At 41.7% G+C, this 134,156-nt stretch overlaps 1 protein-coding gene across 7 annotated transcripts; it reads left to right on the top strand.

The window, feature by feature from the left end:
* Positions 1-30,866: 30,866 nt before the first annotated feature.
* On the top strand, positions 30,867-120,973 carry LOC126478914 (uncharacterized). Of its 7 annotated transcripts, none has more exons than XM_050103745.1 (5): positions 30,867-30,902; positions 61,715-61,828; positions 89,770-89,985; positions 90,701-90,913; positions 120,751-120,973. In XM_050103745.1, the coding sequence occupies exons 1-5, from the start codon at positions 30,897-30,899 to the stop codon at positions 120,811-120,813; spliced, it is 612 nt and encodes a 203-aa protein (XP_049959702.1). In that variant the 5' UTR covers positions 30,867-30,896; the 3' UTR covers positions 120,814-120,973. The 7 variants fall into 7 exon arrangements, with proteins under 7 accessions (XP_049959702.1, XP_049959698.1, XP_049959699.1 ...); XM_050103744.1 differs by lacking the exon at positions 30,867-30,902 and adding an exon at positions 58,395-58,430; XM_050103741.1 differs by lacking the exon at positions 89,770-89,985 and having other exon boundaries at positions 61,715-62,062.
* The last annotated feature ends 13,183 nt before the right edge of the window (positions 120,974-134,156 follow it).

Here is a 134,156-nt window from a genome sequence, read left to right as displayed (position 1 = left end):
TTTATTTTCAGAATTATAACGATATATCTGGGATATATAATAGATGTAACCTTAAAAGTATATGTAACCTTAATGTCATGCGCTTACTGTTTTAAAAGTACTGAACTGAAATTCGTAAAGAAGTGTGATTTCTTTAACTCTGTCATTTCATTTACGATCTCGCTTTTGGACTTAATTAAGACAGTGGATGAATTTTTCCATTTATTCCAAGGTGTCCGTCCATTTTCTAACTCTTTCCCAAAGCATGTTACACTTTCAGATCGTCATTATTATAAAACTGCATCCTGTTTCATTTATATGTTTTGCTGTAGCTTTATACAGTCTGGAACAGTCAATGTGTTCTTTAAAATAGGTTTTTAAGTGTCTTCCTGTTTGGCCAATGTAGTATTTGTTGAAATGACTACATATCATTTTATAAATTCCTGGTCTGCTCTGATTTTCTGTAGACTGTATGAGTCATGGTCCAATTACTTTCTTACGTTGCTGTTGGTGGCAAAAGTGGTCCTGATATCTGTATTTTTAAATAAATTGGCTGTTTTGTCTGAGATGACTGCTAAATAAGACATCATTGTATACTTAGGTTTTTGAATGCAATGGACGTAGCCATGTTGGATTCTTAGCTTTTGCTTGCAGTTTTGCATTGTGGAAGTGCACCTATTTCGTGTCCATGATAACCATTGCCGAGCGCAATGAATTTCGTAGTGCTTATTTTTGTCTCACAGTCACAAGATTTAGGTGGAAATTCCCATGTCCGTGTTCTGGTTAAGAAGGCACTGAATGCAGCTTGTTGATGCTGGTTTGGGTGTGTGGAATATATATTGATGACTGTCCGTGTTTGTTGGTCTTCTGTGTACATTGACGTCTAGGGTCTTGTTTGTGTTGCTTATGGTCATGTGTATAAAAATTATTTTTTAGTCTTTCTGCTGTTCTACTTTGAAACGTACGTTACTGTGGAAATTCCCGAGCCCGTTTAACAGAGTTTCTGTCTCTTCATTACTTCCATTATATACATATCTACAGCAATGCGTAATTTTCTAGGTAGTTGTATCCACGTTCTCCAGAAGTTAATTTTCAAGGTGACTAATGAAAATTAATGCAGTGATACCAGCAAGAGGAATTCCAGCCTAAAAACTAAGAAGAAACTTACATTCAATATTGAAAAACCAATACAAATTTCAAAACTCTTTTTCACTTAAAATAGGTAACAAGCAGCTAATGGTTTCAAAGAACTTCAGGCTACATCAGATGCAAAACTCATTTCCCTAGACACAGTAAACTAACACATCAGCATGCTCATCAAAGAATACATACACATGCAATGAAGCGCTAAAGAAACTGGGATAGGTATGCGGATTCAAATACAGATATATGTAAACAGGCAGACCACGGCGCTGCGGTCGGCAACGTCTATCGAAGGCAACGAGTCTCTGCCGCAGTTAGCAGATCGGTTACCGCTACTACAATGGCGGTTTATCAAGATGTAAGTGAGTTTAAACGTGGTATTATAGTCGGCGAACGAGCTATGGGACACAGAATCTCCAAGGTAGTGATGAAGTGGGGATTTTCGCGTAAGGCTGTTCCACGAGTGTACCGTGACTCTCAGGAATCCGGAAAAACGTCAAATCTCCGACATCGCTGCGGCCGGAAGAGATCCTGCAAGAATGGGACCAACGGCGACCGAAGAGAATCGTTCAACGTCTCACAAGTGCAACATTTCCGCAAATTGCACCAGATTTTAATGCTGGGCCATCAACAAGTATCAGCGTGCAAACCATTCAACGAAACATCATCGATATAGGCACTCGGAGACGAAGACCCACCCGTGTACCCTTGATGACTGCACGACACAAACCTTTACGGCTCGTCTGGGCCCGTCGATACTGACACTGGACTGTTGATGACTGGAAACATATTGCCTGGTTGGACAATTTCCATTTCAAATTGTATCGAGCGGATGGACGCGTGTGGGTGTGAAGACAACCTAATGAATCCATGGACTCTGCATGTTAGCAGGGGACTGTTTAAGTTGGTGGAAGCTCTGTAATGGTGTGGGGCGAGTGCAGGTTGAGTGATATGGGACCCATGATACGTCTAGATACGACTCTGACAGGTGACATGTACGTGAGCATCATTTCCGATCACCTGCGTCCATTCATGTCCATTGTGCATTCCGACGAACTTGGGCAATTCCAGCATGCCAATGGGACACCTCACATGTTCAGAATTGCTAAGGAGTGACTCCAGGAACACTCTTCTGAGTTTAAACACTTCCACTGGCTACCAAGTCCCCAGACATTAACATTATCGAGCAAAGCTGAGATGCCTTACAACGTGCTGTACGGAAGACATCTGCACTCCCTCGTAGTCTTACGGATTTAAGGACAGCCCAGGAGTATTCGTGGTGCAATTCCCTCCAGCACTACTTCAGACATTAGCCGAGTCCATGCCACATCGTGTTAAGGCACTTCTGCGTGTTCGCTGAGGCCCTATACGATATTACGCAGGTGTACCAGTCACTTTGTTCTTCAGTGTATAGGCCTAATGAAATAACATTTTCCAGAGCTGACGTAATTGAACTAATAGAATTACTAGAGCTTGTATTCTCCCACAATTATTTCACATTCAGTGGCAAAATTTACAAACAAAATAAAGATGACGATTATGTTTGGTTTGTGGGGCGCTCAACTTCGCGGCTATGAGCGCTCGAAAAAATTCCCAAACTTTACCCAGCCCAATCTCGCCACTTCCATGAATGATGATGAAATAATGAGGACAACACAAACATCCAGTCATTTCAAGGCAGGTGAAAATCTCTGACCCCGCCGGGAAGCGAAAACGCGACTGCGAGACCGCGAGCTGCAGGCTAAACAGAATGAGGACCTAGCAGTGGAAATATTAGTCATGCGACAGCAAGACATACACATCACTATTAACAAAACCACGATCGACATATCGGTAGTGAAATCTAAACTAGCCTTGTTATTACCACGACCTTCTTTTTTTTGCACTGCTGATTTGTTTTGTGGATCGTGCTTTAAAGACAGCCTTGTGAAGTTTGTTGAAAACAATGACGAAGTCTAAGAAAGCTATGGAAACAGCGATACCACAGCACATCACAAGAAAACTGCCACACCACAAAAACAAAGTGAGTGACTATTTTATGAAATTTTCATATGAGCAAAAGACCAATACAAAAAGTGACATCAGCTCTTATTAGGTTATCCCTCTCTTTCTACACAGGATGAACACAGCAGTCATGTTAAGAAACTTTAATAATTGGGTATACTTACCTTAAATGACTTTGTAGTGTCAATATAGCCTGTTGTGAGATATCATCTCGAAACATGTCGCTAAATAAGTAATTTAGCTGTCAAAAAAATTTTGTGACTGGTAGCTTTTTTCAAAATCGTAATTCAAACATACTTTCGCTTCATCTCTTCAATTTTCTTATTTTCAATATCTGGTTCTCATGTTTTTATTGTTATTTTGGTGGGGAGGCATCAACAGTGATCTGATTTGGTCTGGTGCGCCAAGAATTCGTCTCCTGTGCCAACGTCTTCATCTTTGATTTGCACTGGCAAAATATGTAATCAGTCATTTGCTGGTTGTATTCCAGACTCTGTCTTCCTCTACAGTCTTTACCATCTACAGCTCCCTCTAGTATCTGGAAGTTATCCTTTCATTTCTTAACAAATGTCATGTTAACCTGTTTCACCTTCTTGTCAGTGTTTTATACGTACTGCTTTCCCTTCCAATTCTGTGCACGACCTCCTCATTCATTATCCTATCAGTCCACTAGATTTTCAACATTCGTCTGTAGCCCTTCTGTTTTTGTTTTCCCACAGGGATGTTTTACTGATATACAATGCTGTGCTCCAACGCACAATGGATGAAATTTCTTACTCAAATTAAGGCCTATGGTTGATACTAGTAGATTTCCCTTTTTTTCAGTGCTAGTCTGCTTTAATGTCCTCCTTCCTCTTTCCATCACTGGTTGTTTTGCTGCCTAGGTAGCAGAAATCCCTAACCTAATGTACTTCGTGACCATCAATCCTGATGTTAAGTTTCTCGCTGTTCTCATTTCTTCTACTTCTCATTATTTCCTTCTTACTTCGATTTTATCTCAACCCATGTTCTGTACTCTTTAGACTGTTCATTGCATTCAGCAGATCCTGTAGTTGTTCTTCGTTTTCACTGAGGATAGCAATATCAGCAGCGAATCGTAACAATGATATCCTTTTCACCTTGAATTGTAATTATGCTCCCGAACCTTTGTTTTATTTCCATCATTGCTTCTTCGATGTACAGATTGAACAGTAGGGTGGATGTAGTTTTTCGCCTCCTTCTTAATCCGAGCATTTCGATCTTGGTCCTCCAGTCTTATTATTCCGTCGGCTCTTGCACATATTGTATATTACTCGTTTCTCCCTATAGCGTACACCTGTCTTCCTCAGAATTTCGAACATGTTGCACCATTTGACATTGTCGACCGCTTTCTCCACGTCGACAAATCCTATGAACGTGCCTTGCCCGGGAGGTGGTAAAACGAACTGTAATATCACTGAGTAGCATTTACAAAGACAACGGCCATGCCTAAGTGGTGACACCGGTTCTTGTCAGATAACCGAAGCGAAGCGATGTAAGTGGGAGGGATGGATGACAGTCAGGTCAGCCGAGCACTGTTGGCAAGCAAGGTGCACTCAGCCCTTGCGAAGCAGACTGAGGAGCTACTTGATTGAGAAGTAGTGGCTACGACCTTGTAAAGTGACATACGGTCGAGAGAGAAGTGTGCTGATCACATGCCCCTTCACATCCGCATTCACTCGCGCCTTTGGGCTCAAATTGACACGGCGGCTGGTCGTTATCCCTTGGCCGGCAGACCGTGTTGGGGCGGAGTTTAGTTCAGCATCTACAAAAGCAAGAAGGCTCACTCAGGTCTGTGAGAACGTAGCAATACGATGAGTACCAGGACACAAACGGAAATTACTGCACACGTACTGCAGTCAAATTCAAAATTACCGGTACTTTAGTACTTTGCACCAATGACAAATGACCTACCCTACTCTGACTGGTTGGAACTAGGACATCACTTACCACGAATTTTACCACATAAAATATTTACATAACCAAATTGCCAAACAAAGTCACTGGACACAAATATGTCGCAAGATATCCACCAACCGATACGTAAAAATACAAGCAATAGCTACCAAAATAAGGAAAAGAGAGATAGAAACAGTTTTTTTAAAAATAATTTTTCAAGTCTTAATACCTTTTTCTCAACAAATACTAATCGTACAAGGATGAATGAGATACCGTTAAAAAGGATTTTCTTACCCGATGAGAACGTTGCATACCTATTTTGGGCTGAAACTTACTATCTGTGGAAAATTTTAACGTAAAGTAGACTTATATCAGAGGCAAAAGAACGTCACCGATGCCCAGCTTCATGCACATATTTTAGGAAGCTAACTTTTTAATCAAGAATAAGAGACTCCCATTTCTAATTATCTTATTACAAATACCATTTCATTTCTTTTTAATTACTTATTCAGTGGATAATTTGTATACAGCATTGCCATTGATAGCAACCAAGACCACTGCAGTAGTTCACTATCTCTGCCCGTCGTACAAGTAGGCTTTTCTGAACGAATATAATTTCTCAAACGCCAAACCTGCTATCTGTCGCGGTCGCCAACTACCCTTATCCCAGCGACTATACTTATTCGAAAATTGTCATTATTTACAACTATAAAAGTGTGAAACTTTGGCACGGATCCCTTGTTTACAATTGAATATCAGTTGATTGACACCAGGAAAGTTTTTGTAAACCACAGGCAAACTTGACACCATCAGATCCAAGCACGCCTTTTCAATTGACAAAAAGGTAGTTGCTTACCAAAGTTTAATTTGCGATCACTGTATATAGTTCGCAGGGACAAACACCTGAAAGAGCAGGAGTGTGTTTACCAAATCCCGTCATTATTCGCAGTGTTATGTAACCTTTCCAAGGGTAAGTAAATTTATTAACAATTTTATGTACTCGAAGATGACATTCTTACGTCCCATATCGTTTACACCGAACTATTGAAATGTTCCGTAAAGAATATTCTTCAAAATTATGCGCATGGAAATGCATACACAAATAATGATAAATTCATTATTATTGTTTCACGTCTTTCGATTCATTTTGAAAGAAGTCCGTCACTATGTGTCACACTGTCGAGAGTGGCAGAGGAGAAAGGCAGTTCCTCAGAAGCCACCAGGCCGACTCATAACAATTCCACTAGCAGAAACGCCTTTCCAGCGTCTTGGGATTGACTTCCTCAAACGATTTCCAACGTCTGCTAGTGGCAATAGATGGATTATTGTTTGCACTGATTATCTGACACGCTACGCCATTACAAAAGCCGTGAAAACAGCCGAAGCATCAGAGGTAGCCAAATTCATTGTGGAAGACATTGTGTCAAAACATGGAGCCTCCAGGTCGTTAATTACGGATCGAGGGAAAGTTTTTCAATCGAATCTTGTGACAGAGATAAACCATCGGTGGAACATTACTCAACACATGTCAACTGCCTACCATCAGCAAACTAACGAGCTTACTGAACGCCTTAATAAGACCTTGGCCGATATGCTATTAATGTTCGTCAATGTTGAGCAGAGCAACTGGGATGAGGTGCTACTTCTCTTGACGTTTGCCTACAACACCGCCACAGGATTTACGCCATTTTTCCTGGAGCATGGGCGTGAGGTGACGACGACAATGGACACTGTGTTTCCGTTACATCCTGATGACATGGACGACGACTACATCGGCCACGTGTTAACCAGAGCTGAGGAAGATCGGCAGTTAGCTCGACTCCGCACGCTACAGGGTCAAGAAAACGATCGCCGAAGGTATGACGCGAGACACCGCCCTGTTGCCTACCAGCCTGGTGACCTCGTCTGGATCTTCACTACTGTTTGGAAAGTTGGTTTCTCTGGGAAGCTTCTCAGGCGCTACTTTAGACATTATAAGGTTGTAAGACAGTTGTCTGATGTTACTAATCAAGTTGAAGATTTCAACCCCAACGGAAGACGACATTATATCAGACAGAGATACGGTCCACATCCTTCGAATGAAGCCCTATAGGTATCCTGCAACCCAGGGTAAATTCGAAGCTCCAGCGACAGGCAACAAGCGGAAAGGTGACGAAAAGCGAAGCAGCAAAAGAAGTTGTAAGAAGATCACCGCCAGGCCGAGTATGCAGGACCGACGACTCGTTCCCGGACTAGGACGACGAACACCGAAACGCTGTTTCCTTAAGGAAGGAGCAATGTCGCATGAGAGCCTGAGTAGCACTGTGGTTTAGTGGTTATGGTATTAAACTATTGCATGACGGGTCGTGAGTTCCCAACTCACCTGGACTTCTATATTCGGTTCGAGTACATCTAGAAGTATCCATAAATGTCAAAGAATCTTTGTACTGGAATGTTCTGTAGCTGTATATATATTGTATGTGTTCTGGGCTGAAGCAGTTCGCTCCGCGATCTTGTATCTGCAAGTGCTGAATAAACATTCGTTAAGTGAAGTTGGTGTTCGTCATTCATCTAATTACACCTTCTTCTACGTGACAATATTTACATTCGATTTTAAGAAATTACTCTTTTTTCAAGTACAATTTTCTGGCTTCTGTCAGTCTGTATTTTTATATTATTACTACTTCGAGAGCCTGTGACCATCGTTGCTGGGGCGAGGCAGCACACACAGGGTTGAAATAAGTAATATTATTGACTTGGTACGTATGTACCGTGTATTTGTAAAAAAATTTAATGGGGTCTTTCCGCTGTAGGTGTTGATTTTAGCCTTTGACTATGCCTATTTAGGCAAGCTGTTTTATATTTGTTCTGAAGAAGGCGTGGTTGCTCACGCTGAAACCTAGTTAAACACCAGGTAGTTTGTGCAATCGAGGCGGATTTTTCATAAGTATTTCGATACTTACGATTGCTGACGCGCTGCAATGCTGAAAGTTCTTAAAAACTTCTAAGTTTCTTGAATACATTGTACATCCGTCAGAGACTGCGAGAGGCTAGGAAGGTCAATTAAACCAAATGAATAAACTCTTGAAAAGAGGTTATCTACAGAAGTAATAAAAGTGTGAAGGATTGTTGGTGAATTATGTCTGGTGATGCTGAGGAAATAAGATCAGGAAATCAGATATTAAAAGTAGAAGACAAGTTCTGTCAGTCTAGCAGTAAAGCAAATGAACATGGCCAAGGTAGAGGGGATATAAAATACACAGTAGCAGAATGAGAAATCTGTACTTGGAAAAGAGAAATTTGTTAAATTCGAATGTAAATATAACAGTTGGGAAGCCTTTTTTAAAGATTTTTTTTCGATTACAGACTTGTACAGAAGTGAAATAGATTACGATACAATTCAGACAAGAAACAAAGAGAAGCTTTTGAAATTTGATGCAACAGGAGAACACTGAAAAATGGTTTCGTATGACAAATACTAATGCATCAAAGAATCGTCAGCTTGATTATAGAGAAAAGAATTTTTCTTGTGGGTGGCATAAGCATCTTAAATGGAGACCAGGACATGAATTCACTGAATTAATCTTTTTGCTGTCTTCTGAATGGTTTGGTGCGGCTCTCCATGGCTTCCTCTTCGTCTCAAAATTTCTCGATCTGATTATGATTACTAGCACAACCTAAGCCATTGATATATAGACAAATAAAAGGTTAAGACTTATAAAAGGAGCATTGTTACCGGTACCAATGCCAGTGTAGGAGTCTGGTGCACTGCCAGTTATTCATGTACATGTATTGATATGCAGCATAGCGAAGAGAGAGGGCGTGAGGTAACGAGGTGGATAGGGTCTGACGGCCGTGACCCGTGTCGCGGAACTCAATGCTGCCGGACGCGAACGGGGAGCTCATCTGCGACGTCATATCGGCGGAGCCTCCAAGCAGCTCCACACCGTATAAAAGCCACCCCGTGCTGCTGTCCGGCACCACACTTGTTCAGTCGAGCAGGCCCAACAAGTACATCGAGCAGCCATGCAGGTGAGTGGGTCGCTTCGGCGATTATAGCGTTTCACGACTGGTGTCCTTGTCCTGGTCACTTACATTTCCATTCCTTGTGCTGTTACAGTCTGCACCTACCTGGACTGAAATCCTTGTAGACGGGTATAATTGTAAGTTTTTCCGTGTCACCTTTTTTGTGACTTTTTGGTCAAATACATGAGTGAATCGAAAACGAGACTCGGTAGAAATAACATACTGGATCTTTGTCCAAATTTTCAGAGCCTAACGGAGATTGGAAAACAGAAGAATGAGGTATTAAACAGACCAGCGTGAGGCCTAGTTTTTTTAAAGAAAAAGATTAAACGTAATCACGGTCATTAAGAAACCTTAAATAGTAGTTTGAGAGAAAATTTAAAATTTTGTGGACAGCTGCTGTTAGCTGTGTAAATGAAGTGTGTAAAAGTTCATCTTTTAAATCTGATAAAGGCTTCTTATGAATTAGGTACTAAATGTAGGAAATTTCGTGAACAAAAATGGCAGGAAAATATGCATCCTGAAAACAATCTGACAACAACAAAAAATTGTAAGGAAAATAATCAAATGTTTTCTAAAATGATCTGTCTGAAAGAAGTAAAGCAGGTTAGAAAACGATTTGACGCGCGTTCGAACGTTTAAATAGTCGGTCGGCATCTCACTTGTGTCAACCAGTGACATCGAAAGGTGCGTTAAGCGTTTATATACACTATTTTACTTCTTACTCTTAGGTCAATCATTTCACGAAACATTTGACGGTTTTCCATTTTCTATTTTTTTAGGAATTAGTGATGTACAAAAAAAACATATGAGTTTTAATTAAGGTGTAAAACATCGTCTCAGCTGGTATTCAGACTACGCTTGGTTTTTAAACCTATTTCAATCGTCGATGTATTTCCGAACTACTATGCTACATAACAAACCAGTTTCAGCAGATACGTGCCAAGATAAGTGCCACATTGAACTTTATCTGATGACATCTGTCTGCGGTTGTATGATGTGCTCTTGTTCATGTTAGAGCCCCCTCATCTGAAGACATTCGATGAAAAAGACCGGTTATGAAAAAATTCTCCCAACAAGGGAACATTGAGGAACACATGTGTGAATTCAAATGGGAATCCCTGGAGAGGAGAGTATGCTCTTTTAGCTGAGATGGTTCTTTGCATGTATCTCAAAATTTCAAAGACTGGGCTAGTGAGATAATATGCACAATGTTCATAAAATTAGCACAAAAATTTATTACTAAATAGGAATGTAAAAACTGAGTTCACATACCTGAACGTTGATCTCTTAGTAGCTGCCACTTATCTTAGACAGAACAAAGTAATCAGATGGCATTTTGGCTTTTCATTTTCAGCTATCTTGATGGCTCCCAATCACATGAAGCTAGAGTACCTTCTCCAATACATCATATCTGTCCATTCTGACTGTTACGAACATGAGGAGTAAATTTGCGGAACCTACAGCCTTTTATATGTTAACAGGAACGGCTGTTAAACCGCACGCCATCTGTTGATTACATTTACTGTCCTGTTTTCATTAGTGGTAGTTTGAGCCTTTTGTACGTTACTGCGCTTGGCGTGTAGATTTATTTTGGTACAAAACTTCAAAATTCCTTATTATGAAACTTATAGCTTTTTTAAACCCAAGCCATCATTTAATTTTTAAGAAATAAGCAAGAAAAATGAATCTTTAGTAAAATTAATTGTTATATTTTATGGTTTTAAATTCGCGTGTAGCAGACCTCCAGTTTGTGATTAACGGTCCACCGTCGCCTGCTGTAGGTACTACTGTTCTTCACTGTGGCGTCCCTAGCGGCGATGGCGGCGGGCAAAGCGTCCTCTAGCAGCTACGGCGCACCATCTCGCCAGCCACAGGGCCAGCCTCAGCGGCTCCAGGCGCAGCAGAAGCAGCAGCAGCAACCACAGGCCTTCGCCCAGTCGAAGGGGCAGCCGTCATTCGCGGCCCCACAGCCAGTCTCAGCATTTTCTTCAGCCAGCTTCCGCCCACAGTTCTTCATTCCTGCACAGGACTTCTCCCGCCTCACTGACTACTACCATCTGCCTACATTCACTACCTCCGCCCCCACCACCACTGAGGCTGCCACCACCACTGCTGAGGCTCCTACCAATACTGCGGCTGGCCCTTACAACGTAAGTATATTGGACAAGGGCAATGTAACCAAATTACATTAAATTTTCAGCAATTCACTTTGTGTTAAATTAACATCAGATCTACATGTGAGTATTATGAAAGTGTTCCATGAATTCAAATAGAGATCGCTAGAGATAAGGTGACGTTCCATGCGCGAAATACGATTGAGAACGTTCAGATAATCACCATCTGTGGTTGACTGTAGAACGATTCTGCTGCGGCCAACGCACGTTTCACTCAAGGACTGCGAATACAGGGTAGAAGACACTGGGCTGTAAACTTAAATGTAAGCGTAGAACTAGGCAGCCTGTATCACGTTTCATATAATTATTGCGGCAGGTTTATGCCGAACTGGGACACCTTGAAATTTAAAACTAAAATACGTGGTTGTTGACATCACCAACTTCAGCTGGTATACATCCTTGCAGTGGCAGACCACCTCGTGATAACAGTAGCAACAGACCAGTTTACCTATTCAGTCGAAACAGGTCATAACAATTCAATAAAACATGGTGTAGGCTTTTATTCATATAATAATGAAACTAGGCCATTTCAGTTATGTGACCTCTTTGCAACCGTTTGTCAGAAATGAAATATTCAACACATTCGAAATTCAGTACATAATCACCAAACAGCTAACAGCAACCTCTTGAATATAGTGTACAGGTTGGTCCTTCATCCTGTAACCTTACAATAACATTGCTTCCTCCGCCCACAGTACGGCAGGGCGGAGATGCGTGAGGCGGAGGAGAGCGGCGTGTACTACATGCTGCAGCCAGACGGCCGCCTGCAGCGCATCGCCTATGCCCATGGTCCCGCCCCCCATTCCGCCGCCTCCCAGCAGCAGCGCGCCGCCTCCAGTGAACTGTCTGCCCTGCAGCAGCCAGTGCTCACCACCGGCTACCTGGCGCGCTTCCAGTACCAGGACCTGCATCCTGCCGGTGCCCGCATCTACTCTTACAAACAACCAGAGCTTGTTCACATCAATTAGCCTACTTTCATATTTTGTGATGCACAATAAGCTGTCGCTTTCAATATGACAATCATGTCAGACAAATAATTTGGTTACAATACATCCTTTTATATTTTAGTTCCTTGTTGACTACTTTTGTAAGACCACATAATGTATATTAAATGTTTTATCATTCAGAAAATTCTTGTTTAATAAACCATATTATCAGTGCCTTACGTTTCAAAGAACGTGATCCTGCAATGGCAACTTATGGAAAAGTTATTAGATACGGTTAATGTAACATAGTACCTGACAAATAAGGTACAGTGCAGTGTCTCCAACCGTATAGACCAACCATTAGTTACCTGACAATGTAGAACAACTCATATATCTACTTGATGATAACATGCAAAAATAAATTTTTGAATGATGAGAAAAAATCAGTTATTCTCTTTGTGAATAGGAAAACAGTAATTTTGAAACAGGCCTGAAATTATACAGTAAGAAAATGAAAAGAAGGAGATGTAGGACAACATGGTGAGACAGGAAGTAATGGACTGGAAAGCCATCTGGTACAGTATTGTACAGCATACAACTTAATAACTCCAAAATACTCTATTCAAAAATCTTGAGTGGTTGTACACATGGACACACCAGAAAATTTCGGTAAGTAACTTAATTGTTCCTTGTTGGCTTCTGTTGTAAGATCATGCAATGTATATTAAATATTTTTTATCAGTCACAAAATCCTTGTTCAGTAAACTATATTATCAGTGCTTTATCAATCATATAATGTGTTCCCTTTCAATGGAAAGTTATGAAACAGCTATTACTTGCTGCTAATATAACACACTATAAGTGATATAAGGGTCTGTGCAGAAGCTTTCATGGTACAGGCTTACCATTAATTACCTGGGATTGTAGAAGAAAATCATTTGTCTGTGTGATGGGAACAAGTAAAGAAAAAAGTAACGTAAGTGAGAACATAGGTTCTGATGATGAAGAGATTTAAAGTATGAATAATGACAGAGAATTAATAATTCAGTACATCCATAGGAAAACTGTAATTCTGGTCAAAGACTAAATATACATAGTAAGAAAATGTAGAGGAGAAATACGACAACATGGTCTGGGGGAGATAAAGGGAATGGGAACCCACCTGGGATAATATTGTACAGTGTACAATATAATATCAGTGAACAATGTAATAATTAAAGAGTACTCTATTTATGAATCATGATGGGCTGTGTGCATGCAGACAACAGAAGATTTCAGATAAATAACATAATGGTAAGAATACTGGAAATCAGATTTTTAATTGCATAAGATTTTCAAAATAATATGTTTATTATGATCATAGGGAACTCACTATGAACTAACGATAAAAGCTGAAAAAATGTGGAAAAGTAGAACTTTAAAGATGTGACATTGATAAACTGAAATAATATATGTTTGTTGGGAATTTTCAGGGGAGCATTCGACAAGTATTGAATAAAATGGGAAAATATTACAATATGTGAAAAATTTGGTAGCTTTGACAGATGCAGAGTATCAACTAGACAGAAAGGCGAGGAAAATTTGTAGTCACTTATACCATATGAGATAATCATTTTAATTGGCGATAGTTGAAAATACACAAATGAGCAGTACATGGAACAACCAAATGGGCTACAGATGTCTAAAAAGTAAGAAAAATATGTAATGGCAAAGCAGGAATCCTAAGAGCAGAAACATAAAGCTGTAAAGGTGAATATACTAAAGAATGATGGGTGCAACATAAATATGAAAATTAAACAGTGCAGAGAATGTAAGCAGTTTCATAACTTTTAAGAACCCAAATGGTAAGATAGTACTAAGCAAAGAAGAGGAGGAATAAACAGAAGACCTATATAAACGATAGGAACATGAAAATGTTATCGAAAGCAAAGGAGAAGTAGGTGACTGGATGGAAGGTACACTACTGAGTGAACAGTTTGACAAGGTAGTGAGAGATTAGAGTGGAAACAAGGCACACAGAATAGATGAAAAGGGGTAATGGAAACCACAGAGAAACTTGGAAGAGGCAATTCTAGTTGAAGCATAAATAAATATAATATTGTGAGAGAAAGCAAAGAACTTGGCATATCAGTTGAACAGAATGATTCTGTCATGAAAAGAAATTACAAAATTAATATCAACAATAATAAAGAAAGGGTAGTGGAGAGCAGTCAAACTCAATCATGTGATGCTGAGGGAATTACATTAAGAAATGAGATGTTGAAAGTAGCTGATGCGTTTTGATGTTCAGGTGGCAAAATAATATGGTAGCTGAAATAGATAGGATACAAACTGACAACACTAGCAAGAAAATCGCTTCTGTTAAAAGATGTTTTGAACATGAAGTACCAAATTAACTGATGGGGATAGATTTTTCTGAAAGTACTTTAGGTATAGTCATGTATGTAAGTGAAGTGTGGATAATAAACAGTGTGGACAAGATACAGTAGCGTGGAGTGCTCTAGATTGTCGCACAGATGACAAAATGGTGGATATCGAAATAGACGAAAGAGGGACACAGAAAAAAAAAGAATCGCTCAAAAGAGGAAAGGCCGCTGGACCTGATGGGATACCAGTTCGATTTTACACAGAATAGGCGAAGGAACTTGCCCCCCTTCTTGCAGCGGTGTACCGTAGGTCTCTAGAAGAGCGTAGCGTTCCAAAGGATTGGAAACGGGCACAGGTCATCCCCGTTTTCAAGAAGGGACGTCGAACAGATGTGCAGAACTATAGACCTATATTTCTAACGTCGATCAGTCGTATAATTTTGGAACACGTATTATGTTCGAGTATAATGACTTTTCTGGAGACTGGAAATCTACTCTGTAGGAATCAGCATGGGTTTCGGAAAAGACGGTCGTGTGAAACCCAGCTGGCGCTATTCGTCCACAAGACTCAGAGGGCCATAGACACGGGTTCACAGGTAGATGTCGTGTTTCTTGACTTCCGCAAGGCGTTCGGAACAGTTCCCCACAGTCGTTTAATGAACAAAGTAAGAGCATATGGACTATCAGACCAATTGTGTGATTCGCTTGAGGAGTTCCTAGATAACAGAACGCAGCATGTCGTTCTCAATGGAGAGAAATTTTCCGAAGTAAGAGTGATTTCAGGTGTGCCGCAGGAGAGTGTCATAGGACCGTTGCTATTCACAATTTACATAAATGGCCTGGTGCATGACATCGGAAGTTCACTGAGGCTTTTTGCAGATGATGCTGTGGTGTATGGAAAGGTTGTAACAATGGAAAATTTTACCGAAATGCAGGAGAATCTGCAGCGAATTGACGCATGGTGCAGGCAATGGCAATTGAATCCCAATGTAGACAAGTGTAATGTGCCGCAAATACATAGAAAGATAGATCCCTTATCATTTAGCTACAAAATAGCAGGTCAGCAACTGGAAGCAGTTAATTCCATAAATTATCTGGGAGTACGCATTAGGAGAGATTTAAAATGGAATGATCATATAAAGTTGATCGTCGGTAAAGTAGATGCCAGACTGAGATTCATTGGAAGAATCCTAAGGAAATACAATCCGAAAAGAAAGGAAGTAGGTTACAGTGCGCTTGTTCGCCCACTGCTTGGATACTGCTCAGCAGTGTGGGACCCGTACCAGATACGGTTGATGGAAGAGATAGAGAAGATCCAACGGAGAGCAGCGCGCTTCGATACAGGATCATTTAGTAATCGCGAAAGCGTTGCGGAGATGATAGATAAACTCCAGTGGAAGACTCTGCAGCAGAGACGCTCAGTAGCTCTGTACGGGCTTTTGTTAAAGTTTCGAGAACATACCTTCACCGAAGAGTCAAAAAATGGTTCAAATGGCTCTGAGAACTATGGGACTCAACTGCTGAAGTCATTAGCCCCTTGAACTTAGAACTAGTTGAACCTAACTAACCTAAGGACATCACAAACATCCATGCCCGAGGCAGGATTCGAACCTGCGACCGTAGCGGTCTTGCGGTTGCAGACTGCAGCGCCTGTAACCGCACGGCCACTTCGGCCGGCCCACCGAAGAGTCAAGCAGTATATTGCTCCATCCTACGTATATCTCGCGAAGAGACCATGAGGATAAAATCAGAGAGATTAGAGCCCACACAGAGGCATACCGACAATCGTTCTTTCGACGAACAATACGAAACTAGAATAGAAGGGAGAACCGATAGAGGTACTCAGGGTACCCTCCGCCACACACCGTCAGGTGGCTTGCGCAGTATGGGTGTAGATGTAGATGTAGATGTTACACCAGTCTTCAGACTGCACAACACTACGACTACCACGAAAATAACAACAACAACAACAACAACAACAATGTCAATAACAACAGTAACAATCGCACTGCCTTGATGAAAACTGTCTCTTCAAACGATACCTTCCTTCATAAGTTTTCACTCACAACGACTCGTCAACAGTTTCATACATATTGGATTGATTGGCCACCTATAGATGAAATATCTGTCTTGTTATTCTTCAGCGACAGACCTTCCCTGTAGACGTCGTTTAACACTGACTGATGAACTAGAATGTGTACGATAGCAAGCTCATCTTGCTCGCGCCATAAAGAGTAGGAACATAAAGCTGTAAAGTAAGTTCCTTTAAAAAGGAAATTCCCCTGTATTTTTGAATTGCTTTTATGAATCTTCCTTTAATGGTTTCAGTAGTAGAAGTAGTAGAAAGTTCATCTCGAAAATCAGGTAACAAACTGCCCCCTAGGCGTAGAACATACACACATACTGATAAAACTATACTGCAGTATGGATAACGAACACTTCAAAAATTAAAAACTAAATTAGATTAATTTGCAGGAATGCGTTCTCGAAAAACATCGACATTTTGATGAGTTATTAAAAAAGTGAGTACAAGTCTAAAATTTTACTACACTTCAGCAAAGCAGAACCAGACTACTGCATTTGGTGAACCATAGGAATAGAAGAAAGAGAGGAGCGAAATAATAACGACTATTGACGGTAAATATGATGTCAGGAAGGATGGAGATGAAACAGACTATTCACGTAAGAGAAAAGAGTTGCATACGACGGTTAGAAACAGCTATCCGCACTATAACTGAGAGAGGATGGACCACATCGTACTAAACCGTGCGCCTATTGATTGCGAAAAACAGTAATGATTTTCCTACTGAACGAGCTTCTTGTCGTGAAATACCGAGGAAACGCTTATATCTCCATGCACCACATATCACGAACCACAGAGATCAGTATGGGCGTACTATCACTCGAAGTAAAGAAGTGAGGAAAGAAGGAAGGAAGAAAAAGCAGGATTTAACGTTCTGACGGAGACTAGATCATTAGAGACAAAGATATTGTTCATATACCTACACGACAGTATCAAGAACGAGTATTTCGAATAATACTTTAGGGGAAGTATCCCAATTTTGTACTGTTTGACGCGACGGGTAACAGCGAACAGCGCTCTGAGGCGTCTTGTCACGGTTCGCGCGGCTCCCCCCGTCGGAGGTTCGAGTCCCCCCTGTGTGTGTGTGTTGTGTGTGTGTCGTCCTTAGAGTAAGTTAGTGTAACTTAGATTAAGTACTGTGTAAGCTTAGGGTTCGATGATCTCAGCAGTTTGGTCCCATAAGACCTTACCACAAATTTCCAAATCTGCACGGTTCGAGCAAGCGGTGGAGATACTCTCGTTCGCGAAACTTTTATATAAGATGAATTAAAACACCTAATACTTCAGCCACTACCGGCAATCGGTGCAAGGGCCTACTGTTCGCTCACGTGCATTCATTTCTTCAAATACTACATTTGCATGTTAAAATCGTACTGGCACTTTTGTATAGCGATATTCGTATTAGCAGTGCACAAACGAATTGTTTGTTGGCTTGAGTTGTCCTACTGTCGTTCACCGTCGCTTTAAAGCTCACATATTAAATTTAGATACATACCTGAGTAGACAGACACATCACCTAAAAATAAAGGAATATAACAAGTAAAAATGATTGGAAATTACTATACAAAATCGTCTGCGACTGGTAATGTAGAGTTGGCTTCAGATATACAGATTTTAAAATAAAGGAAGTTAAGTTATGGTTAATTAATATAGTGTAAGGAGAACAGCGTTCAGGGAAAACAAATTGGGTGTTGAAGGTCCAACATTTGACACATTACTGGAAATACATTCCTGTCACCATAGGCAATTGGTAACCCACCCTCACCCCCCACATAAAATTTTTTAAGTAGATCCCTATCCCAATCATCAAATAACAAAATAATACAGTAACAGATGCAGTTCTGCCAAGTCAACAATCATCTATTTCAAATGATGCTATCTGCTGGCACTTCTTTCAAACACATTTCATTTACAAGAGCACTCTCCCCTTACACTATTTCAGGCAATTTTTAGGAAATATCTCCCGTGCATTTTATTTGGGTAAATAATGTATGCACAGAGACAAATATCCATGAATTCCTTTAATTAACAACTTTGGAGTAAATAATTTTTTAAAAACATTTGCATCCGTGGCCTTTCCTTTACTTCCTGAGGAACAAATCATATGACTTATTCTACTTAATACTTGTGTTCCTTTGCTCACACAGCGTAACATTACACAGTTCTACATTTCGATGCACGCTAATAGTAATAGTCTTTCGCCTTGTTTTGAAATTTTTCACGTACCAAGAATGAAACTAACCTCCTTGGTCCGTGTAGAACGTGAGATACTAACAAGGATTGGCTGGCAGTCCGATATATTTCCAAATTGTTTTAATTTCTCAGTATAACTTCTTTAACTCTCCATCTGTCACCTACACGTTCAGTACTCTTGCGGATCAAGAAATAGTGTGCAATGTTATTGACCATCTAGGGGGCATTTAGGTCGAATATCTGGACAAGCCCTTGGAAAGTAACGAGTTTCAATTCGGTCTCTTGTGATCTCGTTGCCGTCAGGACGCTAAACCCTGTTATCCCTTCCTCCATTCTTTCCACACTTCGAGCTATGACTGATATTTTCCTGAATGAATCTGACATGATTTTCTGCATCATTCACAACAACAATCTCCTAAAGTTTTTAATATCACTTTTGTAATGAGTGTTACCTCCACACCTTGATACGTCTTTGTCAGAGGAAATCGGTAATGACAGAAATCCTCATGAAGCAAGTTTTAGTTACACGCTTTACAAATGGGGTAAAGTCAACATTCGTAAAAGAAAATAGATCATTTTGGTCTATGATGTACATTTTTCACTATATTCTTTTCCTTCCTATATTTCTCCTTTATCTAATTCCAACATAAATTGAGTTACACTTGCCTTGACATTCGTTAGGCCATTATCAACAAAGCCATATCCACAGTATCTGTAGCTAAGTACCAGAAGCAATTTGAAAATTTTCTTTCTGTATACTTACTAATTCCTGGAAAAGTATCCTGACAATTTATTACATGGCCTTTTCCTAGAATCAGTTACAGCTCCGGTGATGTGATGCGACATCCCAGTCTTTGCAATGCCGCCAAGAAAGATCATCGTTAATTGCAGCAGTTCTCGCTAGTCATTTCGCGGTTACTTCTGTTTCTACATCTAGACATCTATATGGATACTCTGCAAATCACATTTAAGTGCCTGGCAGAGGGTTCATCGAACCACCTTCACAAATCTCTATTATTCCAATCTCGTACAGCGCGTGGGGAGCATGAACTCCTATATCTTTCCGTACTTGCCTTATTTTCTGTTGGTGATCGTTCCTCCCTATGTAAGACGGTCTCAACAAAATATTTTCGGATTCGGAGGAGAAAGTTGGTGATTGGAATATCGTGGGAAGATTCCGTCGCAACGAAGAACGCCTTTCTTTTAATGATGTCCAACCCTAATCATGTATCATTTCTCTGACACTCTTTCCCATACTTCATGCTAATACAAAAAGTGCCGCATTTCTTTGAACTTTCTCGATGTACGCAGTCAGTCCTATCTGGTAAGGATCCCATACCGCGCAACAGTATTCTAAAAGAGGGCGGACACGGGTAGTGTAGGCAGTCTCTATAGCAGGTCTGTTACATTTTCTAAGTGTCCTTGAATAGAACGCAGTCTTTGGTTTGCTTCCCCAACAACATTTTCTGTGTGTTCCTTCCAATTTAAATTGTTCGTAATTCTAATACCTAGGTATTTAGTTGAATTTACGGCTTTTGGATTAGTGTGATTTATCGTGAACCGAAGTTTCACGCGTTCCTTTTAGCACTCATTTGGATGACCTCACACTTTTCGTTATTTAAGGTCAACTGCCACTTTTCGCACCATTCCGGTATTTCTTCTAAATCGTTTTGCAGTTTGTTTTGATCTTCTGATGACTTTATTAGTCGATTAACGACAGTGTCATAAGCAAACAACCGAAGACGGCTGCTCAGATTGTCTCCCAAATCGTTTATATAGATAAGGAACAGCAAAGGGCCTATAACACTACCTAGGGGAACGACAGATATCACTTCTGTTTCACTCGATGACTTTCCGTCAATTACAACGAACTGTGTATACGATTGTTATGCATGGAGTTAATGCATCAGCATACTCCAAAGGAACCTAATTGGTATATAGTTTGACCAGAAGATTTGCTTTTGTTAAATGTTGCTTCACTACTCCGAGGATATTTACTTCTACGTTACTCATGTTGGCAGCTGTTCTCAATTCGAATTCTGGAACATTTACTTCGTCTTCTTTTGTGAAGGCATTTCGGAAGGCTGTGTTTAGTAACTCTGCTTTGGCAGCACAGTCATCGATGATATCTCCACTGCTGTCGTACAGAGAAGGCATTGATTGTCTCTTGCCGCTAACATACTTCATACACGACCAAAATCGCTTTCGATTTCCAGCCAGGTTTCGAGCCAAAACTTCGTTGTGGTAATTGTTATAAGCATTTCGCATTGTAATCCGCGATAAATATCGAGCTTCTGTAAAATATCGCTATTCTTGGGGATTTTGCGTCTGTTTAAATTTGGCATCGTTGTTCGTTGTTTCTGCGACAGTGTTCTAACCCGTTTTGTGTACCAAGAAGGATAAGTTCCGTCGTTTGTTAGTTTATTTGGTATAAATCTCTCAATTGCTGCCGATACTAGTTCTTTGAATGTAAGCCACATCTGGTCTACACTTACATTATTAATTTGGAATGAGTGCCGATTGTCTCTCAGGAAGGCGTAATGTATATTTTTATCTGCTTTTTTGAATAGATATACGTTTCACTTATTTTTCGAGGATTTGGGGATTACAATATTCAGTCTTGCTCCGACAGCCCTGAGTTCATAATCCCTGAATCGGTTTTGATGCTCGTTATTAACTCAGGATTATTTGTTGATAAGTGGTCAAGTGCGTTTTCACAACCGTTTACTATTCGCGTGGACTCATGAACTAATTGCTCGAGAATTTTTCAGCGAATGCGTTTAGCCCAATTTCGGATGATATTTTATGCTTACCTCCGGAATTAAAGATGTATTTTCGCCAAAATATGGAGGGTAAATTACAGTCACCTCCAACTATTTACGAATGATTCTGTAAGTGTTTGAAAGCAAACTCAATTTTCTTTGAACCTTTCAGCAACTGTATCATCTGAATTAGGAGGGCCATAAAAGGATCCAATTACTATTTTACTTCGGTTGCCAACAATGACCTCTGCCCATACTAACTCACAGGAAGTATCTACTTCAATTTCGCAACAAGTGAAACTACTTCTGACAGCAACAAACACGCCTCCACCAACCGTGTTTAGCCTACCCTTTTGTAACACCGTTAGGTTCTTCGCAAAAATTTCGGCTGGGCTTATATCCGGCTTTAGCCAGCTCTCAGTCCTATTACGATTTGATTATCAGTGCTTTTTATTGGTGCTAGGAGCTCTGGTACTTTCCCAACACAGCTATGACAATTTACAATTGTTATATCAGTGGTTCCAGTATCTACGTTTTTCCTGTGTTCAGCCTGCACCATTTGTGACTGAAGCACTTCTTGTGTTTTCCCGAGACCCTCTAACCTAAAAAATCGCCCATTCCACGCCACACAGCCCCTGCTACCCGTGTAGCCGCCTCCTGCGTCAAGTGGACACTTGACCGATTCTGCGGAACCCGAAACCCAACCACACTTTGGCGCAAGTCATGGAATCTGGCGCCTACATGGTCGGAGAACCGGTTGAGCCTCTGATTCAGACCCTCCACAAGGCTCTGTACCAGAGGTCCGTAATCGGTCGACTATGCTGCAAATGGTCAGCTCTTATTTCATCTTGCAAGCAAGACTAGCGCCCTTTACCACTTTCGTTATCCGCTCGAAACCAGAGAGAATATCTTCTGATCCAAAGTGAAACACATCTTTGGTACTGACATGAGCCACCACCTGCAGTTGGCTGCACCGTCTGTTCTTCATAGCATCCGGGAGGGAACTTTCCACATCTGGAATGACTCCCCCCGGGTTGCACAAGGAGTGCGCATTGGATTTCTTACAGATCTTGTCAGCCAAAAAATGGGGCCCCATAATGCGCCTAACGTTGGAGCACCCAACTACCAATAATCCCACCCTCTGCCACGCGGGATTAGCCGAGCGGTCTGAGGCGCTGCACTCATGGAGTGTGCGGCTCGTCCCGGCGGAGGTTGGAGTCCTCCCTCGGGCACTGGTGTATGTGTTTGTCCATAGCATAATTTAGATTAAGTAGTGTGTAAGCTTAGGGACATGACCTAAGCAGTTAAGTCCCATAAGATTTCACACACATTTGAACAATTTAATCCCACCCTCTGCGATTGCCCATATCTTGCAGGCTGAGTGCTTTCCTCTGAAATAGGACAGGCAACCACATCTGGCTCAGTGACAGTGTCAGCCACAGACAGCACCTGGAACCTGTTTGTCAGACGAACCGGGGAGGCGTTATGTGCGGATTTATGTGCGGCCTCGAATATCGGGCAAATAGTAAATATTCGCCGAATGCGGCGTATCCATCAACGTGCCATTGACAGGTAAATACCACTCGACGGTTTGGCAATACAACAGTAATACGATCGATAAGACTAGTATCGTCGAATCAAGCGAATGTGAATGATGTATTCCTTCGAAGAACCAGTAGATATGCTTCTCATTTATGGAGAATTAAACCAAAACTTCGCCCAAACAAGGCATGAAGGCCCAACGGTACCGACCGGCCGCCGTGTCATCCTTAGGCTACAGGCGTCACTGGATGCGGATATGGAAGGTTATGTGGTCAGAACACCGCTCTTCCGACCGTATGTCAGTTTACAAGACCGGGGCCGCTACTTCTCAGTCTAGTAGCTCCTCAGCTTACCTCACAAGGGCTGAGTGCATCCTGCTTGCCAACAGCGCTGGGCACACCGTGTGGTCACCCATAAAAGAACTAGCCCAGTCCGACTGTGCTTAACGACAGCGATTAACTTCGGTAATTTGATGGGAACCAGTGTTACCACTGCAGCTCATTTAAGGAGAATGCTAACGAAATTCAGTGACAGTCAGAAACTTATACGCTGAAAATATGTGTATGATAAATTGAGAACAACTGGATCTTTAATGCATCGGAAACATATGCAGCAGAGGAAAGTTAATAACGAAGAAATGGAAATTGGTTCTCTTGCCACAGAGGTTCGAGATACTTCGTTAGTGCTCGTAAAATCTCAAGGGAATCAGCATGAAATAGAGTTGTGTTGTTCGTGTTTGCATCGCCAAAAATATCGTGCCTACCATATCGGTCTCCACGAAGAATTAAGTGGTAAGAACTGCAAGCGTCGCAATTTCAATTTCAGAAGGATGACACATTTATTAACTTTATTTTCTTTACTGACGAGGCTACATTCACGAAAAACGGAAATGTTAATTTGCATAACATGCATTATTGTGCTACTGAAACTCCATGTTGGCTGCTGCAAGTTGTACTCCAGAAACCGTGGTCGGTGAATGGATGGGGTGGGATTCTGGAGCACAGAACTATAGGCTCCTGTTTCATCGAAGGAATCTTAATGGCAGGCCGCTGTGGCCGAGCAGTTTTAGACGCTTCAGTCCGGAACCGCGCTCCTGCTACAGTCGCAGATTCGAATCCTGCCTCGGGCATGGATGTGTGTCGTGTCCTTTGTTTAGTTAGGTTTAAGTAGTTATACGTCTAGGTGACTGACGATCTCAGATGCTAAGTCCCATAGTGTTTACAGCCATTTAAACCATTTTTTAAAAATCTTAATGGCAGGAAGTACACATTTCTGCAAGAAACATCAGGTCTGTTATTGGAAGAAACAGCTTTAGCAACAAAGAACAGAATGTGGTAGCAACACGATGGGTGTCCGGTAAATTTTCCTCTGAGAGCTAGAAATAAACTGCAGAGATAATTCCCAAATCGTTGGATTGGACGTGGAGGAGATGTGTCCGGGCCAGCTCGTTCGCCAGATTTCGCACGTCTGGATTTTTTCTTGTGGGGATTCGTAAAGGACGTTGTTCATAAGGACGTTCCAACTACACCTGATGATATGCGAGAGTAAACTGTCAGATCATGTGCTTCGATAAGTGCCGATGTGATAAGGAATACCACTCACTCAAAATAAAAAGATTCCAGCACTGCATTGATACCAATGGTCTCTACTTCGAACACGTTCTGTAAATGGACGTTTATGCCACCTTTGCAACCTTCGGTGATCCTCAAAGACTTTACTGTTACACATCATTGGATTCGTGTTGATAACGGCTATCAGAAAATAAGTACCAAACTATAGCATCCCATTTAAAAAGAAACAAAGTTGACCTTCAGATCTATGAAGCGACTCCACCTAGCAACAAAAAATCATCGAATTAAGAACCCCGTTGTCCCATGCAATTTTTGTCTCACAAACGTTTCAGCTCCTACCATATTTTCGCAGTTATTCTTGGTGGCGATAGTTAGTGATCCACGCTGTATACTAGAATTAAAGTCTTAAACAGGGATGTTAATAATAAGTATTTCTAACAACAAAATTTTATTAAATAATGGTAATGAGATACATAATAAAATTTTATAAGGTATTTGACTGGTCAGGATGATGGTGGGTGGGCGTGAGGGTTTTAGGGCGAGCCGGTGATCAGCATTTGAACACGGTCGAATAATTTACTCTAACTTTTATTAAAAACTCGTTACATACATACTCAGAAGCGGTCAGTGTCTTCGCATCCTACCGACCCGAACTCGACGCGGAAGCCCGGTGTCTGACGACGCAGCAGGATGTCTGATGACAACAACCGCCCGGCCGACAGAAAGACCCATTTTTCTTCTGCGCCGGCCGGAGTGGCCGAGCGGTTCTAGGGGCTACATTCTGAACCACCTACTGTCGCAGGTTCGAATCCTGCCTCGGGCATGGATGTGTGTGATGTCCTTAGGTTAGTTAGGTTTAAGTAGTTCTAAGTTCTAGGGGACTGATGACCATAGATGTTACGTCCCATAGTAGCCATTTGAACCATTTTGAACTGTAGTCACAGTAGTTCCGCGTGGTAATTCCGCTTCCGCCTTGCTAATGTTAGCAATGTTCAGTGGAACTCGCAGTTTCCCATTTGGTTCGTCCTCAATAACACTAACAGTTTTTGCTACATAACAATGCTTCTGGTCTAGCAAATCACCGTTTACTGATGGCTCTGTTAGCAACAAATTACTTCCTCGGCACTTCGGTATCTTCACGTCGATATAAAGTGTTTTTCCTGTTTCCGGAGGGGATGCGCTCACTTTCAGTCAAATGTACGTCGACTCGGAGCGGTATACTAGTGCCGCTACTCGGTTTGCTCATTACCTCAGCGTCACTAACATTCTTTTGATTCTGACTCTTAGAGTTCCCATTGCAGCCATAATCATTATGACCTAATCGGATTTCTCTCTTTGCTACTTCGATCTGAGCGTAGTTAGCTGACAGGAAATTCAACCCTAGTATACCTTCTTTGCGTTTCTCTCTACTTCTTATCACTTGCATTCCGGCCTCGTATTCATCTTGGCCTATCACGAAGTTAATCACAACTTCTTCGTAATTGTGCACCTGGTTGCCATTTAACCCTTTATTGGTACAGCTCGGCTGCCTACAGCTTCTCTCTTTAACTACATGGCACCACATTAGAGACATTTGAGCCCCTGTATCAACTATAAAACGGACATTCTTTCCACGGTAAATTGCGTTAACAAGCTGGCCTCCAGAGCTGTCATTCGTGTAGCTCGCAGTAACTATTGCTTCTAGGGGAGTGGAAGTAGTGGTGGCCCTCCCGTCCGGTCTGTCGTTTAACGTACTCCTTGCATTCCTTCCTCTACAGTTCCGCGCTATGTGGCCTTCCCTTCCACAAACGAAACACCGAATCTTCTTCCTACAAGTATTGGCCGCCTGTTGCCGGTTCCCACGATAACTGGTTCCCGAATAAGCTTCGAACACACGCCCATCCTGTTTGCGGTCCATTTGAGGTCTCTGTAGCTCTTCCACAAATCGAACTGCCGTCTGTAGGGCTTCTTCAAATGTCTCACAACGTGCCAATCTGACTGCACGACCGACTTCACCCCGTAACCCATTCAAAAACGTATCTAATGCCCTTTGTCCTGCCTCAACAATTTTTCCTCATTGTGCGAATCGTTCTGGCTGAGCTCATACGTATTAGCGTTAACTTTTCTAATGCTATCAGCAAAATGCTCAAAAGATTCTCCGTCCAATATACGCATGTTGTGCAGTTGTTCCCTGTAAAATCTTGCTGTCTTCTTCCCTTTGTACCGTTGCACCAGTGTCTGCTTAAAAACGTCATAGGTAGCTGCTCGAGTGCACATGGTATCACACGCAACAAAATCGAGTGCATCATCTTGAATTCGCAATTTCGTCAAGGTTATTTTATCTGAATCACTCCAGGATCCTAAACTTCTTGCGTTTTCCAGTTTACTAAAAAACACGTTAATATCCTCATCAGACTTCGCACGAAAGACCGGAACTGTGGGGATCAAAGAAAAATTTTTAAGTACTGCTTAATCTGTTGCTTTCATCGGCTACATTCCGAAGGCTACTATTCACTTGTCCCACATCCCTTCTACTTTCTGCATCTGTTTTCAATCGCTGAATTTCTTCTCGTAACTGTCCTATAACAGTCTGCAAATCTTGTTGTGCCTCTGCCATACTGAATAAACCGGTCACTCTATTTATTTAAAGATTTGCCATCATTGCCGTTCGCATGCACGCCAAGCAAAGCCTGTATCTGCTGCAGTCCCACCTTAAGTGCTGGGTCTCGTTCCGTTGCATCGTCTGCAGAGATGTGCTCCGACGCAGGATGGTATCTGCCTTGTGCTGCTTCCACGTACGGATACGAAACACGAACTTCGCGAACAATGCCAATCACCGCTATACCCTATTGAAAGACTGTAGGTTTTCTTCTCTCCGCAGGAAAGGATTTCCAGAGGATCCCACTTCTGACACCATTTTATAAGTATTTGATTGATCAAGATGATGGCGGGTGAGCGTGAAGGTCTTAGGGCGAGCCGGTGATCAGCATTTGAACACGGTCGAATAATTTACTTTAACTTTTATTAAAAACTCGATACATACATATTCAGAAGCGGCCAGTGTCCTCGCAGCCTACCGGCCCGAACGCGACGCGGAAGCCCGGTGTCTGACGATGCAGCAGGGTGTCTGACGACAACAGCCGCCCGGCCGACAGAAAGACCCACTTTTATTCAGCGTTGCTAGCTGACTCGCGCGGGCAGCGACCCGGAAATGCGGAATCAGCGGTGCCGGAGACATGTGTACCGCGCTGGAGGGTGAACGATCGCTTGCCTACTGCACCCGTCCCCTTATAATTCTCACAAAAGGAATTCGAAATTTCATGGACGATGAGGGTCATCTTGTAGTTATCTGATGAAACAAATTTTGCGCTTGACGTTTTTATTGAAAGAAAGAATATAGGAGAGTGGGAGATATGAAAGAGCAAAAAAAAAAAAAGTTTTCATATCTTGGTCTTCATTCAAAATTACTATGCCACCAAAGAGTACTAATCCACGAATATTTAATGCATTAGGATTTACCCCACCTAATGATTTATCAGTAGACTCCAGTAGCTAGACATTTCAAAAACCTATACCTTGTGTGAACTGTTTCGTAATCTAATTCATATCCAGAAAAAGCTATAATCGAAACAAATAAAAATGAATTTCTAACATTTACTTTTACATTCGATTTGAACAAATTTCTCTTTCTCAAGTACGATTTTCTAGCTTCCGCCAGTCTCTACTTTATGTCATTTCTACTTCGGCCCTCTGTATTTTACATCATGTGTAATTTGATCATCATCATTTACTTTGCTGCTTAAATGACAAACCTGATTTACTACTTTCAGTGTCTCATTTACTAATCTAATTCCGCCGGCATCGCCTAACTTAATTCGGCAACAGACTTTCGCACTTGTATTACTTTTGTAGATAACCACTTTTCAAAATTTTATTCATTTCGATTAACTGATCTTTCTAGCCTTTTGCAGTCTCTTGCAGGATTCCAATGTCTTCAACAACTGCAAAAATTTTGTGTTCTCTTACCAAATATTAATTCCCTTTCCTAATTTAATCTTAGGGTCCTTAGCATCTATCTCAGCGCACAGAATGAATATCATTAACCGGGTACAATCTTGTCACACTCACTTATCAGTTACTGCTTCCATTTCATAATCTAGAAATCGTATAACTGCAGCGTTGATTCTGTACAAGTTGTAGATAAATTTCCGCTCCCTTCTTATTACCCACACTCTTTACAATTTCGCAGAGTGCATTTCAGTCAACACTGTCGAAAAGTCTCTCTAAGGCAACAAATATTGCGAGCATACTGTTGCCTTTCTTTAACCTGTCATCCAAGATAAGACATTGTGCGAACATTGCCTTCGGCGTTTCTACACTTCTCCCGAACTTTTACTCCATTTTCCAGAGGTAGTTCTCTATCAATTTTTAGATCGTCTTTCATGAAATCTTTTTACTATTTTTCTACTACGATTTACAAAACTAACAATTCGGTTTATATTCATACCTGACAACACCATTTCTTTTGTATACGTAGACTGCAATACGTTAATATGCGAACGGGCCACTGAGTGAATTATTACAGTACTTGAGACATTTGATTAGCTTTTGGGGTTGCGCCACCCTCATCCAGATATTAACCGATTTCCATGAACAGAGACCTTCGGGAAGTTGAACTCAAATACTTCTTACGTTGAGTTTATAAAATAAGTACTGTCAGTTTCTATTTGTCTAGATTGCGAGTTTATGGAATGCAGTTATTGTGACTCAGTTCTTGATTGTACGACATGGAACATGATGCGTTGTGTAACGATATTTTACCATCTGAAGATGTCTGCGGCCGTATCGAAACCAGTGATATGTTTTCATAAAGTGCGATCTAGTCAAATAATGTTTATATTGGAAGTTAAGATCGTTTTTCCACTTTCTTTTTTCTGATTGATTTGATGCAGCCCTCCACGATTTTCGTTCCTGTGTCTGTACTATTTGCTGGATGTATCCTCTTCAGCTCCCTGATGTCTTAACAGATGTCTTATCATCCTATCACTTCTTCTTGTCAGTGTTTTCCATATATTCCTATCCTCAAGGATCCTGCGCAGAACCTTCTCACTCCTTACCTTATCAGTCTACCAAATTTTCAACAATCTTCTGTAGTACAAAATCTCAAATGCTTTTATTCTTTTCTGTTTCGGTTTTCCCACTGCACATGACTCACTGCAGTAGCCTATGATGCTGTCCTCCAGACGTGTATTCTCAGAAATATTTTCCCCAAATTAAGACCTGTGTTTCATACTAGGAAATTCCTCTTGGCCACGAATGTCATTTTTGGCAGTGCTAGTCTGCATTTTATGCCGCCCCCTTGGTCCGCCTGTCATGGGTTATTTTGCTGCCTAAATTTTAAATGGCTCTGAGCACTATGGGACTTAACTTCTGAGGTCATCAGTCCCCTAGAACTTAGAAGTACTTACACCTAACTAACCTAAGGACATCACACACACCCATGCTCGAGGCAGGATTCGAACCTGCGACCGTAGCGTTCGCGCGGTTCCAGACTGTAGTGCCTAGAACCGCTCGGCCACACTGGCCGGCTTTGCTGCCTAGTTAGCAGATCACGTTAACTGTCTACTTCGTGATCTCCATTTCGGATGCTAGGTTTCTTCTGCTTTTCGTTAATATCGCCTTCCTTCGATTTACTCTCAGTCCGTATTTTGTACTCATTAGACTGTTCATTCCATACAGTAGATACCGTAATTCATTATCAGGATAGCAATATCATTAGTGAATCTTGTAATTGATATCCTTTGACACTGAATTTTAATCTCACTCTCAAAAATTTAATTTATTTCCGTCATTACTTCTTCGATGTACAGATTATAGAGTATGGGCGAAAGACTACATCCGTGCTTACACCGGAGCACATTCTGACGGTGATGAGCCTTATAAAAGAAGTATTGGTACCAGTGCCAATGTAGACGCCTGGAGTGCTAACAATCAGTGAGGTGCAAGCAATAGTATTGATGTGCAGCACGGCGAAGAGAGAGAGCGTGAGGTAACGAGGAGGGTGGGGCATCGTGGCCGTGACCCGTGGTTGCGCAACTCACCGCTGACGGACGCGAACGGGGAGCTCACCTGCGACGTCATGTTGGCAGAGCCGCCAAGCAGCTCAGCTCCGTATAAAAGCCACCCCGCGCTGCTGTCCGGTACCACATTCGTCCAGTCCAGCAGACGCAACAGGTGCATCGAGCAGCCATGCAGGTGAGTCGTCTGCCTCGGCGATTATAATTTCCCTAAACTAGATATGTATTGTTCGGGTCTATGCCTGTCTGTAATGGCCTCCTCGTCGACGGGATTACTCGTAATCTCTTCTTTGCTGTGAATGCCATTTGTCTTTGGGACCCTTTAGTCAGATGCGTGAACGGTGTGACAAGAAGAAGCCCTAGAACCTACAGAATGGATTTTGTCTGAACTTTCATAGCCAAAAGAAGAGTGGGAAACGGACAAATAAGATAGGTCAATGTCGTGACGAAAAGGTCAACTCTTCGAAGCACAGTTATTTAGCACACAAAACTTCTATTGGATTCAAATTTAACTTTCAAAAAGGCATCCTTCGGATTAAATACTAAATTCAGGACATTGTGCGTTCTACAAATCATGGTTCCTGAAAAATATCTGAAAGTAAAGAAAGTTAGAGTAACCTACCAATTGTTATCTGAAATATTTTTTCTGAAGGTACGTGATAAAATAGGCTAGTGAAACATTTGATGAGACTTTGAACTTGAAAGTACCAATCGCCATACTATTCGCTATATGTGATTTCGAGCATCATCCAAAGGAGTGTCAAATGTTTCTCTAATTTCCTCAATTTATTATTTTTGGGTAAGTCATTGCACTAAACGTTTCATGGTTCTTAATTTTCAATTTATAGTAATTAGCTCTGTACAAAAAGATTTTGTGAGTTTTAAACTATATGTAAAGTACCATTTTAGCTGCTCTTCAAAATATGCTTAAATTTTTAACACCTATCACGTTCATCGACATCTTAAGGCATATAAGAAATTCTGTGGCACATGTCAAAACCGTTTCAGTAGCTCCATGTGACATCGAACTTTATCGGATAATAATTGTCTGCGACTATATGATGTCACAAATGACGCATAAAAGCAGGATACGAAAAATAAACAGCTAAAAAGCAACTGAGATCGTTCTTAGCACACACAAATTATAGTATCAATGGTTCCGATGTAACATGTGGAACGTTCATAATATTACTTTAGAAATTGGTCGCGAGAGGGTAACATGAAAATCGGTGTGACGTAGATGAATTTCATCTATGACTAGCTTACAGCTTTCATAGAGGGGTACAAGATAATGAAAGGTCTCATTGGCTGTTCAGGTGTCTTGATAGAAAACAGTGCTTCGTAGTGATCGCATGTATATTTACCATACATCTCTCAATGAGGTGGGAGGAGTAGGTTATGCGAAGCTGTTTTCATCGTCGACTATTTTCGTAAGGGCGTTAAAACAAACGGTTATAGTGTAGGACCAGTCAGTTACTGTTTGCGAAAGCAACAACACTGAACGAAGTGAGATGACTTACGTAATTTAGAAGCTAAGGAGAAACTAGTTATCCAGACGTACCAAACTACATTTTATGTGATTTTTTCGGAGTCACTTGAGACTATTCTCGGCATATCCTTTCGGCATAGTGTCACGTCTTACACTCTTAAAAAAAAGATAAAAATGAAATGACTCACCACGGAGTATTTGCCCGAATAAGAGGGAAAATACATAAACAAATGCTTACAATTTCCGAAAAAAATTATGGATTTCTTGAAGAGAAAGAGCTTGACTCAAATTCAGCAAGTCAACAACGCATTGGTTCACTTCTGGTTCCTATGCAAGCAGTTTTTCGGCTTGGCATTTACTGAGTTGTTGGGTGTCGTCATGAGGAATATCGTGCCAGTTCTGTCAAACTGGAGCTTTAGATCGTCAAAATCCCGTGGCAACTGGAAAACTTTGCCAATAATGATTCTCAAGTGGGGAGGAGGAGGAGGAGGAGGAGATTAGTGTTTAACGTCCCGTCCACAACGAGGTCATTAGAGACGGAGCGCAAGCTCGGGTGAGGGAAGGAAATCGGCCCTGCCCTTTCAAAGGAACCATCCCGGCATTTGCCTGAAGCTATTTAGGGAAATCACGGAAAACCTAAATCAGGATGGCCGGAGACGGGATTGAACCGTTGTCCTCCCGAATGCGAGTCCAGTGTGTTAACCACAGCGCCACCTCGCTCGGTTCAAGTGGGGAGATATCTGGCGACCATGGTGGTCATGACAATGTTTGGCAAGGACGAAGACAAGCAGTAGAAACTCTCGCTGTGTTCGGGTTTGCATTATCTTGCCGAAATGCAACCCCAGGATGGCTCGCAAAGAAGGCCAATAGGCCGGACGGAGTGACCGAGCGGTTCTAGGCACTTCAGTCTGGAACTGCTCGACCGCGACGTTTGCAGGTTTGAATCCTGCTTCGGGCATGGATGTGTGTGATGTCCTTAGGTTAGTAGGGCTTAAGTAGTTCTAAGATCTAGGGGACTGATGACCTCAGATATTAAGTCCCATAGTGCTCAGAGCCATTTCTGAAGTCCAATATATCGGGGTGCTGCGGATGTCAACCAACGGAGTCCTCCAATGAAAAGAAATGACACGTCAAATCATCACCCATGGTTTTCGGGATGCTGGTATCCCACCGCAGTCTGGGAGGCCTCCAGACACGACTTCGTTCTGGAATGTCATTGACTGGGGCAGAACTGTCTACAGTGATGAGTCCCGATTCGAGTTTTGGGTCGATGTCCATCCAGTCTCTTGTCATTTAGCGTTCTTTCACCCTTATTCGAGAAAAGCTGTATTCACATACACACAGATTTGTTTCATCATTATATACAGATGCATCATTGCATACAAAGAAAATGGTTCAAATAGCTCTGAGGACTATGGGACTCAATATCTGTGGTCATGAGTCCCCTAGAACTTAGAACTACTTAAACCTAACTAACCTAAGGACATCACACACATCCATGCCCGTGGCAGAATTCGAAACTGCGACCGTAGCGGTCGCGCGGTTCCAGACTGTCGCGCCTAGAACCGCTCGGCCACTCCGGCCGGCCATTGCATACAGATGTAGTAATTTCCTTGTATGAGAAAACCGCTCTCAAGAATACATAAAATTTGTGCAAAGGAATCAGTACGTCAGTTATATTTAAACAAGACTGATTAAATGTGTAATTAACATAAAACACCTTTTTACGAACACTATGTTACGACTGAAGACGTTCAATCAACAATAATCACAAGGATTAACATAGTTTAATTGTGACCAACTACCTAATCTGTGCTAACCATTCTCTTATAGAGGGGTTATCTGTAATTGTTCCAAAACACTGAATGATATTTTCATACAGGCTTATTTGAATATTTTCAATTCCTTTCAAAATGTCTGTCATTAGAAAAACATTAATAATATCAACAGAAATGAGTCATACATTCATTTTCGACCAGGATGATCGCTTGCAGAAATTGGTCTCTAAACACTAATCAAGATAACGTACTCTTTAGGAAAAGTAGTATGAGGCACTGTACGGTTTTAATGGGCATAATGGGCAGTCAAATGAAACTGAGACAGGAGCGATAAACAAAGAAAACTCTTTATTGTCTGAAAAGTAATCCCCGTAACTGTTAAAAAACTTGTCCCTCTGTGAGACAGCAGAGTCAGTGCCTTCACGAAAAAAAATACACACTTGCATACGGAAACAGGACCGTTCCTTGGCATGCACCACTACGTCCGAAGCAAATCAGCAGCCACGCTTGTCTGTCTCCATGGCTCCAGAAGTATGTAAGTGGTATGGGTGAAGGGGGGCGGGGGCATATGGACTCTACGGAGATTGTGATGGGGTTCCCGGCATAGTCGAAACAACCTTGGCAATATGGGGGTGAGCCCACAGAAGTTTTCATCTGACTGCCACTTATTCAAAAGTCCTAGCTGGTCACTACCAGTTCACCATCTCCTTCTGCAGGTCCAACTGGTATTCGCCTTGGCGTCGCTGGCGGCGATGGCCGCGGGCGAAGCGCCCTCCACCAGCTACGGCGCGCCCTCCCGCCAGCTGCCGGGCCAGCCTCAGCGGCTCCAGGCGCAACAGAAGCAGCAGCAGCAACCACAGGCCTTCGCTCAGTCGCAGGCGCAGCCGTCATTCGCGGCCCCGCAGCCAGTCTCTGGATTTTCTGCAGCCAGCTTCCGCCCACAGTTCTTCATCCCTGCACAGGACTTCTCCCGCCTCACAGACTCCTACCAACTGCCTACGTTCACTACCTCCGCCCCCACCACCACTGAGGCTGCCACCACCACTACTGAGGCTCCTTACAACGTAAGTATATTAGGACAAGGACAATGCAACCGAACTGCATTAAATTTTCAGCAATCCAGTTTGTGTTAAATTTACATCAGATCCACATGGGAGTATTATGAAAATGTTCCGTGTATTCAATTAGAGATCGATAGAGGCAAGACGACGTTCCATGTGTGAAACACGATTGAGAGCATTCAGAGAGTTGGCATTTGTGGTTGATTGTAGAACGATTCTGCTGCCTCCAGCGCACGTTTCGCACAAAGATCGGAATACAAGATAAAAGACAGTGGGACTGTAAACGTAAATGTAGGCATAGAACTAGGCAGCCTATATAACGTTCCATATGACTGGTTTCTGTCGAACAGGCACACCTTGAGATTTAAAACTAAAATACGTGGTTGTTGATATCACTGATTTCAGCTAGTGCACATCCTTGCAGTGGCCGACCACCTCACGATTTCCTGGTTTCCTATTCGGTCGAAACAGGTCATAACAATTCAATAAAACATGGTGTAGACTTTTTTTTATTCATACAATAATGAAATAGTCCATTCCAGTTAGGGACCTCTTTGTAACCGCTGACCAGAAATGAAATGTTCAACAAATTTGAAATTCACTACATAATCGTCAAACAGCAATGGACAACAAGGTTTTGAATGTAGTGTACATTTGGTTCTTAATCCTGTCACCTTACAATAACGTTGTTTCTTTTGCTGACAGTACGGCAAGGCGGAGCTGCGTGAGGCGGAGGAGAGCGGCGTGTACTACGTGCTGCAGCCAGACGGCCGCCTGCAGCGCATCGCCTACGCCCACGGTCCAGCCCCCGCCTCCCCCGCCCCCCAGCAGCAGCGCGCCGCCTCCAGTGAACTGTTTGCCCTGCAGCAGCCAGCGCTCACCCCCGGCTACCTGGCACGCTTCCAGTACCAGGACCTGCATCCTGCCGGTGCTCCCATCTACTCTTACAAACAACCAGAGCTTGTGCGCATCAACTAGGCTTCTCTCATGTATCGTAATTCCACAACATGACATCGTTTTGAAGTGATAACCATGTCAGACAAATCACTTGATTCCAATACTTGTTTTCATATTTTCGTTTGTTGTTGATTACTGTTGTAAGATCTGCAACTTATATTAAATATTTTTTTACCAGCTGCAAAGTTTTTGTTTAATAAGCCATGTTATCCGTGCTTTACCTTCCAAAGAATATGGTCCTCCAATGGTAATTGCAGTTGTTACATGCTGCAAATGAAACATACCACCTGTCAAAAAACGGAGTGTGCAGTGTCTCCAACTGTGTAGGCCACCCACTAGTTACCTGACTATGTAGAACAACTGAAACATCCATTTGATGGAAACATGTAAAAATATTATTTTGTAAGTATGAACAATTTTTTTACGATAAAGCAATTTAAAAAATGAATAATAACATATAATTAGTTATTCTGCTCTTGTAGAGGAAAACTGAAATTTTCATTCAGTACTGAAACTATACAGTAACGAGTAAAAGGAGTTGTAGAACAACATGGTCTGACAGGAAGAAATGGATTGGAAAGGCAACTGGTATAGCACTGTACAGTGCACAGTATAATAACTCCAAAATACTTTATTTAATAATCTTGGAAGGCTCTACACATGGAGTAACGAGAAAATTTCGGGAAGTAACGAAATAAGTGTAGATGAAATCAAACTCTGAAGTGGAAAATAGTTTCAAAAGCAGACACTGAATCTGGCCATAACCTACTCATTATGAACTGTAAGGAAAAGTGTATCAATAAGTAGGTGGGACTCGTAAACTGAAATAGCAATTGGATGTTGCTAATTTTCAAGGCAGCATTCCACAAGTATTGAAGAAAACTCGGAATGGAATTACAGTAAATTGGTAGCTTTGATACATGCAGAGTATCAAGCATGGAAAAAAGGCGAGGATTACTTGTAATGTGTGTGTAACATATGAGATACTCATTTTGGTTGACGATAGGTGAAAATATGTAAAAGTAGGAAATGAAACAATCAAAACTGACTACATATGTCTAAAAAGTAAGAAAAGTACAAAGGGGCAATGCAGGAATAATTAGAGGAGATGTAAACCTGTACATATGTGGATGACTATAGAAACATATATATGAAAATATATATGAAAATTAATTATCGAAGAGAAGAGAAACAGTATTGTCAATATTAAGAACTCATATGGCAAACTAGCGCTGAGCAATGCAAGGATAGAATAAATAGGACACCTGTATAAAAGATAAAAACACGAAGGTAATATTGTGGAAATGAAACAGGAAGTAGATTACAAGATGGAAATACAATACTGAGAGAAAAGAGGTTGACAAAGTAATGGGAGACCTTAGTCGAAGCGAATAAAGCTGAACTGCAAGTGATGCTGCGGAATGGATTACGAAATTAGATGCTAAAGGTGTAGATGAACTTTACTATTCCGTTAGCAAAATAATGTGGTAGCAGATTAGATAGGATACAGACTCCATACAAAGGCAAGTAATGAGATTCTGGCAAACGATCTCTTCAAGAAGAAATATAAAATTTAATAGCAGGGATAGTCATCTCTGAAAGTATTTGGAATGTAGGCTTGTACAGAAATGAAATGTGGACAGTAAACAGTACAGACAAGTTACACTGAAGAACTGCATTGTACCAGTCCTAGGGCTACAACTGCATATTCTTGATGAAATCAAGCCTTACATTTGTTCGTAAACGAGCTTAAATTGATAATTGGCACTTGCAGCTAGTGAACACATTCACTTATGGAACTGATTCAGTTTGGAATATAAGTTTTCAATCGCAAGACGTGCTCCGTAGCTACACACACGTTAATTCCAATGAGTATTCACCTACCGGCGTGTCAAATATTTGAGTATTGTAACACCTCAACGATAGACTCTTTTGTGTAAATGTCGTTTATCTGTAGACTGATAAGTCAGAGTGTGTGTGGTACCAATTTCATATTACAGTTTGTAAGATGAGTTCACACCATAAAGAGGAGTTACTTTTGGGCACGAAGTAAGCTCCCATTAAAAATAAATCCGTCTGTATTTTTGCAATGTTTGATAGAGCTTCATTTAATAGTTTTAGAAGTAAATGTAGCAGAAGGTACATCTCGAAAATCAGATAACATAGTATATATCTAACCGAAAAACATGTTTAGATACCCACAACGGTATACTAGAATATGGATGATGAACAAACTAAAACTAAATCCTTGATATGTTCCTTCCCGTACTACATCTAGTCATGATTGAATTATAGTTAATAAGGTAATAAAAAGAAATTTAGGTTAACTTGTATGATGGTGTTGTTTAAATAACGATATTTTGATAAATTGTTGAAACACATGATTGCAACGCTAAATCCCCATTTTGATTCAGCGGAATACCGCACTTGATCAGTCGTACAGAAAACCACTGGCCGAGAATGTAAGTGGTGATTTAATATGGCGTCTTGAATATGAATCTAAGGTTAGGAAGGATGAAGATGCACAACAGTACTCACTGAAAAAAATAGTATATTTACATACGTCGGTCAGGAACCGGTTTAACCGAATGTCCAACGAATCAAGAGAAATAGGCGTTCTGAGAATTAAACCATATACAGTAATAGGAAACAAGTGTAGATGATTTTAAATCTCTTATTACGTTATTGAAGAGTATACATATCCATGATTTTGACGGAATATTTAACAGGATTGGAAGGATCTGTGTACTATATATCAATTCCGTACTCAGTCGCCTACGGATGTGTCGTTTAAGTGTAATGAATTTCCCGACAGATAGAAATACAATGCTGGATACCCTCTGCCTTGAAGTTCACAGCGGAATGCAGAGTACGGCTGTAGGTGGGTAACTGCTATTCAGTACATTTCCTTCGGTTTATGCTGGAAAGAACCTAGTCGAGAATGGTACTATGGGTGACGTGGTCAGTCGATTATTGTCAGGAGAGAACACCGTTGAGCGTTTAGATGCTGCATTTGGAGGTGTAGAGGCCAACTAATTCATTACACAACGTGGCGCGCTATGCAGGCGGTGCCTCGTATGAAAAGCTACAACTTGGCTGTCAAGACGAAGCTGTTTGCTCTGGCCAGTGTGCATACTAAGGAAGTGCATGTCATGTGAGAGTTGCAAGTATGGAAGAGCAACGCTGGGCTGTAATAAACTTCTTGAAAAACTCCCATAGGTTTTGCCTCCAAAACCATCAGCGAATTCCTTAATTTATCGTATGTCAGTAAATACAGTACAAAGACAGCATAAGTATGCAGAATAGGTAATCTGAAAGGATTCAGAACAACTTAAACCTAACTAACCTAAGGACATCACACACATCAATGACCGAGGCAGGATTCAAACCTGCGACGGTAGCGGTTGCACGTTTCCAGACTGTAGCGCCTAGAACTGCTCGGCCTCTCCGGCCGGCGCTGCGATGACACTTGGCACAGAGGTGCTTTAAGTGATCGATGTTTGCCATTGTCTTTCCCTATACTGAGTGACATGTTGCACAAGCTTGCTCTAAAATGAATTAGTTTACGGATCTCAACCGACCTGGCTCTACAGTTTGATTTAACAAGGTCATATTCTGACTTGGCAAAAACTCTAGAGTGGGTTTTGATCAGTACAGCAGTGTTGCGCAACATTCGAATGCGTGACTCCTGAAATGGACGCTGGCACGTGGAAGGTTGTTCCTTTTCTGTAAAACTTAGCTCCATTGATTAAAATTCCGTTCCCCTCGAGCTCTATAGGTTTCGCTTCTGCAAACACTCCCCGCTCAAAACAACTTGCTACTATCACCAAATTCTCGTAGGTGGAGAAGATCCAATGCTTCCCGATCCGCTGCAAGCTCACTTTGGATTCACATTGTCCCTTGGGCAGTCTATTCCTTTTCCCCTGGCTAAAAATAACTGCACCGTGCATGTGTCCCATATTTGTAGTTTCTCAGGTTTTCCTCCGTCATTCACTATTTTTGTTCCAAACCCAACACTGATTGTGTAACTACTTTTATCCTTAAATTTACATTGTACGCACTGGTACAATAAACACGACATTCCAGAACCAACACTGTCGATAACTAAAAATTTAAACAAGAAATCGTACGAATCTGACATCTTTCAGCACAAAATTTAATCTGACGCATTTATTTCTCCAGAACTCAGTTTGATTTCTCCTCCATCAACAGTCCACATACGTCAGACGCTACACTTCCCTTTTCAGTGACCTGAGGACAGGGATAATCATCACCCTTTATCCCTCTTCAAAAAGACTGCTACCCCTAGCAGGCTCACAATACTCGAAAACACATATAAAATACAATGCCTAATTAATCTATGCAAACCGAGTTATACATGACAAGAAAACAACAAAAACTACCAATAATCTACTACTTTCTGTATCGCAAAGCATACGGTAGTCATGCTGTACTCTATCTTCCTGGTTTTCTCTGTGCTTAACACCTCTCTTCACTCCCTCTTTCTTCCTCTTTCCTACCTGTGACACGTCTGGATTCACATCCGGCAACCCTCAAATGGCCGTAAGTGCCCAAAGCGTACTAAAGTTGTTCTAGTTGGCAGCTGAAGATTAACATTAACGGGAGATGTGATTTCAACAATTTGGTATGGCCCTCAATACTTTCTTTTTCTCTTTTTGTGTATATGGGCTGGACATTATAACCCATTGTCCCACTCTACACTGCGGTATACTTCCTTTCCGCTTTAATGCGTCTTCCTGCCTTTCCAAAGCCTTTGTATTCACCTTTTGCACCTGTTTTCAAACATCCCGAATTGTCCTTGCATACTGACGTACACATTCACCGGTCCTTCCTTTCCAAAGTTTCACAAAATGAAACGATGACGCAATTTTTCGGATGTACACTACCTCATATGGAGACAAACCTGTATTTGTATGGACTTTTGCATTGTATGCGCATACAATATGCTTAAAATACTCATCCTAATGATGGTGATGAGAATCCACATACAAACTCAACATCTTCCCAATTGTTCTGTGTACTCGTTCTGTCCTTCCGTTGCCCTGTGGATGCAATGCGCTCGACCTCAACTTCTTTATGTCAAACAATTTACACAGTTCCTATATTAAATCCGACATAAAGTTGGTCCCTGGGCCGGTATACCAAACTTCTAAATCCAGTTGTTTACTAACGCTTGCACGACCTTTGCTGCCTGTTGATTTGACATAGCTACCATCGGCACGTACCTCGAAAGGTGGTCTGTGAGAACGAATCTGCTCCATTATGCTGTCCACCTAAAAGGTCCTGAGACAACGTTCCCCGGCACAGAGAATGGGAATGTTGCTTTCGGTAATCGTTTTAGCTGTATGTGTTTCCGACTCAAGCCTGCTCTCTGCGCACATGGTATACAATTCTTGACATATTGATCCACGTGTACTTTCCTACCTCTCCACCAATAGCTCTCCGCCACTCTCCTATTGGTTCAAACGGCTCTCAGCACTATGGGACTTAACATCTGAGGTCATCAGTGCGATAGAATTTAGAACTACTTAAACCTAACTAACCTAAGGAGATCATACACATCCATGCCCGACACAGGATTCGAACCTGTGACCGTAGCTGTCGCGCGGTTCCAGACTGAAGCGCCTAGAACCGCTCTGCCACATCGGCCTGTCACTCTCCTATTCGTCGCTCTACACCCTCCATGACCAGATAACACGTGATCATGTGCTTCCTTTAAGACCTCATCCCTCAAGTTCGTTGTGCTGCTACCCTTGGCCCTAACTTAATTTCCCTGCGCAGAAGACCGTCGTACATATGGAATTGTGGCAGTGTCTGATACAATTTACAATCGTTGTTCGCGTTCTCTAACTCTTGCCATACTGCTAGGTCATAACCTATGACCGCTACTTTTGCGACCTTCCTATTTATTGCATCCGCATTGCCGTGCTGCTTCCCAGGCTTGTGCACCACCTCGTAGTCGAATTCAATAAGCCTCACAGCCCATCTAGCGAATCTAGTGGACGGATCCTTTAACCTCAACAACCCCTTCAATGCAGCATGATCTGTCACTACCAGAAATATTCTCCCACATAAATATTATTTAAAATATGTGATTCCATAGATTACGCTAAGTATCTCCCTCTCAGTTGTTGAGTAATTCGTCTCTGCTGGATTCAACTGCCTAGACGCATGGACTACAGGATGTTCGTTCCCATCAGTTTCCTGACTAAGAGCAAACCCCAATCCTCAATTCGATGCATCCCATGGCTAGTATAAACTCTTTTTCAAAACCTGGAAACATAAGAACCAGACTTGATGTTAACAGTTCTTTCAGTCTGTCAAACGCTTTGTGACACTCTTCTGTCCACTCACATTTCACACCCTTCCGTAACAATCGCAACGGCTGTGCTAAATCTGTAAAACCCTTCACGAACTTCGATATAAATTGATAATTCGAATGAATGACTGCACTTCCTCCACTATTTTCGGTTCCAGAAAATCCCTTACAGCCTGTACTAACCTCGGATCTGTTTGCATTCCGTCCTTAGTGATAATTTGACCCAATATTTCACTTTTTCTAATGAAAAATGACACTTATTCAGATTCAACGTCAAATTACCGGCTCTTAACTTCATAAATACATCCCTTAACCGTTGTCTATGTTGATCCATACTCCTTGAAAACACTATAAAGTCATCTAAATAGATCAGACATTGACGTGGTTTCAAACCCCTCAAGACACGGTCTAGCCACCTCAGAAATGTGGAAAGAGAACTTTTAAACCGAATGGCATTCCAATATACTGGTAATGGTCTCCTGGTGTAGAGAAAGCTGTATTTGGATGATCCTTTGGAGCCACCTCCAACGGATGATAACCACTTGTCAAATCCATCATAGAAAGGTACTGTCGCTGTCCTAAGTGATCCAGCGTCTCCGATATGTTTGGAATGGGGTATGCGTCCGTTACTGTCTTATTGTTGAGGTATCGGTAGTCACAACAGAACCTGTATTTCTTAGTTCCATCCATAGATTATTTAGGCACAACGACAATGCCCGCTCCCTAGCAACTATTACTATGCTCTATAATACCGTCCGAAGCTGCTTATCAATGAAATCCTCCAAAGTCGGCTGCGATTACCTCGGTATTCTGTATGGTTTACGGTAAGCAGTTGCTACATTTCCTATTGGTATCCTATGTTGAACTAATGGAGTTCGTGTAATGGCCCTTGTGGATAAAACAAGTCCTTTAATTCCCACAATAAATCTTCCATACGCTATCCTTCTCCTCATTTCAGATGCTAAATTTCGTCACGCAATGCAGTTCTATTGGCAGTTAGTGGTTGATCGCTTCGCCTACCTCTCGACCATCAGTCGTCGTCATCTGGCACATTCAAATTTGCTACTACAACTTCTTTCCTCAAATTCGCGTCTACCTCTCTAAAATTATCAAAGTTCACGGGATCTACTCCCATGTCGATCCCTTCTGTTTCACGAAACAACCGAATGGACCCAAAACTTCATTATCCTGCAATGGTTCAATGACACATACTTTACCCACGGGTAGATTCGACTTCGCATTTACCCAAAGCGACTTCCCGGTGCCACTAGACACCCACTCATGCGAATTAAGCCTCAATGCTAATGAACGCGGTTCAGTTGGTTTGTCCACTACGTTGAACGGACCTAGGGACAGCTCTGCATTGACAACAGTTTCCCCTAGCTGAAATAACATTCCACCAAGTTCCACAGTTCGTCGTCCAAGGTCAATTTTGGCATGATGTTGATGCAAGAAATCCACTCCTAGGATAATGTCGTAGCCCTCGCTTACCCATGGTACTACCTCCATGCATGCATTAAATCAGACTTCCTCTATTAGACCCCAAAGGCATGACCACCGTATCCCCCACTCCACGCAACCTATAACGTGCTGGGTCTAGCTTCCTACGTCCCATTATATTCCTAGTAGCCACTGACACTTGCACTCCTGTGTCCAACAAAATCTTAAACTTTTTAGTTCCTATGGATCCTACCACTCAACATTCCACCTGTGCATACGTATTCGTAGCACTGAAATTAAATGGTAACTCCCTTAGGTGGGTCTTGGACCCCCTCGGCTGTTTAACGCTTGTCCACCTCTCCTGGCTCTAATTCTCCATCCACCACGCTGCTGTTTCCACCCCCCCCCCCACCTTCCTCTATTCCTTGGTGACTGTGTATAGTGCCTCTCCACATTTCCCGTATGACCACACTTAAAAACATTTCACACCTGCTGTAAACGCTCTTTGCCTCTTGCATACCCCTGTTGCAACATCTGTTTCCTCTCACTGAATTGCCTGCTGAATGGGCGAATACAAATCTTTCAGATTCCCTTCAGGCACTTTTCGCCATATATGCTCAACCTCTCGCTAAAGTACTGAGTGATATTGTGTTTCTTGTACTGTTGTAAAAACCCCTCCTTCAATTGCTTGCCGGCCGCGGTGGTCTAGCGGTTCTAGGCACGCAGTCCGGAACCGCGCGACTGCTACGGTCGCAGGTTCGAATCCTGCCTCGGGCATGGATGTGTGTGATGTCCTTAGGTTCGTTAGGTTTAAGTAGTTCTAAGTTCTAGGGAACTGATGACCACAGATATTGACTCTCAAAGTGCTCAGAGCCATTTCAATTGCTTAATCTGTCCTACCTTCCTTAAGGCCTCAGAACACTTTACATGTGTCTTCGCTTGAGCCATTAATCAAACCTTGGCTAATTGTAACAACTGTTCATAAGACGAACGTTCGCGGCTCGTGGTCTTGCGGTAGCGTTCTCGCTTCCCGCGCACGGGGGCCTGGGTTCGATTCCCGGCGGGGTCAGCGATTTTCTCTGCTTCGAGATGACTGGGTGTTGTGTGTCTTTCATCATCGTTTCAATGTCATTCCCTCGCGTTGAAGAACTTTTGGAGGGCCAGGCGAACCGCCACACGAGGGGTCTCCCGGCCACCAGTGCCATACGCTCTTTTATATCTTTTATCAGACCAACCATTAAACAAAGCTGAAATGTCCAAGTCCTCCACAAACGAACACACATCCTCAAACGCCTTGCCAGAAAACAGAATAATCAAACTCGTGGCACCTTTATCAATCTCCTGCACCCTAGGCAACAACGACATATCAGGTGCGGTTTCCCTCTCCCTTCTAGATGTTAATTCACTTCTCAACTGCATACTGTCCGCTGTCAAATTTGCTAACATTTCCATCAAAATCCGCACCACTTCTGGTTCCGACACAGCTTGCGACCTTGCCTCTCCCATTGTGTTGCTTTCACTCCTAGTTAGCTTGGAAACGAAACATGTAAGTACAATGATAACCCAACTCCACACACCTCAGTATCATCATACCCAGATGAATACAATAATAAATCTGACTGTCCCAAATTCTCTGACACTTATTCTGACAAAAAAATTAAATATACGCCTATGCAAAACATCTACAATGTGGTTCCTGAAGAACATACTCAAAACACAAAAAGGAAAAAAAACGTCCAATACTCAAAAGAAAACTGTTCAAAACTCACCACATCTTGTGACCGTAATATAGGTGGTGGGCTCAAACGTTGTACTGCACAGACGATGTCCGCTATTCTGACACCAAATGTAGTGGTGACTTCTGCCACCGAATGTATCAGGATGACCAAATGTAGTGGGAAGAGGTTGAAGCCACTGTTTTAAGACACATTCAAGATTTACAAATGATTTATTTGTTTCCACTACAGTGCCCCATTCAACTCGGTCCACGTTTCAGGGTCCTGCAATGCTGAGCCCCCAGCGACCCAGTGCAACGTCCTGCTATGTGTTGGCCTTGTAGGGCCGCATCGTCAGGGTTGCACCGGCAGCTAACTCTGCCGTCTTCTTCCCTGTTTACTCAGCGCTGTTTCGCTGGGAGCCACCTAGCGGCCTGCTGTGGTCTTCCTCGCTGGCGAAGCTGGGATTTTTGCGACCACAAACGCCTGGGATCCGGCGAACGAATCTGTGGCACTCGCCTCGGGGTGTCTCCAGTGTGCATTGGGAGACAAGACGACTGCCCATTGTAATGAGAAAAAGAGTTGTCCGCCGCTGGCTGGCTGTCTATGGACAGACACCGTGTCGATCTCAGAGGATCGAACCAGCGACCCAATGTGGACTGGAACTCTTTCGACCTATCTGCTGCTGCGTGTAGCTGGTGGTGTGACACGCCCCGTCGTCCAGGAGAGCTGCCACACTTGAATCACTCTCGTTATCACCTATTTATACTTGGCTGTGCGCCCTTTTTTGCTAACATGGTGCTCCAAGTCATGTACTCACCACACCTAAGTTGCTCCAGTGGGCCGTTCTGCCTGTAACTTGTGCAAACCGCTGCGTTTATGCTTTTTAGTGGTTCGACGGCCCTGTGGCCTCCATTCTACTTTGCAGCCGATGGTCAGCATAATTTACTGTCAACAGACTCGCGCATGGATGCAACTTGGGCGTTCAGAAATGTTGCACCAAATCTAACTTTCCTATCTTTAACTGTGGTGCAGCTACAGCATGTTAAATTCGTACCGATGATTTGTATATAGTGCTAATTGTATTGGGAGTGCACAAACGAATAGCTTGTTAGCTTGACTTGTCCTGCTGATGTGCACCATCGTTGTAATCCACGTATATTAAATTTAGAAATATAGCTCAGTACACAGACCCATCACCTAAAAATAAAGGATTATAACAAGTAAAAATTATTGGAAATTAGTATACAAAATTCTTTGGGATTGCTGCTGTATAGTTGGCATCAGATGTACTGATTAAAACGAAAACAGTTAAATTGTGATTAAATAATATAGTGTCAGCAGAACAGCATCAGCGAAAACAAATTGGATGTTGAAGTTCCAAGATTTGGCACATTACTGGAAGTAGTTTTCCTGATACATTGCTGATCCCATAGGCAATTAATAACTCACTCTCTCCCCCAACAATAATTTTTTAAGTATATCCATAACCCGACTAGCAAAAAACAAATTTATAGACTACAAGATGCACTTCTGCCAAGTCAACAATTATTTATTTCTCTATGATACTTTCTGGCGGCAGTTCTTTCAAAGACATTTTATTTACAAGTGCACTCTCACCTTACAGTGTATGAGGCATTGTTATGGAAATGTTTCACACAAGAGTACGTGCATTATATTTGGGTAATAAATGTATGCACTGAGATAGATATCCATGAATTCAATTAATTAATAACTTTGGCGTAAATAATTTTTTTAAAAACATTTGCATTCGTAGCCTTTCCTTTACTTTCTGAGGAACAAAACATACGATTCATTCTACTTCACACTTGAGTTCTTGTACTCACACGGCGTAACATTACACAGTTCTACATTGCGATGCACGCTAATAGTAATAGTCTTTCGCCATGTTCTGAACTCATTATTCACGTACAATCAACGAACCTAACCTCCTTGGTACGTGTAGCACGTGAGTCACTACCAAGGATTTGTCAACTGCGCGGTATTACATTTGCTGCCGGCCTGATGTATTTCCAAACTGTTTTAGTTTCTCAGTATAACTGCACTAACTCTCCATCTGTCACCTACACGTTCAGTACTGTTGCTGATCAGGAAGTAGTGTGCAATATTATTGACTGTCTAGGGGGCATTTAGGTCGAATATCAGGATAAGTCCTTGGAAAGTAACGAGTTTCAATTCGGTCTCTAATGATCTTGTTGCCGTTCGGACGCTAAACCCTGCTATGCCTTCCCTCATTCCTTCCACACTTCGTGCTATGACTGATATTGCCCAGAATGAATCTCACATGATTTTCTGCATCATTTATTACAACAATCGCCTAAAGTTTTAATATCACTTTTGTAATGAGAGTTACCTCCCCATCTTGATACGTCTTTGTCAGAGGAAATCGGTAATGACAGAAATCCTCAAGAAGCAAGTTTTAGTTACACGTTTTACAAATGGGGTAAAGTCAACATTAGTAAAAGAAAATAGATCATTTATGTCTATGATGTACATTTTTCACTATATTCTTTTCCTTCCTATATTTCTCCTTTATCTAATTCCAACATAAATTGAGTTACACTTGCCTTGACATTCGTTAGGCCACTATCAACAAAACCATATCCACAGTATCTGTAGCTAAGTACCAGAAGCGATTTGAAAATTTTCCTTCTGTATCCTTACTAATTCCTGGAAAAGTATCCTGACAATTTATTACATGGCCTTTTCCTAGAATCAGTTACAGCTCCGGTGATGTGATGCGACATCCCAGTCTTTGCAATGCCGCCAAGAAAGATCATCGTTAATTGCAGCAGTTCTCGCTAGTCATTTCGCGGTTCTACATCTAGACATCTACATGGATACTCTGCAAATCACATTTAAGTGCCTGGCAGAGGGTTCATCGAACCACCTTCACAAATCTCTATTATTCCAATCTCGTACAGCGCGTGGGGAGCATGAACTCCTCTATCTTTCCGTACGAGCTCTAACTTCCCTTATTTTCTGTTGGTGATCGTTCCTCCCTATGTAAGTCGGTCTCAACAAAATATTTTCGCATTCGGAGGAGAAAGTTGGTGATTGGAATTTCGTGAGAAGATTCCGTCGCAATGAAAAACGACTTTCTTTTAATTATGTACATCTTAAATCCTGTATCATTTCTCTGACATTCTCTCCCATATTTCGCGATAATGCAAATCGTGCTGCCTTTCTTTGAACTTTTTCGATGTACACAGTCAGCCCTGCCTTGTAAGGATCCCACACCGCGCAACATTGTTCTAAAAGAGGACGGTCAAGCGAAGTGTATTCAGTCTCCTTAATAGGTAAGTTACATTTTGTAAGTGTCCTGCCAATAAAATGAAGCCTTTGGTTAGCCTTCCCCATAAGATTTTCTATGTGTTCCTTCCAATTTAAACTATTCGTAATTGTAGTACCTAGGTATATTGTTGAATTTACGGCTTTTGGATTAGACTGATTTATAGTGTAACCGAAGTTTGGCTGGTTCAAATGGCTCTGAGCACTATGGGACTTAACATCTATGGTCATCAGTCCCCTAGAACTTAGAAGTACTTAAACCTAACTAACCTAACGACATCACACAACACCCAGTCATCACGAGGCAGGGAAAATCCCTGACCCCGCCGAGAATCGAACCCGGGAACCCGGGCGCGGGAAGCGGGACCGAAGTTTAACGCGTTCTTTTTAGCACTCATGTGGGTAACCTCACACTGTTTCTCCGCTCAGGGACTGGGTGTTGTGTTGTCCTAACCATCACCATCTCATCCCCATCGACGCACAAGTCGCCGAAGTGGCGCCAAATCGAAAGACTTGCACCAGGCGAGTGGTCTACCGGACGGGAGGCCCTCGTCACAAGTATTGTATTGTTGTAAGCGAAGTTTAACGCGTTCCTTTTAGCACTCATGTGGATGACCGCACACTTTTCGTTATTTAAGGTCAACTGCCACTTTTAGCACTATTCCGATATTTCTTCTAAATCGTTTTGCAGTTTGTTTTGATCTTCTGATGACTTTACTAGTCGATAAATGACACTGTCATCTGCAAACAACCGAAGACGGCTGCTCAGTTTGTCTCCCAAATCGTTTATATATATAAGGAACAGCAAAGGGCCTATAACACTACCTTGGGGAACGCCAGAAATCACATATATTTTACACGATGACTTTCGGTCAATTACAACGAACTGTGACCTCTCTGACAGGAAATCACAGATCCAGTCACATAGCTGACACGTTACTCCATAAGCACGCAATTTCACTACGAGCCGCTTGTGTGGCACAGTGTCAAAAGCCTGCCGCAAATCCAGAAATACGCAATCCATCTGAAATCCCTTGTCAATATCACTCAGCACTTCATGTGATTAAAGAGCTATTTGTGTTTCACAAGAACGATGCTTTCTAAACACATGTTGACTGTGTGTCAGTAGACCGTTTTCTTCGAGGTAATTCATTATGTTCGAACACAATATATGTTCTAAAATCCTGCTGCATATCGACGTTAACGATATGGGCTGTAATTTAGCGTACTACTCCTACTACCTTTCTTGAATAGTGGTGTGACCTGTGGAACTTTCCAGTCTTTGGGTACGGATCTTTCGTCGAGCGAACGGTAGTATATTATTGTTAAGTATGGAGATAATGCACCAGCATACTCCGAAAGGAACCTAATTGGTATACAGTCAGGACCAGAAGACTTGCTTTTATTAAGTGAATTAAGTTGCTTCAGCATTCCGAGGATATTTACTTCTACGTTACTCATGGGCAGCTTTTCTCGATTCCAATTCTGGAATATTTGCTTCGTCTTCTTTTGTCAAAGCATTTTCGAAGGCTGTTTTTAGTAACTCAGCTTTGGCAGCACTGTTTTCGATGGTATCTCCATTGCTATCGTGCAGAAAAGGTATTGATTGTTTCTTGCCGCTAACATACTTCCCATAAGACCAGAATCGCTTTGGATTTTCTGCCAGGTTTCCTGACAAAGTTTCGTTGTGGGATCTGTTATAAGCATCTCGCATTGAAGTCCGCGCTAAATTTCGAGCTTCTGTAAAAGTTCACCAATCTTGGGGATTTTGCGTCTGTTTAAATTTGACATGTTGGTTTCGTTGTTTCTGAAGCAGTCTTCTAAACCGTTTTGTGTACCAAGGTTTGTACCGTGGTTTGTTAATTTATTTGGTATAAACTCTCAATAGCTGATGATATTATTTCTTTGAATTCAATCCACATCTGGTCTACACCTAAATTATTAATTTGGAATGAGTGGAGATTGTCTCTCAGGAAGGTGTCAAGTGAATTTTTATTTGCTTTTTGTAATACGTATATTTTTCGCTAATTTTCGAGAATTTGGGGATTACAATATTCACTCTTGCTACGACAGCCCTGTGTTCACTGATCCCTGAGTCGGTTTTAATGCTCGTTATTAACTCAGGATTATTTGTTGCTAAGAGTTCAAGTGTGTTTTCACAACCGTTACTATTCGCGTGGGCACATGAACTATCTGCTCGTGATAATTTTCAGCGAAAGCGTTTAAAACAATTTCGGATGATAATTTATGCGTATCTCCGGAATTAAACATGTATTTTCGCCAACATATCGAGGGTAAATTAAAGTCTCCACCAACTATTATCCTACGATTCCGGTACGTGTTTCAAATCAAATTCAAGTTTTCTTTGAACCTTTTATCAAATGTATCATCTGAATTGGGAGGTCGGTAAAAGGACCCACTTTTTAACTTATTCCGGTTGCCGACAATGACTCACAAGAAATATCAGCTTCTGACAGCAACAAACACGCCTCCGCCAATAGTGTTTAGCCTATACTTTCGAAACACCGTTACGTTCTTCGCAAAAATTTGACTGAGCTTATATCCGGTTTTAGCCAGCTTTCAGTGCCTATAACGATCAGCATCAGTGCTTTCTATTACCGCCCGGAGCTCTGGTACTTTCCCAACACAGCTACGACAATTTACAACTGTTATACCAATGGTTCCTGTATCTACGTTTTTCCTGTGTTCAGCCTGCACCCTTTGTGACTGAAGCCCTACTTGTGTTTTCCCGAGACCCGCTAATCTAAAAAACCGCCCAGTCCATGCCACACAGCCCCTTATACCCGTGTAGCCGCCTCCGAACCCCAACCACCCTTTGGCGCAGGTCGAGGAATCTGCAGCCTACACGGTCGCAGAACCGTCTGAGCCTCTGATTCAGACCCTCCACTCGGCTATGTACCAGAGGTCCGGAATCGGTCCTGTCGACTATGGTGCAAATGGTCTGGTTCAAATGGTTCAAATAGCACTGAGCGCTATGCGACTTAACTTCTGAGGTCGTCAGTCACCTAGAACATAGACCTAATTAAACCTAAGGACATCACACACATCCATTCCCGAGGCAGGATTCGACCGGCGACCGTAGCGCCTAGAACCGCACGGCCACTCAGGACGGCTGCAAATGGTCACCTCTGCTTTCATCTTGCAAGCAAGACTGGCAGCCTTTACTACTTCTGTTAGCCGCTCGAAACCAGAGAGAATCTCCTCTGATCCAAAGTGACACATATCATTGTTACCAACGTGAGCTACCACCTGCAGTTGGCTGCACCCTGTGTTCTACATGGCATCTGGGAGGACCCTTTCCACATCTGGAATGACTCCACCCGGTATGCACACGGAGTGCACATTGGATTTTTTACCCTTCTTGTCAGCCAAGTCCCTAAGGGGCCCCATAACGCGCCTAACGTTGGAGCTCCCAACTACCAATAATCCCACCCTCCGCGATTGCCCGGATCTTGCGAGCTGAGTGGTTTCCTCTGATACAGGACAGGTGACAGCATCTGGCTCAGCGACAGTGTCAGCCACAGACAGCACCTCGTACCTGTTTGTCAGACCAATAAGGGAGGCCTTATGTACGGCCGACTGGGAATTATTTAGCCACCTGCTTAGCCCTGGGGCGACCTCCCACTTGACCACAGGTGAGGAATCACCCTCAGAGCTAGTAGTAACTGGGTTGGCCACCGGTGAGGACCGTCCGTTGGATCCCGACGGCCGGCCCACAACAGTGGTGCCCATCTAGTGCAGCCTCAAGCTGTGTAACCGAAGCCATCACAGCCTGAAGCCGAGAGCGAAGTGTTTCCGAGAATAATAGACATACTCCGCTGCTGCTGTTCATGTAAGAGTTCTTAACGAGTTTCGACTGAGATATTCTATATATCTGGATAAATCCCATGTCCAGGCCAGAAGATACCCCATCAGTGAATCGAAATAGGTCTGAAGGAGCATTTCAGAAATGTGATGACGGACACTGAGATACAACAGGTAATGACCGAGTAGCTCTTCCAGATTTGTACAACAGCCATTAACTCGACCTGTACTGCTTGCTGAGGTATCATTGAAAAGTTAATGAATTTTTACAGCTATAGCCCACTTCCCTAATCCCTGATTGACAGTCATCATTTAACACCTACAGACGATTTTGGGAATTAAGAGACTCCCCCTGGAAGGTTCGTAATACTGCCATCCTATCATCTTTTTTGTCGTCTTTGAGCGCTGGGACCATCTTCCCATCCTAGTAACTTGGCAACAGTTAAGTGGCAAGTTGAGAATTTGTGCCTGTTTCGAATATATAAACTTTTTCTGAGACGTTGAGAAGAAGTTCGGTATATAACCAGGCTTTCTGTTTCTGCCCAAAAGCGTCTACAGCGTCTATTGATATGTGAACCCCAGTCGTGACGCCTGTCAAGACACCAGAGAGGCATGAGTAGAAAACTGACAAGTACCGTGAACTATGTTACCGCTGCTCTTTCTACTCTTGGTGATATTTGCTGAATCAAAACACAGGAATTTTTCCTGTCCTCACTACTAACACTTCTATGCCTTCATGATATTGAATGATGTTTACTATATATATTATTATATATTATGATTGAATGTTACTATATAGGGTGAGCCACTAACTATTGCCACTTACAATAACTCTGAAAGTATGATAGTAGCTGAAAAGCTTGTGGGACAAATGTTACAATGGACAACGAGGGCCGTAATATCACGTTGGTTTTTTGTTGCTAGGTGGTGTCGTGTCAGAAATGTGAAGGTCAACTTTCTTTTTTTAAATGGGATGCTATAGTTTGGTACTTAATTTATGATACCGTCTATCGAGACGTCCCCATGATGTGTAACAGTAAGGTCTTTGAGGGTCAATGAAGGTCGCAAATGTTGCATGAACGTCCATTTACAGAAGGTGTTCGAAGTGATGACATCGGTGTCAATGAAGTGCTGCGATCTTATTATCATAGATTGAGTGGTATTCCTTATCACTTCGGCACTTATCAAAGCACATTCTCCGACAATTCTCCCTCGAATATCGGGAAAATAGTAAATATTCGCCAAATACGGCGTATCCATCACCTGTCATTGACAGGTAAACACCATTCGAAGATTTCGCAATACAATAGTAATAGGAACGATGAGACTAGTATCGGCGAATATAGCGAATTTGAATGATGTATTCCTTCGAAGAACAAGTCGATATGTTTCTCATTTACGGAGAATGAAACTAAAAGTCTGCCCAAATAAGGCATGAAGGCCTAAAGGTACCGAACGGCCCCCGTGTCATCCTTAGACTACAGGCGTCACCGCACGCGGATATGGAAGGTCATGTGGTCAGAACATCTCTCTCCCGGCCGTTTGTCAATTTACGAGACCCGAGCCGCTACTTCTCAATCAAGTAGCTCCTCAGTTTACCTCACAAGGGCTGAGTGCAACCCGCTTGCCAACAGGGCTGGGCGCACCGGATGATCACCCATCCAAGAATTAGCCCAGCCCGACAGCGCTTAACGACAGCGATTAACTTCGGTAATTTGACATGAACCGGTGTTACCTCAGCGGCAAACGAAATTCAGTGAGAGCTATAGACTTATATTCTGAAAATACGTGTATGATAAATTGAGAACAACTGGAACTTTAACGCATCGGAAACATATCCAGCAAAGGGAAGTTAATAACGAAGAAATGGAAATTGGTACTCTTGCCACTGTGGTTCGAGATCCTTGTGTTAGTTCGCGTCATATCGCAAGGGAGTCTGCATGAACCAGTGTAGTGTTGTTCGTGTTCTGCATCACCATAAATTTCATCCTTACCTTGTCAGTCTCCAGCAAGAATTAACTGGTACGCACTGCATGCGTCTCATTGAATACGGGCGCAATTTCAGATTCAGAGGGATGGGACATTTATTAACTTGATTTTATTTATTGACGATGCTACATTCACGAACAACTGAAATGTTAATTTGCATAACATGCATTATTGGGCTACCGAAAATCCATGTTGGCTGCTTCAAGTTGCAAACCAAAAACCGTAGTCGGTGATTGGATGAAGTGGGATTCTGGAGGACAGAACTATAGGCCCCTATCTCATCGAAGGAAATCTTAATGACCGGCCGCCGTGGCCGAGCGGTTCTAGGCGCTTCAGTGTGGAACCCCGCTGCTGCTACGGTCGAATAAACTGCAGAGATAATTCCCAAATCGTTGAATTGGAGGTGGAGGAGATGTGTCGTGGCCGGTTCGTTCGCAAGACCTGCCGCCTCTGGATTTTTTCTTGTGGGGATTCGTAAAGGACGTTGTTCATAAAGACGTTCCAACTACACTTGATGATACGCGAGAGAGAATTGTCAGAGCATGAGCTTCGATAAGTGCCGATGTGATAAGGAATACCACTCAATCCATAATAAAAAATACTGCAGCACTGCATTGATACCAATGGTCCTCACTTGGAACACGTCCTGTAAATGGACGTCCATGCCACCTTTGCAACCTTCGCTGACCTTCAAAGACTTTACTGTACACATCATTGGATTCGTCTTGATAACGGCTATCAGAAAATAAGTACCAAACTACAGCATCCCATTTAGAGAGAAACTAAGTTGACCTTCATATCTCTGAAGCCACACCAGCTAGCAACAAAAAATCATTGTATTAAGGACCCCGTTATCCCATGCAGTTTTTGCCTTACTTTTCAGCTACTATCATGTTTTCACAGTTATTCTTGGTGGTAATAGTTAGTGACTCAGGCTGTATACTAGGATTAAAGTCTTAAACAGGGTTATTAAAAATAAGTATCTGCGACAACAAAATTTTATTAACTAATGATCATGAGAAAATATAATAAAATTCTCACAAAAAGCATTCGAAATTTCATGTATGAGGAGGGTCGTCTTGTAGTAATCTGATAGTTAAAATTTTGCACTTGTCGTTTTTATCGATAGGAACAAATTAGGAGGGTGGGAGCTGACAGATAAAAAACAAAAAAAAAACGTTCCAGTCTATCTTGGTCTTCATTCAAAATTACTATGCCACCAAAGACTACTATGTCACGAATCTTTGATGTATTAGTATTTATTCCACAAAACGATTTTTATGTAGTCTCCGGCAGCAACATATTTCAAAAGCTTCTCTTCATAACTTGTGTGGACTGTTTCGTAATCTAATTTATTCCGGAAAAAGCTATAATCGAAACAAATAACATAAAAAATGAATTATAAAAATTGATTTTTACATTCGATTTGAACAACTTCCTCTTTTTCAGGTACGATTTTCTTTCTTCTGTCAGTCTGGATTTGATGTCATTTATACTTCAGCCCTCTGCATTTTACATTCTGTATAATTTGATCATCATAATTTACCTTGGTGCTTAAAAGACAAAACCCATTTACTACTTTCAGTGCCTCATTTACTAAACAAATTCCGCCGGCATCGCCTGACATAATTCAGAAACAATCTTTCACACTTTTATTACTTTTGTAGATAACTACTTTTCAATATTTTATTCAATTCGTTCAATTGATATTTCCAGCCTTTTGCAGTCTCTTTCAGAAGCACAATGTCTTCAACAACTGCAAAAATTTAGTTTCCTCTTACCAAATTTTAATTCCCTTTCCTAATTTGATCTTAGTTTCCTTAGCATCTATCTCAGCGTACTGAATGAATATCACTGACCGGCTAAAACGTTGTCACACTCACTTATCAGTTATTGCTTCCATTTCATTATCTAGAAATCGTATAACTGCAGTTTGATTCTGTACATGTTGTAGATAAATTTCCGCTCTCTTCTTATTACCCATTCTCTTTACAATTTCAAGGAGTGCATTCCAGTCAATACTGCCTAAAGTCCACTCTAAGTGCACATATATTGCGAGGGTACGGTTGCCTTCATTTAACCTGTCATCCAATATACGTCATTGTGCGAGCATTGCCTTCGGTGTTTCTACACTTCTCCCGAACTCTCACTCAACTTCCCAGAGGTAGTTCCGTACCAATGTTTAGATCGTCTTTAATGAACTCTTGTTAGTATTTTTCTACTACGATTTACAAAACTAACAATTCAGTTATATTCAGACCTGACAACAACGTTTCTTTTGTGTACCTAGACTGCAATACGCTAATATGCTAATGAGACACTGAGGGAATTATTACAATAAGTAAGACACTTGATTCTCGTTGGTGGTACGCCACCCTCTTTAACATATAAACTGATTTCCGTGAATAGTCATCGTCGTGACGTTGAACTCAAATATCTTTTACGTTGAGGTTATAGAATAAGTATTGTCAATTTTTATTTGTCTAGATCGCGAGTTTATGGAATGCTGTTATTATGACTCAGTACTTGATCTTACGACATGGGACATGTTGCATTGTGTAACGATATTTTACCATCTGAAGATGTTTGCGGCCATAATCGAAACAAGTGATGTCATTTCATAAAGTCGCGATCTAGAGACAAATAATGTTTACATTGCAGGTTAAGACCGTTTTCCCACTTGCTTTTTTTGTGATTGGTTTGATGCAGCCCGCCACGATTTTCTCATCTCAAAGTAGTACTTCCACCCTATGTCCTCTACTATTTGCTGGATGTAGTGCCCTGCAGTTTACACCCCCTTCAGCTCCCTGATGTCTGAAGAGATGTCTTATCATCATATCCCTTCTTCTTGTCAGTGTTTTCCATATATTCCTTTCTTCACGGATCTTGCGCAGAACCTCCTCATTCCTTACCTTATCAGTTCACCTAATTTTCAACTGTCACAAAAACTCGAATGCTTTTATTCTTTTCTGTTTCGGTTTTCCCACTGTTCATGTCTCACTGCAATACAATGCTGTGCTCCAGACGTGCATTCTCAGAAATTTTTTTCCCTAAATTAAGGCCTGTGTTTGATACTAGCAAATTCCTCTTGGCCAGGAATGCCATTTTTGCCAGTGCTAGTCTGCAATTTATGTCCCCCTTCGTCTGCCCGTCACAGGTTATTTTGCTGCCTAGTTAGCAGATATCCTTAACTGCTGCTTTTGGTTAGTATCGCCTGCCTTCTGTTAACTCTCAGACCGTATTTTGTACGCATTAGTTATTTCATTCCATACGGCAGATACCGCAATTCATTACCACTTTCACTGAGGGCAGCAATATCATCAGCGAATGTTGTAATTGATATTCTTTGACTCTTAATTTTAATCTCACACTTAAAACTTTCATTTATTTCCGACATTGCTCCTTCGATGTACAGATTGTACAGTAGGGGGGAAAGACTGCATCCAAGTTTGCACACGAGCACATTCTGACAGTGATAAGCCTCATAACAGAAATGTTAGTACCAGAACCAATGTAGACGCCTGGAGTGCTACCACTCAGTGAGGTGCAAGCAACAGTATTGATGTGCAGCACGGCCAAGAGAGAGAGCGTGAGGTAACGAGGTGGGTGGGGCATCGCGGCCGTGACCCGTGGTCGCGCAACTCACCGCTGACGGACGCGAACGGGGAGCTCACCTGCGACGTCATGTTGGCAAAGCCGCCAAGTAGCTCCGCTCTGTATAAAAACCACCCCGCGCTGCTCTCCGGCACCACATTCGTCCAGTCCAGCAGACGCAACAGGTGCATCGAGCAGCCATGCAGGTGAGTTGCCTGCCTCGGCGATTATCGTTTCCCACCACTGGAGTTGTCTTCTTCGGATCTACGCCTGCCTGTAACGGCCTCCTCGTCGACGGGCATACTCGTAATCTCTTCTTTGTAATGATTGACATTTGTCTCTTGGACCTTTTGGTCAAATGCATGAACGGTGTGACAAGAAGACAACCTAGAATCTATACAATGGACATTTCAGAATTTTCGTAGCCAAACGACAAGTGGGAAATGGACAAAAAAGGTATGAAATCGACGAGCTTGAGGCTAGAAAAGAAAATCTGTAACTAAAAAGTGTAATTAAGAAATACTTGATTAGTAATTTGAGATAAAACTGAAGTATCTACATACGAACCGCTGGTTTCGTTGGTTTTTGCTATGTGAATGTCGTGACGAAAATGTCAACTCTTCGAAGCATAGTACTTTTGCACACGAAAGTTGCATCAGACTTATATTTACCTTTCAAAAAGGCATCCTTCGGATTAGGTACAAAATTCAGTACGTTTCACATTGTAGAAAACATAGTGCCTAAACAAAGTCAGAAAATTTAAAAATGTTACCAATTGCTTTGCGAAAAATTTTGTCTGAAAGTACGTAATAAAATAGGGTAGTGAAACATTTGATGTACCTTTGAACTTCAAATTCTCAATCGCCATATTATTCGCTGTACGTGGTTATAGAATCACCCAAAGGAGTGTCAAATGTTCCTCTAATTTACTTCAGTTCTTACTTTTAGGTAAGTCATTGCACTAAACATTTCATGGTGCTTAATTTTCAATTTTTAGTAATTAGTTCTATACAAAAAGATTTTATGAATTTTATACTATATGTAAACTACCATCTTAGCTGCTGTTCAAAATATTCTTCAATTTTTAGCACCTATCACGTTGATCGACACCGTAAGGCATTTATGAAGTTCTCTGGCACATGTCAGAACTATTTCAGTACGTACATGCGATATCGAACTTTATCGAATGATAATTGTCTGCGACTATATGATGTCACAAATGACACATAAAAGCAGGATACGAAAAAGAAAGAGCTAAAAAGCAACTGAGATCGTTCTTTACACACACACTTTAAAATATCAACGGTTCCGTTGGAACATGTGGAACGTTCATAATGTAACTTAAGAGATTGGTCCCGAGAGGGGAAAGGCGGAAATCGGTGTGACCTACATGAATCTTCATCTCTGACTAGCTTACAGTTTTCATAGAGGGTACAAGATAATGAGAGCTCTCTTTGGCTATTCATTTGTCTTAACAGAAACAGTGCTTCGTAGTGATCGCATGTATATTTACCATATTCCATCTGTCAGTGGGCTGGGAGGAGTAGGTTACGCGAAGATGTTTCTTTTTCTCGACGACTATTTTCGTAAGGGTGTTACAATAAACTGTTGAAGTGCAGGACCAGTCAGGTACTGTTTGTGAAAGCAAGAACACTGAAGAAGCGAGATGACTTACGTCATTTAGAGTCTAAGGAGAAAGTAGTTACCCGGACGTACCAAATAACTTTTTCTGTAATTTTTCCGGTGTCACTTGAGACGATTCTCGGCATAGTCTTTTGGTATTGTGTCACGTCTTACACTCTTAAACAAAGATAAAAATAAAATGACTCACCACGGAGTATTTGCCGAATGGGAGGGAAAACAAATGAACAAATGGTTACAATTTCCGAAAAAAAAATTAATGAATTTTTGAAGAAATCAACAACACGTTAGTTTTCTTCTGGCCTCTTTGCCAGCAGTTTTTCTGTTTGTCATTTATAGAGTTGTTGGGTGTCAGCCTGAGGGATATCGTGCCAGTTCAGTCGGATTGGCCCGTTAGATCGTCAGAATCCCGAGGTAGCTGGAAAACATTGTCCATAATGCTTCTCAAGTGGGGAGGTATCTGGCGACCATGGTGGCCATGACAAGCTTTGGCAAGCATCAAGAGAATAAGTAGAAGCTCTCGCAGTTTTCGGGTTGGCATTATCTTGCTGAAATTACATCCTGTGATGGCTTGCCAAGAAGGCCAATAAAACAGTGTGTAGAAAATCGTCAACGTACCGCTGTGGCATGAGGCTGCAGTGGATGACAACCAAAGGAGTCCTCATACGGAAAGATATGACACGTCATATCATCACGCATGGTTGTCAGGACGTATGGTGGGTGAGAGGCTGGCATCCCACGGCCATCTGGGAGGCCTCCAGACACGTCTTCGCCACGGAATGTCACTGACTGGAGCAGAACTGTCTTCAGTGAGAGTCCCGAATCGAACTTAGTGTCGATGACCATGTGGCTTCTTGACATTTAGTATTCTTTCACCCTTATTCGACAAAAGCTGTCTTCTGGAACTTAACACATTTGTTTCTTCATTATATACAGGTGCATCATTGTATAGAGATGTAGTAATTTCCTTGAACGAGAACATACACAAACCGCGCTCAAGAAAACGTAAAAACTGTGTAAAAGAACCAATACGTCAGTAATATTTAAACAAAACTGTTTAAATGTGTAATTAACATAAAACATTTTTTATGAAAACAATGTTAGGACTGAAGATGTTGAATCAACAATAAGCACAAGGATTAGCGTAGAATAGTTGCGACAAACAACCTAATCTGTGCTAACCAATCTCTCATAAAAGGGTTATCTGTAATTTTTCCAAAACACTGAAAGATATTTTCATACAGGCATATTTGAGTAATTGCAGTAACCTTCAAAATGTCTGCCACTAGAAAAACATTAATAATATGAACCGCAAATGAGTCATTTTCGGCCATTTTAATCGCTTGTAGAAATTGGTCTCCAATCACTAATCAAGATAAGGTACTCATTAGGAAAAGAAGTATGTAGCACTGTACCGTTTTATATTAATCTGTACAATGGGCAGTCAAATGAAACTGAGACAGGAGCGAAAAACAAAGTAAACTCTTTATTGTTTGAAAAGTAATCCCGGTAACTGTTAAAAAATTTGTCCCTCTGTGAGACAACAGTCAGTGCCTTCACGAAAAATTGGTTACAGTTGCATACGGTAGTACAACTGTTCCTGGGCATGCACCACTATGTCTTAAGCAGATTAACAGATACGGTTGTCTTTCTGCATGGCTTCAGAAGTATGTAAGTGGCATTAGGGAAGGAGGGGGGCATCTGAACTCTATAGAGATTGTGTAGGGGTTTTCGGCATAGTCGAAACAACCTTGGCAATATGTGGGCGACCCCACAGAAGTTTTCATTTGACTACCCCTTATAAAAAAGTCCTAGTTGCTCAATACCTATTCACCATCGCCTCTTGCAGGCCCTACTGGTATTCGCCTTGGCGTCGCTGGCGGCGATGGCCGCGGGCGAAGCGCCCTCCACCAGCTACGGCGCGCCCTCCCGCCAGCTGCCGGGCCAGCCTCAGCGGCTCCAGGCGCAACAGAAGCAGCAGCAGCAACCAAAGGCCTTCGCCCAGTCGCAGGCGCAGCCGTCATTCGCGGCCCCGCAGCCAGCCTCTGGATTTTCTGCAGCCAGCTTCCGCCCACAGTTCTTCATTCCTGCACAGGACTTCTCCCGCCTCACTGACTCCTACCAACTGCCTACGTTCACGACGTCCGCCCCCACCACCACTGAGGCTGCCACCACCACTACTGAGGCTCCTTACAACGTAAGTATATTAGGACTAGGGAAATGTAACCAAACTGCATTAAATTTTCAGCAATCGACTTTGTGTTAAATTTACATCAGATCCACATGGGAGTATTATGAATATGTTCCGCGAATTCAATTAGAGATCACTAAAGGTAAGACGACGTTCTACGGAGCGAAATACGATTTATATCATTAAGATAGTTAGCATTTGTGTTTGATTGTTGAACGATTCTGCTGCCTCCAACGCACGTTTCACACAAGGATAGTGAATACAAGATAAAAGATAGTGGGCCTCTAAACGTAAATGTAGGTGTAGAAATAGGCAGCCAATATAACGTTTCATATGAGTGGTACATGTCGAACAGGGACACACTGAAATTTAAAACTAAAATACGTGGTTGTCGATATCACTCTTTTCAGCTGGTGTACCTCCTCGCAGTGGCAGACCACCTCATGATAACCGTGGCAACAGTCCTGTTTCTCTTTCGGTCGAAACATATCATAACAATTCAATAAAACATGGTGTAGACTTTTATTCATACTAGGCCATTTCCGTTAGTGACCTCTTTGTAAGTGTTTGCCAGAAATGAAATACTCAACAAACTTGAAATTCACTACATAATCGCCAAACAGCTATGGACGGCAACGTTTTGAATATAGTGTACATTTGGCCCTTCTTCCTGTCATCTTACAATAACGTTGCTTCCTTTGCCCACAGTACGGCAAGGCGGAGCTGCGTGAGGCGGAGGAAAGCGGCGTGTACTACGTGTTGCAGCCAGACGGCCGCCTGCAGCGCATCGCCTACGCCCACGGTCCAGCCCCCGCCTCCCCCGCCCCCCAGCAGCAGCGCGCCGCCTCCAGTGAACTGTCTGCCCTGCAGCAGCCGGCGCTCACCCCCGGCTACCTGGCGCGCTTCCAGTACCAGGACCTGCATCCTGCCGGCGCTCCCATCTACTCTTACAAACAACCTGAGCTTGTGCGCATCAACTAGGCTTCTTCATGTATTGTAATTCAACAACAAGACATCGTTTTCAAATGATAACCATGTCAGACAAATCGCTTGATTACAATACTTCTTTTCATATTTTCGTTTTTTATTGATTACTGTTGTAAGATCTGCAATCCATATTAAATATTTTTTTACCAGCTGCAAAGTTTTTGTTTAATAAACCGTTATCAGTGCTTTACCTTCCAAGGAATATGGTCCTGTAATGGTAACTACAGCTGTTACATGCTGCAAATGTAACATAATACCAGTCAAATAAGGCACTGTGCAGTGTCTCCAACTGTGTAGACCAACGATTAGTTAACTGACAATGTAGAACAACTCATACATCCATTTGATGGGAACATCTAAAAATATTATTTTGTAAGTAAGAACAATTTTTTTACGACGAAGAATGTAAAAAATTAATAATAACAGATAATTAGTTATTCCTCTGATGAAGTGTAAAACTGTAATTTTCATCTGGGACTGAAATTATGTAGTAAGAAAATGAAAAGAAGGAGATTTTGCACAACATGTTCAAACTGGAAGAAATGGATCGGAAAGCCAACTGGTTTAGTACAGTGCAGTGTACTATATAATAACTCCAAAGTACTTTATTTAAAAATAATGTAATGCTCTACACGTGGAGACACGAGAAAATTTCGGTAAGTAGCAAAATGAAAAGAGTAGATGAAATCAAACTTTGAAGTGGAAAAGAGTTTCAAAATCAGACCTTGAGTCTCACCATGACGTTTACATTGTGAACAGTAAGGAAATGTAGATCATTAAGTAGGTGCGACCCAATAACGCAAATAACAAATGGTTGTTGCTCATTTTCAAGGCAGCATTCGACAAGTATTGAATAAAACAGGGGATGGAATTAAAGTAAATTGGTAGCTTTGATACATGGCGATTGTCAAGCACATAAAACGCAAGGATTACTTGTAATGTGTGTATAACACATGAGATACTCATTTTGGTTGACGATAGGTGAAAATATACAAAAGTAGTAAATGAAACAACCGCAATTGGCTACATATGTCTAAAAAGTAAGAAAGGTGCAAAGTGGCAAAGAAGGAATAACTAGAGGAGGTGTAAACTGTACGTTGATGCAACATATATGAAAATTACACATCGAAGAGAAGCGGTAGTGTCAATATTAAGAACTCATAAGGCAAACTAGCGCTAAGCAATGCAAGGAGCGAATAAATAGGAGACCTGCATAAAAGATAAAAACACGAAGGTAATATTATGGAAACAAAAGAGGAAGTAGATTGCAAGATGGAAGTACAATACTGAGAGAAGAGTTTGACAGAGTAATGGAAGACCTTAGTCGAAGCAAATAAAGCTGAGTAGATGATAAGTAGTAACAGAAACCACAGAGAAATTTCAAAAGGGAACTTCTAGTTGGGGCACAATTAATGAAATGTTGTCAGAGACGGCAAAGGCCTTGAAATATCAGTTGAACAGAATCAATTTTGTCTTCAAAGTAAATTACATAGGGAACATCAATAAAACTTAAGCAAGGTGTGCGGAACTGAACCAAGTGATGCTGCAGAATGCATTAGGAAATGAGATGCTAAAATGGTAGATGAACTTTACTATTCCGTTAGCAAAATAATGTGGTGTTAAAGTGGATAGGATACAGACTCCGGACAAAGGCAAGCAAAGTGTGTCTGGTAAATGATCTTTTAATAATGAAATATAAAATTTAATGGCGGGGATAATCTTCTCTGGAAGTATTTGGAATATAGGTTTGTACAGAAATGAAATATGGATAGTAAACAGTACAGATAAGTTACACTGAAGAACTGCATTATACCAATCTTTGGGCTACAACTGCATATTCTTGATGAAATCATCATCTTCAATTCTTATCTTTTTTCGTAAACTAGCTTAAATTGGTAATCGGCTCTTCCAGCTAGTGAAAACATTCACATATGGAACCGACTCAATTTTGAATATCAGGTTTCACTCGCAAGACGTGGTCAGTAGCTACACAAGCGTTGATTATGATGACTATTCACCTACCGGCATTTCAAATATTTGGGTATTGTAACTCGTCAACGATAGACTCTCTTGTGTACATGTCTTTTATCTGTAGACTGATAAGTCCCAGTGTGTGTGGCACCAATGTCAACTTGCAATTTGTAAGATGAGTTCACACCATAAAGAGGAGCACCTTATGGGGACGGAGTAAGCTCCCATTAAAAATAAATCCGTCTGTATTTTTGCAGTGTGTTACAGAACTTGTTTCAGTGGTTTTAGAAGTAGATGTAGTAGAAGGTCCATCTCAAAAATCAGATAACAAACTATATATCTAATCGAAAAACATATTCAGATACCCACAACGCTATACTAGAATATGGTTGAGGAACAAACTAAAACTAAACCCTTGATATGTTCCTTCCCGTGCTACATCTCGTCATGATTGAATGGTAGTTAGTAAGGTAATAAAAAAATTTAGGTTAACTTGTATGATGGTTTTGTTAAATAGTGATATTTTGATAAATAGTTGAAACACATGAATGCAACGCTAAATCCCCATTATGATTCAGCGGAATACCGCACTTGATCAGTCGCACAAACAACCACTGGCCGAGAAGGTAACTGGTGATATAATATGGCGTCATGAATATGAATCTAAGATTAGGAAGGATGAAGATGCACAATAGTACTCGCTGAAGAACGTAATAGATGTACTTACGTCGGTTAGGAACCGGTTCAACCGAATGTTCAACAAAGCAAGAGAAGCAGGCGTTGTGAGAATTAAACCACACACGGTAATAGGAAACAAGTGAAGACGATTTTAAATCACTTATTACGTTATTGTAAAGTATAGATATCCATGATTATGACGAAATATTAAACAGGATTGAAAAGATCTGCGTACTATATATAAATACCGTACTCAGTCGACTACGCATGTGTCGTTTAAGTGTAATGAATTTCCCGACAGATAGAAATACAATGCTCGATACCCTCTGCTTTGTCGTTCACAGCGGGATACAGAGTCTGTCTGTAGATATGTAAATGCTAATCAGTATATTCCCTTCCGTTTATACTGGAAAGGACCTAGTCGAGAATGGTACTTTGGGTGACGTGGGTAGTAGATTATTGTCAGGAGAGAACGCCATTGAGCGTTTAGATGCTGCATTTGGTGGTGTAGTCGCCAACTAATTCGTTAACCGACGTGGTGCGCTATGCAGGTGGTGCCTCGTATGGAAAACTACACCTTGATGTGTTAGAGTGCATATCATGTGGGAGTTGCGAGTATGGAATAGAAACGCTGAGCTGTAACGAACTTCTTGACAAAATCGCATAGCTTTTGCCTCCAAAACCATCAGCGAATTCCTTAATCTATCGTATGTCGGTAGATACAGTACAAAGACAGCATAAGTATGCAGAATAGGTAATCTGAAAGGATTGTCAGTAGCAATATGTCACAGGTAGCGGAGAATGGCAGACTAATCGGATTCTCTAGAATACGAAGTAAGGTTTCTACAGGAACTCGATGAGAACTTCAGTATCCTGGAGTGTAGCTGGTTAGCTTCGGTGAACTTAGAGGTAGAGCAGTCCTATTACCTCTGTCCAGTTCTTTTTATGCACTTCTCGGTGGTTCTCACATCTGTCAAAAGAGAACAATGAATATGCATTTTTTGGGAAACATAGTATCCATCAGAATCAACGATAGTAGGCCTAAATGTCTTATAGAAGGAAACTACTTTCGGTCATCCGATTTATAATAGTGACCTGACGGACTGCAATTTACTAAACCTATCGCCAATTCTGTACTTAAAAGCAAAATGCATCCTGCACTGAAATACCTTCTCGCTTTAGTGCACAGAGGAAATACATGTATCTCCACAGACATTATCTTTGCCACATAACACTCTAAGTGTGGAAAGCAGGGCGGAAAGTGCACTCAGAAATGTTGTACCAAATCTAACGTTCCTATCTTGAACTTTGGTGCCACTACATTATTCCCCTCTTTGAAAAGACCCAATCCCCGGGTTCGACCATTAACTAGCTCTTAACTTGTTTGGGTCGGCACCCATGGCATATTTACTTACTAGTGGAAAACTTAAATGTGGTCTAGTGCCCCTTAAAACCATGATCTGAAACTAAACGTAAAAATTTCTTACGTGATACCACTGCTCGATCAACCACTTACCTACTCGTCTCACGCCCTTGGTATCCAATCCACTGGGACTCGGACTACCCTTGGTTCCCTCTTGGACTTAGCTCTCCGCCTGATCAGAAAGAAAACAACAGATAACAAAGTTAAGGCTGCGATGACACTTGGCACAGAGGTGCTCACAATGATCGTTGTTTGCAATTGCCTTTCCCTATACTGTGCGACATGTTGCGCAAGCTGTTCGGCTGATATGTGCCCCTGTTGCTCTAAAATGAATTGGTTTACGCGTCTGGCTCTAAAGTCTGATTTAACAAGGTCAGATTCTGACTTGGCAAAAACTCTAGAGTAGGATTTGGTCAGTAGAGCTGTGGCTGCGTACCATTCAATAACGTGACTCCTGAAATGAACGCTGGTAGGTGGAAGGTTGAACCTATTATGTTACACTTAGATCCATTGATTAAAATTCCGCTCTCCTCGAGCTCTATACGTCGCGCTTCTACAAATACTCCCCGCTCAAAACAACTTGCTATTATTACCAAATTCTCGTAGGTGGGGAAGATCCAATGCATCCCGACCCTTTGTACGCTCAATTTTGGTCCATGATGTCCGTTGCACAGTCTATTTCTTTCCCCCTGGCTAAAAATAGCTGCACCGTGCACGTGTCCCATATTTGCAGATATACAGATTTCCCTTCAACATTTACTGTTTTGATCCAAATCCAACACCGATTGTGTGACCACTTTCATCCTTAAATTTACATTATATGATCTGGTGCAATAAACACGCATTTCCTGCCCCACCACTGTCGATAACTAAAAACTTAAACAGGAAATCTTGCGACTCTGACATCGCTCAACACATATTTACTAGCCGGCTGGTGTGGCCGTGAAGTTCTAGGCGCTTCAGTCTGGAACCGCGTGACCACTACGGTCGCAGGTTCGAATCCTGCCTCGGGCATAGATGCGTGTGATGGCCTTAGGTTAGTTAGGTTTAAGTACTGGTAAGTTCTAGGAGACTGATGACCACAGATATTAAGTCCCATAGTGCTCAGAGCCATTTGAACCATATTTACTACGGCTTTGCCACAAAATTTACTCTGACGCATTTATTTCTCCAGAACTGCGTTTGATTTCTCCTCCAAACAACACTCCACATACGTCAGACGCTACACTTCCCTTTTCAGTGATCTGAGGACAGGGATCACCATTACCCTTCCTCCCTCTTCAAAAGGACTGCTAGCCCTAGCAGGCTCACAATACTCCAAAAACACATATAAAATACAATGCCTAATCAACTATGCAAACCCAGTCACACAGTACAAGAAAACAACAAAAACTACAAATACTATACTACTTTCTGGATCGCAAAGCATACGGTAGTTCACGGTGTACTCTATCTTCCTGGTTTTCTCTGTGCTTAACACCTCGTTTCACTCTCTCTTTCTTCCTCTTTCCTTCCTGTGACACGCCTGGAATTACATCCGCGCAACTCTGTAATGGCCGTAACTGCCCAATGTGTACTAAAGTTGTTCTAGTTGGCAACTGAAGACTAACATTAACGGGAGATGTGGTTTCAACAATTTGGTATGGCCCTCAATACCTTCTTTTTCTCTTTTTGTGTATATGGGCTGGACACTATAACCCATTGTCTCACTCTACACTGCGGTATACTTCCTTTCCACTTCACTGCGTCTTCCTACCTTTCCAAAGCCTTTGTATTCACCTTTTGTAACCGTTTTCAAACATCCCGAATTGTCCTTGAGAATTGACGTACACATTCACCGGTCCTTCCTTTCTGAAGTTTCACTAAATCAAACAATAACGGATTTTTTCGCCCGTACACTATCTCATATGGAGACAAACCGGTATTTGTATGGACTTTTCCGTTGTATGCGCATACAATATGCTTAAAATACTCGTCCGAATGATGGTGATGAGAATCCACATAAAAACTCAGCATCTTCCCGAGTGTTCTGTGTACCCGTTCTGCCCTTCCGTTGGCCTGTGGTTGCAACGCGCTCGTCTTCAACTTCTTTAAGTTCACCAATTTATGTCGTTCCTTTATTAAATCCGACATGAATTTCGTCCCTTGGTCAGTATACCAAACATCAAAATCCAGTTTTTTACTAACGCTTGCGCGACCATTGCTGCCTGTTGATTTGGCATTGCCACCATCTACATGTACCTCGAAAGATGATCTATTATTGTGAGAACGAATCTGTTCCCATGATGCTGTTCGCCTAAAAGTCCTAAGACACCGATCCCCAGCACAGGGAATGGTCATGTCGCTTCCGGTAATAGTTGTAGCTGTATCTCTTTATGACTCAAACCTGCTCTCTGCGCACATGATACACAATTCTTGACATATTGATCCACGTCTGCTTTCCTACCTCTCCTCCAATACCTCTCCGTCACTCTCCTATTCGTCGCTCTACACCTTCCATGACCAGATAACACGTGATCATGTGCTTCCTTTAAGACCTCATCCCTCAACTTCGTTGTGCTGCTACCCTTGGCCCTAACTTAATTTCCCTGCGCAGAAGACCGTCGTACATATGAAATTGTGGCAGTGTCCAATAAAATTTACAATCGTTGTTCGCGTTCTGTAATTCTTGCCCTACTGCTAGGTCATAACCTATGACTTCTACTTTTGCCACATTCCTACTTATTGCATCCGCATTTCCGTGGTTCTACCCAGGCTTGTGCACCACCTCGTAGTCGAATTCAATAAGCCTCACAGCCCATCTAGCGAATCTAGTGGACGGATCCTTCAACCTCAACAACCACTTCAATGCAGCATGATCGGTCACTACCCGAAATATTCTACCACATAAATATTATTTAAAATATGTGAGTCCGTAGATTACGCTAAGCATCTCCCTCTCAGTTGTTGAGTAATTCTTCTCTGCTGCATTCAACTGCCTAGACGCATGGGCTAAAGATTGTTCTTTCCCATGAGTTTCCTGACTAAGAAAAAACCCAGCGAAAAGCAAAGGTCCCGAGTTCGAGTCTCGGCCCGGCACACAGTTTTAATGTGCCAGGAAGTTTCAACAAACCCTAATGTTTAATTCGATGCATCGCATGCTAGTATAAACTCTTTTTCTAAATCAGGAAATATAAGAACCGTACTTGATGTCAACAGTTCTTTCAGTTTGTCAAAAGCTTTCTGACACACTTCTGTTCACTCACATTTCACACCCTTCCGTAACAATCGCAACGGCTGTGCTAAATCTGCAAAACCATTCACGAACTTCGATAGAAATTGCAAATTCGAATGAATGACTGCAATTCCTTAACTATTTTCGGTTCCCGAAAATCCCTTAGAGCCTGTAGCATCAACGGATCTGTTTGCACTCCGTCCTTACTGATAATATGACCCAAACTTTCTCTAATGAAAAATGACACTTATCCAGACTCAACGTCAAATTGAAGGCTCTTAAATTCATAAAGACTTCCATTAACCGCTGTCTATGTTGCTCCATACTACTTGAAAACACTACAATGTCATCCAAATAGACGAGACACTGCCGTGGTTTCAGCAACCTCAGAAACGTTGCGGAGCGTTTTCAAACCGAATGGCATTCTAATATACTGGTAATGGCCTCCTTGTGTAGAGAAAACAGTATTTGGAAGACTCTCTGGAGCCACCTCCAACTGATGATAACCACTTGTCGAATCCATCGTAGAAAGGTACTGTCGCTATCCTAAGTGATCCAGTGTCTCCTACACGTTTGGAATGGGGTATGCATCCGTTACTGTCTTATTATTGAGGTATCGGTAGTGACAACAGAACCTGTATATCTTAGGTCCATCCATAGAATATTTAGGCACAACGACAATGCCCGCTCCCTAGCAACTATTACTATGCTCTATAATACCGTCCGAAGCTGCTTATCAATGAAATCCTCCAAAGTCGGCTGCGATTACCTCGGTATTCTGTATGGTTTACGGTAAGCAGTTGCTACATTTCCTATTGGTATCCTATGTTGAATTGATGGAGTTGCCGGTAATGGCCCTTGTACTAAAAAACAAATCTTTAAATGCCCACAATAAATCTTCCATATGCTCTCTTTCTCCTCATTTCATTCACGCAAAGTAGTTCTATTGGCAGTTAGTGGTTGAGCGCTTTGCCTACCTCTCGACCATCATCTCGCACATTCAAAATTGCTACTAAAACTTCTTTCCTCAAATTCGCGTCTACAGCGCTAAAATTATCCAAGTTCACGGGAACTACTCCCCTGTCGTTCCCTCTTGTTTCATGAAACAACCGAAAGGACCCAAAACCTCATTATCCTGCAATGGTTCAATAGCTCATACTGTACCCAAGGGTACATTCGACCCCACATTTACCCAAAGCGACTTCCCGGTGCCACTATGCACACACTCATACGAATTAAGCCTTAATGCTAATGAACGCGGTTCACTTGGTTTGTTCAAAACGTTGAACGGCCCTCGCGACAGCTCTGCATTGACAACAGTTTCCCCTAGCTGAAATAACATTCCACCAAGTTCCACAGTTCGTTGGTCAATTTTGGCATGATGTTGATGCAAGAAATCCAGCCCTAATATCATGTCGTAGCCCTCGCTTACCCATGGTACTACCTCAATGCATGCATTACATTGGACATCCTCTATTCGAAAGTTAAATGACACCGAACCCAAAGTCTTGACCCCCGTATCCCCCACCCCACGCAACCACTAACGTGGTGGGTCTAGCTTCCTTCGTCTCATTATATTCCTAGTAGCCACTGACATTTGCACCCCTGTGCCCAACAAAATTTTAAATTTTGTAGTTTCTATGGATCCCACGACTGAACATTCCACCTATGCATACGTATTCGCAGCACTGAAATTAAATGGGAGATTTCTTGGCCTCCTCGGCTGTTTAACGCTTGTCCACCTCTCCTATCTCCAATTCTCCATCCGCCACGCTGCTGATTTCCACCCCTTCCCCTATACCTTGGTGACTGTGTGCATTGACTCTGCACATGTCCCGTATGAGCACACTTAAAAACATTTCACACATGTTGTAAACACTGTTTGCCTGTTGCATACCCCTGTTGCCACGTCTGTTTCCTCTCACTGAATTGCCTGCTGAATGGACGAATAGAAATCATTCATATACCCTTCATGCACTTTTCACCATATGTGCTCAGCCTCTCCCTAATGTACTGATCGCTATTCTGTTCCTTGTACCGTTGTAAAAACCCCTCCTTCAACTGCTCAAACTGTCCTACCCTCCTTAAGGCCTCTGAACACCTTACATGTGTCTTCGCTTCAGCCATTAATCTAACCTTGGCTACTTGTAACAACTGTTCATCAGACCAACGTCCGCGGCTCGTGGTCTGGCGGTAGCGTTCTCGCTTCCTAGATTCGATTCCCGGCGGGGTCAGGGATTGTCTCTCCTTCGAGATGACTGGGTGTTGTGTGTCTTTCATCATCATTTCATCCTCATTCACTCGCAAGTCGCCATAGTGGCGTTAAAGAACTTGTGGTGCGGTGGCCGAATTGCCCCGCGAGGGGTCGCCCTGTCACCAATGCCATACGCTCTTATATATCTTATATCAGACCAACCATTCAACAAAGCTGAAAAGTCCAAGTCCTCCACAAACGAACACATATCCTCAAACGCCTTGCCAGAAAACGAAATAATCAAACTCGTGGCACCTGGATCAATCTCCTGCACCCTAGGCAACAACGACATACCAGCTCCGGTTTCCCGCTCACTTCTAGATGTTAATGCACTTCTCAACTGCATATTGTCCGCTGTCAAATGTGCTACCTTTTTCATCAAAATCTGCACCACTTCTGGTTCCGACACACCTTGTGTCCTTGAATCTGCCATTGTGTTGCTTTCGCAGGCAGTTAGCCCTGAAACAAAATATTTAAGCACAAGGATAAACCAAATCCACACACCTCAGTATCATCATACTCAGTAACATCATACTCAAATGAATTCAATAATAAACCTTACTGCCCAAAATAACCTGACACTTATTCAGACAAAAAAGTAATTAATAATATGCCTACACAAAACATCTACAACATGGCTCCTGAAAGGCCATACTCAAAACACAAAAAGGAAAGAAGACGTCCAATACTCAAAAGAAAATTTGTCAAAGCTCACCACATCTTGTGTCCATAATGTAGGTGGTGGGCTCAAACGTTGTACTTCACAGATGATGTCCGCTATTCTGACACCAAATGTAGTGGTGGCTTCTGCCACCAAATGTAGCAGGATGACCAAATGTAGTGGCAAGAGGTGGAAGCCAACATCTTAAGACTCGTTCAAGCTTTCCAAATGATGTATTTGTTTCCACAATAGTGCCCCATTCACCTCAGTCCACGTTGCAGGCTCCTGTAATGCTGAGGCCACCGCCCCAGTGACCCAGTGCAATGCGCTGCTGTGTGTTGGCCTTGAGGGCCGCATCGTCAGGCCTGCGCCGGCAGCCAACTCTGCTGTCTTCTTCACTGTTCACTCAGCGCCGTTTCGCTGGAAGCCACCAAGCAGCTCACTGTGTCCTTCCTCGCTGGCGAAGCTGAGATCATAGCGACCACAAGCGCCCACGATCTGGCGAAGGAATCTGCGGCCCTCGCCACGGGGTGCCTCCAGTGGGTCTTGGGAGCCAAGACGACTGCCCACGGTAATGAGCCGAGTGACCCGCCGCGGGCTGGCTGCCTATGAGCCCCGTTTCGATCTCAGAGGGTCGAACCAGCGACCCACTGTAGATTGGGATGCTTTCTCCGCATCTGCTGCTGCGTGTAGCTGGTGGTGTGACACGCCCTGCTGTCCAGGAGAGCTACCACACTTGAATCACTCTTGTTAGAAAACAGCACCTATTTATACTTGGCTGTGCGCCCCTGTTTTGCTAACATGCCGCACCAAGTCATGTACTCACAACACCTAGGTTGTACCAGTGGACCCCTTCTGCCTGTAACTTGCGCCATGCAAACCGCTGCGTTTATGCTTTTCAGTGGTTCGACGGCCCTGTGACCTCCATTCTGCTTTGCAGCCGCTATCAGCATAATTTACTGTCAACAGGCCTGCGCCTTGCTGCAACTTGTGCATTCAGAAATGTTGCACCAAATCTCAGTTTCCTATCTTTAACTGTGGTGCAGCTACAGCATGTTAAATTCGCACCTATGACTTTATATAGTGCTATTTGTATTGGCAGTGCAAACGAATTGCTTGTTAGCTTGACTTGTCCTGCTGACGTGTACCATAGTTGTAAAGCACGCATATTAAATTTAGAAATATAGCTCAGTATACAGAACCATCACCTAAAAATATAGGACTATAACAAATAAAAATGATTGGAAATTAGTATACAAAATCCTTTGGGAATGCTGATGTAGAGTTGGTCTCAGATGTACAGATTAAAACAAAAACAGTTAAATTATGATTAATTAATACAGTGTGAGCAGAACAGTGCTCAGGGAAAACAGATTGGATGTTGAAGTTCCAGGATTTTACACATTACTTGAAGTAGTTTTCCTGATACACTGCTGTCCTCATAACCAATTGGTAACTCACTCTCTCCCCCCACACACACCAATTTTTAAGTATGTCCATAACCCGAACATCAAAAAACAAATTAATACCCTACAAGATACAGTTCTGCCAAGTCTACATTTATCTATTTCTCTATGATACATTCTCGTGGCAGTTCTTTCAAACACATTTTATTTACAAGTGCACTCTCACCTTACAGTATTTGAGGCATTGTTATGGAAATATCTCACGCAAGAGTACGTGCACTATATTTGGGTAACAAATGTACGCACCGAGATAAATATCCATGATTTCCATTGATTAATAACTTTGGAGCAAATAATTTTTTGAAAACATTTGCGTTCATGGCCTCTCCATTACTTTCTGAGGAACAAAACGTACGATTCATTCCACTTAACACTTATGTTCTTGTACTCACACGGCATAACATTACACAGCTCTACATTTCTATGCACGTTAATAGTAATAGTCTTCCGCCTTGTTTTGAACTCATTTTTCATGTAACATCAGCGAACCTCACCTCTTTAATAAGCATATTGGTTACAGCAGTAAAACCATACATAGATGACACTATTTAATTGGGATTATTACGCACATGTGAGAGGATGCAGGCAGAAGGAGGGGAAGAGAGAGAGAAAGTGTGTGTGTGTGTGTGTGTGTGTGTGTGTGTGTGTGTGTGTGTGTGAGAGAGAGAGAGAGAGAGAGACAGAGACATAATCTCCTTGGTCCGTGTAGCACGTGAGACACTGTCAAGGATTTGTCAATAGCCCGGTATTATATTTGCTGGCAGTCCGATATATTTCCAAACAGTTTTAGTTTCTCAGTATAACTGCACTAACTCTCCATCTGTCACCTATACGTTCAGTACTGTTGCGAATAAGGAAGTAATGTGCAATATTATTGACCATCTAGGGGGCATTTAGGTCGAATATCAGGATAAGTCCTTGGAAAGTAACGACTTTCAATTCTGTCTCTAGTGATCTTGTTGCCGTCAGGACGCTAAACCCTGCTATGCCTTCCTGAGCTCTTTCCACACTTGGGGTTGTGACTGATATTGTCCTGAATGAATCTGACATTATTTTCTGCATCATTTACAACAACAATCTCCTAAAGTTTTTAACCGCTCGCCTGGTGCAAGTCTTTCGATTTGACGCCACTTCGGTGACTTGCGCGTCGAACTTTTCTAATGAGTGTTACCTCCACACCTTGATACGTCTTTGTCAGAGGAAATTGATAATGACAGAAATCCTCAAGAAGCAAGTTTAAGTAACACGCTTTACAAATGATGTAAAGTCAACATTCGTAAAAGAAAAAAGCTGATTTTCGTGTATGATGCACATTTTTCACTATTTTTTATTTCCTTCTTGATTTTCTCCTTTATCTAATTCCAACACAATTTGAGTTATACTTGCGTTGACATTCGTTACGCCACTATCACCAAAGCCATAGCCACAGTTTCTGTACCTAAGTACCACTAGCGATTTGAAAATTTTCCTTCTCCATCCTTACTAATTCCTGGAGGAGTATCCTGACAATTTATTACATGGCCTTTTCTTAGAATCAGTTACAGCTCCGGTGATGTGATGCGACATCCTAGTCTTTGCAGTGCCGCCAAGAAAGATAATCGTTAATTGCAGCAGTTCTCAGTAACCATTTCGCGGTTACTTCTGTTTCTACATCTAGACATCTACATCGATATTCTGCAAATCACGTTTAAATGCCTGGCAGAGGGTTCATCGAACCACCTTCAGAAATCTCTGTTATTCCAATCTCGTACAGCGAGCGGGAAAAATGAACACCTATATCTTTCCGTACGAGCTCTAATTTCCGTTATTGTATCTGGTGATCGTTCCTCCCTATGTAAGTCGGTGTGAACAAAATATTTTCGCAATAGCAGGAGTAAGTTGGTGATTGGAATTTCGTGAGAAGATTCCGTCACAACGAACAGCGCCTTTCGTTTAATGACGTCCATCCCAAATCCTGTATCATTTCTGTGACACTCTCTCCCATATTTGGCGCTAATACAGAACGTGCCGCCTTTCATAGAACATTTTCGATGTACTCAGTCAGTCCTATCTGGTAAGGATCCCACATCGCGCAACAGTATTCTAAAAAAGGACGGAAAAGTGTAGTGTAGGCGGTCTCCTTAGTAGGTCTGTTACATTTTCTAAGTGTCCTGCCATTAAAACCCAGTCTTTGGTTAGCCTTCCCCACAACTTTTTCTAAGTGTTCCTTCCAATTTAAATTGTTAGTAATTGTAATACCTAGGTATTTACTTGAATTTACCGCTATTAGATTAGAGTGATTTATCGAGTAACCGAAGTTTAACGCGTTCCTTTTAGCACTCATGTCGATGACCTCACACTTTCCGTTGTCTAAGGTCAACTGCCACTTTTCGCACCACTCCGATACTTCTTCTAAATCGTTTTTCAGTTTGTTTTGATCTTCTGATGACTTTATCAGTCGATAAACGACAGCGTCATCTGCAAACAACCGACGACGGCTGCTCATATTGTCTCCCATATCGTTTATACAGATAAGGAGCAGCAAAGGGCCTATAACACTACCTTGGGGAACGCCAGGAATCACCTCTGTTTTACTCGAGGGCTTCCCGTCAATTACAACGAACAGAGACCTCTCTGACAGGAAATCACAGATCGGCCGGCCGAAGTGGCCGTGCGGTTAAAGGCGCTGCAGTCTGGAACCGCAAGACCGCTACGGTCGCAGGTTCGAATCCTGCCTCGGGCATGGATGTTTGTGATGTCCTTAGGTTAGTTAGGTTTAACTAGTTCTAAGTTCTAGGGGACTAATGACCTCAGCAGTTGAGTCCCATAGTGCTCAGAGCCATTTGAACCATTTTGAAATCACAGATCCAGTCACATAACTGAGACGATATTCCATAAGCACGCAATTTCACTACGAGCGGATTGTGTGGCACAGTGTCAAAAGCCTTCCGCAAATCCAGAAATATGGAATGGATTTGAAATCCTTTGTCAATAGCACTCAGCACTTCATGTGAATAAAGAGCTATTTGCGTTTCACAAGAACAATGTTTTCTAAACCCATGTTGACTGTGGTTCTATAATCCTGGTGCATATCGACGTTAACGATATGGGCCTGTGATTTAGTGGATTACTCCTACTACATTTCTTGAATATTGGTGTGACCTGTGTTACATTCCAGACTTTAGATACGGATCTTTTGTCGAGCGAACGGTTTCATATGATTGTTAAGTGAGGAGCTAATGCATCAGCATACTCCGGAAGGAACCTAATTGGTGTACAGTCTGGACCAGAAGACTTGCTTTTATTAAGTGATTTCAGTGGCTTCACTAGTCCGAGGATATTTACTTCTACGTTTCTCATGTTGGCAGCTGCTCTTGATTCGAATTCTGGAATATTTACTTCTGCTTCTCTTGTGAAGGCACTTTGAAAGGAGGTGTTTAGTAACTCTGCTTTGGCAGCACTGTCTTCGATGGTATTTCCATTGCTATCGCGCAGACAAGGCATTGATTGTTTCTTGCCGCTAACATACTTCACATACGACCAGAATCGCTTTAGATTTTCTGCCAGGTTTCGAGACAAAGTTTCGTTGTGGAAACTGTTATAAGCCTTTCGCATTGAAGTCCACGCCAAATATCAAGCTTCTGTAAAACACCACCAAACTTCGGGATTTTGCGTCTGTTTAAATTTGGCATGTTTGTTTCGTTGTTTCTGCAACAGTGTTCTAACCCGTTTTGTGTACCAAGGAGGATCAGCTCCGTCGTTTGTTAATTTATTTGGTATAAATCTGTCAATTGCTGACGATACTAATTCTTGGAATTAAAGCCACATAATCTATACTTATATTATTAATTTAGACTGAGTGGAGATTGTCTCTCAGGAAGGCGTTAAGTGAATTTTTATCTGCTCTTTTGAACAGGTATGATTTTCGGCTATTTTTCGAGTAATTGCGGGTTACAACTTCAATCTCGCTACGACAGCGCTGTGTTCACAATCCCTGAATCGGTTTTGGTGCTCGTTATTAACTCAGGATTATTTGTTGCTAAGAGGTCAAGTGTGTTTTCACAATCGTTTACTATCGCGTGGACTCATGAAATAATTGTTCGAGATAATTTTCAGCGAAAGCGTTTAGAACAATTTCGGATGATATTTTATGCGTACCTCCGGAATTAAACATATATTTTCCCCAACACATCGCGGGTAAATTAAAGACACCAACAACCGTTATCGTATGATTTGGGTACATGTTTCAAACCAAACTCAAGTTTTCTTTGAACCTTTCAGCAACTGTATCATTTGAATTGGGAGGTCGGTAAAAGGACCCAATTATTATTTTATTCCGGTTGCCAACAATGAATGACCTCTGTCCATACTAACTCACAGGAAGTATCTACTTCAATTTCGCTACAAGTTAAACAACTTCTTACAGCAACAAACACGCCTCATCAAACTGTGTTTAGCCTATCCTTTCGGAAGACCGTTACGTTCTCCGCAAAAATTTCTGCTGAACTTATATCTGGCTTTAGCCAGCTTTCAGTGCCTATAACGATTTCAGCATCAGTGCTTTCTAATAGCGCTTGGAGCTCTGGTACTTTCCCAACACAGCTACGACAATTTACAACTGCTATACCAATGGTTCCTGTATCTGCGTTTTTCCTGTGTTCAGCCTGCACCCTTTGCGACTGAAGCCCCTCTTGTGTTTTCCCGAGACCCTATAACCTAAAAACCCGCCCAGTCCTCGCCACACAGCCTATGATACCCGTGTAGCCACCTGGCCTATTCAGCAGAACCTGAAACCCAAACAACCTTTGCCGCAAGTCGAGGAATCAGCAGCCTACACGGTCACAGAACCGTCTGAGCCTCTGATTCAGACCCTCCACTTGGGTCTGTACCAGAGGTCCGCAATCGGTCCTGTCGTCTATGCTGCAAATGGTCAGCTCTGCTTTCATCTTGCAAGCAAGAGTGGCAGCCTTTACCGCTGCTCGAAACCAGAGAAAATTTCTTGTGATACAAAGTGACACACATCATTGGTATCGACGTGAGCCACCACCTGCAGTTGACTGCACCCTGGGTTCTTCATGGCATCCGGGAGGACCCTTTCCACCCGGTATGCACACGGAGTGCACATTGGATTTCTTACCGTTCTTGTCAGCCAAGGGGCCCCATAAGTCACCTAAAGTTGGAGCTCCCAACTACCAATAATCCCAACTTCTGCGATTGCCCGGATCTTGCATTCTGAGTGGTTTCTTCTGAAGCAGGACAGGCGACAGCATCTGGCTCAGCGACAGTGTCAGCCACAGATGGCACCTGGAACCTGTTTGTCGGACAAACCGGGGAGGCCTCATGTGCGGCCGCCTGGGAAGTCTTTCGCCATCTACTTCACCCCTGGGCGACCTCCCACTCGACCACACGTGAGGGGTCAGCCTCAGTGCGAGCAGTAACTGGGTTGGCCATGGGTGAGGACCGATTGAAGGTCTCCGACCTGCTGGACGTCCGTTGGATACCCACGGCTGGCCCACAACAGTGGTGCCCAACCACTGCAGCCTCAAGCTTTGTAAACGAAGCCATCACAGCCTGAAGCTGAGAGCAAAGGATTTCTGAGGATAATAGACATACTTCGCTGCTACTGTTGATGTAAGAGTTCTTAACGAGTTTCGACTGAGATATTCTAAAGGTCTCGATAATTCCCATGTCGGGGCCAGAAGTTACCCACATCAGTAAATGGAAATAGGTCTGAAGCAGCATTTCAGAAATGTGATGATGGAAACTGAGATTCAACAGGTAATGACTGAATAGTTCTTCCAGATTTGTACAGCAGCCATTTACTCGACCTGTACTGCTTGCTGTGGTATAATAGAGAAGTTTCTGAATTTTGTCAGCTATAGCTATAATGTCTGATAGATGGCCATCGTTTAACACCTCCAGACAATGTCGGGATTTCATGGACTCCCCTTGAGAGATTCGTAGTACTGCCAGCCTATCTACTTTTTTGACATCTTTGTGTACTGGGACATTCTTCCCATCCCACTAACTTGGCTACCGTTTGAGTCAACTTGAGATGAATTTGTGGATGTTTTGCATCTCTAAATTTTTTCTGAGACGTTGAGGAGAAGTTCGGTATATAAACAGGCTTACTGTTTCAGCCCGGAAGCTTATACAGCGTCTATTGATATGTGAACCCCAGTCCTGACGCCTGTCAAAACACCATAGAGGCATGGAGTAGGAAACTGACAAGTACCTGGAAATATTGTTACTGCTGCCGTTTCTACCTTTGGTGATATTTGCTGAACGACATCACAGAAATTTTTCCTGTCCTCATTACTAACACTTCTATGCCTTCTTGATACTGAATGATGTTTATTATATAATTTATTATATATTAAAATTGAATATTACTATACAGGGTGAGCCACTAACTATTGCCACTTAAAATTGAAAGTATGATAGTAGCTGCAAAGTTTGTGGGACAAATCCTACATGGGACAATGGTGGTAGCTAGGTGCGATCGTATCAGAGATATGGTCAACTTTCTTTTTTTAATGGGATGCTATAGTTCCGTACTTATTTTCTGATAGCGTCTATTGAGATGAAGCCAATGATGTGTAACAGTAAGGTCTTTGAGGGTCAATGAAGGTCGCAAAAGTTGCATGAACGTCCACTTACAGAAGGTGTTCGAAGTGATGAAATCGGTATCAGTTGTGCTGCGATCTTATTATCATGGATTGAGTGGTATTCCTTATCACTGCGGCACTTGCTGCCACAATTCTCCCTCGAATATCGGGCAAATAGTAAGTATTTGCCGAATACGTCGTATCCATCAACGCGTCATTGACAGGTGAACACTATTCGACGGTTTCGCAATACAACACTAATAGGAACGATAAGACTAGTATCGTCGAATCAAGCGAATGTGAATGATGTATTCATTCGAAGGACAAGTCAATATGCTTCTCATTTACGGAGAATTAAACTAAAACTCTGCCCAAACAAGGCATGAAGACTCAAGGGTACCGACCGACCATCCTTAGACTACAGGCGTCACTGGATGCGGATATGGAAGGTCATGTGGTCAGAACACCGCTCTCCCGGCCGTATGTCAGTTTACGAGACCGGAGCCGCTACTTCTCAATCAAGTAGCTCCCTAATTTACCTCACAAGGGCTGAGTGCATCCCGCTTGCCAACAGCGCTGGGCCCACCGGATGATCACCCATCCAAGAACTAGCCCAGCCCGACAGCACTTAACAACAGCGATTAACTTCGTTAATTTGACATGAACCGGTGTTACCACAGCGGCTCATTCAAGGAGAATGCTAACGAAATTCAGTGAGATCTACAGACTTATATGCTGAAAATATGTGTATGATAAATTGAGAACAACTGGATTTTAACGCATCGGAAACATATCCAGCAAAGGAAAGTGAATAACGAACAAATGGAAATTGGTACTCCTGCCACTGTGGTTTGAGATCCTTGTGTTAGTTAGCGTCAAATCTCAAGGGAATCTGCATGAACCAGAGTAATCTTGTTCGTGTTCTGCATCGCCATAAATATCATTCTTATCATATCAGTCTCCACCAACAATTAACTTGTGCGGACTGCATGTGTCACATTGAATACTGCCGAGGGGCGCAATTTCAGATTTAGTAGGATGGAACATTTATTAACTTGATTTTATGTACTTACGAGGCTACATTCACGAACAACGGAAATGTTAATTGGCGTGACATGCATTATTGGACTACTGAAAATCCACGTTGGCTGCTGCAAGTTGCAGACCAAAAACAGTGGTCGGTGAATGGATGCAGTCGGATTCTGGAGCACAGATCTATAGGCACCTACTTCATCGATCTTAACGGCCGGCCGCTGTGGCCGAGAGGTTCTAGGCACTTAACTGTGGAACCGCGCTGCTGCAGAGGTCGCAGATTCGAATCCTGCCTCGGGCAGTGTCATGTCCTTATGGTAGTTAGGTTTAAGTAGTTATGAGTCTAGGGGACTGATGACCTCATATATTGTCCCATAGTGCTTACAGCCATTTAAACCATTTTTTGTAAATCTTAATGGTAGGAAGTACACCACATTCCTGCAAGAAACATTAGATATGTTATTGGAATAAATACCTTCAGCAACAAGGAACAGAATGTAATAGCAACACGATGGGTGTCCGTCAAATTTTTCGCTGAAGGTTAGAAATAAACTGTAGAGATAATTCCCAAATCGTTGGATTGGAGGTGGAGGAGATGTGTCGTGGCCCGCTCGTTCGCCAGACCTGACGCCTCTGGATTTTTTCTTGTGGGGATTCGTAAAAGACGTTTCCCATAAAGACGTTCCAACTACACCTGATGATATGCGACAGAGATTTGTCGGAGAATGTGCTGCGGTAAGTGCCGATGTGATGAGGAACACCACTCAACCCATAATAAAAAGATTGCAGCACCGCATTGATACCAATGGTCTTCGCTTCGAACAATTTCTGTAAATGCCACCTTTGAAACCTTCGCTGACCTTCAAAGATTTTACTGTTACACATCATTGGAATCGTCTCGATAACGGATATCAGAAAATAAGTACCAAACTACAGCATCCCATATGAAAAGAAACAAAGTTGACCTTCATATCTCTGAAGCGACACCAGCTAGCAACAAAAAATCATCATATTATGGACCCCGTTGTCCCATGCAATTTTTGTCTTCCAAACTTTTGAGCTCCTATCATATTTTCGCAGTTATTCTTGGTGGGAATAGTTAGTTACTCACGCTGTATACTAGGATTAAAGTCTTAAACAGGGTTACTAAAAATAAGTATATCCATCAACAAAATTTAATTAAATAATGATAATAAGAAAATATAATAAAATTCTCACAAGACGAATTCGAAATTTCATGGACGATGAGGGTCGTCTTGTAGTTATCTGATAAACAAAATTTTTCACTTGTCGTTTTTATTGATAGGAACAAATTAGGAGGGTGGGAGCTGACAGATCAAAAAAAAAAGTTGTTCTTATATCATGGTCTTAGTTCAAAATTACTATGCCACCAAAGACTACTATGCTACGAATCTTTGATGCATTAGCATTTATCCCACAAAATGATTTTTCAGTAGTCTCCGGCAGCAACACATTTCGAAAGCTTCTCTTCATATCTTGTGTGTACTGTTTCGGAATCTAATCCACTCCGCAAAAGCTATAATCGAAAAAAATAACTTAAAAAATGAATTCGAAAAACTGATTTTTACATTCAATTTGAACAAATATCTCTTTCTCAGGTACGATTTTCTTTCTTCCGTCAGCCTGCATTTTAAGTCATTTCTACTCCGGCCCTCTGCATATCACAATCCGTATAATTTGATCTTCATCATTTACTTTACTGCTTAAATGACAAAACTTATTTACTACTCTCAGTGCCTCACTTACTAATGTAATTCCGCCGACATCGCCTGACTTAATTCGGCAACAATCTTTCGCACTTGTATTACTTTTGTGGATAACTACTTTTCCAAATTTAATTCATTTCGTTTCATTGATCTTTCTAGCCTTTTGCAGTTTCTTGTAGATTTACAATGTCTTCAACAACAGCAATAATTTAGTTTCCTCTTACCAAATTTTAATTCCCTTTCCTAATTTGAACTTAGGTTCCTTGGCATCTGTCTCAGCGTATTGAATGAATATCATTGACCGGCTACAACGTTGTCACACTCACTTATCAGTTATTGCTTCCATTTCATAATCTAGAAATCGTATAACTGCAGTCTTGATTCTGTACAGGTTGTAGATAAATTTCCGCTCCCTTCTTATTACCTACTCTCATTAAAGTTTCAAAGAGTCCATTCCAATCAATACTGTCGAAAGCTCTCTCTAAGTCCACAAATATTGCGAGCGTATAGTTGCCTTCATTTAACCTGTCATCCAAGATCAGTCATTGTGCGAGCATTGCCTTCGGTGTTTCTACACTTCTCCCGAACTCTTACTCAACTTCCCAGAGGTAGCTCCGTATCAATTTTTAGATCGTCTTTAATGAACTCTTATCAGTATTTTGCTACTACGAGTTTCAAAACTAAGAATTCGGTTATATTCAGTCCTGACAACAACATTTCTTTAGTGTACCAAGATTGCAATACGCTAATACGCGAATGAGACACTGAGTGAATTATTACAGTGCTTAAGACCCTTGATTCGCGTTCGGTTTCCCGCCACCCTCATTAAGATATTAACTGATTTCCGTGAATAGTCGTCAACGAGACATTGAACTCAAATATTTCTTACGTAGAGTTTATAAAATAAGTATTGTCAATTTTTATTTGTCAAGATCACGAGTTTTGGAATGCTGTTATTATGACTCAGTACTTGATTTTACGCCATGGACATTGTTTAACTACATATTACCATCTGAAGATGTTTGCGCCCGTAATCGAAACAAGTGATGTCATTTTATAAAATCGCTATTTAGACAAATAATTTTTACATTGGAGGTTAAGATGGTTTTCCATTTTCTTTTGTTTCTGATTGGTCTGATGCAGCCCGCCACGATTTTCGCTCCTGTGAAGATTTTTTCATCTCAGAGTAGTACCTGATGCCTATGTCGTCTACTGTTTGCCGCATGTATCCTAATCTGTATAGTCCGCTACAGTTATACTATCTTCAGCTCCCTGATGTCTTAAAAGATGTCTTATCATCCTATCCCTTTCACTGGTTAGTGTTTTCCATGTATTCCTGTCTCCACGGATCATGCGCAGAACCTTCTCACTCCTTTTCTTATAAGTCCACCAAATTTTCTTCTGTAGTACAAAATCTCAAATGCTTTTATTCTTTTCTGTTTCTGTTTTCCCAATGCCCATATCTCACTGCAGTACAATGCTGTCCTCCAGACGTCCATTCTGAGAGATTTTTCCCCAAATGAAGACCTGTGTTTCATACTAGCAAATTCCTCTTGACCAGGAGTGCCATTTTTGCCAGTCCTAGTCTGCATTTCATGTCCCCCTTGGTCCGCCCGTCACGGGTTAACTGTCTACTTCGTGATCTCCAGTTTGGCTGCTAAGTATCTGCTGCTTTCCGTTAGTATCATCTTCCTTAGATTTACTTTCAGTCGGTTTTTTGTACTCATTAGATATTTAATTCCATACGGCAGCTACCGTAATTCATTATCACTTTCACTGAGGATAGCAATATTTTCAGCGAATCTTGTAATTGATATCGTTTGACTCTGATTTTAATCTCACTCTTAAAACTATAATTTATTTCCGTCATTGCTTCTTCGATGTACAGATTGTACAGTAGGGGCGAAAGACTACATGCGTGCTTACCCCAGAGCACATTCTGACGGTGATGAGCCTTATAAAAGAAGTATTGGTACCAGTACCAATGTAGACGCCTGCTGTGCTAACAATCAGAGAGGTGCAAGCAACAGTATTGATGTGCAGCACGGCCAAGAGAGAGAGCGAGAAGGGTGGGGCATCGCGGCCGTGACCCGTGGTCGCGCAACTTACCGCTGACGGACGCGAACGGGGAGCTGACCTGCGACGTCATGTTGGCAGAGCCGCCAAGCAGCTCAGCTCCGTATAAAAGCCACCCCGCGCTGCTGTCCGGCACCACATGCGTCCAGTCCAGCAGACGCAACAGGTGCATCGAGCAGCCATGCAGGTGAGTGGTCTGCCTCGTTTCCCACCACTGGAGTTGTCTTCTTCGGGTCTATGCCTGTCTGTAATGGCCTTCTCGCCGACGGGATTACTCCTAACCTCTTCTTTGCAATGAGTGACATTTGTCTTTGGGACCTTTTGGTCAAATGCGTGAACGGCGTGGCTAGAAGCACCCTAGAACCCATACAATGGATCTTGTCTGAATTTTCATAGACAAACGAAGAGTGGGAAATGGACAAATAAGATATGAAACTGATGAGCCTGAAGCTTGAAAATAAAATCTCTAAGTAAACAGTGTAATTAAGAAATATTTGATTAATAATTTGAGGTAAAACTGAAGTATTTCACGAACCATTGGTTTCGTTTGTTTTAGCTATGTAAATGTCGTGACGATATGGTCAACTCCTCGAAGCACAGTTATTTTGCACACAAAAGTTGCATGAGATTCATATTTAACTTTCAAAAAGGTTTGATCGGATTAGATACTAAATTGAGTAAATTGTATATTGTAGAAAGCATGGTTCCTGAAGAAAATCTGAAAATTAATAAAAGTTAGAGTAACCTACCAATTGTGTTACGAAATATTTTGTCTGAAAGTACGTGATAAAATATGCTAGTGAAAAGTTTGATGTGCCCTTGAACTTAAAATTCTTAATCGCCATATTATTCGCTGTACGTGATTTCGAGAATCATCCCAAGGAGTGTCACGCGTTTCTCTAATTTATTTTACTTCTTGCTTTTGGGTAAATCATTGCACCAAACATATCATGGTTCTTAACTTTCAATTTTTGGTAATTAGTTCTGTACAAATAGATTTTGTGAGTTTTAAACTATATGTAAAGTACCATCTTATATGTTGTTCAAAACAATCTTCAATTTTTAGCACCTATCACGTTGATCGACATCGTAAGGCACTTACGAAGTTCTGTGGCACATGTCAAAAACGTTTCAGTAGCAACATGCCACATTGAACTTACTCGGATGTTTGCGACTATATGATGTCACAAATGACACATAAAAGCAGGATACAAAAAATCAAAAACAACTAAAAAGCAACTGAGATCGTGCTTTACACACACACTTTAGATTATCAACGGCTCCATCAACTGAATATGTGGAACTTTCATAATATTACTTTAGATATTTGTCCCGAGAGGGGTAAGGTGAAAATCGGTGTGAGCTACATGAATCCTCATGTCTAACTAGCTTACAGTTATTATAGGGGGGTATAAGATAATGGAAGCTCTCTTTGGCTATTCAGTTGCCTTGATAGAAAACAGTGATTCGTAGTGATGGCATGCATATTTACCACATTGCATCTCACAATGGGCTGGGAGAAGTAGGTTATGCGAAGCTGTTTTCATTGTCGACTATTTTCGTAAAGGCGTTAAAACAAACTGTTACAGTGTAGGACCAGTCAGTTACTGTTTCTGAAAGCAACAACACTGAACGGATTGAGACGACTTACCGCATTTAGAAGCTAAGGAGGAACTAGCTATCGGTACGTACCAAACAACATATTTTGTGATTTTTCCGGAGTCACTTGAGACTATTCTCGGCATAGTCTTCCGGCATAGTGGCAAGTCTTACACTCTTATTAAAAGGAAATGACTCACCACGGAGTATTTGCCCGCATGGGTGGGAAACAAAAGAACAAATGATTACAATTTCCGAAAAACATTTTATGATTTCTTGAAGAGAAAGAGCTTGAATCAAATTCAGCAAGTCAACAATGCGCTGGTTCTCTTCTGGCCCCTATGCAAGGAGTTTTTCAGCTTGGATTTTACTGAGTTGGTGGATGTCCTGCTGAGGAAAATCGTGCCAGTTCTGTCGAACTGGAGCGTTAGATCGTCAAAATTCCGAGGTAACTGGAAAACTTTGTCCGTAATGCTTCTCAAGTAGGGAGGTATCTGGCGACCACGGTGGTCATGACAAAGTTTGGCAAGGACGAAGACAAGCAGTAGAAACTCTCGCTGTGTTCGGGTTTGCATTATCTTGCCGAAATGCAGCCTAAGGATGGCCTGCCAAGAAGGCCAAGAAAAGGGGGCGTAGAAACTCGTCGACGTACCGCTGTGCCATGAGGGTTCCGCGGATGACAACCAAAGGAGACCTACTACGGACAGAAATGACACGTCAGATCATCACGCATGGTTGTCAGGACGTATGGTGGGTGAGAGGCTGGTATCCCACCGCTGTCTGGGCGGCCTTCTGACACGCCTTGGTCCCGGAATGTCACTGACTGGAGCTGAACTGTCTTCAGTGATGAGTCCCGATTCGAGTTTAGAGCGATAACCATCTGGTTTCTTGACATTTAGCATTCCTTCACCTTTATTCGACAATAACTGTCTTCTGCAACTTAACAGTCACATACACACAGATTTGTTATATCATTATATACAGTTGCATCAGTGTATACAGATGTAGTAATTTCCTTGTACGAGAACATTCACAAAAAATGCTCAAGAAACCATAAAAATTTTGCAAAACAATCAATACGTCAGTAATATTTAAACAAGACTGATTAAATATGTAATTATCATAAAACATCTCATTATGAAAACTATGCTACGACTGAAGACGTTCAATTAACAATAATCACAAGGATTAACATAGATTAATTGTGACCAACAACCTAATCTGTGCTAACCATTCTCTCATAGCGGGGTTACCTGTAATTGTTCCAAAGCACTGAATGTTACTTTCATACAGGCATATTTGAATAATTTCAATTACTTTAAAATGTTTGTCATTAGAAAAACATTAATAATATCAAAAGCAAATGAGTCATACATTCATTTTCGACCTGGATAATCGCTTGTAGAAATTGGTCTCCAATCAATAATCAAGATAACGTACTCTTTAGGAAAAGTAGTATGTGGCACTGTACAGTCTTAAGCTAATCTGTGTCATGGGCAGTCAAATGAAACTGAGACAGGAGAGAAAAACAAAGTGAACCCTTTATTGTCTGAAATGTAATCCCTGTAACTGTTAAAAATTTTGTCCCTCTGTGAGACAACACAGTCAGCGCCTTCACGAAAACAAGTCTACCCTTGCATACGGAAACGGGACTATTCCTGGGCATGCACCACTACGTCCAAAGCAAATCACCAGTCACGCTTGTCTTTCTTCAGGGCTTCAAAAATATGTAAGTTGCATGGGGGAAAGAGAGGGCATCTGGACTCTATGGAGATTGTTTTAGGCTTCCCGGCATAGTCGAAACAACCTTGGCAATATGTCGGCGAGCCCACAAAAGTTTTCATTTGACTTGCACTTATACAAAAGTCCTAGTTGGTCACTACCTATTCACCATCGCCTCTTGCAGGCCCTACTGGTATTCGCCTTGGCGTCGCTGGCGGCGATGGCCGTGGGCGAAGCGCCCACCACCAGCTACGGCGCGCCATCCCGCCAGCTGCCGAGCCAGCCTCAGCGTCGCCAGACGCAGCAGAAGCAGCAGCAGCAACCACAGGCCTTCGCCCAGTCGCAGGCGCAGCCGTCATTCGCGGCCCCACAGCCAGCCTCTGGATTTTCTGCAGCCAGCTTCCGCCCACAGTTCTTCATTCCTGCACAGGACTTCTCCCGCCTCACAGACTCCTACCACCTGCCTACGTTCACTACCTCCGCCCCCACAACCACTGAGGCTGCCACCACCACTACTGAGGCTCCTTACAACGTAAGTATATTAGGGCAAGGGCCGTGTAACCAAACTGCATTAAATTCTCAGCAATCCACTTTGTGTTAAATTTTCATCACATCCACATGCAAGTATTATGAAATGTTCCGTGAATTCAATTAGAGATCGCTAGAGGTAAGCCGACGTTCTATGGGGGAAAATACGATTGAGAACATTCAGAGAATCAGCATTTCTGGTTGATTGTAGAAAGATTCTGCTGCCTCCAACGCAGGTTTCGCACCAGGATCGCGAATACCAGATAAAAGACAGTGCGATTGTAAACGTAGATGTAGGCGTAGAACTAGGCAGCCAATATAACGTTTCATATGACTGCTTTCTGTCGAACAGGCACACTTTGAAATTTAAAACTAAAATACGTGGTTGTTTATATCACTGATTTCAGCTTGTGGAGATCCTTGAAGTGGCAGACCACCTCATGATAAAAGTAGCAACAGTCCTGTTTTCTATTCGGTCGAGCAGGTCATAACAATTCAATAAAACATGGTGTAGACTTTTTTTTATTCATACAATAATGAAACAGTCCAATTCAGTTAGTGACCTCTTTATAACCGCTGACCAGAAATGAAATATTAAACAAATGTGAAATTCAGTACGTAATCGCCAAATTACCTTCACAGAGTAACCTTTTGAATATAGTGTACATTTGGTCCTTCATCCTGTCACCTTACAATAACGTTGCTTCCTTTGCCCACAGTACGGCAAGGCGGAGCTGCGTGAGGCGGAGGAAAGCGGCGTGTACTACGTGCTGCAGCCAGATGGCCGCCTGCAGCGCATCGCCTACGCCCACGGCCCCGCCCCCATCTCCGCCGCGCCCAAGCAGCAGCAGCGAGCCGCCTCCAGTGAACTGTCTGCCCTGCAGCAGCCAGCGCTCACCCCCGGCTACCTGGCGCGCTTCCAGTACCAGGACCTGCATCCTGCCGGCGCTCCCATCTACTCTTACAAACAACCTGAGCTCGTGCGCATCAGCTAGTCTTCTTTATGTATTGTAATTCAACAACACGACATCGTTTTCAATATGATAACCATGCCAGACAAGTCGCTTCATTACAATACTTCTTTTCATATGTTAGTTTGTTGTTGACTACTGTTGTAAGATCTGCAATTTATATTAAATGTTTTTTACCAGCTGCAAAGTTTTTGTTTAATAAACTATGTTATCAGTGCTTTACCTTCCAAGGCATATGGTCCTGTAGTGATAACTACAGTTGTTACATACTGCGAATGTAACATGCTACCTGCCACATAAGGCACTGTGCAGTGTCTCGAACTGTGTAGACCAACGATTAGTTACCTGACAATGTAGAACAAGTCAAACATCTCTTTGATGGGAACATGTAAAAATATATTTTTCTGTGTAAGAACTATTTTCTGACGATGAAGGAATTTAAAGAATGAATAATGACAGAGAAGTAGCTATTCTGTTCATGAAGAGGAAAACTGTAATTTTATCTGGGATTGAAATTATACAGTAAGATAATTAAAAGATGGAGATGTATAACAACATGGTGAGACAGGAAGTATGGATTGGAAAGCCTTCTGTTGTAGTATTGTACAGTGTACAACATAATAACTTCAAAATACTTTATTTAAAAATCACGTAAGTCTCTACACATGGAGACATCAGATAATTTCTGTAAAAAACAAAATGATAAGAGTAGATGAAATAAAACTTTAAAGTGGTAAAGAGTTTCAAAAGCAGGCACTAAGTCTGACCATAACATACTCATTATGAACTGCAGGGAAAAGTAGATCATTAAGCAAGTGGGACACATCAACTGAAATAACTAATGATTGTTGCTAATTTTGAAGGCAGCATTCAACAAGTATTGAATAAAAAAGCGGGTAGAATTACAGTAAATGGATAAACAACCAAAACCTACATATGTCTAAAAGTAAGAAAATCTAAGTAGCAAAGCAGGAATAGCTAGAGGAGAAATATAAGCCTGTGCATATGTGGATGCCTAGAGAAACATTGATGTAACATATATGAAAATTAAACATCGAAGAGAAAAGAAGCAGTAGTGTCAATATTAAGATCTCATGTGGCAAAGCAGGGAGCGAATAAATTGGACACCTGCGCGAAAGTTAAAGACATGAAGGCAACATTATGAAAACACAACGGGAGGTAGATTACAAGATGGAAGCACAATACTGGGAGAACAATTTGACAAGGTAATGGAAGACCTTAGTAGAAGCAAATTAAGTTCAGTAGTTGATAAGTAGTAACGGAATCCACAGAGAAATTTGAAAAGGGAACTTCTAGTTGGAGCACGACTAATGTAATGTTGTCAGAGACGGCTGAGAACTTTGAATATCAGTTGAACATAATGAATTTGGTCTTAGAAGTAAATTACATAACGAACATCTTTAAAAGTCAAGCAAGATGTGTCGAACTGAACCAAGTGATGCTGAGGACTGCATTAAAATGAGATGCTAAAAGGGTTGATGAACTTTACTATTCCGTTAGCAAATTATTGCTGTGGCCAAAGTAGATAGGATACAGACTCCAGACAAAGGCAAGAAAAAAGTTTGTGGTAAAAGACCTTTTCAACGCGAAATATAAAACGAAATGGTGGGGATAGTCTTTTCTGAAAGTATTTGGAATATAAGCTTGTACATAACTGAAATGTGGACAGTAAACAGTACAGATATGTTACACTGAAGAACTGCATTATACCAGTCTTGGGGCTACAACTGCTTATTCTTGATGAAATCTTCTTCTTCAAGCCTTACCTTTGTTCCTAAACGAGCTGAAATTAATATTCGGCACTTCCAGCTAGTGAACACATTCACTTATGGAATCGATTCCATTTTGAATATAAGTTTTCACTCAGTAGACATGGTTAGTAGTTACACACAAGTTGATTTCAATGACTGTTCACCAAGCGGCATTTTAAATATTTGAGTATCGTAACTCGACAACGATAGACTCTTTTTCGTACATGTCGTTCATCAGTTGAGTGATAAGTCAGAATGTGTGTGGTACCAATTTCAACTTCCAATTTGTAAGATGAGTTCACACCATAAAGAGGAGCAACTTACGGGCACGAAGTAAGCTCCCATAAAAAATAAATCCGTCTGTGTTTTTGCAGTGTGTTATAGAACTGGTTTTAGAAGTAGTAGAAGGCACGTCTCGAAAATCAGGTAACAAACTATACACGTACTAGAAAAACATGCTCAGATACCCATAACGCTATACTAGAATATGGATGGCAAATAAACTAAAACTAAAAAATAAATTTACGTTAACTTGTATCACGGTTTTGTTTAAAATAACGATATTTTGATAAATAATTGAAAGACATGATTACAAGGCTAAATCCCTATAACGATCATTGGAATACCGCACCCCATCAGTCGTGCAAAGAACCACTGGCCGAGAAGGTAAGTGGTGATATAATATGGCGTCTTGAATATGAATCCAAGGTTAGGAAGGATGAAGATGCACAATAGTATTCGTTGTAAAAGATAATAGACTTACATACATCGGTCAGGAACCCGTTCAAATGAATGTTCAACAATGCATGAGAAATAAGCGTTGTGAGAATTAAACCTCAAATTTTAAATCAGTTATTACGTCATCGGAGAATGTAGATGGTTCAAATGGTTCAAATGGCTCTGAGCACTATGGGACTTAACATCTTAGGTCATCAGTTCCCTAGAACTGAAAAATATTTAAACCTAACTAACCTAACGACATGACAAACATCCGTGCCCGAGGCAGGATTCGAACCTGCGACCGTAGTGGTCCCGCGGTTCCAGACTGAAGCGCCTAGAACCGCTCAGCCACCAGCGGCCGTCGAAGAGTGTATATATCCATGATTATGATGTAATATTAAACAGGATTGAAAACATCAGCGTACTATGTGTCAATTCTCTACTCAGTTGTCTGCGAATGTGTCGTTTAAGGGTAAAGAATTTCCCGACAGATAGAAATGCAACGCTAAATACACTCTTCCCTGTAGTTCACAGTAGGATGCAGAGTACGGCTGTAGATGGGTAACTGCTATACAGTATATTCCCTTCCGTTTATGCTCGAAATAACCTAGTCGAGAATGGTACTGTGGGTGACGTTGGCAGTCGATTATTTTCAGGAGAGAACGCCGGTGAGCGTTAAATGCTGTGGCGGTGTAGTGGCCCATTAATTCGTTAGGCAACGTGGTGCGCCATCCAAGTGGTGCCTCCTAAGGAAAACAACACCTTGACTGTCAAGAAAAAGCTGTTTGATCTGGCCAGTGTGCATATTGAGGAAGTTGTTTGATGTGTTAGAGTGCATATTATGTGGGCGCCGCAAGCATGGAAGAGCAATGCCGGGCTGTAAGTAACTTCTAAAAAAATCGCACATCTTTTGCCTCCTTGAAAATGTCGCACACCTTTTGCCTCCAAAACCGTCAGTGAAATTCTTAATCTATCGTATGTCGGGAAATACGGTATAAAGACATCATAAGTATGCAGAATAGGTAATATGAAAGGATTCTCAGTAGCAACATGTCACAGGTACCAGGGGTATTCCAGACTAATCGGATTCTCTAGAATACGTAGTAAGGCTTCTACAGGAATAGGCTGTGAATTTCAGCATTCTGAAGTGTAGGTGGTTAGCTTCGGTGAACTTAGAGGTAGATCAGTTTTATTACCTCTGTCCAGTTCCCTTGGTGCTCTTTTTGGTGGTTCTCACATCTGTCAAAAGAAAACAATGAATATGGATTTTTGGGAAACAGTATCCATCAGAATCAGCGAATGTACGCCTAAATGTCTAATTGGAGGAAGCTACTTTCGGTCAGCCGATTTATAATAGTGAATTGATGGACTGCAATTTACTAAATCGATCACCAATTCAATTGGTGTAATGCATTCCGTGCTTAACTACCGTCTCGCTTTAGTGCACAAAAGAAATACATGTATCTCCACAGAGATTATCTTTTCCACACTATCACTCGAAATGGGGAAGACAGGGTGGAAGGCAAAGTACGGTTTACTGTCCTGTCGATGGGAAGAGGCCTGATGAGCTCTGACGTCACGTTTAATCACATCCTAGATGTGTTCAATCAGGTTACTATCTGGCGACTTGGTGGGCCTCCACATGAACTGAAGCTCACCACTGTGTTCCTGAACCAATCCATCACACTCCTGGCCTTGGAACACAGCGCATTATCTTGTTTAAAAATGTCACACTGTCGGGTTCATGATCGTTACGAAGGGGTGTACGTGGTCTGCAACCAGTGTACGATACTCCTTAGCCATTGTGGTGTCTCGCACGATCTCCACTGGACCCACTGATGGCCATGTGAATGTGACCCAGAGGATAGTGCAGCCACCCCCAGCTTGTCTCCACCCCACAGTACAGATCTCAAGGAGCTGTTCCCCTGGGAGACTAAGGATCCGTGCCTTCCCATCGGCATGATGAAGAAAGTATCGTGATATATGAGACCTTGCAACGGTCTGCCACTGCACCGATGCCCAATGTCGATGGTCACGTGCCCATTTCAGTTGTACTAGCCGATATCAGGCCCGTTTTTAGGAGAGTTCGGTGTAGTGTGTGTGCAGACACTCAAGCACTCTGAGCAGTATTAGTCTCATGTTAGCTCCACCACTGTTCGCCGCCTGTACTGTTTTACCAACCTACGCAGCCTACGACGCCCGAATTTGTAAAGGGGAGCGGCCATTCATTCCCACGACGTGTGAACGTGGTTTCGCCTTCGTTTCGCCACGTGTTGAGGAAACTCTCCGCAGCACTCCTTTAACACCCGACGAGTCGAGCAGTTTCGAAATGCTCATGCTGAGCCTCCAGGCCATCACGATCTGCCCTCGGCCAAATTCAGATAGATCGCGGGTCTCACCCGTTCTTAACAAGAACAGTACCCTCAATGACACTATACGTACAGTGCGTGTGTGTGTGACTAGCAGTCATTCGTCCCCAGACTCTGCTATCGCTTGAAACGGTTTATGGCGATAGAAGGTCGGGGGTCATAATGTTCTGGCTGATCACTGTGTCGGTACCTGTTCCCACTGGTGATGTTATATACTGTTTATTGGTGTGGACAATACACAAACTACTTATCTGTTTCTTGCCCTTTGTCTTTCGCTCTGCGTTATTATGATCCCGATTTCTAAGATTTTCGCTATTAATCCCCATTTGTCTTGCTCCTCACTTTTACTAAATATCAACTAATTGTCTCGTAATTACTGCCGATGTATCGCTTGAAGTCGTCGGGTACAATCTTCCAGCCGAGCGGTCCAAGGCGCTGCAGTCATGGACTGTGCTGCTGGTCCCGGAGGAGGTTCGCTCCCTCTCTCGGGCATGTGTGTGTGTGTGTGTGTGTGTTTGTCCTCAGGATAATTAAGTAGTGTGTAAGCTTAAGGACTGATGACCTTAGCAGTTAAGTCCCATAAGATTTCACACACCCAATCTTCCAAAGCTTTCACACGATAACCAGCCAGTCTTTGTGACTGAGCGGTTCTAGGCGCTTCAGTTCGGAACCGCGCGGCTCCTACGGTCGCAGGTTCGAATCCTGCCTCGGCTATGGATGTCTGTGCTGTTAGTTATGTTTAAGTAGTTGTAAGTCTAGGGGACTGATGCATCAGATGTTAAGTCCCATAGTGCTCAGACAATTTGAACCATTTGAACCATCAGGAAACCGATAAACAAATTCTGATCGTCGGAATCGCAAATACTCCATTTGCGGACCAAGTATAAGCAAAACATTCGCTTTGATGTTCGATTACTAATATTACCTTAAGAGCTTGATACTACAGAATCCTGTAATATACTCTCCTGCTCCCACTCAGACCAGTATTATTTGAAGAATTCGGTTCTGAAGTCTTACGAAGTCATTTAGGAAATATCGAGGTTTAAGCCCCATCGCTTGAGCTCTTCTGCAAGCACGTCGATGACGGCATTTATCTTTTGCTTGTCTGTCTACATTGTTTTCAACAACATTTCACAATTTTTACTAAAACCTGCTTTTTGAGTAGGTCAAAACACTCTTCCTTCACTAATAAATCGGTACTGCCTACATTACCAGATTCCAAACTTTGATTACCCTGAAATGTTACAGTAGTTCAACGTTCGCGACTGCAGTCGCAATTTCGGTGGTGGCCACTCCGCATATTAATATTCCTACCAAATTCTTTTTCATCCTTCATCTTGTTTTCTTTCTCTTTGTCGATAGATTCAGACATTTCTTGGATCTTAACTGTTTCTGATTCAAATCGGCCGTTGCGACTGCACTGCCGTCATGTCACATTTAAGATTCCTTTTCATTTTCCAAGGAATATAATTTTTTCTCCATTGTAACAATATTGTAACTGACAATGGTAATTGGTTCACTTAGTTTCTTTGACTGTGGCTCTATATCACTTATAATCGAAGTACATTGAGCAAATATTTTCTTTTCTTGTGCACCTATTTTCAATCGATATTCCCTGAGCATCTACTTGATTTTCTTGTTCCTCCGTTTTAGTAAGCAAAATACTTAACAAATTATTCATTTTTCGCAGATTGTTCGGTTGTTCCTCTAATTGCAGTTCATTGTTAATTTGTTCGTATCTGTAGTCAACTGCTTCGGTCTTAATAGACGTACTACATGCCGTGGCGTTTGCCAGAGCATGAAATTCCTCTGCTGTAAATGTTCGCATTTCCGTGGAAGCGTATGTAATGCATGCCTCCCGGTCCTAAATAACGGATTCCACCTCAGGCAGCATCCTTATTTCGATCCCCACTCCATCACCTTCATTACTTTTGTTGATTAAAGCAAATTTTATTATTCTACAACTGTGTTATTACTTCTCTACACTTGCGATATCATCATGGGACGACTATTTGTTCGTGACGAAAATAGCGTTTATTTAAAAATGAAATTTGCACAAACTGCAAAATTCGTCCACTAGACAATCCCTAGACTTAAATTTTCCTGATACCAGCGTAACCACGAGTAATGTCCCACCTTTATATAATGGTCATCTGCGAAATTTTTTTTACCGTGTTCACGTTTGCCTAACGGAAAGTAAAATTTGGCCAGGCTATCGTTTGCAAAGAAAAGTATAACACTTAGTGAGACAGAGATTCAGAACAGTTTACCTCTTAGATCATCTTATCCCGCCAAATCAGCTTTTAGTTATATTTTGTTCAATTATGAAGAACTGTGCAATCATTCACGCATTGGTTCAACGGAATGGGTTACCTCGGGATTCGGGATGCAAAACAATCACCTTTGCTAATGTTGTGAAATAAATGAGAAACCGGTTGCCAACCCAACTGGGTACTATCTGTTCGCTAGGTAATTGAAATTGCGAACAGCAACTTGTAAGGAACAATGTGAACATCTGTGGCAACAGAAGGCTACACACACGTTTGCACTAACACAACACGACGTGACTTAATGATGATATAGGGTTTCAGTTAATATTAAACTCGTAATTAAACGCTTTAAAGTGAATTTGGAATAAATAAATCTCTCACTAAATGGAGGTTGACTAAATAGTTGCGTAACCTCACAGTAGCGTTTACCCACTTTTTCCTACTTCGCAACTGGCAATGAAACTCAAAAGGAAACTTCAAATGACTTTTGAATTATTTAAATATAAGAACTACCCCTGAGTATCAACACAATTGCAACGCCGAAATACGAACCAGGCCAACACACAAAACCGTATCACAAGTCCGCGTAAAATTAGCAACTATGGATAATTATTTTTATATATAATCTTTAATTTAAAGTGCCTGGAATTAATTTACTTTCCGATAATAGAATTTACTTTTGACCTGTTAGAATAATTTTGCCACTAAACAATATTTATCTCAACTGTGAAGTTACTGTGTTGCATAAACGTACTTTCACTTACCTTTCCAAAATTATTAAAACATGCAGAAACCGGCTGGAAGTGAAATTAAATTTGTTGTATTTCTTTCTTTCCAAATAAACTATACTCTGATGTTTCAATAACACGACTGGACATGGGATCTACTTGACAATAATGACTTGTAATGGTTATTAGATCAAAGTTTCTACGTTCCTGCAGTCATTCTTAATAGTACTAGGAGTTCACCAGTATCACTGGGTAATGCCGTTATATTTCTTAAAAACATGAACTAAGTGGAACAGTCGAACAGTCGTTCATTGCTGAAGAGATGAAGCCGCAGCTGTCGTCGATAATGCTGCTGTAGCTTCAGATAAAATTTGCGAGCACAGATTTGCTTAGCAATGACCATGGCCGGAGCAGGATCTTGAGGTGAATGGAATTGTATATTCACCTGGATGGGCTTGCCAACTGCTATCGTACAGCTAACAGAAACTCCTTCTCACATATGACGTAACACGTGGCTCGCACCTCCCGTCAGATCAGAGTCCGCAGCCAAGTGGTTGTGCAGCGACAATTGGGGCCAACTAGATATGCGGCGCCTGAAATGAACTTGTGACGTCACACTTGTGGGCTTGCCTGGCACACTTCGCTAATGCTACGTGTAGGGACCAAGAGAAATCACATTTAACTGAAAAGGTGACCACTGGAAGTCTTATTTTCGTCGTGTGTTACGGGGAACTTGCATGCATTTAAACACGCAGGCAAGAATTGTTGGAAATGGAAACAAAGTCCCATGCTTCTTGACAGAGCATAAGGGAACGATGCGGGAGACCCGCAGTCAGTCATTCCTAGCCGGAGACGGCTGCTGGCACTCGTTATAGAGACGCCGCTACATGCTGCGTTTTTACTCTATGATACATGTACCTAATATTTCCGTAACACTTATCTAAACACCATTGATCCAGTACGAATTACAGTTGTTTACACTATTGTCTATACAGATCAAGACATATTTATACATATAGAAATATCTTTTAAGCTTCTCAAGGAAATCGAAATGCAATTTTTATTATATATAAAGGAAACTCACTGAGGAAGCCATCTGGACTATCTTGTATGGTGGTAACATCACGAAAGTGACCTCCGCCCCCCCCCCCCCCCACCCCCGCACAGCCGTAGCGATATCACACGCCAATATATCAGGCACCCTTCCTCTGGTGTGCTCGTTTCATGTTGTCTTTGCCAACTTCTCGGCTGTTCCTCATGATCTTGTCCGCAGACAGAAGGTCACTAATGGATCACTGGTTAGACACTGGTGTGCTATATGAGATTCACATATGTTTTTGTTGAAAGTGCAAGTAAACCACCCAATGGAGCTGTTGCACTTCGTCTGTAGCTTCATGTGGTACTTTATCAAAGCTGACTTCAAATTATGATTAATACGTTCAGCAATGGAAGGCTGTGGCTCGTAAGGGATGGTGGTTACATAAGCTATTGCAGTGGAAAAACAGAACTGCTTAAATTCCAAGAACACAAAAGCTGGTGCGTAATTGTTAACCAGGACTCTGAAATGAAACTGCTGCGCAAAAATAAACATTATTAATTAATTACCTTGCTCTTTGAGTTTCGTCTTTGACAAATATAAGACAGGTACTGCATTAAAACAACTCTGTTTTGTTTTTTTTGTTTTTTTTTTTTGCCCAGATGCATACATCATAAAATTTTTACCTGTCTAATACACACAATCTGTGAAAAAATTTGACTATAGACGAATATGTTTTCTTTGTGGTTGCTGTAAACAGATAACGGGTTTGGTACAGGATGAGTTGGCGGTCGGAGGTTTCTGATTCTCCGGTTCTCAGAGAACGCCAGGAAATGTCGGAGAAACAGCTACAGCTCGCGATGAAGACGCCGTCTCCCTTAGCAGCTAAAATATTCACAGTCCCCGTGAGATTTTCTTTTCTGGTAACACTCTCAGAATGATAAGGTTGAACAACAATGGCAATATGATATCTTCTGGTAAACAAACTGGTCTCTCAGGAAACGTCTTGAACATACAAGATGACGGCGAAATATTGCGCGTCGTTCTGGCCGTGATAGTAGCAAATTCGCCCAATATTGTTAATTCGTGGATAAATCATTATGCATTGTGTTGCTAAACACCATAATAGTTTTGTGGAGGTCCAAGGATCCAAAATCGAATAAAGGTTCGTAAAGATATTTACGTTCCTTTTTTTTCCACAAATTCAATGTTTATTCATGATAATCGCGATTATGTGTTGACCTCTTCGCTTCAAATTATTTCTACATGCTAACTTATCTGACCTCAAAAAAGACATAATGTCCAATTGCTATTTCTTATCTACAACAGTTACAAGAGAAACATATAGATGCTCCTCTTTTTTCTCAGCAAAGAGTGTTGTCGTCAGAGGAAACAGCGTTTTCGTATCAAGTTAGGGTAGCGCATCATCGCTGGTGCTCGGAGCCGAAATATTAAAGTCATATTACATTATATAGTGGCATTAGATGTTTCGTGAGCCCGTATTAAGTGAGTCTTCGCGTCTGATATCTCATATTGCATTACATAGTGACATGCTCCTCCATCATGACAAGCCTCGTGGGCCTCCAATTAGGAGAAGATTGCTATTATCCTCATAGCGAGTGTAATGGCCGAGCGGCCCTCTGTTTGGCGAGTACCTCTGCACATTTTCACCTTGTCTGAGCAGCTGCCTTAAGATTTGTAGCTGAGGCTCACAAGGGGAGGCCGCCAATTATGAAATTCAGATTCGATTCATACTGCGCGTAATACAAGCTCATGGCCAGAGGTGTAATGTGGCAAAGCACCAAGATGCACTTCTCAGACGTTGTCGAGAAAATCGATAGTTAAAAGAAACCGTTGCGGTGAAATACTCTCTACGATTAATAATTTTCTACAGCGTAGTGGCGCAGCGGTAAGCGCTCGGGTTCGTAATTCGAAGGTCGCCGGATCGAATCTCACGCCATGCAACCTTTGCTTTTAGTATTTGTTTTTGTAATTTTATGATTTTGAGCACATCTGATAAACGATGTGTTTTTACAAGAATAATGTTTTTTTTAAATTATCTGTTGGGAAACACACCTGATTGACATTCTGAAAATTGTTCTATCGTTCGTCAGGTTTGATGCATACCACGCGTATCGTATCATGTCGGCAAAAATCGGAGAAGACAATTGGTGGTGGACGACGGATTCGATTTTTGTACAATCGTCTCTGGAGTTGATGTCACGGTTTCGCTCGAATAAAAAAACACAATTTTGATGGCACTTGATCAAATTTTTTACCTGCCGTTAAAAATACACGTCACACGGTTGGACGAGAGGAGTGCAATTTGGAGGAAGGACTTTTATAGTGCACGTTGGTAACTTCTTATCGTCCTGGAACATCTCATCGTATAACGTGAGGTACGTTTGCCCACCCCAAGAGTCGATCAGAAGGAGAAATTCTTTCTTTTGTACGTATGGTTGCAAAGCATTACGCAAGAAGTCCATGAACAAACCCTTTGTTAGTTTACCGGATTTGGAGGAAGTAATAACAACGTTGGCATACTTCTTGGTGTACTCGTCGACTATCTTCCGTACTCTGGGTACAAACGTACCTGTGGACTCTCGGAGGCATACGAAATCGAGAGGCAAGACTCGTCCAGACATCGTGATTGAATATTGTGTTGTTGTTGTTGTGGTCTTCAGTCCTGAGACTGGTTTGATGCAGCTCTACATGCTACCCTATCCTGTGCAAGCTTCTTCATCTCCCAATACCTACTGCAACCTACATCCTTCTGAATCTGCTTAGTGTATTCATCTCTTGGTCTCCCTCTACGATTTTTACCCTCCACGCTGCCCTCCAATACTAAACTGGTGATCCCTTGATGTCTCAGAACATGTCCTACCAACCATTCCTTTCTTCTAGTCAAGTTGTGCCACAAACTTCTCTTCATCCCAATCCTATTTAATACTTCCTTATTAGTTATTTAATCTACCCATCTAATCTTCAGCATTATTCTGTAGCACCACATTATAAAAGCTTCGATTCTCTTCTTGTCCAAACTATTTATCGTCCATGTTTCACTTCCGTACTTGGCTACACTCCATACAAATACTTTCAGAAACGACTTCCTCACACTTAAACCTATACTCGATTTTAACAAATTTCTCTTCTTCAGAAATACTTAACTTGCCATTGCCAGTCTACATTTTACATCCTCTCTACTTCGACCATCATCAGTTATTTTGCTCCCCAAATAGCAGAACTCCTTTACTACTTTAAGTGTCTCATTTCCTAATCTAATTCCCTCAGCATCATCCGACTTAATTCGACTATATTCCACTATCCTTATTTTGCTTTTGTTGATGTTCTTCTTATATCCTCCTTTCAAGGCACCATCCATTCCGTTCAACTGCTCTTCCAAGTCCTTTCTCTGACAGAATTACAATGTCATCGGCGAACCTTAAAGTTTTTATTTCTTCTCCAAGGATTTTAATAGCTCCTCCGAATTTTTTTTTGTTTCCTTTACTGCTTGCTCAATATACAGATTGAACAACATCGGGGAGAGGCTACAACCCCGTCTCACTCCCTTTCCAACCACTGCTTCCCTTTGATGACACTCGACTCTTACAACTGCCATCTGGTTTCTGTACAAATTGTAAATTTGTTGCTCCCTGTATTTTACCCCTACCACCTTCAGAATTTGAGAGTATTCCAGTCAACATTGTCAAAAGCTTTCTCTAAGTCTACAAATGCTAGGAACGTAGGCTTGCCTTTCCTTAATCTAGCTTCTAAGATAAGTCGTAGGGTCAGTATTGCCTCACGTGCTCCAATATTTCTACGGAATCCAAACTGATCTTCCCCGAGGTCGGCTTCTCCTAGTTTTTCCATTCGTCTGTAAAGAATTCGTGTCATTATTTTGCAGCCGTGACTGAGGGTATTTCGCCTGTCTCATACATCTTACTCGCCAGATAGTAGAGTTTTGTCAGGACTGGCTCTCCCAAGGCTGTCAGTAGTTCTAGTGGAATGTTGTCTACTCCCGGAGCTTTGTTGCAACTCAGGTCTTTCAGTGCTCTGTCAAACTCTTCACGCAGTACCATATCTCCCATTTCATCTTCTTCTACATCCTCTTCCACTTCCATAATATTGTCCTCAAGAACATCGCCCTTGTATAGACCCTCTATATACTCCTTCCACCTTTCTGCTTTCCCTTCTTTGCTTAGAACTGGGTTTCCATCTGAGCTCTTGATATTCATAAAAGTGGCTCTCTTTTCTCCAAAGGTCTCTTTAATTTTCCAGTAGGCAGTATCTATCTTACCCCTAGTGAGATAAGCCTCTACATCGTTATATTTGTCCTCTAGCCATCCCTGCTTAGCCATTTTGCACTTCCTGTCGATCTCATTTTTTAGACGTTTGTATTCCTTTTTGCCTGCTTCATTTACTGCATTTTTATATTTTCTCCTTTCATCAATTAAATTCGATATTTCTTCTGTTACCCAAGAATTTCTACTAGCCCTCGCCTTTTTACCTACTTGATCATCTGCTGCCTTCAGCACTTCATCCCTCAAAGCTACCCATTCTTCTTCTACTGTATTTCTTTCCCCCTTTCTAGTCAGTTGTTCCCTTATGCTCTCCCTGAAACTCTGTACAACCTGTGGGATAGTCAGTTTATCCAGGTCCCATCTCCTTAAATTCCCATCTTTTTGCAGTTTCTTCAGTTTTAATCTACAGTTCATAACCAATAGATTGTGGTCAGAGTCCACATCTGCTCCTGGAAATGTCTTACAATTTAAAACCTGGTTCCTAAATCTCTGTCTTACCATTATAGAATCTATTTGAAACCTGTCAGTATCTCCAGGCTTCTTCCATTCACACAATATTCTTTTATGATTCTTGAACCAAGTGTTAGCTATGATTAGGTTGTGCTCTGTGCAAAATTCTACCAGGCGGTTTCCTATTTCGTTTCTTACCCCCAATCCATATTCACCTACTACATTTCCATCTCTACCTTTTCCTACTGACGAATTCCAGTGGCCCATGACTATTAAATTTTCATCTCCCTTCACTACCTGAATAATTTCTTTTATTTCATCATACATTTCATCAATTTCTTCGTCATCTGCAGAGCTAGTTGGAATATAAACTTGTACTACTGTGATAGGCGTGGGCTTCGTATCTATTTTGGCCACAATAATGCGTTCACTATCCTGTTTGTAATAGCTTACCCGCATTCCTATTTTCCTATTCATTATTAAACCTACTCCTGCATTACCCCTTTTTTATTTTGTGTGTATAGCCCTGTAGTCACCTGACCAGAAGTCTCGTTCTTCCTGCCACCGAACTTCACTAATTGCCACTACATCTAATTTTAACCTATCCATCTCCCTTTTTAAGTTTTCTAACCTGCCTGCCCGATTAAGGGATCTGACATTCCACGCTCCGATCTGTAGAACGCCAGTTTTCTTTCTCCTGATAACGACATCCTCTCGAGTAGTCTCCGCCCGGAGATCCGAATGGGGGACAATTTTACCTCCGGAATGTTTTACCCAAGAGGACGCCATCATTATTTAACCATACAGTAAAGCTGCATGCCCTCGGGAAAAATTACGGCCGTAGTTTCCCCTTGCTTTCAGCCGTTCGCAGTACCAGCACAGCAAGGCCGTTTTGGTTAGTGTTACAAGGCCAGATCTGTCAATCATCCAGATTGTTGCCCCTGCAACTACTGAAAAGGCTGCTGCCCCTCTTCAGGAATCACACGTTTGTCTGGCCTCTCAACAGATACCCCTCCGTTGTGGTTGCACCTACGGTACGGCTATCTGTATCGCTGAGGCACGCAAGCCTCCCCACCATCGGCAAGGTCCATGGTTCATGAGGGTAGGTGAATATTGTGCCGTATACGAATGCGTCACCTTGTTCATGTCGTGTCGGGTTACCAGGACAGCCTTTGACCCTTTTTCGGCGTGAATTCTGTTGAACGTGGACTGGTACTGGCACCCAGACAAAATATAAAAATATCGTTTATATAAGAAATATACGAAATCTGTGTTGTCTATCATATATCAGGTTATCATATTACATCATCATGTCATATGACATTTGTGAACAGCTCTTTACTTACCTGTTTGATCAGTATTAATTATGAAATCTTTGTCGAAGTTAGTTATCAACGTTCGCGTCTGGATCCGAAATGCGTCCGCTGCGGCCAAAATTTCGTCTTGGGTAGCCGTCTCTTTCCGGGAAACAAATTTTGTGATTTTCCGTGGCCGAATCCCATGCTTCTTTTTAAATTCGGTGACCCATGTTTTTGAAGCTTTGAAGTTGAAATCTGGGAACTGACTTGCAGCGCCCAAGGCCCACTGCTGCAGGTTTCTGGTAGTAACTTGCTGGAAATTTTGTCGAGCTTCTACGAAGCGCTCATGCACCCATGAATCGATGGTACAATATTTATCAAATTTGTTACCACCACATTTGATTTGCTCTTCCCACCTGGATAAATAGCCCATATTTGTCAAACGAGAGCACCCCTTTCTTTGTAGAGTTTTCAGACTCCAGCTTGGATGTTCTTTGGCCAGATTGACAGCTCTAATTTTGTAATCCAGAGAAATATAGTCGTACCCTTTTTTTATCTTCTCGTCCGGCTCGTATTCGTCTGATGATTCGTTGACAATGGGACTCGATTCAACGTCTTCGTAGGCATTATTATCGTCGATTTCATTAATGTCTATCAGTTCCTCATCATGAACGATGGTTTTTTCGGCGAGCATTTGCAGCGTATTCTGGAACATTTCTTCCCCAATTACCATGGCTTCTTCGTTGATTGGTGATGACTGTTCTGCTGCGATGCGATTACTGTTACGAAGGAGGCTTTCAAAATACACCAACGCATATTTCAATTGTTGTTTCGCCACTTCATTGTGTATAGAATCTTCTTCGATCACATCACTTTCGTGCGAAGGGCCCGGATCGCTCTCCAATTGTACCGCCTCCATTTTTCCGTTTGTTTAACAGGGTGTACCAAAGCTCTCACATACGCACTGATTTTCGACGATTTTATCAATTGCGCTAGGGACCGCATCTACCTTCTTTCGAAGTTAGCAGGCAACTACGCTGTTATGCGGTGGCTCGTTTCAGCCCATTCAACATCTGTCCTTCAAGTGTAACGAGCGAGTAACGGAGTTTATATTTCATACCTGCCACAGCAAATTTGTGTTCGTGGGGTCTCTATTCTAATTCGAACGTTTGACTTACACGATACGTAATCGTTTCGGAATATCGTTTCGGAATATCGTTTCTACGTCTTCCGTTAACTATACGTGGTAAACATTATGAAGGCAATTATAATAACATTTGTGAAATACAACTTTGTTTGCGGAAAACATAATGATGTTCGAGGTCGCCAGTTTTTCCACGACAAACGACTTTCAACAACTTATTATATGCATAATCGTTACAACTGATTGCCGGGAATTATATATATATATATATATATATATATATATATATATATATATATGTGTGTGTGTGTGGGTTTGTGTGTTTGTGTGTGTGTGTGTATACATTTGAATTACGAAAAGAAGGTTGCATGGCGCGAGATTCGATCCGGCGACATTCGGATTACGAACCCGAGCGCTTATCGCTGCGCCACGACGTTGTAGAAAATTATTAATCGTAGAGAGTATGTCACCACAACGGTTTCTTTTAACTGTCGATTTTCTCGACAACGGCTGAGAAGTGCATCTTGGTGCTTTGCCACATTATACCTCTGGCCATGAGCTTTTATTATGCGCAGTATGAATTGAATCTGAATTTCACAATTGGCGGTCTCCCCTTGTCAGCAACCAGTCGATCCATTAAACATCCGAATAGCCTTTGACTCTCTCAGATGATGCTCCAACAGTCAGGTTCCTCGGTGGTTTGTGGAAAGACATCTTACTCGTCCTCGTGCTGAAATATTCGACTAAGGGCACGTCGAAACGAAAGGCGGAGATCCTAACCTGGCTATTCTTCCCATCTATAGTCTAGCAAATATCCATGTCAATGCCTCATTGTCTGTCTCTAAAAGTTAAAAGTTGAAGCTTCCCCAACCAAGTAGTACTGCCAACTCCTCTAATTTTTACTCAGAGTACTTGTTCTACATGGCTCATAATGGCCTAGAGGCATATCCGGTAAGTTTTCCCTTTTCTACCTTTTCTTGGAGAAGCACGGCTGCGGCACCCGAGTTAGATGTGGTCATCTCGAAGAAAAACTACCGGCAGAAATATGGCATGGCCAGTACACATGCTGCATTCGAGGCAGCGAAGAACGTCTGCTGTTTCTCCGTCATAAATATTTTTCCTAGCCCCTCAGCTGCTTTCGGAGGGTGTCCAGCTGAGCGAAAACGGTAATGAATTTCCAAAATATTTTACCATGTGAAATTGGGAATGAGTTTTCAAAAAAGTTTGCCATGACCATGAATCTAGATACATTCCTCTCGTTCGAGAATTGCCTGCTCTCACACCTTTGCCGGATAGTGCATGACCGAGAAATATCCTTTGAACTAGTTGACTTTGGATGATTTTTACCATTAACCACACTTCACGTCGATGACAAAGCACTTATCCTACACGTTCCAGGAAATCATTAGAAGTTTTGCTATAAACCAGGATATCGCTCGAGGTATAGAAACCTTTAAATTTTAGGTCACCCAGAACGAAAGGTGAAATTCGAGACAGTACAGCTGTCCCTAAGGCCAATCCGAAATTGCTACGGCTATACTCAAACAGGTTCCGATCTATGCAAAATTTTATCAGTGCCTAGGACTCATCTGCGAGAGACACCTGGTGGCAGGTGTGGCTCAGATGGTAAATTACTGGACGCCAGAAAATCATGTGAAGCATTTATGGAGATCGGGCAGTGGTACTGATTCCAGAATAACCTTTTGATTGAACTCTGCACTTGGGTACCTTGAATATCGGCGATCCGTAAGTGAATATGAAGGCCAGATTTCTCTTTCAACTGGAAGTTAACAAATACTTTTCCTCATTTCTCTAATGGTGGCAAACGATATTGAGACTGTCGTACTTCAAAGTAATCGGTCATCAAAACCTTGTACGGTATCCAATTGGCCTCAGCCCGTCGCCCATTACTTCGTATATCGTCCCATGACCTCCAACAGAACCCGATCTGTTCTGCGCATAAATGGTATTGAAGGGCGACAGCTCGGCCTCCACAGAGCACTCCCGATGATACCACTTATGTTTACACCACAGTAACTGCTCACCTGACTTAAAGTAAAACATGATGACCCTTTTTACATAATTTATTACCCGTCCAGTTCGCTCAAAAAATCGCTCGCATCTCAGGAGCACATCCATGCTCAACTGTTCGATTACAGCAAGCTCAAGGACAACCTCTGAATGTTACGATTCAGGCAAACCTTCGCCACACGTGTGTCCTCTGCACACCAGGAAGGTATAGATATTTTGAATCCACAAGTGACGCCCCGATCCCTGAGTCCAATAATAAATAACCTGGTTCATGGTTCAAAGTAGATAACACGGACTGCAGTGTGTTAATAAGCCGTGTAGTCTCCTACACCAGCCTGCACCAGTATGACACAAAGTCTGCCCGCCTTTGGTACCGACCAATTGTACATCAAGTGCCCTGTCTGGTTGTACCGAAAGGACGAACTCACACAATCTAACTTTGAATTCGGTTGGCTATACTGCGAATGGTCAATTTTTCCACCCTTACGTTAGGTGATGCCTGATTACGCTTTTCGTCATTGAAATGGACATTTCCAATGCTCATCACTAACCTATCTCATGTGTGCGGCTTGTTTGAAAACAGAATTCGTGACTTGCACTCCTGGCGAAACCTTTCTAATACCTCATACAGTGCTTCCGTCTGCGAAGTGTTAAGGAACAATGTCATCATGGTGATTCGGATATATTCAAATACCGCACCAGTATTTCTTTATTTCCCTGAAACTAGTATAAATGTTGACTCGCAAGATCAAGTGGTATCAGATACACAGGTTTTCTTCTAACAATCTCCTTCTGGACATACTAAATGTTTCACTTCTATTTATTGTACTTAATTTTCCACTAGTCAGAGGGTAAATGAAGTTAAGGAATTCTGCTACCTATGCAGAGAAAGGAGGACAGAAAAAGTAGACTAGCACTTGCACAGAGGGCATTCTTGGCTAAGAGAAGTCCACCAGTATCAATCAGAAACCTTAACTTCAGGAAGGAATTTCTGACAATTTACGATTGGAGCGTGGCATTGTATGGCAGTGAAACACGGCGTAAGAAAACGGGAACAGGAGAGAATCGAAGCATTTTTTATGTGGTGCCTCGGAAAATTTTGAAAATAAGATCGACAGTTAAGACAAGAAACGAGGAAGTTTTCTTCAGAATCGGCGTAGACCGGAAAATGTGGAAAACACTGACAAGAAAAAGGGACAATTTGACAGGACAACTGTGAAGACGTCGGGGAATAACTTCCTTGGTACTAGAGGGAGCTGTAGAAGGTAAAAACTTTAGATCTAACAGAAATTGGGATACATGCAAGAGATAATTGAGGACGTGGGAAGAAATTGCTACTCTGAGATGAAAAGGAGGGGAACTCATGGCAGGCCACATGAAGCCAGTCAGAAGACTTATAGTTAAAGAAAATTATCTATTTCATCTTCTCTGCATGTTTAGGTAAGGCAAACGACGTAATTTTGCGACTTCTTTTTTCGTATAATGTCCTGAGTACGTTTAACCAAGTCGAAGAAGCCATGAAATGAGCAATGTTCATCTCTTTTGCAATTCAGATCCCCAGTCTCGTAGATCTCACTCGTTACGATATACTGGCTCTCACAAGCAGTTCTAAGCCTTTGGAATAGTTTTTCTTTCAGACATTTGCAACTTTCGTTTTGGTGCATATTTTGTACTTCATGTAAATGTTTCCTCCATTCATACATTTCATGTTTATATTTTACGAGACAAGCATTTCCTCCACCTTCGATTAACCAAAAAGTTTATAGCCTTGTCTTTCTCACTGTAACCATTATTGCACATGGTTTCCTTGGGGTTAGAAGAAACCTTGTTTATTGTTCTGGACTTTATTTAGCACAAAAATCATCGTTCACACCACAGTTCACAGAGTTGTCTGAATTAGTTCCTTTTCTTCTGGTGTTTCCACAATTCCTAACGAAATGTCGACATAATTGGAAGGAACATCCGCGAAGTAGTTTAATAAAGAACAGGTACATAGGTCTTCAGGAGAAGTAGCAGTTTCGATTGCATACCTCATTCTTCGTATTTAACATTAGCACACTGAAAACATTAACTGAATTCCACACTACTGCGGAATTCCAGAATATGCAAAAATTCAGATGCTATTAGCAAGCACATACAAAGAAACCACAAAAAGTTAGTTCAGTTTTACACCCATAGTTAACCATTTACGATACAACAGATGCAATTGCTAATTATTATGGACTTTAAATGAATTGCAAATATGAGTGAACAGTAACTGTGTTAGAGAAATTGTTAATGTAAACTGAAATTTGCTTTATAAATTACGAGCGCATTGTACCATGTTATCTGTTTACGAATGTGCCTTCAACGAACGATGTGTGCCTGCTGTTCAAATGGTTCAAATGGCTCTGAGCACTATGGGACTTAACATCTGAGGTCATCAGTCCCCTAGAACTTAGAACTACTTAAACCTAACTAACCTAAGGACATCACACACATCCATGCCCGAGGCAGGATTCGAACCTGCGACCGCAGCAGTTTGTTTGTTTGAATGACCAAACTGTCACAGCAGATTCGGATGGCCCGTAAGAACACCCGACAATTAAGTAGATTTCCCCTATACTTGTTAGACACGTCCGGATATCTTCACTATCACACTCAAATTTTATCTTAATAGAGACAATACTTGCGTCAACTGTAATGAATACAGTTCCACCTATGACGTGTAATCCGTCTTTTCGATGAATGGTAAATGAGTCACTAAATATCTCTTAGCTTTCCGGCCAGGGTTCCAGTCAGCTCCCGGTCTCTAGAGTAATTTGAGAACGAGACGTTTCATAGAGAGCAATAAATGCGGGAGCTTTGTTACGAATATTTCGATAATTTACTAATAAACCTTGGATACTCTTGGTGTCTTTATTGTGAATGCTGTCTGATTTCGGTATCTGCGAGTCGACTAATGATTGTTCATCAGAGAACCTCAAACTACCACCTATCCTAAAAAAAAAGAAGTAAAGGGAAGTTGACCCCACAAATACTCTGCTACTCGAGTAGCTGTTAGCTTTCTGTAGTCCACACCTGGCCTATGAAGGAGAGATCCACAAAGCGCTTCCAGAAATCTGGAGTATGCCTTCGCAAAAGACACCGTAGTATTTAGTCATGTTCGCAAATTTCTCTTTTTCGGAGATACTTTTCTTACTTGTTCCAGTCTGTGTTTTTCACCCTGTCTACTTAACTCATCAGCAGTTATTCTGCTGCTCAAATAACAGAATTCATCTTCTGCTTTTGGTGTCTCATTTTCAAATCTGCCACATCCAACATCACTTGATTTAATTGAACAACATTCCTTTAACTTTGTTCTATTTCAGTTTCTAACGTTCTCTCTAGACATTAGCCATTCCGCTTAATGGCTCTTTTGTTGTCACTGACAGATTTACAATGTCATCAGCTGACCTGAACGTTTTGTTTCTTCTCCATGTACTTCCAACCCCTTTTCTAATTTCTTGGTTTCCTTCTAAGCTTGCTCCGTTCACAGACTGAATAATATCAGGTATATACTTTGAACTTTGGCCCCTTCCCAACTAGTGCTTCCCTATGTTCTTTATCTTTAGTAGCCTTCTGCTTTCAGTGTTTCATGCTGTGTATTTGTCAACCCTGTCAAACAGTTTCTGTGGAACGAAAGATTTTATAAATGTAGAACTGCCTTTCTGTAACCTGCCATTGGAGTGCCTCACGTATTGCTCCACTTCTCCAGAACCAAACGAGACTTCTGAGAAGTCATCCTCTACAAGTTTTTAGATTTTTCTGTAACTAAATCGTCTCAACATTTAGCAAATGCGACTTATTAAACTGCTATATCGATAATAGTCACACCTATCAGCATCTTGTATTTCTGCAACTGAACAGTGATATACTGATACACGGAAGTACTCCTTGAGTTGACACAGTGGTAACAATGGACTCAATTCGAAAACTGGGCCCGATATCCCCCGCAGGCCATCCAGCTGTTTTATTTTCGGTAGATTCCCTAAACAGTCGTCAAGGAGGCCTTAAAACATAATCTTAGATACTTAGACGGAGAGAAAAAAATGGTTAGGGTCAATACGTAATTTAATTTCAGGAGATAACACAAGACCAAAGACCTTGATTGGAGGTGTGTTTCGAGACGTTCCACACTGCGATGGCCCAACGTGAAGTAACGAGTCAGGTGCGGCCGTGACCCGTGGTCGCGCAACTCGCGACTGTCGGACGCGAACGGGGAGCTTACATGTGACGTCATCCTGGCAGAGCCGCAAAGGATCTCCGTCTCTTATAAAAGCCACCCCACGTCGCTGCTGGCCACCACACTTGTCCTGTCCACCACGAGCTTCCAGTACATCACCCAACCATGCAGGTGAGTGCCTTGCGTCGGCGATTTTCGCTTTCAAGCACTGGTACCTTTTCTGTTGGCATATTTACTTCCCTGTCCGTAGTCATGAGCCTGTTTTCCTGCTTGTAGTGAATAACATTTGTGAGGTGGCGCTCCAGTAATGTGCTGTAAGCAACAAAGCTTTGTAAATGAGCATCTCAGTAGCCATTAAAAACATGCATTTAGTTTTCACAACCAGTGTCACTCAAGTGCAACGTCAAGTGTAGAGGCTTTTGGCAGTAATGAAAACAGTTCCGGTAGGTTAATGCAAACCAAAAATTTGCCAGGAAACAAGTGCCTGGGGCCTGAAGACGTTCAATAAAAACAAAAGGTAGTGAAAAATCAAGCATAGTAACTATCTAGTGCTCTCTATGTACCTTGCAGAAGAGTGTAAAACAGAAAAACGACGAATTTTGAAACACCCAATAAAAATAGAAAAATTCTAACAACAAAACTTTGTTGACAGCATTTGAACCACTGCAATTTGCCTTTTAAGGTTCAGTAATACTAATTATTTCTGATAAAAAATTACGTCCTGTATATGGTGTCCTCCTGTATCTAAGCACTGTACCAACCTGCCTTCGACGTTTCTCATTCATTGCTGCAACATTTCACCTGGGGTATCACAAATTTCGTCTTGATTTCCTTGTTTCAATTCATCTTATGTTCTTAGTCCAGTCGTGTAGCCCCACTAGAAAAAATCACAACCGGACAAATCCGGTGATCATGGGGGCCAGGGAATGTTTGCCGAAACTTGCGATGACATGGATACTGAAAAATTCTCGAAATGCTTCCACTGATTGCCTTGCAGTGTGCGATGTCGCGGCATCCTCTTGAAACAGGTTTTGCAAGTTGTAGAAAAAAAGAAAATACTGTTCATCGCAGGTGCAACAAAAGTGTGCAATATCTCAATATACTAATCTGAAGTGACATCGACTATGATCTTCTCTTCATTTTCGGAAAACTAAGGTCAGATGACACTGTGTGACGAAACTGCACATCATACTTGCTGAAGGGTAAAGGGCGTACATGAACTGCATTAGGGTTGCTGTCTGACCAATAACGGTAGCTCTCATTACTCAGTTAACCCATGAAAAGAAAATGGGCTTTCTCTGATACGCCCAGCTTGTCCAGTCCATTGCCCTCTTTTATGTTTGTCATAATTTACTGACACAATTAATCGCATGTGGCAATCGTTCTCCTTCGACTGTTATACGATCTGCAGCTTGTTCGGATCACATGTTAAATCTCGGGACACTTTGCCCCCAGCTGCTTCCTTACGAACTGAATGCCATAGGTTCTGTCTTCGATATTCTGTAGACTACAAACACTTCTCAGTCATTCTGCCGGTTTCTTTTCAAGAACAGACCCAGTCCATTCAAAATATTTAATCCAAGTTTTTTTTACCGTATTTCGAGGGAATCAGATCACGACGCCATTAGCTGAAAAAAACATAGGAACTCAGTCTGGCCTATTTATAATCTATTATTGTATTTGTGAAACATTTTAAGGTAAAAACACTCTACTGACCGTTCCACAGATCTATGATCACTACAGGGCGTGTTTGTTTACAGTTTAAGGTCCACCGACCGCCGTGGCCAAGCGGTTCTAGGCGCGTAAGGCCGGAACCGCGCAGCTGATAAGACAACAGTTTCGAATCCTGGCTCGGGCATGGCTGTGTGTGATGTCCTTAGGTTACTTAGGTTTAATTAGTTCTAAGTCTACGGGACTGATGACCTCAGATGTGTTTGGCAGTGGTACCATTTGCACATGGCTTCCACTACGCACTCCAAAAGTTCCCGTCACCCGGCGCATAAGCAGCTGTGGCAGCCGAAATGCTTCAAATGAAGATAAAATTGAGGAATCACATGACATAAAATTAACTAACCACGGTCTTAGCGAAGTTAATAGCAGAGTATGATATGACTGACATCAGTATTCACCGCTCACTTACTCTCACATTACGTAAAGAATCAAAAACTGGGTGTTAGCTATCTTGATGGGATTCAGTTCCGTACTGTTCGTATTTATTATCCTAGTCCATCCACGAAGGAACTGGGATGAGAAGAAGCCTGAATGGTATGTTGCCATTTGAAAGATTAGATGTCTCCTCTACCTCCGCTTTATTAATGTTCGTCATTCATACAATATTGATGACAGATTTCGGGACAGGCATTCCACCTTTAGAAGTATACAAAAACAAAACATTTCTATAGCTATTCAGTGAAACATGCCCATACTGCAGGTCGCTGTATATGTTTCTGTTTTCAATTATATATCTTATGATGGTGTGTGGATTCTGAAATCGATTGCGTGCATTTTCTGTGAATGCTCGACATCAATTAAGTACATACGCCGTCATACTGATATCACGTACAATTTAGGATGTGTGAGCTGACGCAAACTATTGCGTGTTGGACTCCCGATCAGGAGGAACAAGCTATCTGCTGGTACTAATTTAGATTTTCCGTGATTTTTCCCGCACTCTCTTCAGGCGAACGGCGAGATAGCCTCTTCAGAAAAAAGTCACGGGTTATTTTAAAGCTCGTTGTTGTCAAATGCATACTGATGCTCAGTGCCTAAGGATCTCATCTTAGAAGGGTTGTTGAACTAAGTATTTTTTATTTTCTCGTTGTTGAGCTCCAAGAAACCTAAAGACATTGTACTAAATCTCAAGTTGCAGACAGGCACAGCTTAAAGTACTATATATGCGTCTGATTTCATGTCTGTCTACATTCTGTCACCACATTCAGCAATAGCTGACTCGAGGAACCTCCCTTCCACTTTGGTCCAGAGGGACACATAATTAGTCACACCTATATTATATAATATAGAAGTTTTCAAAAACACGGTGCCCAAACCAGCAGTGGTGATGACAGAGACAAAAAGAATATACTTCGTAAAGCATATCTTTGGAGAACTCAGTATGCAGGAGGTATTTTGCGTGATGGAGACTAAGACGATGTTAAGCCTGCTATTGCTTTTGTTCTGTTCCGTATTGCATTACAATAAAGGTTCAAAGTGAATATCATTAACCTCAGTGCAGAGGTGGTATGACGTAGAAGGGGCTTCCGCATTCGTAGGACAACACGCAGTATGTTCTTTTTTTGTATGGCTACTGCAAGAATTCTTGCTACAACACTACTGGCCATTAAAATTGCTACACCACGAAGATGACGTTCTACAGACGCGTAATTTAACCGACAGGAAGACGATGCTGTGATATGCAAATGATTAGCTATTCAGAGCATTCACACAAGATTTGCGCCGGTGGCGACACCTAAAACATGCTGACATGAGGAAAGTTTCCAACCGATTTCTCATACACAAACAGCAGTTGACTGGCATTGCCTGGTGAAACGTTGTTGTGATGCCTCGTGTAAGGAGGCGAAATGCGTACCATCACATTTACGACTTTCATAAAGGTCGGATTGTAGCCTATCGTGATTGCGGTTTATCGTATCGCGACATTGCTGCTCGCGTTGGTCGAGATCCAATGACTGTTAGCAGAATATGGAATCGGTGAGTTCAAGATGGTAATATGGAACGCCGTGCTGGATTCCAAGGGCCTCGTATCACTAGCAGTCTAGATGACAGGCATCTTATCGTCATGACTGTAACGGATCCCTGAGTCAACAGATTGGGGACGTTCGGAAGACAACAACCATCTGCAAGAACAGTTCGACAACGTTTGCAGCAGCATGGACTATCAGCTCGGACACCATGGCTGCAGTTGCCCTTGATGCTGCTTTAAAGACAGGATCACCTGAGATGGTGTACTCAACGACGAACCTGGGTGGACGAATGCCAAAACGTCATTTTTTCAGATGAATCAAGGTTCTGTTTACAGCATCATAATGCTCGCATCTGTGTTTGGTGACATCGCGATGAATACACGTTGGAATCGTGAATTCGTCATCTCCATACTGGCGTATCACCCGGAGTGATTTTATGGGGTGCCATTGGTTACACGTCTCGGTCACCTCTTGTTCGCATTGACGATACTTTGAACAGTGGACGTTACATTTCAGATGTGTTACGACCTGTGGCTCTACCCTACATTCGATCCCTGCGAAACCCTACATTTCAGCAGGATAATGCACGAACGCATGTTGCAGGTCCTCTACTGGCCTTTCTGGATACAGAAAATGTTCGACTGCTGCCCTGGCCAGCACATTCCCCTGATCTCTCACCAATTGAAAACGTCTGGTCAATGGTGGCCGAGCAACTGACTCGTCACAATACGCGAGTCACTACTCTTGATGAACTGTGGTATGGTGTTGGAGCTGCATGGGCAGCTGTACCTGTACATGCCATCCAAGCTCTGTTTGACTCAATGCCCAGGCGTATCAAGGCCGTTATTACGGCCAGGGATGGTTGTTCTCGGTACTGATTTCTCAGGACCTATGCACCCAAATTGCGTGAAAATATAATCAAATGTCAGTTCTAGTATAATATATTTGTCAAAAGAATACACGTTTATCATCTGCATTTCTTCTTGGTGTAGCAGTTTTAATGGCCAGTAGTCTAGTTATGCCTCCAAGCCCACAGGCATAGAATATACCTCATCTTTCATGCAGCCCAAGGGAAAGAAGTCTAATGGAGCCCTCAGCCGCACCGTAAACGAAGTGTATGTCTCGCAATTCTTCCAATGTGTAGCGCTCCATGGTGACACAGTAACTGTCATGTCGGCACTACTGTTCCCCGCTGTTTACTGACTCAGTGTAGAAGAGCTCAGACTAACATTTGGTGTAATAAAGTTAGGCAAAACGATTTTTATATGGTCCACTCGCGTATTATGTACGCGTGCTTAGTGCTCACGCAATATATGTGTCTGACACATGTTTGGTTTATGAAACATAGTTGTTCTTGTCTTCTGTACCATTCTTGTTAGTTGATCCTAAATTTTAAACACCTCGTACAAATTGACTTATTAGCAATGAAATTAAACATTTACAAATTGCACTGAAGGGAACAGAAATACTTTGCAGAACAACAATTTAGTCAAAGGTGTCCGAACACTACGTATTAAAGGGATTTTCCTAGCTTAAAACGTCATTTTCGACGAAACTATACCAGACCGAAGAAATTCAATGGACAATAAGAACCAGTATTATCGTAGAAAATCAGTGACCAAAACCGTAATCTACGCTAAGTTTATAGTCGTAAAGGTTCCAAAACACTTATTAATATTTTGAATAATCATACAATACTTTGCAAAAATGCACCACCACAAAAAAACTAAAAACATGAAACATAAAAGACTGAAGTACCTATTTTCAACGTGGGTAATACCATGCCAAATTTAATCTCGAAGAACTTGCCGAAACAGTGACTCCTCTCGAAAATTGTTATGTAAAGCAACTTAGTGAATAATTCATACGTATGAAAGTTCTAGTTTGTCACTGGCCTTTCATTAACTGCTGCAGGCCCTACTGCTCTACACTGTGGCGTCGCTAGCGGCGATGGCAGCGAGTGAAGCACCCTCCACCAACTACGGAGCGCCCCTCCGCCAGCCTCAGCGTCTCCAGACTCAGCCGCAGCAGCAGCCACAGGCATTCGCCCAGTCACAGGCGCAGCCGGCATTCGCGGCTCCAAAGTCCTTCTCTGGATTTTCTGCTGCCGTCTTCCGGCCGCAGTTCTTCATTCCGCAGCAGGACTCGTCCCGTCTGACGGACATCTACCGCCTGCCTAGCTTCACTACTGTCGCTCCCACCACGACTGAGGCTGCCACAACCACTACTGAGGCCCCCACCACTACTGTGTCAGCTCCTTACAACGTAAGTATGTTAGCACATTTCATCTCGATTGTGTTGAGCACTGCAGCTAAGGCCAAACACTGACACAGCGTACAGTTTGCAGCACGCCTTGCCTGCTCGCCATACTTCCTCCAGGCGGTCGAAAGAATGTTTATGATCAGTGTTTTCGATTTCGTATTTAACACTATATGCGACAACTAGACCAGTTGCTTGATGACTCTAGCACAACACTGCAATATAGGGGGATGTCCTATGAACAAAACTCGTTGTCACACAATACATTTGTAATAACACAGGTGACGTGGTTTTCATTAACCATTAACTTTTGGATATTTAGACCTCAGTTTCTCGTGAGGAAACAACTTTTTGCTATCAGCTGCATTTTCAGAGGTACTATATTTCGTCTAAGGGCCTACTAACATCGCTTAACATACATATCGCTGATCTAAGAGACCTAGCACGTAGCCAAGTCCACACCAAACACATAATGTGTGTTTGGTCAGTTTGAATTCTAAACAGCCCACTATGTGTATGTGTGTGTCAAGTTTCTATGTCGAGGTTTGACTGCTTTCTCGCCTCGTCACTTAAGCTGCTTCACAAATTTCACGTAAATTAGGAGTATATGAGTGTGGTCCATTCGAAATTAGATAAAATAAGAAATCTTCCCAAACAGAGTTTTCTTTTTTTAAATATGATACATACTAAAAATTTCGATTCTGATCTCCTTCACATTATAGAGTAACTCTTTCTTCAGTTTTTTCAACTCTGGAAATGATTTACATACGTGATTAAGGCGAAGTAGAACCATGGTTCAGATACCACTGAATTGCAGTTCGCCCTATAACAAGTTTCTATGTCATTTTTGCAGCCAGATGAAGACATGCACATAGCTTATCGAATACGATGTTGTCTACGCACTGCAACATTCAAACAAACCTCCAGCTTGAAGTTCGCTTTATGTTACCTTATTTCTTAGATCTTGAATAGACAGATGTCCATCAAAAACGGATAATTTCACTCGAGAAACAAATAATTAAGAGAAATGAAAATAATCATTCACACGTGCATTTCTGGACATGTCTTGCGCTAGAACTAGAATTAGCAAACTAGACAAATGTACAATAACTGGATGAGGAACTGCAGCTACTTTTATTTAATATAAATAATAGTTATTGATCTGTTTCTAATTGTTGCCACAAATGATCATTTCAACAGGTTTGTAATTCAGTCTGTAATCACTACATTACCTCTGTACAGTTGATATTAAAAAAAAATCTGTCTCCCTGTTACCTTAAAGTAACATGCTGCCCATGCCAACAGTACGGGAACGCAGCACTCCGTGAGGCGGAGGAGAGCGGCGTGTACTACGTGCTGCAGCCAGACGGCCGCCTGCAGCGCATCGCCTACGCCCACGGACCCGCCCCCGTCTCCGCCGCCCCCCAGCAGCAGCGCGCCGCCTCCAGTGAACTGTCTGCCCTGCAGCAGCCAGCGCTCACCTCCGGCTACCTGGCGCGCTTCCAGTACCAGGACCTGCATCCTGCCGGTGCTCCCATCTACTCTTACAAACAACCAGAGCTTGTGCGCATCAACTAGGTTACTTGCCTGTACCGCGATCCCACGACAAACCATTGCCATCAGTATCATAATTATGATGATTAAACCACTTGGCAGCAATGCTCAATGTTTTATACTTTATGTCCTTTTTGCCTACTATTGTAGGTCACGCAGTGGATAATAAAGTGATTTTTCATCATTTACAGAGTTCTCGTCTCATAAATCATACAACGATTCCATAATTGCATTATTATTCAAGGAATTTATTCTTCCAGTAGCACTCAGTTAAGCAGCTGCATGCACTTAAACAGCTGTTACATGCTATTGAAGTTATGTACCATGAGGGGCAATCAAATGAACACCGTTCACCCTCCACAATGGGATCATAAATTAGTCTCATTCAAAAGTAAGCACCCAAACCTCAAGACACTTATGCCACTGGGTGGTGACAAGATCAAGTCCAGTTTTGTAGAAAGCCGTCTGTCGCAGGCAGATCCACAAACCCACCCACTATCATGCTTTCTCGTCCAACTGAAACCAACGTCCACACATGTTATTCTTCAGGTCGCCCATGATGTGAAAATCACAGTGATTGATCCGGTCTGTAGGGAGGATATTCCAGCGTTTCTCAAACAAATCTCTCAAGCGTAGCCATGCTAGGGACCCTCTGCTCCTCGAATTCCTTGATTGTGGAACCACTGTCAATGTGCAATGCTATGAAGACACTTTATAGAAATTACGACGAGACTTAAAGCCAAAACGCTTAGGAATTCCATCAGACATAATCATCTTGTTGCACGATAACGCCCGCCCCCCACACTGCCAATCAGATGAAGTCTGCACGTCAGCAATTTCGATGGGAACAGTGCAACGCTCTTCTAGCGCGGTTAGTTCACCGTGAGATTTCCACACCGTCGGCAACCCGAAGACAGGAATTCGTGGACGTCGGTTTCAGTAGCACGAGGGCCGTGCGGTCCTAGGCGCCTTGCCGCGGTTCGCGCGGCTCTCCCCGTCGGAGGTTTGAGTCATTCCTGTGTGCTGTTCTTAGTTACTTTAAGTTAGGGTAAGTAGTGTGTAAGCCTGGGGACCGATGACCTCAGCAGTTTGGTCCCCTAGGAGCTTACCAGCTTACCACTATTACAAGGACGAGAAAGCGCAAGAGTGGGTCCGGATTTGGACCCACCAGCGGCCGACGCCGTCGACGTCTCAACTCCTCTCCCCGTGGAAAAAATGACTTAACGCATGTTGTGATTACTTTTGAATAGAAATATTCCACAACCCTGTTGTGGTCGGGATTCGGTAATTTAATTGACCGCCCCGCACATATATCATACAAGACCCTATGAAAAGTCTCTTAGTGCACAGCTACTCAGAAGCTACCTAAAAGTGTAGAACAAATGGTTCAAATGGCTCTGAGCACTATGCGACTTAACTTCTGAGGTCATCAGTCGCCTAGAACTTAGAATTAATTAAACCTAACTAATCTAAGGCAGCACACACATCCATGCCCGAGGCAGGATTCGAACCTGCGACCGTAGCAGTCCCGCGGTTCCGGACTGAGCGCCTAGAACCGCTAGACCACCGCGGCCGGCTTAGTGTAGAACAGTATGACACTTTAGTGTGACAGGAGCATGAAAAACATTATTTAAAGTAATATTTTGTTGTTATTAAGACATTTAGAGAATACATGATGAAATAACACGAACTACTCAGTTCACAAAAAGAGAATAAAATTTAGTGCTGACGGGGTTTCGGATTCAGTCGTAGGAAAAAGAAGCTAGGAAAATAGAATGACAGCATAGCACAAATTAAGAGTGACACGAATGAAAGAAAAAAAAGGTGTGGAATACTTTCGAGGGTACAATTTAATCATTGCAAGCACATCGTATTAAAATAATTAATAAAGGTCATATACATGGAAGAGCCATGGAGATACCTGATAGTTTCAGACATATTATATAAAGGCATTGTAAAAGAACTGAAGAAACCTAGAAGTTTAAAGAGATCGGACCAGGATAAACTGATAGAGCCTATGATTTTTGGGAGTTCTAAAGGGTATATTTCGTATGAATGGAATGTTTGGTTGGTTGGTTGATTCGGAGGCGATTGGGGGGGGGGGGGGGGGAAGGGGGGAGAGTAAGAGGGGAGGTACCAAACAGCAAGGCCATAGGTCCTATCGGATTACGGAAGGAAGTCGAGCATGCCCCTTAAAGGAACCATTCCGGCATTTGCCTGAAACGCTTTAGGAAAATCAAGGAAAATTTAAATCAGGAAAAGCAGACGCGGTTTTGGAACGTCGTCCTCCCGAATGCGAGTACAGTGTGCTAACCACTTAGCCACCTCGCGTGAATAGAATGAAAGAGTGGATAGGAAGACTAGAAAATTAATTGTTGGGTTTGAGAAATTATACAGTGTAGGTAGCAGAGTGAAGAAACGGGTATCATACGCAAGGTATTTAATATTGTTGAAGAAAGGAGAAATTATAGAAAAGCAGCAAACGAAGCAACGGATTAAGCACAGTATGGCAAAGCAGGAGTCACCAGAGAACAAATATATGGTTGTAAAAGCATGCATTACCACGGGAAAGATGATATGTTATATGTAGGAAGATTAATTATTTCCGGGAAGGAAGAGCAATTATATTCATATCAAGAGCTCAGATAGCAGACTAGTACTAAGTAGGGAACCGTAAGACCTTCCTCACACTGATTTGGTTCCTGTTGACACGATGTTTGGGGCGCGACTAGGTCTTCAGTATATGTCAACAGAATGACGCAACGCTCAACGTTTCGAGAAAGTCGAGTTTGAAACTTTTTCGCTTATTTATATGCTTTGCAGTCGCTAGTGCTCTAGGGGCCCACAGCCGAGCGCTAAGCACGTGTTTCAAAAGTGGAATGTCTCTGGATTGAATATACCTGCCTGCACTTCTTTTCCTTTTCATTGTCGCGTAAATCTGCCAACAAATTTATTCTGACAGCGCAGCTTATCGATACGTAATGATTCAGGTATTATTTTCGTGATTTTCATCGTGAAAAAAAGAGAGAAAATTTCGTAAGGAGACTGGAAATAAAAAGCATACACAAGAACTTTCAGTAGAAGCAGTACAGTCATTTTATTTATATTAGTGTATCTTCATTTGTAACTAGTACAGTGTGTAGCCTATGGATCACTGCATGAGTCAAGTTGATATTGCTCATAGAAACAATCGAAACAAAATCATTATGTTATACACCAATTGTAATGAACGTCGAGTTTTTGCATATGCAAAATTTTTCCAACGCGCCTATAGCAAAAAAGGAAAGTATTTTATATTCCAAAACAGATGTCGCTTACCACATAATTTCGTGGCGTACCAGTTATATCTGTTGTCAGACTTACGTGGTAACGAAAACAAACCAAAACAAAACAAAAACCAGCAGCGATGTTCAGTTCACAGGCCTCGCGCTTATAGAAAACGGACGTTGACTCATTCGGCTGCGAAATCCTTAAATAGCAGCGCCCGTACGACGTATATAAGAGCACCTAAAATTTTAAACTCGATTTTTCGAAAATGGTTGAGAGTTGCATCTTTCTGTTCACACATGTTGATGTTTTAGTCATGCCACACACATCCTGTCAATATGAATGAAAACTGACATGGGAAATTCGTACGGTCACCTTGTAAGCAAACACAGGAAGGTTGAAAGATGGAAAGAATATACGTAAGGGCTGTAAAACCTAGCCGGCTCCGGTGGCCGAGCGGTTCTAGGCGCTTCAGTCTGGAACCGCGCGACCGCTACGGTCGCAGGTTCGAATCCTGCCTCGGATATGGATGTGTGTGATGTCCTTAGGTTAGTTAGGTTGAAGTAGTTCTAAGTTCTAGGGACTTATGAGCTAAGATTTTAAGTCCCATAGTGCTCAGAGCCATTTGAACCATTTTTTATTTTTGTAAAACCTAACTTAAAGACAATATATTATGGAAAGGGAAAAGAACGTAGTAGATGAAGGGAGATATGAACTACGAGATCCATTTGACAGAGCACAGAAAGACCTAAGTCAAAACAAGGTAGCCGGAGTGGACGACATGTCTTAGTCTGGCATTTACTACAACATCTCAAGATTATACAAAATTCAGTGGTGAAAGGAAGAAATGTTGATTTTTAACATCTCATCGAAAAATTTCAAGCTTACAGTGATTATTGGGATCCTTACGAGAAACTAGTGACGAAACAATATCACTTGTTATGCAAAATGAATTCCAGGAGGCAGATGAAATGACGTTATGCTTCAAGAAGGATGTGACATTCCCAAGTCCAAAGGACTCTAACAAGTGCTTGTTACCGAAACATTTCGAAGCGGAACTCATCACTGAAAACAATTTTCCCGGTCAATGATTTTCAAGGCCGAAGACGTGTCTGGAGACTCCCTGGACAGGGGTGGGTTACCAGCATGACTGTGGCCCTCCGTAAGGCCCGACAAGCAGAAATGAAGGTTTGGGATGCCATTTCCTTTCAAAGCAGGACTATTTTGACTGTCATCTATGGCACCCTTGCAGCGTGCGGTACGGCGATGATGTTCTACGTGCCGTTTTGTTGCCCTTTGTGCCAAGCCGTCCGGGACTTACATTTCAGCAGGACAGGGCCCGCCTACTGGTTACATTCGTGCTTTCCAAATACTATCTTGGCATCCCGAATTGAGAAAATCTGGAGTATTATGGACAATTCCCTCCAGCTATCTCGAAACTTTGATAATCTAACGTGCCAGTTTGACGGTATTAGGCACGATATCCCTCAAGAGGACATCCAAAAACTCTCTCAACCAATGCCAAGCGGATCACTTCCTGCCTAAAGGCCGGAGACTAACCAACATGTTACTGACTTCCTCAATTTGTGAAGCTCTTTCTGTTGAATAGTTGATCCATTTTTCTTGAATTAGTAATCATTTGTTCGTCGGTATATGTACATTACATCTACTAATTTCCTTCTCATTTGGATAATTTCTTTTTTTCGTTATAGTGCATTGTCTGCTGTTTAGCCAATGAAATAACTGACGACAAACGATACAGAGAGGAAATAAATTGCCGACTGCTAATAATAAGATAAATATTTTACCGTGTAGTAAGTAATTAACTTTAAGAATGCGTTTTCTGAAAGTAATTATCTGAAATATAGCTACGCATGGAAGTAAACGATAAACACTACAGAAAAGAAGAATGTGAAACCTTTTGGAACGTTGTGCTACGGAAGGACAGTGAATGTATGATGAAAGAGCAGGTAACTAATCGAGGATAAAAGTAATTTATGACAGAACTTGGAAAATAAAGAAACTGCATGATAGAACAGATGCTAAAGCATAAAGGAATAGGCAATTCGATAATGCAGGCCAATGAATGCGGTAGAAATTTAAGGTATAGAGCAAGTCTTGACTACACTAACGAGTTTCATTTGGATGTAGGCTGCAATAGTTAAGCAGAGATGAAGAGCCTTGCACGCAGTATACGATCGTTATAAGCTGCATCAAAATTGTATTTCGAGTGAAGACCTTATCGACTACAATTTCTTGATGAAACCTGAACCCTCATTCCTTAATTTTGGTATTAGCATTGAATCATCTCATCCTCATCGACAAGCAAGTAGCCGAAGTGGGTTCAACGCAGAAGACTTGCCCTAGGCGAACGTTCTACCCGACGGGAGGTCCTAGACATACGACATTTCATTTCATTAGCTTTGAGTTTGTACCCCATACCTCCAGAAAGTAAATTTTTAATGCTACAGAATTACATTTATTTTCAACTAGTATCTTTAGAGTAATCATGATAAATTACCAAAGATTATTTTAATGTGTTTGATGTTCGACAACAGATGTCACAAGATGGTAGTATAAGTATTTCGGAAAGAGCAATTGATCATTTTATTACATTGTTTCACAAGTACATATTTCCAAAAATCATAGCTCTGAACGTCTGCTCTCTTGCGGGGGAAGGAGTAATTTATTGTAAAGAAATGGAAGGTACTGAGCAACTTAAATAGGGAAACCATTACGCCTTTTAACCACCAAACTTTTCCCCTTTTTTCCTTTTCTGGAACGCCTGTTCTCCGGGAGAAATGCGGAGCAAGCAGTCCCAACGAACACAGTCGTTATAGGGTTCGCCGATGCCCTTGTCTTTTCAACTTCTGGTACTCATTTTCTTTGGAAGAGGTGTCTGAAAACGCAAGCTATTATTTCGTGCTTAGCATTGTAAAAAGCAAAGTAGACATATTATAGTTTTCAATGATTATGTTTTGGGAACAAAATAGTAAGAATTAATTCTCTATGGTTTTGCAGTCCTTCCTTATAGTTATTTTGCCCGAATCCTATCAATATATTATTTGTTAACTCAAAGAGATTGTAATCAACGTAAAATATGTGCGGTAAATTTACATAAGAATGTGTGGAAATGCAAATTTGATGAGTCGCCCAGTAATAAATCAGCTAATAATAGTTTCATTTCTAGCTTCAAAGTTTCGTTGATTGTCGGAAAAAGAAGGCGCTGAATATCTTGAGAGCTTAATTCTGGAGCTAGAAATTGAAGTTGCATTCTTTCGTAAATAAATGCCTTAACTATTCTACATCAATAAACAGAACAATTTTCAAAGTTTGACTCTTGGGGGCCGGAGACCACCTTTTCTCGGCAAAACAAATATTAATTTTAAGAAAAAATATACGTAAGGTGAGTTTGTACTGATTCTTGGTCGAGTTGTTATACATTGTTAGGCAAGTACGTATTTCTTACAGTCATAGCTGTGAACGTCTACTCTCTTGTCTCTTGCCATTGTTTGAGTGGCAAATTTGAGTTATCAAAGCATAGCTATGATAAGAGCAAAGTCACTGTTAAATGTTGTTTTTAGAGAGAACAACCCACCTACATTTCGGCTAAATTTTCTGGAATAATTACGACAGCCTTGACGGTAATCAAACAGGTTTATAGGTGGTTAACACGTCTAAATAGTTCAGCTTAAGTAATTACAGTTCTAGAAACGTAAATTTTATTAATATTTGTGGGTCCATACTTAGACGCAATGACATCCACTGAAGGTTGTAGCAAGGTAACACAGTTTAGCTGGCGTGACATGCCACTCTTAACAAGAGACGTTAAGAGTACACAATTTTCAGAAATACGAGAGTGGTATAGGGTCATTGCAAATTTACTGACTTATACAAGCAATTTTATTTCGAATTTATTTGCACAGTATCCTCAATAGTTATATCCTCAATAGTTACATAAACATCTATTTTACGTACTCTTCATCCACCAACAATCAAATATCTTGTTAATACTCAATGAATCGATTTGCCTCTGGTCATATTTCTTGTCACTATGTGATTTGGCACAATGGGTATGTTGCTGACCTGACCTTGCACATTGTTAAGATAATCTGATATCATATAGAATAGCAATTAAGTGGCGTAAAGTAAGTTCGTAAAAGAAAACATTATATCTGTGTGTGTGTTCAATGTATTTTATTAACTTAAATGATGTCAACTGTTGCCTTTGCATCTGTAAAGTCATCAGGTAAGCCACGTCCCCGATTAAGAAATTTACTAAGATTCAGATGCTGCGCTCCAAAATTATTTCCAGTCATTGTGACAACAAATGACTGCAAGACTGAACCTGTACTACAATACAGTGAAAGAGAAGAAGAATACTGCAAAATCAAAAATATGAAATGTACCAGAATCACTGGACGAGAAGAAAGAAAGACATGAAATCCTACGGATTACAAACTTAAGGACGTAGACACGGAAAACTATTATGTGTAAAATAAAATCAAATTCCCTTGGACGCTACGAACCAGTTCAGTAAAATAAAAAGAACAACCGTGAGAGAGAAACGAAAACCTGACTGGTTGAAATGGCGTAGGCGTTATTTACATGTTGAAATATGGTGAAGATAGCAAACACAAAGGTATTAATATTGAATCTGTATACTGAAAATATGTAAAGGGCAATATAACGGCATAATAATGAAAAGTACACATCGACAGAAGAAAGTGTAAGCCACTGCTCCGATAGAGCAAAAGAAAGAGATCGATCCATAGAAAGATAAGACCAAATGTCGAAGAATGACATTTTTTTAAGTACAAGTTTTCTGGTGTACTATTTATTTATTTAGTCGTAGTGATACAAGATACACGACGAGCTCGTTTCGGCAATTTGCCATTATCAAGTGTACGTCTTAGCTGGTATAACGTGGACCAGATGTCATTCTGGAGCATAAATGTTGGCTGTCTTTTTATTGCGATATGACCACGTTATTTACATGTCTACTTTTTATTGACGTGATCTTGTAAAGTCACTTTTTCAGAACTCGTTGTGTAACTTGTGTCACTACGAGTAAATACGGCGCAGCAAAAGTCTTACATAAAAAAAAGTATGTCGTTCTTCGACGTCATGCAACCTGCAGGCCCATTGTAATGGAATAAATATTTATTACATCTGTGGTAACAGTGAATATAACGACACATGCTCGCATAAAATGTTTGTTCAGTCTGTTCTTCACAAATAATGACGAGCAATATGAATTTCAGACTTAAGGAATATCACTACACTCGCACTAGTTACGACGGAGAAGATAAAACATGACAAACATATAGTGATTATTTAAGTTTTTCTTCATTGTAATTGTGAATTTTCACAGTTTGAAGGGCACAGTGAAGCGCAGAAATAAAAACGTGACGAAATTCTGTTTGCTGATTTTCTCATTTAGAAGAAGATAAATTGATTGCTTTGTAATTTTGTCTTCACCCTTAGTAATGCAAAGGTATTATTTAAGAAAACTATTGAGAATAGAAGAATCGCAAAGATGACGGTGGAATTGTTTCCATAGCTATTGAATAAAAGCACAGATGAGTAAATCAGTATCTACTAACATAAAGTTGTACTAAAATAAATAAAAGTGTCAAGAAAGACTTATTTAGTTTTTAGCGTGTGCAAATCAGCGTAATAATCTGATTTCTATCCAGTTAAATATGCGTGTATAACGGTTAACGGATCACGTGCATAAAAGTTCAAATCCTTAAGCGCTCCCCCCTTCGGAGGTTCAAGTTCTCTCCCTTGGGCATGGGTGTGTGTATTGTCCTTAGCCTAAGTTAAAGTTAGATTAAGTCTTGTGTTAGCCTAGGGACCGATGCCCTTACCACAAATTTCCAATTTCCTTAAGCGCTGATTATAGATGTATTCGCCTATTCTAACATCTCAGCGTATGTGTGAATGTCAACTAAAGAAACATTTTCAGCTTTATTTTGGAAACATATTTTTGTCATATTAATATAGTCATACTAACGCATATTTACACAGTGTGAACATCTTTTTGAAAAATTATGATGTTGAATCAAATCTGGAAAAAACAGAGTTCACCACGAGGTCATCAACATTCAGGTATTTCATGGATTCCCAAAACTGCATAAGCCGAGTGCCAGGATGGTTCCATGGATAGCGGCTCAGTCTAATTATTTCTCCATCCCTTTTCATTGTAGTCCGGTATTGCGTTTCTTACGATCCCGGCGTCGACGTTTTGTTAATGTTCCCTCTGCTTCACTTCCTAATGAAATGCAGAGATGACTAAGATTTCTCCACGACATTGGTCCTATGATTAATGCATTGAAAAATGTGGAGCAAGCCGGCCGGAGTGGCCGAGCGGTTCTAGGCGCTACAGTCTGGAACCGCGCGACCGCTACGGTCGCAGGTTCCAATCCTGCCTCGGGCATGGATGTGTGTGATGTCCTTAGGTTAGTTAGGTTTAAGTAGTGCTAAGTTCTAGGGGACTGATGACCTCAGAAGTTAAGTCCCATAGAGCTCAGAGCCTTTTTTTTTTTTTTTTTTTTTTTTTTGTAGAGTAAGCGAATTAAGTAAATAAACAAATTGGAGTATTATCTGATTGGAGAATATCTCCAAAAATAGCATTGAAATTGATTAAATACAATGGAAAAGGACTTCGTGAGGATAAGACTGCCATCTCCCTGAAGTCTGATTTCAGTTTGAAAGTAATTTACAAGTTATGGTCGTAATGCCTCCCTCCTACTTTTGAACCGATGTATGCGATTCCACAATTTAATTTATATTTAGAGGCTTCGTTATACGTAGTATTATTTGGGCTGTCAATATAAGTGAGCTAAAAGCAAAGATTCCCCATAACAATGTTGTCGCTTTTCTAAAAGAAGGAAGTAGGAACGTGCTACATGTATTATATAAAAATACACTGTGTGTAGCCAGTGAAAGTGAGAAGAAAGGACGCATTAATTTGATGAGTTGCGTATAACAGTGTTGAAGACATGCACTAAGAGCAATAACCTGGTGTAAAGGCGAGTTGAAAAATTGGGGTGCGGCAGTTAGTATACAAAATGAATATGCAGCACAGAGTATCGTGACTGTTATTGATGATCGGTATCGTGATACCTGGTAGAGAATTCTGCAGTCCCACAGAAGAAATACTATACCCTATGTTAAATTAACATCCACGCACCGTAGGGTAGATCGTGGTTTCGAACCATCTTTTACGTGATCAACTAAAACAAGAACGCTCCCTTCTGGAAGGTAATGTCTTCTATTTATTCCCTAAAACGATAGTGAGACTCTAGATAGACCATGATGACTTACTGATGCACGACAGCGGTTGAAACGATGATATATCGAGTAATTATTTGTTTTTGTCTTCACGTGCTTTATGACTGACAGACTCAACTCGAAAATTTGCTAGTATCTCTACAAGTGGCAGCCCTTCTAGAACTGGTGAAAACTTAGGTTTTAATACGTAAGTTTCCGTATGAAAATTTAACTTAGTACCTCTAAGTAAATTACCTAAAATGTAAGTAATTAAGTGTAATTTTTCAAAACTTAATCTAGCACACGACATTCATGCGTACCAAATTCCATGGTTCGTTAGTTCATTCATAAATGTCTGTTTTGACTTCCCTTGTTAACTTCTAAACGTTATATAGCTACTTTTGAATCCAGTTCTCTTCAAGCACCTTATCGCCTTCTGATCATTTCACACCAAATTTTCAATCGTAACTATTAGAAGAGTGACCTCTCCCTCTCTCAGCTATTGAGTCCACCACGTCTATTGTCCCTACGAGGACACCTGTTGAAACTGCAATGGCTGTGTCGTCACGGGCATGGCCTCTGCTCCCAGCTCGGACCCTTGCCAATATTGTTTACACGCCTCAGTAGGCCGCGAAAGTAGGGAGCGCTTTGTCCGATGAGGTCATGGTGAAATGTAATAGAATACCTTGTGAGACGCTGCCTGCTAACGATTTAAAATTGTTATTGTAAGTTATTTTCAGTCACTTTTCATAACATCAGAACACATTTCTTATTTGTTTTAGGGCGCAAGTATTTTTCCTTGTCTTTGAAGGAATCACTTTTCTCTTTGTAGCAATAGTACATGCCAAGTAGAGGAAAGACTGATTACAGCGACGAGTTCAGAGAGACAGTTACTGTCATTAGATATAGACACGATCTAACGTTAGAAAACTACCTGCAGATGTGCATGCTAACGTGAAAACAGAAAATGTTGAGATGATATGAGAAAACTGAAAGAGAATTAAGTATGTAAAGAGAGATTAAACACTAATAGTCGTGTGAGAATGGAACTATAAGGGATAATGTTGAAAAACAGGAAAAACTACAATAAACGATCTATGGCAAAGATGATCAAAAAGATTTCGTATCGACATTTTGCCGGAAATGTGTTCCTAGGGAGTTGTAGCCACTGGAAGCTGGAGATAGAAGTTCATTGACAGTGACCCCTCTCACAGTGTCACTCTCTCAGGGTTCGTTTTATTCCTATTCAGCAAACCCAAGCTGTTTAGATAGAACTGGGTAACGATCTCTGGTGTCTTTACTATTACTAAAGTCAAACTGATCGTCATCTAACATATCCTCAATTTTCTTTTCCATTTTTATATATTTTTCTTGTCAGCAGCTTGAATGCATGAGCAGTTAACCTTATTGTCAGCTCTTGCACCAGCGCGGGATTAGCCGAGCAGTCTAGGGCGCCACGGTCTTGGACTGTGCGGCTGGTCCCGGCGCAAGTTCGAGTCGTCCCTCGGGCATGGGTGTGTGTGTTTGTCCATAGGATAATTTAGGTTAAGTAGTGTATAAGCTTAGGGACGGATGACCTTAGTAGTTAAGTGCCATAAGATTTCACACACATTTGAACATTTTTTCGGCTCTTGTAACCTTCAGAAATGTGAGAAAGGTGTTTTTCGAAACGCTGATGGTATATCGTCTGTTTCATACATTCTCCATATCAATGTGAGCAGTCGTTTTGGGGGCACATCTCCCAATGATTTTAGGAATTCCGATGGAAAGTTATCTATACTTTCTGTCTCACTTTGTCTTAAGCCGTCGAAGGTTTTTTAACTGTGATTCCAGTATGGGATCCCTGTCTCTTACCTATCGACTCCCTTATCACGTCATCAGACATGTCCTCTTCATTCTTCTTCTGCTGCTCCATATTCTGGGAATAAAAAAGGAAACTACCACGAAAAGCTAGCCGCAAAGGAAGTTCAAAAATCTGTGAAATCATATTGGACTTAACTGCTAAGGTCATCAGTCCCTAAGCTTACACACTACTTAACCTAAATTACCCTAAGGACCAACACACACACCCATGCCTAAAGGAGGTCTCGAAGCTGCGCCGGCACCAGCCGCACAGTCTATGACTGCAGCGCCTAAGACCGCTCGGCTAATCCCGCGCGGCTAGCCGCAAAGGAACTAGGGCCTCTGGGAGTAGATCCTTTGACTGAGAGAGTGACGAAATCAAATAAGCATGACTACGAGGAAACATTTAATAAGGAAGTGTACAGTTAGCACAAATTGTTGTGTGGTTGCAGCGTAAGAATTATTTTCAGCCCGAAAGTAAATTCGTGAAATAATACATCTGTTACGGATCTTGCAAATTTGCCCGAAAAAAAGGAAAAGCATGAAAACTCCGTTTTACACAAAAATGCGAAATCTTGCACATTATTTCGTTATTGCCCCAAACTGTCCATAATGATATACAAAACAACGAAATTCCACAAAAACAAATCTTTTTTTTCCGATGAGTTTTGCAATTTATTATTGTGGGCAGTGACCATGGTCTATAAACTTGTAGTTAGCTGTAACTGTTATACATCAGATCCTATTAATTTCGCACCTTCAAATTTATCTGAATCTTAAAACTTGTTAACGTCAATAATGCACACTCACGAGCCGCCAGTGGAGAGAAGTCTACGGATGCGTGGTTTATTTATGAAGAAAACCGTATATATAAGACTAGTGTGACACGTTGTTGAGAACTGCTTGAATGTTTTCCATTGCCATCAGGTCGGGTTAAAGGAAGACTTCGAATCAATTTTACAGACGTGCTGCTAGATTTT

The sequence above is a fragment of the Schistocerca serialis genome, chromosome 1 (assembly GCF_023864345.2).
Source record: "Schistocerca serialis cubense isolate TAMUIC-IGC-003099 chromosome 1, iqSchSeri2.2, whole genome shotgun sequence".
Classification (NCBI taxonomy): Eukaryota; Metazoa; Arthropoda; class Insecta; order Orthoptera; family Acrididae; genus Schistocerca; species Schistocerca serialis.
This window is presented reverse-complemented; position numbering and strand designations above follow the sequence as displayed.

Coding starts and splice junctions, on each gene's coding strand:
- LOC126478914 (XM_050103741.1), top strand. Junction 62,063..90,700: donor CTACTGAGGCTCCTTACAAC/GTAAGTATATTA, acceptor CTTTGCCCACAG/TACGGCAAGGCGGAGCTGCG. Junction 90,914..120,750: donor CGCGCTTCCAGTACCAGGAC/CTGCATCCTGCC, acceptor CAGTACCAGGAC/CTGCATCCTGCCGGTGCTCC.